The following is a 144,179-nucleotide window of genomic DNA, read 5'->3' as shown; positions in this document are numbered from 1 at the left end:
TTTTTTTGAGGCCTCTTTTATCTTCCTTATCCTGATCTAGAAAATAGTACCTCAAAGACAAAAGAAAGTAAAAATACAACATTTTTAAGTATTTGACAGAGAAAGTTTTACCACAGCTGCCATCTGTTCTTTCTGAGAGCTACTACCTCTGAGGTTTCATCTACATAACAATACAGTCTTTGCTTGCCTTGTGACATGATTTTGGCTGTGTCCCCACCCAAATCACATCTTGAATTGTAATTCCCACGTGGCAAGTTTTATCTTCCTTATCCAGATCTAGAAAAGAGTACCTCAAAGATAAAAGTAAAAATATAATACGCGCTGTTCTCGTGATCATGAGTGAGTTCTCATGAGATCTGATGGTTTTAGAAGGGGCTTTTCCCCTTTTGCTCGACACTTCTCCTTCCTGCTGCCATCTGAAGAAGGGATGTGCTAGCTTTCCCTTCTGCCATGATTATATGTTTCCTGAGGCCTCTGCAACCATGCTGAACTGTGTCAATTAAACCTTTTTTCTTTATAAATTACCCAATCTTGGGTATGTCTTTATTAGCAGTGTGAGAACAAATTAAATACACCATGCTTCTTATACACAACCCTTCTATAGCTTGTGACACTACTTCCCAAAAACCTCCAAATCTCTATTATTTTATATTCTATAAACTTCAATGATCTGGCTCATCCTTTGAGTCTTATAGCTGCGAGGCTCCCATACCTATATGCATGTTCATCAATTTGGACCCATTTTTTCCTGTTATTCTGTCTATTGTCAATTCCTCGTAACAATCTTAGATTTAATCCTTCAGAGAGAAGTTTTAGACTTTTCTATACTACATTTCTTTCTGCTACCAAGCCTTCACAAATCCTGTATCTTCAGCTTGGAGTCCTATTTTTACTGGCTAACTCCTATTAATTTCTTCTGTGGTCTGTTCTTACAGGAAGTCTTCCTTGGCATTTTACATATTGACTAGGGGTCCCTTCTCTACATTTCTATGGATCTCTGAGTTTATATCAGTAGACTTCTGTTAGGCTAATGATATACTTGTTTGCTTATATATGCCCTGCAATTTGATTTCCAATACTTAGCATAGTTCTTGGATGAGTGTAGTTCCGGTAAATAAAGTATTTCCATTTGTTGTTGGATGTTGTCAATGCCCATGACTGACAGTATTATTCCCACTTCTAATTAATGGTATCAGAAAGTATCTAGCTCAGCTACACTCTACTACACTATGCAAAAAAAGCATGGAGATCATTCCTACAACATCAGGGGTCCTCTCTCAGCTGTGGCCCCTAATTTTATAAGTTGTCACTTTCTCTCTTTCTTTTCTTTTCTTCTTTTCTTTTTTTTTTTTTTTTTGCTTTAAGATAGTTAATTCTAGAGAACAACTATGACTGTTCTTTTTCCCTAATAGGAATGTCTCGCTGCTTATGGTGTGGTAAAGGAAGTGTGTGAGCAAGCAAAGATCAACGGAGTCATGAATGGTTTACAGAGCTTGGATTTCCCTCTAGTTTGTAGAGAGCCAATGAAGGGTTTTAATTAAGGGAGGAACAAGGCTAGATTTTCATTTTAGATGGATCGCTCTTCCACTTCTGCAGAAGATGGATTTGAGGAGAAAAGTGAGAGGAGGCAGGGAAGTCAGTAATAAGGGTATTTAATACTGAAGACCAATATATTAAGGGTCTATCCCCAGAGTCAGCAAATTTTTTTTCATAAAGTGCCAGGAAGTACATATTTTAGGCTTTGTGGGCTGGGCCATATGATCTCTGTCCCAGTGACTTAACTCTGCCTCTGTAGCTGACGATGTAGACAAAATATAAATGTATGAGTTTGTTTGTGTTCTAATAAAACTTTCTTATGAAATGTAAACTTAGAATTTCATCTGTCACACAATATTATTTTCATTAGTCACATAATTATTATTCTTTTCATTTATTCCAAGCATTAAAAATGTAGAAACCATTCTTATTTGTTGGCTGCACAGAAACAGTCAGCATGCTAGATTTGGCCTATGTATTATAATTTACTGACACCTGGCATCTACTATTTATTTGTTTGCAGAAGAGAAGAAGGATTTTTATAAAGTGCTGATAGGTACTAGGCTTTGATTTACCAGTAATTCATGAGTTCCTAGAATAGTATGCATCAAATAGTAAATATCCAAATATGTGTTGAATGAAGATAAATATATCAAAACTTGGTGACATCAGATTCTGGCCAGGAAGAAAACGAGAATAAATGTCATATTTTAAGTTGGTTGGTTCTTCTGCTCAGGACAAAACATTAGCTGACTTTAAATTGATTAGGATCATCCACTAAACCTCCATGGTATCCAGAGTTTTTGTATCAATACTTCTAGAACTCTTGCTGACTGAAAAGTTATCTTACTAATATGTTTTCTGAAGAATATTTACCATTTCACTGGAGATTACTATGAGCTTCCCTTAGTTGAGACATTTGGTTTAATTTATTTTCACTGCACTGGAGAAAGAAAGACATATTTCTCAAAGATTTTCATTTGGTATTATTATTATTAGTTTGAAATATAGACAATAGCAGTCAGGGCCACAACATGGAAAATAAGGTGGAAAAATTATGTCACTTATATTACTATTTTTATTCTCTAATTTAACTTTGTCTTAGGTTTCCCAAGGCCAAAATGAAGAAAATCATTGAAGTACCCTTTATATTACTTTCCCTTTTCTCCCATTTCTTTCCTTCCTTCCATTTTGTTCCCCACATATTCCAATGACATCTCCAGGCTTACAGAAAATTCTCCCTCTCTCTCTCCTTTCCCTCCCTCCTTTCTTCTTTCTCCTTCTCTTTATTCAGACATTTATGTCCTTGAGACTTCTGGTTTCCAATAAAGTAACATGACTAATATTTAAAGTGCAATTTATTCTGTTTCTTGGTAGATACATACTAATATTTTCAGAATATAATTATATACCCTGAATCCAAAAAATAACAGTCAAAAAGAAAACAAACATATAAATGTGGCATTGTAAAAATTTGTCTGCCAAGAGTCATCCATGCAAATCATCTGGGGCAAAATGTGATGCCATTTTGGTTCAATCAAATAATCTAGTTTAAGCAGGAGAGCTGCATTTTCAGAGTTGTCACATGATGTGGGGCTCACAGAATTTTAGTTTTGTAAGATAACCAGACTTTTTAAATCTAAGAGATCTTTGAAATTCAGAACTAGAAAAAAAATGTTACAAACTTCTAATTAAAAAATGGCATTGGGGAATGCAACAGTCTGATTGGGTCAATTGCTTCCTGCCCTAGTTTTATGAATTGAAATTACTTCTGCTTACTAATGGCATTTGAAAAAACATTAAACTGTTTCTACATATCAAGGTTAGACAGGTTAATGAAGAACAGGATCCTCAGGCATCATTGTTTATAAAATTTGAGCAACCATGTATGAGTGAAAGTAGGATATTACGACATTACCATCGCATGAAGTGTTTTGAACATAATTCTATTGAATTAATCGCTAGGATTCTTTTTCTGGTGATTAATTCTCTTTTTTCTTTAATGTTCCCAATTTCTTAGAATTCTTATCCCAATTCTGACCTATTTTCTGTTTTTTTCTCTTTACTTTTATTTTTAAACTCTTTATATCTTTACTTTTCTATATATGTAGAAAAATGTTTTCTAAGTATTTGTGTTAATTGATTAAACTATTTTCTGTTCAATAACTAAAGTCATAAACAAAATTATATAATCCCGAATACTATCTTTTGCATCTCTCTAACACTTAAAACAAGGGAGAAAAATTTTTAAAGCAGGTTTGGAAGACATAGAGATCTCATTTGGATCCTGGATTCCTTAATTCTACTTTTCTAAAAACTAAGAAACAAAACAAAAAAACGCTTAATTCAAACTGGTTTAAAAACTTGTAATGTGTATTCATTTTTGTTAGAATTGAGTGCTTAACCCCCTCATTAATTAACACCTTTTTTTTTCAATATGTTTATTAAGCCTGTGTTATAAAGAAGGTACTTCGTTTGGTACATTTCATGATAAAAAAAAAAGATCTTAAGGCATAATAACCACCTTAAGAAACTAAGAAGAGTTGAATGATAGATGTACGTTTATATCTTCATATTAGTATATGATGCCAGGCAATACAAATTGGAAATATAAAATCATTAAAAACACAAAACTAAATATTGATCATAAATCATGGAAATATTTGAGTGGTAGATACAAATTTGGTTATTCTAGAATTTCAGGCAATGAAAGTTTATGTAATTGATTAAAGTTTGAGAAAATAGAGCCAATAAGGCACAATGAATTTATTTTGTAGGGGTATGGTTTATGGAAGTTAATCTTGAGCTATGATATGGTGAGTAAAAACAGATAGCAATGGAAACATTAGAATGATAAGTTATGTCAGTTCTATTTTTCCTTAGGAGTATTTATGGACCTTAAGCCAGGAGCTTAAGGGTAATTTGGACCATGCTAGCCACATAGGTCATGACAAATAATCACATTTGTAGTAATTTTGGTGCCTTAACATAAGCAAGTGTTGTACAGTGAGTTTTGGCATGGCATTCCAGAGATGTATAGAAATTCTAGTTACTTATAAATTTTAAGTTTAAAAGAGGTCTGGAAGCAGATAATGACTTTAAATACCAGCGAAGTTTAATTACTTCTACATCCCCCAGTTTTGCGTGTTTGAGGGTCACCAGGTGGTCTTTGCTCCCTTCTAAATTCCTCAGATAAGGAGTTTTCGTCTCTGAGGCCTGTTCAGTGGTCACTGGGTGATTTATGCTCTTCTCAATAACCACTGTTTACCTCACTACTGTAGATTTTCTCTGCAGTCAGAAATCTTCCCCACAAGAGAGCAATTTTTCAGAGCTATTTCTGTGGATTGTAGCCCCTCTAAATAGTCACAGCAAAATATGTCAAACAAGTGTGAACCCAAAAGTATCTGAGACAGGTCTTGATTAATTTAGAAAGTTTATTTTCCCAAGGTTAAGGATGTGCCTGTGACACAGCCTCAGGAGGCCTTGAAGACATGTGTCCAAGGTAGTCGGATCACAGCTTGCTGTCACACATTTTAGGGAGACATGAGACATCAGTCAATATGTATAAGATGTACTTTGGTTTATTCCAGCAAAGTGGGACAACTCAAAGTAAGTCTTCCAGGTTATAGATAGATAAGAGACAAAAGGTTGCATTCTTTTGGGACTTTGATCATTCTTTCACTGAATACACAACTTACATGAGAGAGGAGGGTAGAGGGATAGTCACGTATGCCTTTAGTCTGACTCACTGAATATGCATTTTTACGTAAATGATAGGACAGAGGTAGTAATCAGATATGCATTTGTCTCAGGTGAGCAGAGGAATGACTGAATTCTGACAGTCCTTTGTCTAGCACCTGTGAAATAAGCTAGTAATTTACATGGCTTGGGTAAAATTCAACAGAGGTGTTTCAGGGTAAAGATCTTGAGGCCCACAAGGAAATTCCTGTGGACAAATCGTGAGGGAGGTGTGTAGTTGTTTTTAATTTGTAGCTAACTTATATAAGAATAAAATAGGAGGCAGGTTTGCCTGATGCAGTGCCCAGCTTGACTTTCCCTTCTGGTTTAGGAAAGGAAATAGGAAAATAAATCTTTGGATTTATACAGAAATATATACAGAAGTATATTTTCAAGTAAAATGTGCTGGTTTCCTTCGGTTCCCCATTTGAAATTTAATTTTCAGAAAGTTTCACATAATAGAGAAGAATTGGTAGCTATGTAGAGATTTGGGTTAAAAGTTTTGAGACAAGAGAGGAGAAAGCATATATAGGAAAAAGCAGGGAAACAACATCTCAAATTTGAGTACATTACCACATACCTTTTTCAGTCTATTTGTCCTCCAAATAGGTCAGTTCAGTTAAACAGCTCTGTCTCTTTTCAGGGGGAGCATTGCAGATGGGACCCATCAAGGTTAGGTCTCTTTGCAGTGTAAGAATAAGGAAATTTAAAAGAGACTTTTTTGTGTAAACAAACAAAAACTCGCAAAGCCTAACGTCTGGAGTATTCTCCAAGCTACTTTCTGAGTCTGAATAGCAGCTCACTGAGAAGATTTCTGAACCTGAGCTAAAGTATTTTCAGCTGGAGCAGAGCAGGCAGTGGCAAACTGACAGAATTTCCTAGTTTGCAGTTTCAATGTTATAAAGCTTGTCCATCTGCAAGCCATCAAGGTAATTTCTCTGAATTATATTTATCAAGTTGACTAGCTTCAGCATTCAAAGCCTCAGGAAAAGCAGTTTCAATTTTAGTGAAAACTGAAAAAAATCAGAAGGATGGGAGGAAATTTGAAAAATATTGGTTTGGAGATTCAAAGCTTAATACTGAAAAAAAAAAAAAAACTAAAAGAATTCAGTATCTAGTCCAGATTGTAGATACTGTAGATTAGATTCTAGCTAGAATCTAATAACAGATGTACTATACTTGCCTTTTTTAAACACAATTTTTCTCTCGACATTCACTCCCATTTCTACCAAAGATACTTACAGTCAGACTAATTCGTTTGAAACATAAGTTTAGTCTCATTCATTTGGCAAGATTATTTGCATAAAGTGCAACAAGAATAGTGATTGATAATATAGGCTTTTAAAAAGTTGGCTTTGCTGGAACTTTTTTGTAAGTGACTTCAGGTTAGATTTTTAAAAGGCCTGTGAAGGCTAGGAGCCAAGAGAAAGCCTTACCATCTGACTGCATCTGTAATACTTCTACAAATTGGTAAATTTCTCTTTTCTCAAAGTTCTCAAAATATTTTGAAATTCCTGGGCCTGTCAGAAAGTTACATTTTTTACTTATCATAAAGCCAGTAACCCTACAAGGGAAGGGTGTAGACAAGGTATATGAGGCCAGTTTTTCCAAGGGACTTTTACTGGCTTTATGATTCAACTTCGGTTCCTGAAAGCTATCTGGTCAGATCAGAAAATATGACATTATTTTCAAAACCTTGGTGAAAGAACCAGGTTTCCAATTGTGTGCTGTTAACAAAGACATTCTTATTGAAATTTTGCAAATAATTATATTGCTGTAAAATAAGAATACTCATGAATAAATTCTAAATTCTAGAGAGATTAGGTAGACAGGAAGGTAAATATTTCAATTCTGTTTACAATAGTATGCATTACCAAATTGCTGCAAATTATATATAGGTTAAAACAAAGTTAACATAAATCTGGAAAATTAAAAAATAATGAGCAATGTTTTAAACAAAAACGCATTAAAAATTATAATCTTTTGTCAGTTCAATCCCATACAATTAATTCTTATTTTGCTTAATGTTAGGTTAGCAGTTTTTTGACCCCAGTTTTGTTTTAAATTAGATTTCTGGAAATTTAGACTAATGGCATAGACTCAAAGTTATTAGGGCCCTGTATTTGTTAGGGTTCTTTTTATTCTTTCCATATACAGATATACCTCATTTTATTGGACTTCATTTTATTGTATTCTGAAGATACTGCATTGTTTACAAATTGAAGTTTTGTGGCAACACAGTGAAGAATAGTTCTATTGGCCCCATTTTTTCCAACAGCATGTGCTCACTTCATGTTTCTGTGCCACATTTTGCTAATTCTCATAATATTTCAAACATTTTAATTATTATTATATCTGTTATGATGATCTGTGATCAGTGATCTTTGCTGTTACTGTTATAATCTTGGAGGGCACCACAAACCACACCCATAGAAGGCAGCGAGGTTAATTAATAAACATCATGCGTGTTCTGACTGCTCCACTGACCAGCTTCTCCTCAAGCCTCCCTAGCTATCTCTTGACATACAAAAATATTGAAATTATGACAATTAGTAACACGGCAGTGACCTCCAAGTGTTCAAGTAAAAGGAAGAGTCACATGTCTCTCACTTAAAATCAAAAGCTAGAAACAATGAAGCTTAGTAAGGAAGGCATATCCAAAGCTGAGATAGGCCACAAGCTAGGCTACTTTCACCAAACAGCCAAGTTGTGAATGCTAAGAAAAAGTTCTTGAAGGAAATTAAAACTGCTACTCCAGTGAACATGTAAATGACACGAAAGTGCAGAAGCCTTATCGCTGATATGGAGAAACTTTTAGTGGTCTGGATAGAAGCTCAAACCAGCTGCAACATTGTATGAAGCCAAAGCCTAATCCAGAGCAAGACCCTAACTCTTTAATTATATCTAGGGTGAGAGAAGGTGGCTACACTAAACAACAGATTATCAATTAGATGAAACAGACCTGTTGGACTCTCATAGCTACAGAGAAGAAGTCAATGACTGACTTCAAAGCCTCATAGAAATGGTGAGGAGAGGCTTTAAATGGCTGGCTACAGACACTTAGCACTCATCTCCTGCATAGAAGGACAGTGAGTAGATAACCACGCACTGAATACAGCATTTAAGAGAGAACACTGGAATTCTGCAGGGAAATGACAGGGAACATGGAGACACAGGAAGAAAGGGATGCAAGGCAGCTGAACCAACTGAGATTAGCTGGGAGCCTGTAGTGGCTCCCCAGTGTAGGGAAAAGGTAACTGAGCAACTCCTAGAGTTCCACATTTTCACTGAAAACTCCCACAATCCTAGCCATAAGAGAGCCCCTTGGTTATTGCAGGCCCTGAGACTAGGATAGGCAGCTGTCTGGAGTCTGAGTAACTACACAGTTCCAGAGAAGGAGTTCATGCTGGGTCCTACACACCTCTTGAGACCCAAGCAGCTGCTGAATGGAGACATTATGACAGCCCACCCTCCACTAGACTGTATCCTGCATTTCCACATTCCTGGAACCCAACTGACATTTTCGCATGCCCACCTGGAGGGCTACAGAGACAGAACACCAGCTGGCACTTCCAGTGTATGTAGGTCCCGAGAATTCTATCTCACACAATGTTCTGCACCCTGGGGAATGATGGGTGCAGCACACCAGGGCAGCTGAAGCTACGACAAAGGGAGCTGGAGCACATGCTTTCCAGAGCCTGCAAGCTGCCCGACTAGGGCTGCTGCCACTCAGCAACCTTGACCCCATCCCTGCAGCAGGGTGGCCATGCTCCGCCATGAACCTTCAGTGGGCCTGGAGATAGGCCCCGTGAAATGTCATTCTGGGGCCTGAGGACAGGCTTGCCCTGTTCACTGCTACCACCACCCGAGCATGCCACCCAAGGGCCTGAGGATGACCCACCCCACCTTTAGACTCAGATATGTGTGTGAAATATCAAGAGTTCTGACAAAAGACCCAGCCTGCTTGCCACAGGAACACAAGAACACCAGCTGGGGCCTAGGGATTGCTCCACCTGGCCTGCCACAGCCTATGCCCATGGGCACCATTAGGGGGACTGAGGGCTGACTCACCCCACCTATTGTCCCAGGTGCACGTGTGCAATATTAGAAGGCCTGACAAATGGCGCAGCTTCCCTGCTGCTGGCACTCAAGCATGCCATTTGGGAACCTGGAGATCATCCTTTTCTGCCAATCACATCCTGTGCTTGTGCACACTACTGAGGTCCTGAGGACAGACCCACCCCACCTGGTGCCAACTCCCTATATGCAAGAACTCGGTCCGGGGACCTGAGGATCAATTTTCCTTGCCTGCTGCTTCTGGTGCACACATGCACCATTAAAGAGCCTTAAAAAAAGCCCCAGATTGTCAGCCACTGGTGCCCAAGTATGTCATATAGTGGCCAGAGTCCCTCCACACCACCCACCATCACTGGTGTCTGTGCAATACTCCTGGGGACCCCGAGGACAAGCCAGCCCAACCTGCTGCCACCACCACTGCCAAAACCAAAGTGTGCCACCTGAGAGCTGAGGGTTGGCCTGCCTTTGATAGTATCTTGTATTTCCTGTATCATCTATATTGTTAGTATCACCTGTATTGCTGATACAAAACCTGCTGCCCACAATCCCAGTCCCAGGCTGCTGGATTCTTAAGCAAGCAGCCTGGAAGCTTAAGAATCAACCTGCATAAGTCTGCTATCAGTGCCCGCTTATGCCTCCAACGAACCCAATAACAGAAAGGCTTGCCTAGCTCACAGTGACAACTACTGGGGACCAAAAACTAGTTTTTTCTGACACCTCTATCCCCAGCAGAGCCTCACTACAGCTTTCACTAACAAGTGCAGGATAGGCAACCGTGGAACTTACAGACACCACTGATGCTGATTACAACCAAAATAATCACACAAAAACTATACTGCACACACACAGAATCAAGTCTAAAGTGCCCTACCCAAACAACACTGTAGATACATCTACAGAAAAAAATGTCTTCCCCTAGGAAAGTAAATCAAAAAGAATTGGAAGAAGTGATTGTTACAACTCATGTGCAGATACAAACATAAAGACACAAGAAATGAAAAAGCAAGAAAACATGATGCTTTTAAGGTAACACAATAATTCTCCAGCAACAGATTTCAACCAAAAAAAATCCATGAAATGCCTGAAAAACAACAAAAATGATATCAAAAAAGCTTAGTGAGATAAGAGAACACCGAAAAATAATACAAAAAAAGAAAAATGATTTATGATCTGAATAAGAATTCAACAGAGATAATAAAAAAACAGAAATTCTGGATTTAAAAATTATAATACATAAAACAAAAATGTAATCAAGAGCTTCGAACAGAATAAAAAATTATAGAACTTGAAGATGTGTTTGGGAATAACCCAATCAGTATATATTCATATATATATATATATATATATATATATATATCTCAGGTTGGGCTGGCTTGTCCTCAGGGCCCCCAGGAGTAGTACACAAATATGTATATAATAATAACCTTGGATATCTATAGCTTTAATTACCTACTTAAAAGATATAGACACGCTGAATGGATAAAAAGCATTACCTAATTGTAAATTGCTTACAATATTCTCACTTCACCTGTAAAGGGACATATAGACTGAAAGCAATTGGATGGAAAAGGATTTTCCACACAAACAGAAGCCAAAAATGAGCAGAGGTAGCTATACTTAAGTCAGATAAAACCGACTTTAAGTCAAAAACAGTACAAAAAAAAAAGAAGCACATTAAATAATGATAAAAGGATCTATTCAACAAGAAGATATAACAATTCTAAACATACATACACCCAAACCAAAGTATCCAGAGATATAAGGTAAGCATGATTAGATCTAAAGAGAGACTCCATTACAGTAACAGTTGGAGACTTCAACATCCTAGTCTCAGCATTATACAGATCGTCTATAGACTAAAAATCCACAAAAAAAGTTGCATTTAAATTTCATTTAGACCTAACTGGCATTTACAGAATACTCCGTCCCACAGCTGCAAAATACACATTCTTCTCATGAGCACATGGAGCATTCTTTAAAACAGAGCATATGTTAGGCAAAAAAAAACAAAACAAAACAAAAAATCAAAAACAAACAAACAAAAAACTTAACAAATTTATAAAAACCAAAATTTATTAAATATCTTCTGAGACCAGCATGATACAAAAGAAAAAAAAAAAAACAAGAAATCAAGAACAAGAGAAACACTGAACACTGTACAAATATATAGAAATTAAACAACATGATCTTGGTGACCACTGGGTTAGTAAAGAGTTAAGCAAACATTTTAAAAAATACTTGCAACAAATGAAAGTGTAAAGACAGCATAGCAAAACTTATGGGATACAGCAAAAGGAGTACTAAGAGGAAAGCTTATGGAAATAAATGCCCATACCAAAAAAATAGATTTCAAACCAAATTATGCACCACAAGGGACTAACAAATTAAGAACAAACCAAACCTAAATTTAGTAGAAGGAAAGAAATAACAGAGATCAAAGCAGAATTAAGTGAAATAAAGGCTAAAGTTACAGTACAAAAATCAATGAATCTAAAAGTTGTTTTTTAAATCAATAAACAAAATCAAAACACCACTTTCTAGACTAACCAAGAAAAAAACAGAGAAGACTGAAACATAACATAATCGTACATTAAAAAGGAAATATTAAAATTGATACCACAGAAATACAAATGACTTACAGACCATTATAAACAACTGTATGTTAATAAACTGGAAGATCTAGGGGAAAATGATAAATTCCTGAACATATACAATCTAACAAGATTAAATCAGGAATAAATAGAAAACCTGATCAGCCCTATAATAAGTAATGAGATTGAATAAGCAACAAAATGTCTCCCTCCAAAATAGCTCAGGACTAGATGGTTTTATTGCCAAATTGTCCTAAGCTTATAAAGAAGAGTTAATATCAATTCTTCTCAAACTATTTTAAAAAATTGGAGAAGGAAATTCTTCCTAACTCATTCTCCCAGGCCAACATTATCCTGATACCAAACTCAGACATGGACATACACACGCACTCACAAACACATGCAAACACACACACACCCCACTTCAGGCCAATATCCACGATGAATAAAGGCACAAAAATCCTCAACAAAATATGAGCAAGCCAAATCCAACGGCACCTCTAAAAGATAATACACTATGATCAAACAGGATTTATCCAAGGGATGCAAAGATAATTCAGCATAAGCAAATTAATAAGTGTGATACATCAGCAGAATTAAGTACACAAAATATATGATCATCTTAATAGATGCAGCAAAAGGATATGATAAAATCAACATATCAACATCTCTTCATGATAAAAACTCTCAAGCACAGAAGAAGCATACCTCAACATAATGCAGGCCATATCTGACAAACCCATAGCTAACATCATACTGAATGGGGAAAAGCTAAAAGCTTTTCTCTAAGAACTAGAAAACACCATAAACGATTATTTTCATCAATTCTATTCAACAGAGTACTAGAGGTCCTAGCTAAAACAGGCAAGATAAAGAAATACAAGGCACCCAAATTGAAACAAGAAAGTAAAATTATTCCTCTTTGCAGATGACATGATTTTAAATTTAGAAAAACCTAGACTCCACCAAAAAATTCTTAGAACAGATAAACACATTCAGTCAAGTAGCAGGTTACAAAATCAACTTACAAAATTAGTAACGTTTCTATATGCCAGCTCTGAACAATCTGAAAAATAAACCAAGAAATAATTTACCAAATGTAAGTCCCTTTTACAATAGCTACAAATAAAATAAGATACCTAGGAATAAATTTTACCATGGAGGGAAAAGGCCTCTATAAGGAAAACTACAAAATATTGATGAAATAAATTGAAGATGATACAAGTAAATGGAAAAAATCCTATGCTCATGGATTGAAATGATTAATATCCTTAAAATGACCATACTACCAAAAGTAATCTACAGTTTCAATGCAATCCCTGTAAATATACCAATGTCATTCATCACAGAAATGGAAAAGAAAACCCTAAAATGTGTATGGAACCAAAAAAGAGCCCTAATAACTAAAGTATTTCTGAACAATAAGAACAAAACTGGAGGCATCACAATACCTAAATTTAAAATATACTATAAGACTATAATAACCAAATAGCATGTATTGGCAAAAAACCAGACACATTGGCCAATAAAACAGAATAAAGAACCCAGAAATTAATCCACATATTTACAGTCAACTGATTTGCAACAAAGGTGCCAAGAGCATACATTTGGGAAAGGATGTCCTCTTCAGTAAATGGTGTGGGAAAACTGGATATCCACGGGCAGAAAAATGAAACTAGGCCTCTATCTTTCATTATATCAAAACATCAACTCAAAGTGGATTAAAGACTTAAGACTCAAGACTATAAAATTACTACACAAAACCATAGAGGAAATGCCTTAGAACATCGGTGTAAGTGAAGATTTTATGGTTAAGACTTCAAAACCACAGGAAAAAAAAAAAGACAAATAGGACCGTATTGAACTAAAAAGCCTTCTGTACAACAAAGGAAACAATCAACAGAATGAGGAGACTAACTGTTGAACAGAAGAAAATATTTGCAAACTCTTCATTCGACAAGAGACTAAAATTCAGAATATATAAGAAATTGAAATAACTCAACACCACTAAAACGATCACATTTAAAAGCATTTGAAGGATCTGATTGAATAGACATTTCTCAACAGAAGACATACAAATGGCCAACAAGAATATAAAGATGTTCAACATCTCTACTCAGCAGGGAAATGCAGATCAAAACGGCAATGTGATATCATCTTACCCCAGTTAGGATGGCTATTAGCAGAAAGAGAACCAAACAAATGAATGATGGTGAGAAGGCAGATAAAAGGAATTTCTTATACACTGTTGGTGGAAATGCAAATTACTATAGCCATTATAAAAAACAACTTGAAAATTTCTCAAAAGACAAAAAGAAATACCATATGATTCAGTGATATCACTACTGGGTATTTATTCAAATAAAATGATTCACTATTTCAAACAGACATCTGCACTTCCATGTTCATTGCAGCACTATTCACAATAGGAAAGAACGGAGTCAACCTTTGTATCTAACAGCAGATGAATGCATAAAGTAAGAGTGGCATATATACATAATAAAATACTATTTGGTCATAAAAATAATATCCTGTCATTTGAATGGAACTAGAAGTTAATATATTAAGTGAAATAAACCAAGCACAGAAAAAAAAATGTGTGTTCCCACTCAAATTTGAAAGCTAAAATGTTGTTCTCATGGAGAAAGAGTAAGATCATCTCATACCAGAGGCTGAGAAGGGTGTGTGTGTCAGGGTGTGGGTGTGAAGGAAGGTAGATTAATTGGGATAAACATACATTTAAATAGAAGAAATATATTTTACTGTTCAACAGCACAATAGGATGAGCATAGTTAACAACAATATTGTGTATATTTCGTAATAGCTAGAAGAGAAATCTGAAATTTTTCCAACATAAATGAATAATAAATGTTTGAGGTGACAGATATTATAAATATTCTTATATAATCATTACACATTTTTCTGGGTATTAAAATATTGCATGTATACCATAAATACATACAAATATGTGTCAATAAAATAATAAATAACAAAGCTTCAAAGGACAGGCCCACTTTTTTTGTCAGGAGCTAATGGCACTGATGACTTTAACTTGAAGCCAATTCTCATTTACAATTTCAAAAATCCTAGGGCCCTTAAGCATTATGCTAAATCTACTCTGCTCGTGCTCTATAACTGGAACAACAAATCTTGGGTGACAGCCCATCTGTTTACAGAATGATTTACTGAATATTTTAAGCCTGGTTTTGAGACTAACTGCTCAGAATAAAATATGTCTTTCAAAATATTGTTGCTTTTGGACCCAAGGGGGCTGATGGAGAGATACAAGGATATGAATGATGTTTTCATGCCTGCTAACACAACATCGTTTTGCAGCCATAGATCAAGGAGTAATTCTGACTTTCAAGTCCTGCTATTAAAGAAACACGTTTTGTGCGTCTATAGCTGTCACAAACAGTGATTCCTCTAATGGATATTGGCAAAGTAAATTTGAAACTTTCTGGAGAGGAATTACCATTCTAAATGTCATTGTGAACATTTGTGATTCATGGAAGAAGGTCAAAATATCAACATGAACATGTGTTTGGAAGAAGTTGATACCAAACTTTATGGATGACTTTGATGGGTTTAAGTCTTCAATGGAGGAAGTAACTGCAGATGGGGTTGATAGCAATAGAACTAGCGTTAGAAGTGAAGCCTGAAGATATGACTGAATTGCTGAAATCTCCAATAAAACTTGAATGGATAAGTAACTCCCTCATCTGGATAAGGAAAGAAAGCATTTTTTGAGATGGCATCTACTTGTGGTGAAAATGCTGTGAACATTGGTGAAATGACAAAAAAGCATTTAGAATATTACAGAATAATAGTTGATAAGACAGTGGAACAGCTGGAGAGGATTGATCTCTATTTCGAAAGAAGTTTTACTGTGGACAAAACACTATCAAACAACATTACATGCTACAGAGAAATCATGGATTAAAGAAAGAGTCAATTTATGTGGCAAAATTTATTGTTGCCTTATTTTAAGAAATTGCCACAGCCACACCAAACTTCAGCAATCATCACCATGATTAGTCAGCAGCCATCAATATTGAAGCTGTATCCTCCACCAGCCAAAAGATTTTGACATGCTGAAGGCTCAGATGATCATTAGCATTTTTAGTAAGAAAGTATTTATTAATATACATACATTGTTTAGACATAATACTATTGCACACTTCACAGACTTCAGTATTGTGTAAACATAATATTTATATGCACTGGGAAATTGAAACATTTTTGGGACTCTTTGCATTATAATATTTGCTTAATTGCAGTGATCTGGACCTGATCCCTCAACATCTTTAAGATATGATTTTATCTCTTTGAAGACACAACACTTTATTATCTTTTTCATTAGTTATATATTTACTAGAACTTCTATCAAGAAGTTTTATAGTTTTACAGTTATATATGTATATAATTGTTCTATATGTATGAAGTTCTATATGTATAAAACTATGTATATATAGTTATATAAGTATATATGACTATATGTGTGTGTGCATGTTTCTTCTTTTTCAATTTTTATTTTAAAATCAGAGTACATGTGCAGGTTTGTTACAAAGGTATATTACATGATACTGAGGTTTGGGGTATGACTGAACTTGTCACGCAAGTAGTGAGCATAGTACCTAATAGGTAGTTTTTCAGCTCTTGCTCTTCTCCCTCTCTTCTTCCTCTAGTAGTCCCCAGGGTCTATGGTTCCCTTCTTTATGTCCCTGTATACTCAATCTTTAGCACCCACTTATACATGAGAACATGTGGTATTTGGTTTTCTCTTCACTTATGATAATGGCCTCCAGCTGCATCCATGTTTCTGCAAAGGACATGATCTCATTCTTTTTTATGGCTGCATAGTATTTTATAGTGTATATGTACCACATTTTCTTTATCCAATCCACTGTTGCTGGGCACCTGGGTTGATTCTATGGTTTTTCTACCATGAACAGTGCTGCAATGCACATATGGGTGCATGTGTTCTTTTGGTAGAATGATATATTTTCCTTTAGGTATATACGCAGTAATGGGATTGCTCGATCAACTGGTAGTTCCACTTTTAGTTCTTAAAGAAATGTCCCCGCTGTCGTCCACAGTGGCTGAATTAATTTCCATTCCAATTGATAGTGGATAAGTGTCCCCTTTTCTCTGAAGCCCTGCCAATATCTGTAATTTCTCTGGTGATTAGTGATGATGAGCATTTTTTTCATATGTTTCTGGGCCACTTGTATATTGTTTCTTGAGATGTTTGTTCATATCCTTTGCACAGTTTTTAATGGAGTTATTTGCTTTTTGCTTGTTAATTTAAGTTCCTTATAGATTCTGGAAATTAGACCTCTGTTGGATATATAGTTTGTGAATATTTCTTCTATTCTATATATGATCTGTTTACTGCCTTGGTAATTTATCTTGCTATGTGGAAGCTCTTTTTTTATTATTTATTTATTTATTTTGAGATGTAGTCTCGCTCTGTTGCCCAGGCTGGAGTGCAGTGGCACGATCTTGGCTCACTGCAACCTCCACCTCCCGGGTTCAAGCGATTCTCCTGCCTCAGCCTCCCAAGTAGCTGGTACTACAGGTGCATACCACCATGCCCAGCTAATTTGTATTTTTAGTAGAGATGGAGTTTCACTGTGTTAGCCAGGATGGTCTCGATCTCCTCACCTCTTGATCTGCTCACCTTGGCCTCCCCAAGGAAGCTCTTTAATTAGGTTCGCTTATCAATTTTTGTTTTTGCTGCAATTGCTTTTGAAGACCTAGCCACAAATTATTTGCCAAGACTGACACCAGAGCACTTCCTAGGTTTTCCTCTATAGCTTTTATAGTCTGAGGTCTTACATTTGTCTTGAATTCATCTTGAGTTAATTTTTGTATATAGTTAAAGGTAGAGTTCTAGTATCATTCCTTGGCATAAAGATGGCCAGTTATCCCAGAGCCATTTATTGAGAAGAGAGTTTTTCCTCATTTATAATCTTTGTTGAGTTTGTCAAAGCTATAGGTGTTTAGCTTTATTTCTGTGTTCTCTATTTTTTCCCTTGGTCTATGTGCCTGTTTTTGTACCAGTACCATGCTACTTTGGTTACTATAGCTTTATAGTATAGTTTAAAGTCAGTTAATGTGATTCCTTTGGCTTTGTTCCTTTATCTTAGGATTGCTTGACACATACTTTAGAATTATAATTACTTGTTAAATACCCCCCCCCAAAATCAGAATAAAGCAATTACCAGTGGACAAAAAGACTTAAAGTGGCCGTGGTTAAAGACCTGATGGGACTTTATTATACTCCACAATCAAAAACAAAATTAGGTTATTTCTGTGGCATAACATTTTAACATAACCAAAATGATGACTAAAAACATTAAATTTCTAGGGAGCTTATACAATTTTCATGCAAATATACCAATAACATATTTATATAAATATTACTCAAAGAATGTTAAATATAATTTATTGACAATAAATTCTGTATAATTTTAACATAGCAAATAAGGCCAATTAGTTTAATATATTTATCCTATGTTTCCAGTGGCCCTTCTGAAATGTCCGAAAGTTAGTTTGAGGTTGAAAAGACTTAATTTAGTTCTTGGAATTTGATTTTGGAAAGTCTGCCAAATATGTAAAGGTTTATAACACTTGATTATAATAGAATTACAGATCATTATGAGATCATAGTTATTAATTTAAACAAAACACCAAATAAAGACAGCATGATACAGAATGTCTTTCTGTCTCTCTTCCCTGTTTTTCCTTTTCTTTTTGTTTTTACAGTTGACTCAAGAAGTAAACAAAAATCTGTTACTGTGTCTTATCAATATTACACAAACATCATGCTTAAAATAAAAAAACAAATTCTAGTTTTATATCAATGTATTTTTGGATATTAAAGCGCAATTTTTAAAACCCTGATATTAAACTTATTTAATCTTAGCGCATTTTATCACATGTAAAATTTCTTTTATAAAATTTTATAACCTTTATAACATTGATATTCATTCAGCTTTAGGTATATAATTTATTTTTGTATTCTTTCCTTCTGAAACAACCTTAAACAACCTGTAAACACTACTACTTTTTCTTCAACAAAAACCACATCCTCAGGCTTTCATTATAAACTTATTTACCAAAAATATATCTTGCTTTTCTTGTACACTTTGCATACCAAATTTTCCCCTTATTTCTAGTAGTTTAAATTACAGATGTTAATGACAATTTTAACTCATAATGATATAGTTTGAATATATGTCCCTACCATGTCTCATGTTGAATTGTAATCCCTAATGTTGCAGGTGGGGCCTAGTGGGAAGTGTTTAGGCCATGGGAAAAGATCTCTCATGGTTTGGTGCTATCCTCACAACAGTGAGTGAGTTCTCAGGAGATCTGTTTTTTTTTAAAGTGTGTGGCACCTCCCCCTTCTCTTTCTCTTGCTCCCACTCTCACCATGTGACATGGTTTGGCTGCATCCCCACCCAAATCTCATCTTGAATTGTAGCTCCCATAATCCCTACCTGTTGTGGGAGGAGCCTAGTGGGAGGTAATTGAATCATGAGGGCAGTTACCCCCACGCCCCTGGTCTTGTGATAATGAGTGAGTTCTCACAAGATCTGATTTTTTTTTTTTTTTGATACAGATTCTAGCTCTATCTCCCAGGCTGGGGTGCAGTGGTGCAATCTCAGCTCACTGCAACCTCCACCTTCTGGTTCAAGTGATTCTCCTGCCTCAGCCTCCTGAGTAGCTGGGACTACAGGCGCATGCCACCATGCCCAGCTAATTTTTGTATTTTTAGTAGAGACAAGGTTTCACCATATTGGTCAGGCTGGTCTTGAACTCCTGACCTCGTGATCCGCCACCTTGGCCTCCCAAAGTGCTGGGATTACAGGTGTGAGCCACTGCACCCGGCCAATCTGATGGTTTTATAAGGGGCTTTTCCCGCTTTTGCTTAGCACTTCTCTTTCCTGCCACCATGTGAAGACGGACGTATTTGCTTCCCCTTCCACCATGACGGTAACTTTCCTGGGGCCTCCCCACCCCTATGGAACTGTGAATCAATTAAACCTTTTTCCTTTATAAATTACCCAGTCTCAGGTATTTCTTCATAGCAGCATGAGAATGGACTAAAACACCACGTGATATGGTGCCTATTCCTCTTTGTATTCCCTCCCTGAGGCCTCTCTAGAAGTCAAGCAGATGCCAGTGCCATGCCTGCTGTACAGCCTGCAGAACTGTCAGTCAATTAAACATCTTTTTTTATCAATTACTCACTCTCAGGTATTTCTTTCTGGCAATGCAAGAGTGGCCTAATACACATAGTAACCTGCATTTCTAGTGAAAACCAAGGTATTAACTCACTTTAATTGTCACATACCAATATTTTATGAATATATATTTCATAATTTCTGAAAATATAGGAATCTTCAAAGTTTTGAATGTGGAACATACTAAGAAATCAAAAAATATTCTGTTTTTTTGTAATGAAAAGCAACAAGTAAATATATTTAAACCCTTGGTTAATGTTTCAGTAGTTTGTCTTATTTGAAAATTCTATGAATAGCTATCATTCAATTTAACTTGGCAAAAGTTTAAGTGTATAGTTATGAATGAATTTGGAAAATCTTTAAAGTAAACATATCATTAAACATAATTATTGTAAAAGAAGTATGTTTATAGACTCTTATTGCACCTGTATCTATTTAATTTCTTCATCCTTAACAATTACAGAAACATTTTTGAGATACTAGACAATGCTTAGTCATTATCTCAAGTTATTTTTCTATTAACCAGCTTTATAGTACATGTACATTAGGCAATTACCATGAAAGAAAAACCCCAAAAGTTAATTACGTATTTTGTTGATAACTTATAAGACAAGCTGTTTCTACTAAACCAGCAATGTTTAATAGTCTTATTCACAAAGATGGACCTATATCACAGGAACTTGAAAAGCATTTAGGTTAGCTATTTAATTTGGGAGTGTCTATATATTTCTCAGTCAGTTTGGTAGCATGTAGACTATACACAAGGACATGTACAGACATATAAATACATGTAAATACAATATATGATGCACACATGCACACACGTATATATTCAAAAGCCCAGTGATCAGAGGGCTCAATGTAAAAGAGAGCAGAGTTTCAGACCTGAGAGAAATCCACCCACAGCTCCTCGGGCTTTGTGAAAAAAACAGAGAGTCTCCCAAGAAGGGATCAGTGGTGCTTTTTCTGTGTTGCTCAAGAGGTGAAATATTTTGATTTCCTTTGGTAGTATAAACCTCTGCACACAGATACATTTGAACATACATTTGAACATACTCTATCTGGGGTTAGAATCTATGCTTCATCCGTTACATTAGAGTTCTTGTACTATTTTCTGCCACTGAGACCAATGCTAAAAATATCAATGCTCTGCATTTATTTAAACATGGAAATCAGCTACATGCATCTCTTCACCTGAAACACAGACAGTTAACAATGAAAAGCAAATGAGAGTTAATTTTGAACAGGTACATAAAAAAGAGAGTAAGCATTAAAAACTCCATAGTGTGGAATGAGCATAGAAGAGTTCTGGTTTAACTTTAGGAAATCTTTTAGCAAGTTTTTTTGTGGGACCCCTGGAAGAGTATGGGAAGGCCTAGAAGTTTGCTTTCTGCTCCTAGTAACAGCATTGAGCTATTTTTGAGGATGTTCGCAAAAAAGTAGCTACGATATTAGTACACAAAAGGATAACTAGAAATCTGTGGAGGTTGGACAAGACATTCTAGAATTTCTATGACATTTCCCAGGAGTCTGTCATTTCAGGAGTGCATAGTAAACTAATGAGGTAAATGTTTCTCTTCTTTTTTTGTTAAAATAAGACAGTCACCCTGTGTTAATGCCTCATTTATCCTGTGAGCTTCCTGTGTATTTTTGATCAGTTGCAATATTATGCTTGCAAATTTTTGCTTTTTTGTAATGTTTCATTTGTTTTACACATTTGTCCAAAACTCGGGGGACAAAAGAATGTGTACTAGTAAGACTACTAACAGTAAAAGACTACTGTAATAACTTTGTTTAAGAAAGCTATCCACTCCGTTCTAATTATTTTCTTATTTCTGTGGATTAAATGAAAATGTTCCTGTAAAAGTTTGAGCATAATACCTGGCACATAGTAATCATTCAAAGGACAGTAGTTATATATTTATCCAATATGGTAATTGTTTTTATGATCATTATTTTTAAACCTTCTACAGTGTGGAAAAAAATACAAAATATGTGCCACCAAGTATGGCTTAGAAAGCTTTGCAATTTTTTGTGAAGTATTAGATTAAGAGAAGATACATTTTATAGCATCGTTTAATTTCTGTTTTCAAGTAATTCATCTGGAGTATCCTAAATCAACTTGAAAGTCTCATTAAGACAAATGTAATATGAAACACTCCTGGAACAATAATATTTTGAAAAAAATTATTAGAAAAATTAATAAACACAAAGTCAGAGGTCACATTTGAAAATCTGCATTACCTCTTACTGCCTTTATAAATTTAACTTTCTGGAGTTTTCAGTCTCCGTATAATATAATGGTCTTGTATCAGTGTAAATATCACAAGAAACAAGTAAACAAAGGAGGTAAAAATTTGGAACATAGACTATAAGACAAATAGAAAACTTTTTATGTTCCATTGTTTCACTCAATAGGGCTATTTTTATGTAAAACATTTTCAATCAAAATATCTAGCTTTGTCCACTTGAATTGCTTGGGTATGCTAAGATAGTTCAGCTCTCAACTACTGTACCTATGGGATTTCTACCCCCAAACAACATTATGAATGAAAACAGGTGTTTATAGAGTCAGAAAAATATGTGTTTAAATCCTACCTGCACGATTTACCAAGTCTACACTATCTTGGATAATCATTCTGTGACTCATTTCTCTCTTCTGTAAAAGACAAGTCTCATCTAAGTCAGGGGTCCCCAACCCCCAGGGCACATACTGGTACCAGTCTGTGGTCTGTTAGGATCCCATCCTTACAGTAGGAGGTGAGCAGCAGGCGGAGCAGCAAGCATTAATGCCTGAGCTCCACCGCTTGTCAGATCAGTGGCGGCTTTAGATTGGAATAGGAGTGCAAACCCTACTGCGAACTCCAAATGCCAGGGATCTAGATTGCAGGCTCATTATGAAAATATAATTAATGCCTGATGTTCTGAAACCATCATGACTCAAACCACACCCTCCCCTCACCCCCTTGGGAAAAAACTGGCTTCATGAAACTGGTCCCTGGTGCCAAAAAAGTTGCCGGCTGCTGACGTAAATGACAGGACGGCTATAAGAACTGTTATCTGTAACCTGTAGAGTGACACATAACACAGTGCTTGGTATATCATCCATGCTCAAAAACGGCGGCGCTGTTTCTGATTGTTCTGCTTCTCTCCCTCATAATCGTACAATTCCCTCAGTACATGCTTGAGAGGATGCAGTGAAATATCGACATAAAGAGCGTTAGGGCAAATTATAAGACATAAGAATAAGAGACAGTTTAAAAAAGAGAAATTGATGCAAATTTATTTTCTATAGAACAGAAAGCAACCTTGAGAAACTAATACAAAACTTAGAAAACTCTTATTATACAAATTGCCAGCTCTGCTGGGAGGTCAACATCCTTTCTAAGATACAATAATAAGTTGTGTAGGCAGAAGAGCCCACTCGGCTTCACAGAAGGAGGAATAAAATTGGGCCACTTTGTCCTGAGTTCTAAAGCATAATTCAAATGGTATTTTAACAAGTAGTTCAACTATGTTATTTGTCAAATAGGCCTTTGTAATTTGGCCTAGGGGAGCTGACAGTCTTATAGAATATTATTTCTGAAAGGCATAATTGTCAAGTTCCAAGCAATTGACTTCTATGCACATGTTAACACTGTAGCATTTGCTAGTTGAAGACGATATGATTTAATATTAACACATCAGAATAATAAGGTATTTTAAAAATCTAGGCCTCTACAATTGATGTCTGCTTAAGATGTTTACTGACTCCTAATTCTCAAACTTTCTCTCTTCTGCCAACCCAGAGTAACATTGCAGTAAACCTATTTTAAGTAAACCAGCAGGAAAAAACTCACTGATTTGAAGGTGTGAGTTATGGCATCTAGGAAAATGCTTTATATTTAGGGTTGCTAGATAAAATAAAAGACTCCCACTTTAATTTAAATTTAGGATAAATTATGAGTACTTTGTTAGTATAAGTCTGTCCTATGCAAACTTTTCTAACTACTGACTAGTTTATGTTGCAGGATATATTATGTATGTGTTTGTATGTGTATGTATGCATTTATATAGACCTATAAAATATATTCAAAAGTACACACATATATGTCTATGTATGTATATAAGCATATATAAGCTTTATAAAAATATATACCCTTCATATATATATATACACACACATATATGTGTGTGTTATAAAACCTCTAAATGTGTGCACACACACACACATCCTTTACGGCCTTGTGTAGCATTTTCTGACACCACTTCTGAAACTAAGTGCATGTGTGTGTGTGTGTGTGTTGAGATGGAATCTGTCTCCAGGCTGGAGTGTAGTGGCACGATCCCGGCTCACTGCAACTTCTGCCTCCCAGATTTAAGCAATTCTCATGTCTCAGTCTCCTGAGTATCTGGGATTACAGGTGTGCACCACCATACCTGGCTAATTTTGACGTTTTTAGTAGAGACAGAGTTTCACCATGTTGGCCAGGCTGGTCTTGAACTCCTGACCTCAGGTGATCTACCCACCTCAATCTCCCAAAGTGCTGGGATTACAGGCATGGGCCACCGTGCCTGGCCATGTGTGTTTTTTAAAACAAATACATGTTTTTCTACATCAAACAATTCTTCAACTCTCTGACAAACTGGGTGTAGATGAAATCAATAAAATTCTGACACTAACTCCTGGAGTTAGTCCAGACCCTAAAGGTTAAGGACTTCATCCCAGGAGCCTACCCCACATCAGAGATCAGCCACAAATAGGGCCCCAGGCAACCCAAACTTCTTCCCAGCTGGCTAAACGATTGTGGGAGGGGGTCCCAGGGCCTTCTCCTAGGTTTCATAATTTCCTAGAATAACTCACAGAACTCACAAAAGCACTTTACTTATACTTATTGGTTTATTATAAAAGACGCAATTCAGAAAGAGCAAAATAGGATGATGCATGAAGCCAGGTGTGGGGTAGGAATGGGGTTGTGGATGCAGCCTACCACTTTCCCAGCACATTGCTGTGTTCACCAACCTGGAATGTCTCCAAATCTTGTTTAAGAGGATTTCTAACTCAATCTCCAGCCTTCCTCTCTGCCCAAGAGATTGGAAGATGGAGGTGAAAATTCCCATTTTATTCATGAGTTTGATCTTTTCTGTTGGCCAACTCCCTCTTCCTTCCAAAGTTTTGCACCATCACCTCATTAGCAAAAACTCAGGTATGGGCTGGACGTGGTGGCTCACTCTTGTAATCCCATGTAATCCCAGCATATTGGGAGGCCGAGGCAGGCTAATCATTTGAGGTCAGAAGTTCAAGACCAGCCTGGCCAAAATGGTGAAACCCTGTCTCTACTAAAAAGTACAAAACTTAGCCAGATGTGGTGGGACATGCCTTTAATCCCAGCTACTCTGGAGGCTGAGTTGGGAGAATTGGTTGAACCCGGGAGGCAGAGGTTGTAGTGGGCTGAGATCATGCCACTGTACTCCAGCCTGGGTGACAGAGCAAGACTCCTGCACAAAAAAAAAAAAAAAAAAAAAAAGAACTCTCAGGTATGGTTTATTATGAATATCAAAAGTCACTCCCACTATTCAGTAAATTCCAAGGATTTTAGCAGTTGTGTGTGTGTTTATGTACACACAAATATACACATACACACACACATAATAAAATAAAAATAAATGCATGTATTTGTAAAATGTTATTTCAAAATTCAATATAATTCAGGAAAAAGCATTTACTCTAGTTTGCTTTTGCACTAGATCTAGGAACAATGATTCTAATGAACTCTTAGATATGTGGAAAAAGACACTGGAATATTTTAGAAAGTGAGAGTTATAGATTCAGTTCTGCCCTTAACCTATTGTGTAATAATCAGAAAGGTACTTGACTTTACTGAAGTGAATATTCCTTTTTCACTAAATGAGTGATTGGACTAGGTAACTGCTTTCTATAATTTGTGTTTTCAAAAATATGAAGAGTATATTTAAAACCAATGAAACACCAGATGTTTTCAATATCTTAGGAACATGTCTTTCCATATAAATGAAGACATAAAAGATGGCTATACTAATAACAAGGCATTTTCTCCTATCAATTTAATAATATAAGCACAATTCTAGGCCTTTATTTAAATGAATAAAAACATATTAATAAATATATTTTATAATTCAGATGCACCTTGATCTAGGTTTATCAGAATTTTGTTTTTCAGCTCTTGGCTTTCCCCTTTCTTGGTTCCCCCCTTTTTAATATATTCCTTTGTCTATATTTTGTAAAGATAAGGTAGGAAATAAAAGTATACTGAATTGGGAATAAGAGGCCATCATAAGGCTAAATAGGGTGAGCTGTTGACATTTTATTCATCAGTTTGTCATTCATAGGATCAATATCACTTTGTGCTTGGAATTATACTAGAGAGAAACAGAATACAAAATCCACTGGATCCACTGGATCCACTGGTAGGCCAGGCGCGGTGGCTCATGCCTGTAATCCCAGAACTTTGGTAGGCCGAAGTGGGTGGATCATCTTAGGTCAGGAGTTCAAGACCAGCCTAACCAATATGGTGAAACCCCGTCTCTACTAAAAATACAAAAAATTAACCAGGCATGGTAGTCCATGCCTGTAATCCCAGCTACTTGGGAGGCTGAGGCAGGAGAATCGCTTGAACCCGGGAGGCAGAGATTGCAGTGAGCCAAGATTGCACCACTGCACTCCAGACTGGGCGACAGAGTGAGACTTCGATTAAAAAAAAAAAAAAATTCCACGAGTATTCTGAAACTCAGGGGAGAGGTATGAACTGCAGAGAGAGATTTGGCCATTGCCAGTAAAAAGTAGTAATTGATTTTAGGAATATGTATACTAATAAGAAGAAGAAAGAAGGGGGAGGAGAAAGAGGAAGGAGAAAAGGAGAAAGAAGAAAAGACCAACACAATCGTCACAAACCTCATTTGAGAAATAATAATCAATTTTTTAAAATTTGTTTCATTCTATTTTTCAAGAAGGGACAAAGATATAGTATAAGCAACCTACTTATGTTACTAAGCTTTGACATCTGTAAGACTGAGTATAATGTTAATATGCAAAAGATGCATTCAAGTTTCTCATTTTGAAAATTTAATCATCACCTAAGTTAATTTAGTAACTACTATACATTGTCACTAAAACTTTGTTCAGCATGTAGTAGGATTTTTAATAAATTATTTATAATGAATTCATTATTTAATATGTTATAACTGCACATTATGCACATCTTAATATTTATTATCAGAGACAACTTGATGCAAAGATATTCTTTTTTCATGAACACATTTTTTTTTTAAAAGCCATTTACAGATAATAAACCATTAGTCAGCCAACCAAAAGATACTCTGGGGAGCTTACAATGTGCAATTACAAGAGATAATTGAAAGCACTGACCAGGTAATAGAGTGCTGGAATACATTTTTGTGTATTGTTTTGTTTTTGTTTTTTAATATTGCTTAAATTTCTGATATCAAAAGTCAATAACGTTAAGTTGTCTGGAAAAGCAAATCTAAACATGGCTTTCTTTGGGTAAGCAAATGATAGCCAGTATGAAAGTCTACCTTGGAGAGCCAAGCATAGCCTTCCAGGAATAGAACATTTGATCAGAGTCAAAAAATAACAAGATTTTTTTCAATACAAAGTATTTTATTTAACGTTCTATGGTGTTTATCTTATTTACTTTTTAAAAAATATTTTGAATCTCAAGTACCTGAAAGTTAAGTTAGTCATATTTCTTTTTTGAAATAAAATTAAAGCACTTTATTTTTAAAATTCTAATAAATATTTTAATTAACAAATAAAAATTTTATATATGGGGTACATGATAATTTATTTGTATACATTGTGAAATGTTCTTCAAGCTAATTAACATACATGTCATCTCATATAATTAAATTAACATTTTTTCTAGTGAAAACATTTAAAATCTCTCTGGAATTTGGAAGCATACAATACTTTATTATTATTTTTTAATTATACTTTAAGTTCTAGGGTACATGTGCACAAAGTGCAGGTTTGTTACGTATGTATATATGTGCCATGTTGGTGTGCTGCACCCATTAACTTGTCATTTACATTAAGCATATCTCCTAATGCTATCCCTCCCCCCTCCCCCCACCCCATGACGGGCCCCGGTGTGTGATGTTCCCCTTCCTGTGTCCAAGTGTTCTCATTATTCAATTCCCACCTATGAGTGAGAACACGTAGTGTTAGGTTTTTTGTCCTTGAGATAGTTTGCTCAGAATGATGGTTTACAGCTTCATCCATGTCCCTACAGAGGACATGAACTCATCCTTTTATATGGCTGCACAGTATTCCACAGTGTATATGTGTCACATTTTCTTAATCCAGTCTATCATTGATGGACATTTGGAATGGTTCCAAGTCTTTGCTATTGTGAATAGTGCCGCAATAAACATATGTGTGCATGTGTCTTTATAGCAGCATGAATTATAATCCTTTGGGTATATACCCAGTAATGGGATGGCTGGTTCAAATGGTATTTCTAATTCTAGATCCTTGAGGAATTGCCACACTGTCTTCCACAATGGTTGAACTACTTTACAGTCCCACCAACAGTGTAAAAGTGTTCCTATTTCTCCGCATCCTCCCCAGCACCTGTTGTTTCCTGACTTTTTAATGATCGCCATTCTAACTGGTGTGAGATGGTATCTCATTGTGGTTTTGATTTGCATTTCTCTGATGGCCAGCGATGATGAGCATTTTTTCATGTGTCTGTTGGCTGCATAAATGTCTTCTCTTGAGAAGTGTCTGTTCATATCCTTTGCCCACTTTTTGATGGGGTTGTTTGTTTTTTTCTTGTAAATTTGTTTGAGTTCTTTGTAGATTCTGGTTATTAGCCCTTTGTCAGATGAGTAGATTGCAAAAATTTTCTGCCATTCTGTAGGTTTCCTGTTCACTCTGATGGTAGTTTCTTTTGCTGTGCAGAAGCTCTTTAGTTTAATTAGATCCCATTTGTCCATTTTGGCTTTTATTGCTGTTGTTTTTGGTGTTTTAGACATGAAGTCCTTGCCCATGCCTATGACCTGAATGCTATTGCCTAGGTTTTCTTCTAGGGTTTTTATGGTTTTAGGTCTAACATTTAAGTCTTTAATCCATCTTGAATTAATTTTTGTATAAGGTGTAAGGAAGGGATCCAGTTTCAGCTTTCTATGTATGGCTAGCCAGTTTTCCCAGAACCATTTATTAAATAGGGAATCCTTTCCCCATTTCTTGTTTTTGTCAGGTTTGTCAAAGATCAGATGGTTGTAGATGTGTGGTATTATTTCTGAGGGCTCTGTTCTGTTCTATTGGTCTATATCTCTGTTTTACTGCCAGTACCATGCTGTTTTGGTTACCATAGCCTTGTAGTATAGTTTGAAGTCAGGTAGCGTGATGCCTCCAGCTTTGTTCTTTTGGCTTAGGATTTTCCTGGCAATGCGGGCCCTTTTTTGGTTCCATATGAACTTTAAAGTAGTTTTTTCAAATTCTGTGAAGAAAGTCATTGGTAGCTTGATGGTGATGGCATTGAATCTATAAATTATCTTGGGCAGTATGGCCATTTTCACGATATTGATTCTTCCTATCCATGAGAATGTAATGTTTTTCCATTTGTTTGTGTCCTCTTTTATTTTGTTGAACAGTGATTTGTAGTTCTCTTTGAAGAGGTCCTTCACATCCCTTGTAAGTTGGATTCTTAGGTATTTTATTCTCATTGAAGCAATTGGGAGTTCACTCATGATTTGGCTCTCTGTTTGTCTGTTATTGGTGTATAAGAATGCTTGTGATTTTTGCACATTGATTTTGTATCCTGAGACTTTGCTGAAGTTGCTTATCAGCTTAAGGAGATTTTGAGCTGAAATGATGGGGTTTTCTAAATATACAATCATGTCATCTGCAAACAGGGATATTTTGACTTCCCCTTTTCCTAATTGAATACGCTTTATTTCTTTCTCCTGCCTGATTGCCCTGGCCAGAACTTCCAACACTATGCTGAATGGTGAGAGAGGGCATCCTTGTCTTGTGCCAGTTTTCAAAGGGAATGCTTCCAGTTTCTGCCCATTCAGTATGATATTGGCTGTCGGTTTGTCATAAATAGCTCTTATTATTTTGATATACATCCCATCAGTACCTAATTTATTGAGAGTTTTTAGCATGAAAGGCTGTTGAATTTTGTCAAAGGCCTTTTCTGCATCTATTGAGATAACCATGTAGGTTTTGTCTTTGGTTCTGTTTATATGCTGGATTACATTTATTGATTTGCATATGTTGAACCAGCCTTGCATCCCAGGGATGAAGCCCACTTGATCATGGTGGATAAGCTTTTTGATGTGCTGCTGGATTCGGTTTGCCAGTATTTTATTGAGGATTTTTGCATCAATGTTCATCAGGGATATTGGTCTAAAATTCTCTTTTTTTGTTGTGTCTTGCCAGGCTTTGGTATCAGGATGATGTTGGCCTCATAAAATGATTTATGGAGAATTCTCTCTTTTTCTATTGATAGAAATAGTTTCAGAAGGAGTGATACCAGCTCCTCCTTGTACCTCTGGTAGAATTCAGCTGTGAATCCATGGGGTCCTGGACTTTTTTTGGTTGGTAGGGTATTAATTATTGCCTCAATTTCAGAGCCTGTTATTGGTCTATTCAGGGATTCAACTTCTTCCTGGTTTAGTCTTGGGAGGGTGTATGTATCCAGGAATTTATCCATTTCTTCTAGATTTTCTAGTTTATTTGTGTAGAGGTGTTTATAGTATTCTCTGATGGTAGTTTGTATTTCTGTGGGATCGGTGGTGATATCCCCTTTATCATTGTGTCTATTTGATTCTTCTCTCTTTTCTTCTTTATTAATCTTGCTAGCGGTCTATCAATTTTATTGATCTTTTCAAAAAAACCAGCTCCTGGATTCATTGATTTTTTGAAGGGTTTTTTTTGTGTCTCTATCTCCTTCAGTTCTGCTCTGATCTTAGTTATTTCTTGCCTTCTGCTAGCTTTCGAATGTGTTTGTTCTTGCTTCTCTAGTTCTTTTAATTGTGATGTTAGGGTGTCAATTTTAGATCTTTCCTGCTTTCTCTTGTGGGTATTTAGTGCTATAAATTTCACTCTACACACTGCTTTAAATGTGTCCCAGAGAGTCTGGTATGTTGTGTCTTTGTTCTCATTGGTTTCAAAGAACATGTTCATTTCTGCCTTCATTTTGTTGTGTAGCCAGTAGTCATTCAGGAGCAGGTTGTTTAGTTTCCATATGGTTGAGCGATTTGAGTGACTTTGTCCATCCTCAGTTCTAGTTTGATTGCACTGTGGTCTGAGAGATAGTTTGTTATAATTTCTGTTCTTTTACATTTGCTGAGGAGTGCTTTACTTCCAACTATGTGGTCAATTTTGGAATAAGTGCGATGTGGTGCTGAGAAGAATGCATATTTTGTTGATTTGGGGTGGAGAGTTCTGTAGATTTCTATTAGGTCCGCTTGGTGTGCAGCTGAGTTCAATTCCTGGATATCTGTTGCGGGAAGTCAGGGACCCCAAATGGAGGGACCGGCTGAAGCCATGGCAGAAGAACATAAATTGTGAAGATTTCATGGACATTTATTAGTTCCCCAAATTAATACTTTTATAATATCTTACGCCTGTCTTTACTGCAATCTCTGAACATAAATTGTGAAGATTTCATGGACACTTATCACTTCCCCAGTCAATACCCTTGTGATTTCCTATGCCTGTCTTTACTTTAATCTCTTAGACCCATCATTTTTGTAAGCTGAGGAGGATGTATGTCGCCTCAGGACCCTGTGATGATTGCGTTAACTGCACAAATTGTTTGTAGAGCATATGTGTTTGAACAATATGAAATCTAGGCACCTTGAAAAAAGAACAGGATAACAGCAATGTTCAGGGAACAAGAGAGATAACCTTAAACTCTGACTGCTGGTGAGCTGGGTGGAGCAGAGCCATAATTCTCTTCTTTCAAAAGCAAATGGGAGAAATATCACTGCATTCTTTTTCTCAGCAAGGAATGTCCCTGAGAAAGAGAATGTGCCCCTGAGGGTAGGCCTTTAAAATGGCCCTCTTGGGTGTGGCCATCTTTTATAGTCGAGGTGTAGGGATGAAATAAACCCCAGTCTCCCATAGCGCTCCCAAGCTTATTAGGAAGAGAAAATTCCCACCTAATAAATTTTTGGTCAGACTGGTTGTCCGCTCTCAAACCCTATCTCCTGATAAGATATTATCAATGACAATGGTGCCTGAAACTTCATTAGCAATTTTAATTTCACCCTGGTCCTGTGGTCCTGTGATCTCTCCCTGCCTCCATTTGCCTTGTGATATTCTATTACCTTGTGAAGCACATGATCTCTGTAACCACACCCTATTCGTACACTCCCTCCCCTTTTGAAAATCACTAATAAAAACTTGCTGGTTTCACGGCTCAGAGGGCATCACAGAACCTACTGACATGTGATGTCTCCCCCGGATGCCTGGCTTTAAAATTTCCCTCTTTTGTACTCTGTCCCTTTATTTCTCAACCCAGCTGATGCTTAGGAAAATAGAAAAGAACCTATGTGACTATTGGGGGCAGGTTCCCCAATAGTTGTTCCTTTCCATGTTTAGTGCTTCTTTCAGGAGCTCTTTTAGGGCAGGCCTGGTGGTGACAAAATCTCTCAGCATTTGCTTGTACGTAAAGGATTTTATTTCTCTTTCACTTATGAAGCTTAGTTTGGCTGGATATGAAATTCTGGGTTGAAAATTCTTTTCTTTAAAAATGTTGAATATTGACCCCCACTCTCTTCTGGCTTGTAGAGTTTCTGCCGAGAGATCAGCTGTTAGTCTGATGGGCTTCCATTTGTGGGTAACCTGACCTTTCTCTCTGGCTGCCCTTAACATTTTTTCCTTCATTTCAACTTTGGTGAATCTGACAATTATGTGTCTTGGAGTTGCTCTTCCCGAGGAGTATCTTTGTGGCATTCTCTGTATTTCCTGAATTTGAATGTTGGCCTGCCTTGCTAGGTTGGGGAAATTCTCCTGGATAATATCCTGCAGAGTGTTTTCCAACTTGGTTCCATTCTCCCCGTCACTTTCAGGTACACCAATCAGACACGGATTTGGTCTTTTCACATAGTCCCATATTTCTTGGAGGCTTTGTTTATTTCTTTTTATTCTTTTTTCTCTTCTCACTTCTTTTCATGTGTTTGATCTTCAATCACTGATACCCTGTCTTCCAGTTGATCGAATTGGCTACTGAAGCTTGTGCATTCATCATGTAGTTCTCATGCCACGGTTTTCAGCTCCATCAGGTCATTTAAGGACTTCTCTACATTGGTTATTCTAGTTAGCCATTCGTCTAATCTTTTTTCCAGGTTTTTAGCTTCTTTTCGATGGGTTCAAACTTCCTCCTTTAGCTCGGACAAGTCTGATCATCTGAAGCCTTCTTCTCTCAACTTGTCAAAGTCATTCTCCATCTAGTTTTGTTCCATTGCTGGCAAGGAGTTGCATTCCTTTGGAGGGGGAGAGGAGCTCTGATTTTTACAATTTTCAGTTTTTGTGCTCTGTTTTTTTCCCCATCTTTGTGGTTTTATCTACCTTTGGTCTTTGATGATGGTGATGTACAGATGGGGTTTTGGTGTGGATGTCCTTTCTGTTTATTAGTTTTGCTTCTAACAGTCAGGACCCTCACCTGCAGGTCAGTGGGAGTTTGCAGGAGGTCCATTCTAGACCCTGTTTGCCTGGGTATCAGCAGCAGAGGCTGAAGAACAGCGAATATTGCTTAACAGCAAATGTTGCTGCCTGATCGTTCCTTTGGAATCTTTGTGTCAGAGGGGTACCCGGCTGTGTTAGGTGTCAGTCTGCCCCTACTGGAGGGTGCCTCCCAGTTAGGCTACTCGGGGGTCAGGGACCCACTTGAGGGGGCAGTCTGTCCGTTCTCAGATCTCAAACTCCGTGCTGGGAGAACCACTACTCTCTTCAAAGCTGTCAGACAGGGAAATTTAAGTTTGCAGAGGGTTCTGCTGCCTTCTGTTCAGCTGTGCCCTGCCCCCAGAGGTGGAGTCTACATAGGCAGGTAGGCCTCCTTGAGCTGTGATGGGCTCCACCCAGTTTGAGTTTCCTGGCCTCTTTGTTCACCTACTCAAGCCTCAGCAATGGCGGGCACCCCTCCCCCAACCTTGCTGCCTCCTTGCAGATTGATCTCAGACTGCTGTGCTATCAATGAGCGAGGCTCCGTCGGCATGGGACCCTCCGAGCCATGTGTGGGATACAATCTCCTGGTGTGCCGTTTGCTAAGACCATTGGAAATCACAGTATTAGGGTGAGAGTGACCCAATTTTCCAAGTGCCATCTGTCACCGCTTCACTTGGCTAGGAAAGGGAATTCCCTGACCCCTTGTGCTTCCCAGGTGAGGTGATGCCTCACCCTGCTTCAGCTCACGCTTGGTGGGCTGCACCCACTGTCCTGCCCCCACTGTCTGACAAGCCCCAGTGAGATGAACCCAGTACCTCAGTTGGAAATGCAGAAATCACCCATCTTCCGCGCCACTCACAATACTTTATTATTAAACACAGTCACCATGCTGTACAATAGATGTCCAGAACTTACTCCTTCTGTCTAACTGAAATGTGGTATCTTTTAGCCAACATTTTCCCATCTCCTCCTACTTTTCCAGCCCCTAATAACTACCATTCTACTGTCTGCTTCTATGAATTCAACTCTTTTAGATTCCACTTGTAAGTGAGATCATGTCGTATTTGTCTCTCTGTGTTGGCTTAATTCACTTAGCATAATGTCTTTCAGGTTCATCTGGCTTATCACAAATGGCAAGATTTCCTTCTTTTATGAGGCTGAATACTATTCTATTGTGTATACATAACACATTTACTTTATTCCCAGTTAATGAACACAGGTTGATTCCATATCTGGGTTATTGTGAATAATAATGTAATGAGCATGGGAGGGCAGATATATCTTTGACATATTGATTTCATGTTCTTTGGATATACACCCAGTAGTGGGATTGTGGGTGATATAGTAATATTGCTTTTAATGTTTTGAGGAACTTTCATGATGTTTTTTCTTAATGACTGTACTAATTTTAATTCCCACCAACAATGTACAAGCATTCCTTTTTCTCCACATTCTCATCAATACTTTTATCTTTTTGATTAGAGCCATTTTAACAGTTATAAAGTAATATCTCATCGTGTGTGTGTGTGTGTGTGTGTGTGTGTGTGTTTAAGAAGAGTCTGTCTCTGTGGCACAGACTGGAGTGCAGTGGCACAATTTTAGATCACTGCAGCCTTTGCCTCCCATATTCAGGTGATTCTCGTGCCTTAGCCTCCAGAGTAGCTGAGATTACAGGCATGCGCCACCATGCCTGGCTAATTCTTGTATTTTTAGTAGAAACAGGGTTTCACCATGTTGGCCAGGCTGGTCTTGAACTCCTGACCTCAAGTGATCTGCCCACCTTGGCCTCCCAAAGTGCTGGGATTACAGGTGTGAGCCACCATGACCAGCTCATTGTGTTTTTAATTTGCATTTTCCTAATGGTTAGTAATGTTGAGAATTTTTTCATAAATCTGTTGGCCATTTTTATACCTTCTTTTGAAAAATGTCTATTCAAGTTCTTAGCCCATTTTTTAAATTGGGTTTTTTGTTTTCTTGGTGTTGAGTTGTTTGAGCTTTTAAAATATATTTTATATATATTTTAAAACCTTCATCAGATGTTCGTATAGAATCACAAAAGACCCAGAATAGTCAAAACAGTCTTGAAAGAAAACAACAAAGCTGGAAGCATCACCTTATCTGACCTCAAAATTTACTAAAATATGTAGTAATGAAGTCATCAGAGTACTGGCACAAAAACATACATATAGACCAATCAAAACAAGACAGTGCAGAAATAAATCCACATATGTATGGTAAATTGATCTTCCACAGCAGTGTCAAGAACACTCAACAGGGAAAGATTGTTTCTTCAATACACGGGGGTGAAAAATAAACTGAATGTGCACATGCAGAAGACTGATATTGGACCCTTATTTCAACTCTTATGAAAAAAATCAACTTAGAGTGGCTTAAACATGTAAACGTAAGACCTGAAACTACACAACCACTAAAAGCAAACACAGAGAAAAAGCCTCTTGACATTGGTGGTGGCAAAGCTATTTTGGTTATGATCCCAAAAGCACAGCCAGCAAAAGAAAAAAGAGACAAATGGGATTGCATCAAACTGAAAAGTTTCTCACAAAAAAAATCACTACCAGCAACAGCAACCACAAAATCAGTCAATAAAGTGAAAAGACAGGATTTGCAATGAAGAAAACATTTGCCATACATATGATAAGGTATTAATATTCAACATAACAAGAATTTGCCAGGGAAAAAAGAGGAGGAAATGTCATAATGGAGTATCAATGCATACTGAAATGACCCTTTGCTCATTCATTTAACAGCTTTACTCTTGGCCCCTTTTATGTTCTGGGTAATTTTCACATACATTGACACCCTTCATATTCAGAGAACTAAATTAATTCAGTATTTCTGAGGCATGACACCTCTGCATATACTTAAAAAGAGTGAGATAACAGAGGTGGAAGGGAGATGAAGTAACGCAGGCAGGCCAGGGTCAAATTATGAAGGCTTACTCTACCATGTGAAGTCATTTAACTTAACTCTGTAGGGTCTGAGAGCCGCTGAAGAGTCTGGAGTAATCACACCATTTTTAAATTTTAGGAAAATCACATTATGGCAGGATGAAAGCAATTAAAGTGTGGTGATATTAGGCCGGGCATGGTGGCTCACGCCTGTAATCCCAGCACTTTGGGAGGCCGAGGCAGGCGGATCACGAGGTCAGGAGATCAAAACCATCCTGGCTAACACGGTGTAAACCCCGTCTCTACTAAAAAATAGAAAAAAAAATAGCATTCCAGCCTGGGCAACAGAGCAAGACTCCGTCTCAAAAAAAAAAAAAAAAAAGAAAAGAAAAAAAAAGTGTGGTGATATTGGAAGCAGGAATTTTAATAGAGCTATTTTATTACATTTAATATTTTGCTAGAAGTCTTGCTGCATATCAGTTATTCATTTTCCTCCATTTGGCTCTGGTCTGCACCCACATTCATGGGTGAAGGAAGAGAGTCTCTTTAGAGAGAAGTTGAATACAGGGGGCCCTGGGGCCTCAGGAATTGCGCATCAGCTTCGCGATCCACTAACTGTGTGGATGTAAGAAAGTTACGTAACCTCTTTGAGCCTCAGTTTTAACATATGTAAAATGAAAAAAAAAAAAAAAGTAAATACTTAACAGGCCAGGTTAAGAATTGAATGCATTAATAATTCAAAGTTTAGACCGGGTTTCCAGATAAAATACAGAATGTCTACTTAGATTTGAATTTCAGATAAACAATAAATAAGTTTTTAGTGAAGGATGTCCTCCAAACAAAAAGAATATTGCCAAATATTGCATGGGACATACTTACATTTAAAAAATAAATTGTTCATTATTTGTTTGAAATTCAAATTTAACTGACCATTTTTTATTTTTACTCACTAAGTCTGTTAAACATCCTTTCACCTAGTAAGCCCTCTAGAGGCATTAATTCTTATTAGAACCAGCTTCTGTTACTAATTTGCATTTACATTCCCGGCACCAGTAGGTACTGGGGTTTGAAATTTCTGGATTCTCTGAGATTTCTCCTTTTACTGAGCACATTACCCACATTCTCTGAAAATAGACATATTATTCTGATTCCTATGAACTTACGTGTATGCTATGACAGCTAAAATTGTGCTTTTAGATTTCATAAAATAATTTCACATATGTACTTACAGAGAATTTCTCAAATTTTTCTGTACCGAAACTCTCAAGAGCATTCAATAGAGAGCTCAAAATCTTTTGTATAATTATGTACATAAGAAAATTAGCCCAGATCCTACAGTCATATGCGAGTTTTTCCTTCTTGAATAATGAGATTTGTACTTTTTACTAGCCATAGAACTATGCAACCATCATCTGTTGCGCTTTTGTCTGTTTGTGAAGAAGCTAACGAAGTTTTCCCTCCTCTTAATCCTAGTATTCTCCTCCCTCCTGCTATAAATTGACTATTTCCTCTTAATTTTTTGTAATAATTTTTGCTTTTGTAGTATTTGAGATTACTATTGCAAAGGGTCTAAAATTACTTGGTGAAGGAAACAGAATTAAAATCTGTATGAAATTCTAAACTTATTCCTATTCTAAATATCTTCCCTCTATTTGCCTGTGGAGTTTCCAAAGCATTTTCGATTTCTGTGTACCCCTATAAGTCAATTATAATAGCAGAAACAACAATCAGTGAACAAAGAACAATGAAAGGAACTGTCCTCTTTACCTTTTCTGTCGTGATAGTGATACGGAAGTGCTGGGAAGGGAAGAGCGTGGTCCCTTTAAATGATACAGAAGTAGGGGAGGGAAGCGCTAGGTAGAGGAGGGCATGGTCTTTGCCTGGGGCTCCACCCAAATGGACCTACCTGAGGTCAGGCATTTCCTGCCCAAATGTTGCATTCCCCCAAGACCACTCTGGCCTGCCACGCCCCCATCCTGGGCCTATAAAAACCCGAGACCCTATTGGGCAGATGCGGAAGTGGCTGGAAGTCATGAGGAACACATCAGCGGAAGAAGACAAAAGCAGCTGGTCGTGGAGATTCCGCCAGGGGAAGAGCACACCGGCAGGCACCGCAGGCCATCGATCATCAGAAAGACACGGAGTTTGGCCAGAATTATCAGAGAAGAGTTTGGCCAGAGGGGTCAGAGAAGAGTCCAGGGGAAAACGATCTCCCCTGTGACTCCGGAATCTTCTGAGAGCTACTTCTACTTAATAAAACCCTGCACTCATTCTCCAAGCCCACATGTGATCCGATTCATCCAGTACACCAAGGTAAGAAACCTTGGTATACAGAAATCCCTGTCCTTGTGAAAAGGAAGGGGGGCTGAGTTGGTTAATACAAGCTGCCTATACACGGCAACCTAAAAGAGCACCCTGTAACACAGGCCCACTGAGGCTTCAGCTGTGGTATTCACCCCTAGACACTGCTGTGGAGTCGCCCCACGACCTGCCCATCTGTATGCTCCCCTAGAGGTTTGAGCAGCATGGTACTGAAGAAGTGAGCCACACCCCCATCGTACACCCTTTGACGGAGACAAGGGAACCTTTCCCGTTTCAGTAGTAAACATTGTTGGAATTATACACATTAAGTAAATTAGTTTATGAAGTGGGGTGATATTCATTCTGTCTACCTACCTACCTATCTAATGTGTCTTTATCCTTTCAGTTTTATATATAGGGCTGGAAAATGAGAATACAAAATACATTATCACTATTCTGCATGTACCATTTTTTACTATCTCTTGCACACATACTCCAGGTTCTAGTCACAAAGGATCTAATGAACCGATCAAAGCCAAAGTAATAACATTGTCTGCCTTCCCCACTTATGCACACGTTTTGTTTTGCAATAAAAGGCTGAGGAAAAGGGACACTGATTAATAAAAATTCTCAGATATACATGGTAAGTTTCAGGCATTGTGGCACCAATGTCTGACTTAGGCTTCAGACTGTAAGAGCTTACCTAGTACCTTTTAAATCAAAATACACTGCTGGTATTTCTCCAGTGTACTCACTGAGTCTGCAGACTTAGAAGAAAACTCTTCATACAAGTGCCAGAGAGAGACCAACAGAAGCCCTTTTCTCTCCCTTGCCAGAAAGGATAATAAAACCTCAAGGATCATTATTCGTTTATTAAGTATTATGTGATAGAATGGCAACTAAATAGTGTCATTTAATTATAAATAACATTAATTGCTTAATAATAGAGGATACACAGAGAACAATGTTAGCACTAAGGAATACACAGTGATTTTAGAAAGAAATCACAAAACATTTCTTAAATTAAGTAAAATATATTCCTTCTCTTTTACAATGCAGCACTACAAAGCTTTAAACATCTTGGTTTACAACGTTATGAATATTAAAGAATTGCATAAAAACTTTCTTTTAAAGAAGTAATTTATTATTTAATGTTTATTTTCTTTTTATTATTGTTGCCAGGCAAGCAACTTTCTAATGGTCAAATAAGAATGTTTTCATATTTTAGTGCTACAACATTAGTTCATTTATTATTAATACAACTCATAAATACTCTAACCATCAAAAATAGCCTCAAACAACCTTATCTGGGCAGACTCTGACTTTCCGTCTTCCCCAGGGTTTTCCAGTTTCTGGACTATAATTAGTTGTCATCTATTCTGACGGAGAAGATTCTACGAACCATCCCCCATGTCTCAATAATGTTCTTGACAGATTTTATATCTTGAGGCAACCTAAACAGTTTACTAAGTGAGACCCACTAGAAGAAAAAGAAAAGATAAAATGGGAAAAACTCATTATTTTTAGCCAGAAGTTAATTAGATGTTTTGGAGGTCTATTTTTCTGAAAGCATTCATATTTTGCCAAGTGTGGGACTCAGGTTATCCCACCTTTTAGAACCATTTTAGCCACTTGTTTTCACACTCTAACTGTAAGCCTGTGTCTTAAAAAAACATTTTCATGTTAATTAAATGCCTCCTATTTAAAATTTCATGCTGTTAAATAATTCTTTTAGATTTAACACTCATATGTTCTGGAAAATAGCTCCGCTGTCATTTATTTCTTACAATTCGTTGAGACCATAAATGGCCATATAAAAATTTCAGTAGCTTCTACTTCTGATAAATACTACTACGCTCCGGCTACAGTTAACATGAAGAAGCTGCTCTTTCTATGACTACCTCAAGGAATGTATAAGCTCATCCTCCACAGTGCAAGCACTGGCAAATGGTTCCAGAAGACTAAAAATAATCACAGCATAATCAAGCCAGGGCTTCACTATCAAACTGCAGACAAGGGTGGAAATCAACTTTCTTGAAAGGGAGATCTTGGCTATATCATGTATAGTTGTGTCTGAAACTTCTTGATTGTGCAAGGTATGCAAATGAAAGATTTTTACAAAATAACTGTGAGCATTTTGTAGGCATTGTGTGCCTGTACTTGAAATAAAGGAGTGAATAACACAAGGATCAGCTTTCAAGAAAATGTTTTGTGTTTAGAGATCATAGGTAGATGAGTAAAGGGACATTTATGGTACAGTATCACGTGTACTGTGATGAGGATTCCAATACACAGAAGAGGGGCCGTTTATCCAATTTGGAGGGGAGATGGTAGTGACTATTTAACAAAGTCTTTCTAGAAGAAAGGACATGTAAACTATGTTCTAAAATATATTAAATAAATAATAGCTCCTTAAGGTGGAGTTTAGGGTGGGAGTAGAGATAGGTCTTAGATTGATCTTTTTTTTTTTTTTTTTTTTGAGACGGAGTCTCGCTGTGTCTCCCAGGCTGGAGTGCAGTGGCACGATCTTGGCTCACTGCAGGCTCCGCCTCCCGGATTCACGCAATTCTCCTTCCTCAGCCTCCCGAGTAGCTGGGACTACGGGCGTCCACCGTCACGCCCGGCTAATTTGTGTTCGTATTTTTAGTAGAGACGGGGTTTCACTATGTTAGCCAGGATGGTCTCGATCTCCTGACCTCGTGATCCGCCTGCCTTGGCCTCCCAAAGTGCTGGGATTACAGGCGTGAGCCACAAATTGATCACTCTTGTCATAAAATGTTCTCTCTCGGAAATTATCTTTGCTCCTAGAAATTGTCTTATCTATAACTGCCTCAAATTGTGTTCTTCACTTTTCCTACTCTTCAGTTTAATTTTATTTTATGAGGCAATGAAGTGGAACGAAGTGGCATAGCAGGAAGTGGAGAAAAGCATGTTCTTGAAGCTCACAAGAGAAACAGTTGGTCTTTTGAGATGGTAAAACACTGGGGAAGAGCGTGAACAGGGCTGTTTCTATTAGTTGCTCAGTTCTAACACATCTTCTATGCGTGGCTTTGAGCAAATGACTTAATCTTTCTGTGCCCAAGTCCCTTTATATAAAATATTACCAATTTCACAAGGTTTCCATGAGTGTTGAGTAAAAAATTTAAAGCATACAAAATATTCAATGTTACCTGTGATGATGATGATGATTCTCATCATCATCATCATCGTCATCATCATCATCATCATCATATTGTTTTATTAGCTTAAAAATTGGGGGTGCACATTAAATGTTGGTGTCTCCATAGGAACATTGTACACCAGGTCTAGCATATTCAATTAAGTGCAGCTAAATTCTCTTTTTAAATTGACAAGGTAGAATGTACTTATTTTCAAAAGCATTGCTTTGAGATAAATATAGCAAACCACGTAGTTCTTGTTTTATTTAGCTAGATGTAAATAAAATATATCTAGGATTTCCATTTCTAAAGCCATAGCACAGTTACCATATGAGACCTATGCACCCTTTGTAAACAAGTATTAAAATACCCGCAATATATAAAGTAAATGTTTTCAAGCAGTAGACAACAGAGAGTGTAAGACTATTTTATTTGAAAGAAGAGAAACACTTTGAGTGAGCTCTGCATTCACCCTGGCTTCTTGCATGGGAATTTTTTTTTTAGACCACAGCACAGAGATGAGGAACCCAGGAAGAAAGCTCGAGTGTCAATGAATGAAACAGGAAGACATAAGAATTCAGATCTTCTGAGCAGGGATAAGTTTATGAGGCAGGATAATAGAAAGGAGAGAGAAGTACAGAGAAGACCCTTAGGGCAGCATGTTATATCCTCTGCTTTTAAGGATGAGATGAGGACAAGGCTATGCATGCTCAAGGTGAGACTTTAAGGCCTGCGCAGCTTCCGGGAGGCTAATGAATGAATGAAGACTTCAGAGGTTGCTCAATTCTGGGAAATATTTCAGTATAGCTGAGCTCATGGGGAGACGCTTACTAAGTAGCAAGTAATCCTGCTCCGGTACAGTTGACAGTCCAGAAAGGTCATCCTTCAAAAGTAAGAGTTACAGACTATAACTAGGCAAAAAATTAAAACAGATACATGCAGAAAGAGCCTAAAATAAAGGCACGTGGTGATTAATTATTCATTTAACTGTATGCCAGAACAAAACACAGCACTTCAAAGAAAGAAACACAATCCAAACATCTTTCAATATAGCAAACAATCATAAATACTAGACATGAGATAACCAGAAACAGATTTTTCATACTTGAGAAATAGAAGCATGTATTCTTCAGCCAAAAGTATAAAAGACAGAGTAGAAACAGACCCTAAAGTGATACAGATGTTGGAATGTGCATATAAAATATTTGAAAAAGATATATATATATATTCAAGCATTTGAAGGAAAAGGTAGTCAAAAAGAGAAAAAAATGGGGGATCTCAGAAAAAGTAAACTGTAAGAAAAGAGTCCTAATGAATTCCCATAAAATAAAATATTAAATATCTGAAGTGAAAAAACTCACAGGATCAACTGAAAGGAAAAATAAAAATATCCATTAACTTGAATTTAGGTTAATAGAAATTGTTCAAACTGAAGCAAAAGAGAAGGAAAGCTAGAATAAAAAATGAGCAGAGACTCAAATACTTGAGGGATCAAGTCAGTTGACATACATACAATTGGATTTTACAAAGGAAAGAGGAGATAGAAAATTTTGAAGAAATATTTGTCTGCAAACTTCCTAAATTTGCTGAAAAAGATGAACTCATGGTGTATCTTAAAAGCTTAGCAAGCCCAAAGAAGGTAACTATGTTAAAACAAAACAACAAATACACCAGGCACAGAGGTTCATGCCTGTAATCCCAGCACTTTGGGAGGCCAAAGAGGGAGAATTGCTTCAACCCAGGGATTCAAGATCAGCCTGGGCAACATAACATGACCACATTTCTACAAAAAATAAAAAAAAGGCAGATGTGGTGGTGCACATCTGTAGTCCTAGTTACTTGGAAGGGTGATGGAGGAGAATTTCTTAAGCCCAGGAGGTTGAGGCTATAATAAGCCATGATTGCATCACTGCATTCTAGCCTGGGCAACAGAAAGAGGTCCTATCTCAAAAACAAAACAAAACAAAACAAAAAAAACAAAAAAACCACACACACAATGAAAAACACAGAAAAAAAAAACCTCACATATGCATATCATAGTAAAACTTCTGAAAACCTAACAAAAACAAGATATCAATATCAAAAATTCCAGCAACCTTATTAGATGAAGGCATGATAAAACACAATAAGTTTAATATGTTTTTAAAAAGTTGTCAACTGGAATCCTATAGCTAGAGAAATTATCCTTTATAAATAGGACTAAATTTGAAATACAGAATTTTCAGACAAAGTTTAAAGAAATAGTTCCCAACAGAAAAAAGCTGTAAGAAATGATTAAGGATGTTCTTCACATTGAAGAGAAATGTTACCAGATAGAAACTCAGGTATACATGAAGAAATGAACAGAACCAGAAACTAGAATGGGAAAATGTAAGTATAAATATATAATATTATTTTTGCTTCATTTTCTTAATATATTTAAACAAAAATGGACTATTTAAAATAAAATGCCAACATTTTAACATATCTATATATAACATCTATGACAAGAAAGGCACAAAGGTTAGGAGAAGTTAATGAAATGATATTGTTTAATACTCTGTTGTTCTTATAATTTACATTTTATGTGAGGTAGTACAGTACTAAATCTAAGTAGTTTATTGGAAATAAGCAATATACTATAATCCCTAAAGCAAATTGGGAAAAATTATACCATCTGACATTAATAGATACTATAGTAATCAAGATAATGTAATTTTTACATAGGATTTTAAAAACTCATATTAATGGAACAGAATAGAATCCAAAAGTAGACTGGTATGTACATGGTAAATTTATTTTTAATAAAGTTTTCAGTGTAGTATAATGGGAAAAAGATTATTGGAATAACCATATTAAACAAACAAATGAACAAAACAATTTTGGTTCATCCCACAACATATTAAAACAGTACTTTGCAATAGATCATAGGTTGAAATGTAAAAGCAAACATTATAAAGGATCAAGATAAAGACGACTGCTTTCACAGCCTTGGGGCACACAAGCATTTTTAGATAGGACACAAAAAGAACAGTTCATATAAAACCAATCCCAAGATCCATAAAAATGCTAGGACCTTGTGTCCAGAGCTTCCTATCAGTGAAGCAGTACCCATATCTGCACTGATCCATTCCCAACTTACCTGCCTATTGTTCCATGGGGGAAAATGGAACAGGTTTTATTCTCTTGCTTGTACTATCAGAGTAAGTGATTAAAGGCTTGATTGTTACTTTCAATATATTTTGCTGAATTTATTGGCTACCGTCAACATCTGACAGCTCAACTCTCTCTCCAGCTCAACTGATCTGACACACAAAAAGGAAAAAAAACAAATAGCAATCATAAGTAGCCATCTAGATCATGGAGACTCTTTTTAAGTTAATTGTTAAGATTGTTATCAATATGAAAACTTGAAATTAAAAGATTATCATAGACAAATCGTTTATTTCCCAAACCCAACTTGGTAAACATTGATTAGGTAGTTAGATGTTCAATTTTGGGGGGTAATGAGAGAGGATCAATAATAGTTTAATATGTAGTAAAGGCCTTGATTTGATAGCAAAACTTTTTTTGATGTATAAAATAAACAAAAAAGTGTAAAAGTAAGTGGTTAGCCTGAAGAAACACTACAAAATGAGCACACGTGTAACTAGTGATAAGGTCCGAATATAGAACAATGTCATCACCCAAGAACTCCTATGCCTTTTCCCATCTTCTAAGTACCATTCTCTTCTTTCTGAAGTTAAGAAATGTCAAGACATGTGACATTATAAATACGGTTTTATTGTTTTTTCACTTTATGTACATAAAACCATGATATGTGTTCTTTTTCTTTCTTTGACTCTTAACATTGTTTACACTCTTCTGCATTAGACTCCTCCAGAATATTTATGCTACTGTTCCCTCTTCATATGTTATTCCAGATATTTTTTCATATCTATGTTATGATTTTTGAAAGATAAAATAAATAAAAATAAAACTTAATGGATCTGATTAACAGCAGATCGAACGTAGCTAAAGAAAAAATTTGTGACTAGAAAGAACAAAAATTTGGTTCTGAAATTTCCATTTCATTTTTGTTCATACTCTTGTTTTCTTCAGTATATTTTGCAATTCTTTGACATATTAATCAGTTTAAAGTCTATGTCTATAACTCTATTATCTGGATTTCTTGCGAGCCTGTATCTATTATTTTGTTTTTGCCACTTGATTAATTGTTAAGGCTTGTCTTGTTATATACTTGGTTATTATGATTTAAATGGCATACATTGCAAATAAAAATATAGCTATAATTTAAGGGTTGTATGAATCCATATTCCCCAAGAGATAATTTCTTTTAGCTTCTGATAGGTTGATAGGCTAGGGAAACGAGCAATTCCATTTAATTTTGATCTAACCAGGAAATAACATTATGCAAGGATGAACTTCAGTCCTTCTAAGGACAAGTCAAATTCCACTTCCCATGTACTCGTGGCATATATCCCTTAGGAATCCTGACTGAATGAGTGGGATGTTTCTAGACTCTTCCTTCTTGAAGCATTGAACTTCAGTTTGTACCATTCTTCTCTTTGGCTTCATGAGTCGACGAAAAGCTCTTAGCAGTTTCTCAGCCTATCAAACACCATATTGGTCTGTTCTTGCATTACTATAAAGAAATACCTGAGACTAGGTAGTTCGTGAAGAAAAGAGGTTTAATTGGCTTACAGTTCTGCAGGCTGTACAGGAAGCATGGTGCAGTCACCTGCTTGGCTTCTAGGGAGGCCTCAGGAAGCTTTTACTCATGGCAGAATGTGAAGTAGGAGCAAGCATCTCACATGGCACAGCTTGAGCAAAAGGTTCCGAAGGTTCCGGGGGAGGGTACCACACACTTTTAAACAACCAGATCTTGGCGAAAACTCACTCACTGTCACAAGGACAGCACCAAGCCATGAGGGATCCTCACCCATGAACCACGTATCTCCCACCAAACCCCACCTCCAACATTGAGGATTACAATTCAACATAAGATTTGAGTGAGGACACAGATCCAAACTATAGGAGATACCATTTTAAAAATCAGCAACTGCCTCAAGGGAAAAACATAAACCTAATGATAAGAAAGCTAGATTAAATTTCCAAAGTGTAACAATATAATACCTGAGATTAAAAATTTACTGCATAGACTAAACTATAGACACAACAGAATAAAAGACCCAACAAAAAATATCCTTCAAAAATGTGTTTCTGTGTCTTTGATCATATTTCTCTTTTTTCAGTGTCCAGGGACATCTAGATGATATAAGTTCCTTCAGATGGGTCCCTGGTGTGAGGGTGTCCTGTATCAGACTGCCTATTGAAGTTCAACCTGTTGTTCAAGACAGGTATGATCCTTTGATGTTGAAGTCACTGAGATTGGGAGTTAGTTTGCTTTTGTGTTTGTTTTTGCTTTTTACTGAAGCTTGTTCTATACTATCAGAACTAATTAAAACATTTTAACTTTGGAAAATCTTTAAATATAATTTTCCTTATAGTTTGTCACATTAATTGGGAAAATACATGGTTTATATAAATATATGTGGAAAATATATGATAGGTTTCATCACACATTCATATTTTAAAAGTCTTAGTAAAGCAGGACTAGGAGAAAGTTATTTAATATTTTGAAAGGTCCTAATAATACTTCTAATAAACATTTTAAATAAAATTTGTATTTTAGAACAGTTTTAGATTTTAAAAAAAATTATGAAGATAGTATGGAGAATATGCCCCAGTTTCCCATATTACTAATATATTACATCAGTGTGGTACATTTGTACAAATAATGAACCAATATTGACATGTTGTTATGAACCAAAATCCATTCTTTTTTTGTTTGTTTGTTTGTTTGTTTGTTTGAGACGGAGTCTGGCTCTGTCACTCCAGGCTGGAGTGCAGCTCACTGCAAGCTCTGCCTCCTGAGTTCACGCCATTCTCCTGCCTTAGCCTCCCAAGTAGCTGGGACTACAGGCGTCTGCCACCACGCCCAGTTAATTTTTTTTTTTGTATTTTTAGTAGAGACGGGGTTTCACTGTGTTCGCCAGGATGGTCTCGATCTCCTGACCTCGTGATCCACCCGCCTCAGCTTCCCAAAGTACTGGGATTACAGGCTTGAGCCACCGTGCCCAGCCCCCTAAAGTCCATTCTTAACTCCGATTTCCTTGTTACCTCGTGCCCTTTTCTGTTCCAGGATCTCATTCAGAATACTACTTTCATTCAGGCTGGAGTGCAGTGGCATGATCTTAGCTTTCTGCAACTTCCGCCTCCTGGGCTCAAGCGATTCTCCTGTCTCAGGCTCCGGAGTAGCTGGGACTACAGGCATGCGCCACAACACCAGGTAATTTTTGTATTTTTAGTAGAGACGGGGTTTTACCATGTTGGCCAGACTGGTCTCGAACTCCGGACCTCAAGTGATCCACCTGCCTCGGCCTCCCAAAGTGCTGGGATTATAGGCATGAGCCACCATGCCAGGCCGATCTTGACAGTTTTAGTGAGTATTGGTCAGACATTTTGTGGAGTATCTCTGTATTGGAATCTAGTTCATGTTTTTTTCATAATAGATAGGATTTTATATTCTTGGGAGAAAAAACATTGATATATACGGTCCCATTTTCATCACCTCAGAGCACAAGCCAAGGCTAATAACATCTTCATCTTAGAAGTGTTTCTTTCACTTGCCTTCTGTATATCACACTCGCTGATTTTTTTTGTATGACTCTAGTAATACTTTATCAGTTTTGTTAAATCCAATTTTCACAAATTTCATAATTTTAGAGCATCTTATGGATCATTTTTTAAGCTTTTATCTACACTTCTTCAGTGATTTCTTCTGGTTTCACAATTTCAATTGCCATCTGCATACTGATGACAAGTAAATTTATATCTCTGATTCAGATTTGTCCACTAAACTTGATAACACTATATATAACTGCATACTTGATATCTTTACTTGGAACATCTCAAAGTTGAAATGCTCAAAATAGAACTGCTTATTATTCTAGTAGAACCTGTTTCACCCACACACAGTCTTCCTTATCATTGTACTTGATCATTCTAGCCCATCCGGGGAAGAAAACACAATCAATCAAAAAAACTTGATTTATCCTTGAAATATTTTATTTGAATCCCACGTCTGAAACATCAGCAAAAATGGTTTTAATTACTTAATTTTTTCCAAAATATAGATAGAACCTGAAAATTTCCCACTATCACACACACTCCCACTATTCTCCAAGGCACCATTAGCTCTCACCCAGGTAACAGTGATAGCCTCCTTTCTCACCCAGGTTACAGTGACAGCCTCCTGCTGTCATTATTGCCTTCCATAGAGTCTCACTGAAACACAGCAGCCAAAGTGATTCTTTGAACGTGTCAATGAGATCGAGTCACTGCTCTGCTAAATACTCTCCAGTGGCTCCTCATCTGATTCAGAGGAAAGCCAGTGGTTTTCAATGGCCTAATATTTTCTGCACAATCCAAGTTCCAGTCAAAACTCTGAGCTCATCCACCACACTGTCACGACACAGTACTTCCAGTTACTCAAATATGCCAGTGTGCTCATGTCTCAGGGTATTACTACTGTTCCCTCTTTTTGAAACACTGTGCCTAAGTGTCATTGTCTCAATTCCTATCCTGGTTTCTTAAACTTAAGAGGAAAAAAATAAGGAAACTCCCTTATGTCCTTCTCAGACTAGTGATCATATTTTAGTTTCCCCAGCCTGTCTCTTCTGCCAGTATTCCATTTTCTGAACTTACTTATGTTTACCCTCTTTATCTTCCTATTAATAGATAATGAGTTTATGAGATGATGAGTCTCTCAGTTCTTACAGCTACTATAATACACTATATAGTTTTTGATACACTGTGGGGACTTTATAAAGGTTTTGTGAATTAACTAGTTAAAGAAAGACAAAAAAAATAAATAGCCTGGACCCCTGCAAGCTTTGACAGCAGCAAGAAATCAGCATCATCTTCAGATTTTAAGTATTTTAGTGTCAACTATTTAAATCAGCTAAATAATACAGTAATAGAATCTATTTTGTTTCTAGTTAGAGTCATGACTGAAAGCACTGCTATTCCCTAAAGGGGAAATTCCCTCATTTGCAGAAATAACAAAAGACTAAAAAATATAATTATGTAAGAATCCTAAAGTAATAAAATACATGGATAGAAGAATCAATTTGTAGGCAACTTTTTTTTTTTAAATATACACTAGTAAGCCAATATGACCTTCAAAAGGTTAACAAAGAAAATAAGTAAGCACTGAACTTCATTTGATGAGTAACATGGCTGGCCTCTAAAAAGTCACCTTTATTATGAGAACAGCAACTGAAAATACCTCAGCAAAGAAATCTCAGGGGATTCTTCCACCAAAGATAGTGGAAACAACCTATTTGGGCCAGGGTTTGGACACGACAAGTTCAAAGTCAGTGAACTGTGGGTAGCATGCAGAAAATAGAGACATTTTTTTGAGAGAAGGTTATAAAAGTTATTCCAAAGAGAGATGTACCTGTCATTGATTTCTTATACTCTAGTACAACAGAAATGAAAGAGTACAGTTTCTCTGTGGAGATGAAAAACAGGAGCTTTCAAGCTGGCCCTTTTACCATTTCTAAAATCCTTCATGAGCAACTGTAATTATTATTGTATTTCTCTTGTTAAAGGGTATTCCGTGAAAGAAACTATTAAAAATTATGAGAATCAGTGCTACTGTTATCTATCATTTTTCCATCTTGTGGACAGTAAGATCTTAATCTTAGAAGACAAGATCTAGAAGTCATTTTACTTGAACTTTAAAATAAACAAACCTATTTATCTATTTTGCCCAATTCTAATGGTGACATTGTATCACACCGTTTGTTAGAGATAAATGAATCTCAATTATCCTGTGAAACTTAAAGACATATATAAAACAGCAACACCAATTCTGATTGCAGTTTATTTAAATAATTTTATTATTTACAAATGCATTCACTTACCTACCCACATAGATATTTATTTTTTTTAAATTGCCATCAAGAACAAGATATGTTGAGTATCCATTTCAACACACAGGACGATTTTATATATCCTTCATGGTTTATTGTAAAAAAAAATGTACTGGTTAAAAAAAAAGTGGGGGAGTTAATTGTCTCTGTTTCTTAGAGATATTAAAGGTAAAATGCATACCCCTTGACTCAGTGTGCTTTGATTTTAAGTCTTGATTATGGGTGGATAGTCAATATAATAAATCCTGTTGGCAATTTCATATCTGTTTTCCACATCATTGCACACAGATAACACAAAGCAGAATGTACTACCAATAACCGCAAGCCAGTCCTTCAAATGTTGACTCTGATCATCTCTCAGAATAAAATTTTATAAATGTTGAAAGTGGAAATATATACAAATAAAATTAGACCCTTTTATTTGTTACAGGCATACTTTAGATAAAGTTGAACATATTTTCATCAAATTGGGAAGATATATTTTGGATATGTAGTTTTTGTAGTGCAGACAAAATTCTTTGGGTACACACTCAAAGGGTAACACCTCCCACCAAGAAAAACAGAAACCTCTTACCATTAAGAAACCTCTGTGAATGCAAATCAGGAGAGATGAACCATTTGTTATATGTACCACGGAGAGGGGTTTCAAATAACACTTTATAATTTAAGAGTTATAAAAGTGCCTGTTCTAAAAAACAAGTGCTGTTTTATGATTGAGCTACTTCTCACATGGGCGAGTCTGTATAGCAAGCCCTCATGTACTAGATTCAGGGAGTTAGATAATTATGCTTCATGATTCACAAGAAAAATAGAGTCTATCTAAAATGAGGTTTTAAAAAGATGAAAGTTTAGTCTGTGTGCATGATTTAAATGTAAAACAATTTTTTTTAACTTCTAGAAAATAGATAATCCCTAAAGATCCTATTGTCCCAGTATATTTTCAGGGCCCAATATTTTAGGTGAGTTCTAATTTTACCTATATTAATACATTTATCTCTATAGGACTATAGTGTTTTGAGATACACACACACATTATGTATCCATTTTAAATAATCATTGAAAAAGGCTATGTTAACATGTAATTTCTTTACATCATCTGGTTAATTAAGGTGTAATTCCATCGTGGCATGTACTCTTTCTCTAAGTTGTATGGTGCTGATAAATTACTTGCTGACTAACAAGTAATTCACGGCAATACAAATATCATATCTTTATACTGTTTACATGAAATGTCTCTGTTTGTCCTTTCTTCCCTCAACATTTCAACAGGCTATATATATATATATATATATATATATATATATTTTTTTTTTTTTTTTTGAGACGGAGTCTCACACTGTCACCTGGGCTGGAGTGCAATGGCATAATCTCGGTTAACTGCAACCTCCACCTCCCGGGTTCAAGCAATTCTCCTGCCTCAGCCTCCCAAGTAGCTGGGATTATAGGCGTGCACCACCACGCCTATAATATTTTGTATTTTTAGTAGAGATGAGGCTAATATTTTGTATTTTTAGTAGAGATGGGGTTTCACTGTGTTGACCAGACTTGTCTGGAACTCCTGACCTTGTGATCCACCCACCTCGGCTCCCCAAAGTGCTGGGATTACAGGCATGAGCCACTGCACCCGGCCTCAACAGGCTATGATTTAAATGGAGTAATCCAACGATAAGAGGGGAGAAAAAAAAGTTCAGTTTAGATTCCAGATGTAAGAATCAATGTTTAGATCCACTTCTTCAAAGTGCTACTTAAGTCAAATAAGAAGCAAATATATCTTCGAGGTCAAAAATAAAAGAAAAAATATATGTTGTATGAATTGAAGGAGATTCTGATGAAATTCAAGCATTTCATTCCTGGTGTATTAGTTTACTAGGGCTGATGAAACAAAACCTCACCAACTGGGTGGTTTAAACAACAGAAATTTATTTCCTCACATTTCCTTAGCTAGAAGACAGAGATGACAATGTTGGTAGGGTTGGTTTCTTCTGAAGCCTTTCTTTGTGGTTTGTAGATGGCAATCTTCTCTCTGGGCCTTCAGAGGACCTTCCTTCTGTATCTGTTATCTGTCTATATCGAAATATTCTCTCCTTATAAGGACATCAGTCATGTAGGATTAGGACTTAACCCTAAGGACCTCATTTTAACTTAATTGTCTCTTTATAGACCCTATCTCTAAATACAGTCATATCTGGGGTACTGAGGGTTGGGACTTGTATTAGCCTATTTTCATACTGCTATAAAGAACTGCCCAAGACTGTGTAATTTATGAAGGAAAGAAGTTTAACTGACTCAGAGTTCAGTATGGCTGGAGAGGCCTCAGGAAACACACAATCATGGCAGAAGGCAAACGGGTTTTTTGATATATTACTAGGTCCTGGTAAATACAAAACACACAGGACACCAAACGACCATGGAGCTATATTTGATCATTAAAATCTGGTCCTGATTGACCCATGGTGGTATGCAGAATAGTGCCCCACCCACCCACCCAAAGATGTTCATGCCGTAACTTTGGTACCCGTGAATGTTTTTCCTTATGTAGATAGAGGGATTTCACATATATGGTTTCAATTACAGAACTTGAGATGGGGACACTATCCTAAAATATCGTAGTGGGCCCAATCTAATCATGAGTTCCCAAAAGTGCAGGGCCTTTCCAGGCTGTGGCCAGAATGACATATTATGTTGGAACAACGCTCAGTGAGTTGTGACCTCAGTGCACTGAGGATAGAGAAGATGGTCAGGAGCAAAAAAGCATGGGAGGCCTCTAAAAGCCAGAAAAGGCAAGAGTACAAATAATCCTTTACAGCCTTCAGATAGAATGCAGCCCTGATGGCAGCTTGATTTTAGCTCTTGTCAGAATTCTGACCTGCTAAAACGTAAGATATCACATTTGTTTTGTTTTATGCTACTGAGTTTGTAGTACTTTGTTATGGCAACAGTGAAAATCAAAGAAAGATTTTCATGTGGGGATGGAGTGCTGCTGTACCAAATACCTAAAATTGTAGAAGTAATTCTGAAATTGGCAGTAAGTAGAGGCTGGGTGAATTTTGAGAAGAAGGACAGAGAAAGCACAGATTACCTTAAATATCCTGTTAGTAGAAACAGGGATGTTAACAATTCTACCAGTGAGTACTCAGGCGGAAGTGAGGAACATGGTAAGGGCAACATAAATCTTCTTAGAGAATACAGTCAGCCCTGCATATCCAAGGGACCCACATCCATAATTCAACCAACACCAGATTTAAAATATTTTTAAAAAGTTAAAAATAACAATATGACAATAAAAATAAAACAAATAGAATAATACAGTATAACAACTATTTACATAGCATTTACATTGTATCAAGTATTATAAATAGTCTAGAGATTATTACTGTATACAGGAAGATATGCATAGGTTATATGCAAATACTACACCATTTTATGTAGAGTACTTGAGCATTAACAGATTTAAGTATCTGTGTGGGGTCCTGGAACCAATCACCTGCTATGACTGAGGAACAACACTACCTAAATTTTTGTGAACAAAATATGAGTAAAAGTACAAACATTAAAGTCACTGTTGGTGAGGGCTTAGAGAAAGAAAAAGAGGAACATGCAACTAGAAATTGGAACAAAAAGGATTCTTGTTTCATAATGGCAGAAAGCTAAGTGTAATTGTTTCCTGCAGTCATTTGAAAACCAAAACTTGTAAATGGCAAAAATGAACAGTAAGCTGAGAAAATTTTTGAGGAAAGTGTTGAAGGTACAGCCTGGTTTCTTTATGCCACTTATAGTAAAATGCAAAAGGAAAGAGATAAATTAAGGGATGAACTGTTTAATTAAAAGAAACACTGCACTCCAGCCTGGGTGGCAGAGCGAGACTCTGTCTCAAGAAAAAAAAAGAAAGAAAAAAAAAGAAAAGAAAAAAGAAACCAAGGCTAGAAGATTTGGGAAATTATCAGTCTATCCATATTGCAAAATATGCTACATTTCACTATCATAAAATGTGCTTTAGAAGAAAAAGCCAAGGACGTGCCTGTAAAACCTCTGCTAATACCTCAGAAAGATTAAAAGTTTAAAGTATTCAGACACATAAAGGCTCTTTAATATGATCCACAATGTGATTATCCCATCCTCTCAATAAAATTACAGAGCGTCTAGGGAGTTTAAGGGTGTTGTCCTTCAGCCATTGCAGCAAGAGCCAATAAAGCATATGGAATTATACCACATTGTATGCATGTATCAAACTATCACAAATACCCCTTAAATATGTACAAATGTTATGCATCAATGAACAAACAACAAAAAAATGTGTTATTTAGGCCATTTAGTTTCTGGGGATTTCTTATGACAACAATAGAAAGCTACTATGTTCACCGAGTCATAAGATTGGATGTGTCCGACAATAACCCAACTCATCAAGGCTCATATAGTTTCCTTCTTCTTATGGAAGAAGTACACCCACTGGGATTAAGCACAAGCAGGATCAGAGTGCACAAGAAAGCTGCATGAATAGATATCCCTCACTGCTCTGTCACCCACCACTATTCTTCTCAGCTTGCAACCGTAACTGTACAGAAAATCTGTACAGCTAGCTGAAGGAGGAGCTTTGGTTCACACGTGGGTTAGCTTTGTAGGTGGTGTAAGATAAAAAGTGAAATGCGTCTGTACTATGCAAGCACTACAGAGGTTGCCTTTAAGCACAACCATAAGAGAAAATGCTCTCAATGCCTAGAGCTTCAGGCAGTGCACCTGATCTGTCACTATGGGTGAAAAGATGAGTTATTTGATGTTATTATATATAGCTTATGCACCATGGTTAATTTCCTGACCAGCTGGTCAAATGTGAAAGATAAAGGTTGTAAGATCAGAAATAATGAGTTCTAGTGACAGAGGCATGTAAATGGACACATGGCAGTAGACACAAAGTGTGGTGATTTTTATCGGATATTAGTACTCCCCATAGGACATCTTCCATGTTTAGGAAGAGGCCCTAAACAACAAAGTAGCTAAAAAGGTCTGGCCTGTTATCTTTAGCCAGTTTTTTACACCAGCCATGGCAAAATTGCCACACGAGTGCATAAACATAGTGGCTGCAGTGGCAGAGACAGAGGCTGCTTATTGGCACAGCATAATAGACTTCTACTTACCAAGCCTAATCTAGCTACTGTCACATTGAAATGTCCAACCTGCCAGCCACAGACGACAAAGTGAGTGCGTAACAGAACATCATTGTTTAAGGAGACCAGCTGGCCACTTGGTTGCAAGTTGATTATATCCCATCTAGAAGTACTAGCTGTTACACACATACTTCAGCTATAATACGATATTATCTTAAAAATGTAATCCTGAAAAAGAATAGTTAAACAAAATGAAGTCTGGAATACATCTCTATAAAGATAAATTCAATTTACTTAGAGAAAATAATAACACAAGTTTTATGGTAATGTACAAATAAAAATAAATCTATGTTTTCTCATAAGGGTAAGAGAATGGGAAACAAAACATGGAGAAAAGATATACTAAAAAAAGTTGATCAAGTATCAATGATAGTGTGGCATGAAGAGTGGAGGGTGATCAACTCAACCCTTTGCATATATGGTTCAAATTAGTGTTTAAAAATGGTATGTCTAACTAAAATTTGAAATTAATATTTGATCTTTTATGTATATATTTCTTGTTGGATTAAATTACAGAATAAAAAGGCAAATACATTAATGATTTAAGACATAAAGAACTAGGAAATGTAGCCAGGTGCTGTGGCTCATGTCTGTAATCCCAGCATTTTGAGAGGTGGAGACAGGTGCAGAGGGGAGCCTATTTTTTGTTAGAGATGGGTTGTTGCCATGTTGCCTAGGCTGGCTTGAGCTCCTGGGCAACAGGAGCTATCTTAAAAATATACTTCTGAGTAAAAGAATAGTTAAACAAAATAAAGTCTCTAAAAAAAAAAAAATGAAGTCTCTACAAAACACTGTCTCTGCAAAAAATACAAAAAAAATTAGCCAGGCCTCATGGTGCATGCCTATATTCCTGGAAGGATTCACTGAGCCTCGTAGGTTAGGGCTGCAGTGAGCTGTGATGACGCCACTCACTCCATCTTGGCTGACAGAGAGGTGCTGTCAGGAAGGAAGGAAGGAAGGAAGGAAGGAAGGAAGGAAGGAAGGAAGGAAGGAAAGAAAGAAGGAAAGAAGGAAGGAGGGAAGGAAGGAAAGAAGGAAGGGAAGGGAAAATGATTTTTTTAAAATCACAAAGCCTAATTTTTATAGCTTTAGGTTTATTAATTTATTTCATGAGGTCACATTAAATATCATAACCATATCTGTTCATTAATTTTGAAATCTCACTTATTAAAAGGATAATTATTCATTTAAAGTGGTATTTCCTCAAAGGTTTGTAAAGATTAAATGAATTATTATGTAAAGTATTTAGAAAAGGATAAGCTATGAAAACCATATAGAAGTGTTAGTTATCATTATTAGTGCACTAAAGCACAGTAAATTATAAAACAAATATAAAGTGGACATCTAAAGAAAACAAATGACACGTATTTATTGCAAAAATATATTTATTCATGTTTTTAGTTTAGAAAAGCATACATAGTTTTTAGTAGTGTGTATTTTTGTTATGAAAATAGCTTTCCTGCTTTGTGATAGATCTTGCTTAGATTGGATATATAGTATCTTTCTACTAAGTATTTTTAATATGTATGCTAAATCATCAGCATTAAACCAAGAGTGATTATCTTTCAAAATCAGGCATGTCATCCATACTCCAATTTACAATAACCTTCAACTCCTTGGCTCCCACCCTAAAGGGTTTCCATCCATATGAAAAGATTTGGCCATATAAACCCCAAACAGTCTCCATCCATATGAGAAGATTTCGCCGTGTAATTTGTCATTCACATTAGAGCACTTTTGAGAATCCATAAATATACCTTGAAAAAGACATAGTCCACGACTATTCCAGTTAGAATAGGTCCGACAGTCACAAATATAGGCATAGAGTACACATTCTTTCCTGAGAATGACCCTAAATCTACATTAGTTAGCATCACTTTCTTGTAAACACTATGCTCTGAGAAACTAGAGCTTGACTCCACTTTGAATCCTTGCCTTTCTCTCCAGTTTTAATGCCACCACATTAATATGGGTGATCACTGCCACAGCCCCTAACTGTTCCTGCTTCTTTCCCCCTTCTTCCCACTGCATTATCCACACAACAGCAAAATCACACAAGTCAAGAGATCCTGTCACTGCCCATTAAACATGCCTCAAAGACTTCATTTGCCTTAAAACAAAATGCAAAACTCTTAATCATGTTTCACAAAGCCTCACATGACCTGGTCCTTGACTATGGCTCCAATGTGACTCTCATTTGGAAGGCATTATTTACCTTTCTTCTTTAAATCCCTTCAACTCACCAGCCTGTTGTCAAACTCAGAATCTATAGGACACCAAAGGGGAAACAGAAGGAAGCGCATAACAAGCATGAGACTTTAATGTGTCTGTCTTGCTCAGGCAGATGAAGAAGGCAATAAATCAGTAAGGCTATAGAGGAACCGAAAAGTACATGCAATATGGTACTTTTAACTCTGAGTTCCAATACTAAGGAATATAGTTTATTTTCAAAAACACATACAACATTTATAAAACCTAACCACACATTAAAACAAGGACAATCTTAACTCAGAATATAAACCACTAATTATACACACATGTTAATTTGGCCACAATGAAATTAAGTCAAAAATTAATAGTAATGTCAAAAAACAAATTGCCTCTTCTACCAGGAAACATAAAACGAACAACCACCACTACAAAATATGATTTAAAAATATATGGGGTCAAAGGTGAAATATACACAGAAATTGAAGAATTGTTATAAATTCACAATGATATCTTGATGTATCAAACTCTATACAACATAACCAAAGCTATGTTCAGAGAAAAGTTCGTAGCCTTAACACAGCTATCAATAAATCATAAATGAAATTGACACCTGCTTCCAAAAAGATAAAACTAAAAAAAGAAACAACCTAAAATAAAGAACATCAAAAAAATCAACAGAGATATAAGCCAAACTTAGTGTGTTAGAAAAAAAGTAACAAAATAAATAAAGTATGCCTTGAAAAACAGCAAAAATACAGGATTAAATAACCTTATTTTTTAAAAAAGAGAAAAACACAAATACCAAAACAATAAATGAAGACAATTTATTAAAAATCATTTTTGCAAATGTATTTTGAAACCTGAGTCACATTGGTAATTTTACAAGAAAATAAACTGTGTATAAGTAGCATATCAAAAGTAAGTGAAGAGGCAGTTTTTAGCACAGTGACAAAGAAGAAATTAACCTTAGTTGAGTTAAGAAAATTTAAATTACTACTTTCCTTAGAAAATAGAGCGATTACTCAAGGGAAAAAAAAAGGCCCATTACAAAAATTTCCCAGATCTATATGAATTCACAGGGGGCTTTTAGAAACAGAGAGTCCTAAATTTATTTTAAACAATACCCAAGAATAAAAAAAAATTCTCTACTCTGTTTTCAAAAAGAAAAACTTTAAGGAAACTTCTGAAGTAATTTTTAAAAAGAAGGTGAGAAAATGACTTCAAGACCTGAAAAAGATGACACAGTATATTACAATTACAGGCCAATTTCACTTATGAATAGAAATAAAAAATTTAAATACAGAATTATTAAATATAATTCAACAGCACTTTTTAACTTTGTATTGTAGGAAAAAACTTCTAGGGGAATTGGATGTGAAAAGTGTCTCTGGTCCTATGATCACAAAGATTTGCAGCAAGGTCAAGACACAGAAGTAACAAATGCTTCCAGCCTCAGCAAATGGTGCCCCATCTTCTGCATGGGGATACCCATTATTCCAAGCCTGTTTTCGGGGAAAGTGATAGACGATGGTGGTGCCCAGGGTGCAGGGAACAAAGGGAACTGGACAGATGGAAGATACGCATTGGGGTTATAAAATACAATTCTGCAGAGGTCCTTTTCCCCAGACACAACCTAGAAAATGGCAATGAAAAAGATAAGGAAAATTAAAGAGATGAAATCCAAGATCATTAGAAAGCTGTACATACTGATACAGACACCCAGGAACCTCAGAATCACAGGATACAAAGGGAGAAAAGCAGTAATTGACCAGCTAAGACTCAACTAAGCAGGACAGCAGAGTAAAATCAGGCTCAAGTGCTAAATTCTGGCAGGTAGATCAGATAATCTGAATTATTGGTATTGTGTATGTGGTATAGGGTGGATTGTGTGATTGATTGATTGTTATCTGTATAATTCTCCTTTTGGTAATTACATTGAGTTGTTTTTTTTTTTTAAGTTTTTTTTTTTTTTCTCAATACCACCTCTTAAGGTTTTAAAAACTGTTTCATATCTGATTAAGTAAAAATTTTCAATAACTGCATTGGTAAATTGCTAATAAAAATTAAATGTAACTTTAAACAGTCAATAAGCTATAAGTGCCTCTTAATAAAAGTACTGTATAATAGTTTTTAAAAATTCTATGGCTGTCAAATAGATGAATGTTTGATCATGTTTTTTAAAGAAGAAAGTTGAATCAATTGTTCAATGTAGCTATAGCCTTGAAATGAGAATGTATTACGTTTTTTCTTTTACTAAAAGGGATCTCCTCATGATAATTATTATCCCCAAACATCCCTTAGAGTCTTTATTTTTTATTTTATTTTTATTTTTTGGGACAGAGTTTCGCTCTGTCACCCAGGCTGGAATGCAGTGGTGCGATCTCAGCTCACCGCAACCTCTGCCTCCTGGGTTCAAGCAATCCTCATGCCTCAGCCTCCCGAGTAGCTGGGAATACAGGCGCCTGCCACCACACCCAGCTCATTTTTGTATTTTTAGTAGAGACAGGGTTTCATCATGTCGGCCAGGCTGGTCTTGAACTCCTGACCTCAAATGATCTGCCCAAAATGCTGGGATTACAGGCATGAGCCACCACACCCTGCCTCCTTAGGGTCTTTAAAGAGGATGGCATTGATAGTTATGGCAAGTCAACTTTTTTCACCACTTGACTTAGGAAACAACTTTATATATCATCAAGAAACCTGATTTGTTGAAATGTACAGGCTCCTTCTCATCTTAGAATCATTGGATTACCTTGTTATTCATAGTTCTCCCTTAATTGTAGAAATCTTATGCTCTCTTAATACCACCAGTGGAATCATGAAGGCATCTAAAGGTAAATAGCTACACACCCTGTGCTTGCTCACCTATTCTGCATTACTTGTCTGCAGTAGGGAAACTAGGAGAGTAGTATCTGAGCATATTTCCTGAGCACTTAAATGCTTATTTTGAGGGTTTTCTTCCTCTCTGAACCCTGGAAATAATGTATGGATAACTTCCATTGTTGTCATGAACACTTCCTTTCCTTGTTTCCTTTCAATAGAGGTCTTTCTTATACTGAAATTCCTTTGTGCTTTGGGAAGTCATTCACTTTCTTTAACCCATAATCACCATATTCTAGTGTGCTTTGGTCTTAGTCAATTCTTGGCACATTGACAATTTTTTATACAAAATATCACCATCCAGAATCCAATTTATTTTCAACATATATAACTGTGATTATTATGGATTGGTGAATAAGAGATTGTAAGAAATTGTTTAATCTGTATTTGATTACAAATTATCAATCCATCTCAAATAAGCATAACTTTCTTATGAAATTCAAAAAGAAAATCAGAGGATAAAGCATATTTTTATAACTGGCATGTTAATCATTTTATTATCAAAATATAAATATTTTAAATGAAAAAAAACTGTTTGCAAACTTTGCCACTGTATATAAACCAGTCCACACACATGAAATTTACCTTTTATGAATGTATGTGTATTTTATGTATGTGCATTTATCTTAATAAATATATAAAGCCACATTTGCAGCCTTATTATAAATAAATTTGGAAGATAAAGTCTGTAAGAATAGTCATTAAAATTATCATGTTAAAGTTCTGCTTTCATCAAATTTCATGATATAAGATACATAACTCAAATAGATTAGATTTAAAAATTACTATTTCTAAAATTTTTAAAGAAACGCAAATTAACTATGTGGAAAATTATGAACACACAAACACACACACATACATATGCGCACATACACACATACTTGGGAAAATCACATCTCTCCCACTATAAAAAAAAACTGTCTTTTTTACAGGTAGATTTCTACATTTAAGAATCGATGGAAATTTTTTTCTCACCTCCTGACAGGCTTTTAAGATCATAACACATGGTAATTTTTTATGTCAACAGTAAAACTGCAAAGAAAATAAGAAGCAAAAAAAGATGAAAGAGTTTCTTCCTAGGCCAAGTATTTCTACCTGTCTGAGAGGAAAGTTGATAAATCATTTAATTAGGTGTTGTTTATGCCTTATTAATTAGATGTTAAACAAAGTCTCAGTTTATATTTTCATCCTACACAAATCTGGAAGAACAGGACAGTTTGATATGATAATATACTAACAATATCAAAAATATTAAACTATACCAATAGAATAAAACAACTAATACACCTCAAACTATTCAAATTCTTCTAAATTTCTTTTCTTAGAATTTGTTTCTATTTTCTTTTTTTTTCTAAGTAGGAAACCAAGTGAAACAACATGTCCTTAATGAAGTGTGTGTCTAAAACCATTCAGTTTCTGTTTCTAAGCATGATACAGCAACAGAGACCAGACTTGTCTTGAAGCTTTAAAAAGAAGTAGACAAATTTATTACACAAAAAAATTACAGATAGAGTGCAAAAGCAATGCAGGACTGTGTTCTCTGAGTGTTGGGAGGTGGTAATTAAGCAAAGTCCTAAAATTACTTCTGCTTGTGGATCACTCATAAACAGTTTTCAGAATGCTGTACGGTGGGGGGAAACTCAAACCAAGCCTGGGGTTCTCTCTGGATTAAGGAGACAGATATCTGAGATTAGGGAGAATAAGGCAGTCAGTATTTTTGAAGCAGAGTACTAGAGAACAGGGCAGTGAACAGAAACTCTGGAGAACTGCAGGGGATGCCGTTGAGTGCTCAGAGAAGGCCTGAAGAAGCGACACTTGGGCATAAATCTAAATGTGAAGAAAGCAGGATTCTTAAGATCAAAGAAAGAACATTTGAAGCTTATGGATGAACAAGAGTGAAAATCTAACATAGAAAAATCTGGAATATCTGAGGTTAAAAAATTACAAAAGTATCATAGGCAGTAAAGAAAAGATTGATAAGAAATGGATCAAGTAAGCAGGGGACAGATGTTGCATGACTTTCAGCCTTGGTTATAGTTTTCAATTTTGTCACAAATGTCTTGATCAACTATTGAAGGAGACTGACATCATCTACTCTGTACTTGAGAATAATCACACTGACTGTCCAATAGTGGATGCATTGCAGTAGCGCAAGAGTAATGACTGTGAGATGAGTTAGAGTTTTAGGTAGTCCTGATGAGGTCTTATGATGGTGGTTGTAGAGAAGCTGAAGAAAAGTAGTAATCATCGGAACATGTTTTGGCAGTAAAGTCAAAATGTTTATTGATGGTATATGAAGAAAAGGGAGGAATTTAAAATAATTCCTAGATTTTTGTCTGATTCAAAAGAATAGATTTTGTTGACATACAGTAAGATGAGAAAGGCTTTCAGATAGCTAAGATTTATCACCAATTGGAAGGTGTCTAAATTAGGAGTAGCAATCTAGGAGATATCAGTATGTAGTTGGTGATTAGATACACAGAAAAGAGCGAGTTCATATAGAAAGAGAATAGAAAGTGAAAACAGAAGACTGTCAAAGTAAGACCCCTGGAATACTCTAATATTTTTAAACGAAGTCTGCAAATAAGGCTGAGAAAGATAGACAGTGAGATCAAGGTGAATTTTAGAAAGTGGTATTTCCCCAAAACAAAAAATACATAGTAAATACTAATAAGAAAGAGGATCAAGTCTATCACAACTAAAGCTACTGAATGGTAGAGTAAAAGAAAAAGAGAAATTAATCAACACTCTTTGATCACCTTAATAGCAATACAGTGGGGTTGTAGAGACATACAACCAGAATAAAATGAGAAAAGCATAGCCATGAACAAGCAGAAAATACAAAAGAATGAGTTTAGACTAGTATGTCCGAAAAAGGTGGAAAGCATGGAATAAACTTATCTTTAAATGTTAGTTACATTTTCCAATAATTTCCAATATTTTAACTTGTTAATTACTTTATTTCTTATAATATTGTTTTTAGCTTCCAGACACCTTTTAAATTGTGGCACCTCTAAATTTAAAACCAACATTTCAGTTGTTTATTGAAATAGAATGTAATAGATATACTATATGTCTACTCTTTAGAGATTTTGCGGGCTTTCTGTAGCATATCTACTTTCAGATACCCTGCATTTTGAGAAGTTACTCTGTAAAGCAGACAAGAAACTTTTGGATCGGGCAGCATTTGGATCAGATATGGAAATGAAAGAAGTTTCTTCTTGATTTTTTTACATCATTTTTTATTTTTTATCCCCGAGTGGATAAAATAACTGCACTTGAATTCATTCCTTAAGGATACAGATAGTAATATAGAGAAAAAGAGTTATATTGCCAGAACTTAATTCAAAAGGCAAGAGTAAAAGGAAAAAGGGGTATTGGTAGTGAGGGAGGGCTTAGCTCTTAAAGGAAACAGGGAAGTATCCTCCACTTTAACATGAAGAAAATATATGGTCACAAATTTAGCTATGTTGATAAAACTGATGGTGGGTTAATGAGATACTTCTCTCAATATGGCATCAATATTCTTATGACTTTTATGTTGGTGTCACCATATGACAGGGAGTGGAAGTAAGTAAGGATTTGACTCAGGAAATTATGAGTATGCTACCTGACACAGAGTATGATGGTTAATACTGAATGTCATCTTGATTGGATTGAAGGATGCAAAGTATTGTTTCTGGGTGTGTCTGTAAGGGTATTGCCAAAGGAGATTAACATTTGAGTCAGTGGACTGGGAAAGGCAGATCAACCCTCAATATGAGTGGGCACCATCCAATCAGCTACCAGCATGGCTAGAATAAAGCAGGCAGAAGAGGTGCAGAGATTAGACTGGCTTAGCCTCCCAGCCGACTTCTTACTCCCATGCTTGATGCTTCCTGACCTCGAACATCGAACTCCAGGTTCTTAGGCTTTGGGACTCAGACTGGCTTCCTTGTTCCTCAGCTTGCAGATGGACTATTGAGGGACCTTGTGATCATGTGAGTTAATACTATTTAATAAACTCCCCTCTATATATACATCTATTCCATTAATTCTATCCCTCCAGAGAACCCTGACTAATACAGGGAGGAATTGGTTTATGTATAGGGAAGAATGGTAGTATTGACTGGCATTATTGAGTTTGTATTTGATATTCGTGACCACTAATTAGAAAGGAATTCAGTCATCACTCTTGCATAGTTTTTTTTTTCCTACAATATTCAAACATATAGATCCAGGAAAGTGATACAAAGGTAACTTAGTAAAGCCATAATTGGAATTTTTTTAAGGCAAGTAATTTGGAAAACAAAGGTAAACGAGTTAAGGGAACTCAACAAGAACATTAAGTTGTTGAAACATTGAAGTTACATGTAGAAGAAGGAAAGTGATTAGTAGACTAAAACATAATTAATATGAACAAGAAAATAAAATAACTTTTGATAAGTCAGATAATTCTTGGTTAAGACAAAACACAGCATGTGAACTGATAGATGGAGATGGTGAATAGGGAGTGGGATGTTTGAAAATGGGTTTAGATTTTTGTGATGACAAATTCTGGTGCCAGACTATGGAAATGATGGCTGAGGTAAAATTAAAAATAAAAAAAAACAAGAAAAGAAAAAAAAATCACTGTTGGAGCTAAAGAGTATATGAACAGGGGGATCAGAGTTTTGGGTGTATCTAACATTTACCTGGATACTGAAACAGCCAACAAAGAATAGGCAGACAAGTGAGGAGGAAGACAATGAATCAAGTGATGAAAAAAATGGGAGGAGTGGGCTGGGCGTCAGTAGTAACTGCAACTAGGAAGAAGTGGGAAAGTCTGACTGCATATATATCATAGAGCTTGAGCTTCTGAGGAAGTACAAAGAAGAGTTTGATCAGCATCAGCACACAAGGAGTACATTGACCTTGCGTAAGTGGAGGGTGGCAGAAAAAAACAGCTTGCACTTGTAAGGTCTTTGGGGAAAATCAGTGTTAATAGGAGCCAACCAGGTTTCACAGAGCAAGAAGATAAAGGAAACCTGCAGAGAAAACAGCGTATTGATCACCGCATAAATGCTGCTATTTCGAGGATGAAATATTTACGTAGGGCCATATATTTGACAAGTAATCTCAATGTTTATTAAATATACTTTATTAAATCCACACTAATCTCTCTTTTTCATTCAAATAAAGGTTCCTCACTATTGATTAAAAATAATTACTTACATAAATAACTAAATAAACTGATTGTTTCCTGAATTACCTAGTCAGTTGAGATAATTTCCAAAAGAAGTTGTTATAAAACAAGTTGGTAGTTAGTACAATTCTCATGTAACATAACCAGAATGAATTTTGTACTGGATGTTTCATACATGAAAGTAAAATCTAGGCAAGAGAACCAGAATGCTATAACCATACAAGCCATCATATAAGAAAGCACATCTATTCAGTGTAGAAAACTCATAATGGGAATACTTTAAATCTGCCCATTTCCAAGCTAACATTCCACTCTGCCCTCAGGAGCCCAGCCTGTTATCAGCAGGCTATCCTCTGTAAGTTTATTTCATGTGCTTCCTTTGAATGAAAGTCATTTTTTACTCACCTTCTCCAGTTTTTCTCTTCCCATCATCTATTAAGCCCTCTCTAGGACACTGAAGAAATGCTTATTGCCAAACCCGGTTTTCAATTCTCTTCCACATCCAACTATATAGCTCTTCATTGAGAGATCAGTTGGCAAAGATGAACACTCCATTCGTAAAATGCTTTCTTTGCTTGGCCTCCAGTATATCACCCTATTTTTAATTCTACATCTAGATCTGTGGCTGTTATTCCTTAATCTGTTTTACCAATTCTTCCTCATCTTTATGAACTTAAATGTTGGACTTCCTTCCACTGTTTACTTTCTAAGTCATTTTGTCTAATCTCTAGTATTACATACCCTAATATTCATATTCCTGTATCCAATAGATTCTTACAAAATAAATAAATTTTGCCCATCTTATTGCCTTCCACATCGTAGTGAATAGTAATTCATTTTTTCTAGTTTCTCAGGCAATACATCTTTATTATACACCTTGTATCCAATCTACCAATAACTTTTTATTGGACATATCTACATATTACATACAGAATCCTACCAAATATTCTCTAATGTTCAGTTTCTAGCCATTGTTACTTCTAACTATTAAAATAATAGTGACATAAAATGGTATCCTCAAGAATTTGTTGTCCCTTTATACAACTTTACTTTCAATACAAGGCTTATCACTAAGTCTTGTATCTTACATCTTAGTATCTTACCTCTTACATCTTAGTAACTTGTATCTTACAACTTAGTATTTTACATCTTAGTATCTTACCTTATCTTACATCTTAGTAACTTATATCTTAGTATCTTGCCTTATCTTGATAAGTATCTTGTATTTCAGCAGAGGTCTGAGGGAAGTAAAGAAGCAAGCCATGACTATCTTGACTATATAACCATCGCGTTTTCTGTTGTGGTTGTTGTTACTCAGGAGTAAATTATGAGAACATGGTTTCAAAGGACATTTTGTGAAAAGGTGGTATGTCTCAGAATGATCCATAGCCAAGGTTCTTATCTCTGGTAAGGATATTCCTTCCTTACTTACTTAGTCATTACTTACTAACCTACTTAGTCACTATTCCCTGAATATGGTATATATTGCATCATCATAATCATGGGTTTTGGAGAATTTCATGCAATGAGTTAGTAAATGCAAAAACACGTACAGTTCTTGATTCATATTAGCTAAATTGAGTGTTGCCATAAGAGCTGTTCTATTTTCATTAAAGCAAATATTTACATATATTTTTTGTGAATATAATTGTATTTTAAAGAATGAACAACTGGAATTCAGGATCAGAATTTATAAGATACATTCATCAAAGCTGTCATTGCATTTGATGCTGCCTCACAGCAGGACAAGCAAGTTGAAGAACTACATTGAATTTCTATTGAGTTATTGCTATCATTATATGGTTATCCCCAGGATGACACAATTCAATTATAGCAGCCATTGTATGACTTGTGTATTCAGTTGATGTAACCTCATAAATTTACTAAATGCCAAAATGAGGGCTCTTGTTTTTCCAGTGTGTTTATCAAACAATGAGTTCATATTGTTGGCTCTAAAAACCTTGCTTTAAAGTAATTAAAAGCAGTACTTATGTCACCCAAGGGCAATTGCTGCTTATTTATTTATTGTTTTATAATTTACCTTCATTAGTTCAGAGTGAGGGGGCTAACTATAGAACAAGTGTCAGGTTATTAGGATGTTATGACTACCGACCATTTGAACTCACATATTCAGTGAAGTGCAAATTTCAACATTTAAATAGTATACCCATTTAAAAGTTATTAAGAGAAGTTGTGTAGACCACAAATAAAAGAAAAGCACACAACTAAATTTGGTCAAACTTATTTTATGCTTATTTTGTTTTTTTTTTTTTCAATTATATATTCTGTGGGTACATGGGCAGGCTTGTTACCTGGATAAACTATGAAACGATAAAGTTTGGACTTCCAGTGAACACATCAAACAAAATATGAACATTATACCAAATAGGTAATTTTTCAACACTCACTCTATGCTCACTCTCCGCTGTTTTGGAATCCCCATGTCTGTCATTGCCACCTTTATGCCCGTGTGTACCCATTGTTTATTTCCCACATATAAGTGAGAATATACAATATGTAATTTTTTTGCTTTTGAGTTATTTCACTTAGGATAATGGCCTCCAGCTCAATATATGTTGCTGTAAAAGACATAATTTCATTCTTTTTTATGGTGCATAGTATTCTAGGATGTATATACTATATCACACTTTATCCAATTATTTGTTGATGGATAATTAAATTGATTCCATGTTTTTACTATTGTGAATAGTGTCACAATAAATATATGAGTGTAGGTGTATTTTTTATATAATAATTCATTTCCCTTGGGTAGATCCTCAATAGTGGGATTGCTAGGTTGAATGCTGGCTCTATTTTTAGTTCTTCGAGAAACCTCCATGTTGTTTTTCATAGAGTTTGCACTAATCTACATTTCCAACAACAGTGGATAAGTATTTTCTTTCATCTGCATTCTCATCAACATCTGTTGTTTATTGACTATTAAATAAAAGTCATTCTGATTTGTAGAAAATGGTATCTCATTGTGCTTTAATTTGGATTTCTCTAATGTTTTGTGATACTGAGCCTTTTTTAATATGTTTGTTTTGTTGGCTGGCCACTGTATGTCTTTTGAGAAATGTCTGTTCATGTCCTTTTCCCACATTTTAATGGGATTATTTGTTTTTACCTTGTAGAGTTGTTTGAGTTGCTTATGGATTCTGAATATTAGTCCTTTGTTGTATGCATGGTTTGCAAACACTTTCTCCCATTCTGTAGGTTGTCTCTTTATACTGCTGATTAGTTATTTTGTTCTGCAGGAGCTTTTTAGTTTAATTAAGTCCCATTTGTCCATTTTTGTCTTTGTTGTATTTTCTTTTGAAATCAGTCATAAATTCTTTGCTTAGGTCAATGTTCAGAAGAGTTTCCCTAGGTTTCCTCCAGGATTTTTATTGTTTTAGGCCTTACATTTAAGTCTTTAATTCATTTTGAGTTAATTTTTGTATATAATGACAGATAGGAGTCCGCTTCATTCTTCTCCACTCTCACTACCCCTATTAACATAGTCCTGGAAGTCCTAGCCAGAGAAACTAGGCAAGAGACAAAAATAAAACACATCCAAATTGAAAAAAAGAAAGCAAATTATCTCTCTTTGCTGATGACATGATCTTATATCTAGAAAACCTTAAAGATTCCTCTGAAAGATTACTAGACTTGATCAATGACTTCAGTAAGGTTTCAGGATATAATACCAGTGAACAAAAATGTAGTAGAGTTGCTCTAAACCAATAGCATTCAAGCTGAGATCCAAACCAAGAACTCAATCTCATTTATAATGGCCACAAAAATGAATAATTAAATAAATAAAAATACCTGGGAATACATTTAACTAAAAATATGAAAGATCTCTGTAAAAGAACTACAATGCACTGATGAAATAAATAATAATGACACAAATAAATGGAGAAATATCCCAGGCTCATGGATTGGAAAATCAATATCATTAAAATGTCCATATTGTTCAAAGCAATCTACCCATTCAATGCAATTCCTATCAAATTACCAACATCAGTTTTCACAGAATTAGGAGTAACCATCCACAAATTCTTATGGAGCCAAAAAAAAAAAAAGCCCAAAAGCCAAATTAATTCTAAGCAAAAAGAACAAAGCTGGAGGCATTGCGTTAGTTGAGGTATCACATTACCATTTTTTTTGCAAGCACAGATCAAGTCTATAGTAACCAAAACAGCATGGTTTGAGAACAAAAATAGATACATAGATAAATGGAACAGAATGGAGACCCCAGAAATAAAGCCATATCTCTACAGCCAACTGATCTGTGGGAAAGCTGACAAAAATAAAAACAGTGCGGAAAGGACACCCTATACAATATATGGTGTTGGGAAAATTGAATAGTCATATGCATAAGAATGAAGCTGGACCCCTGTCTCTCACCATATTTTTAAATATCTTTTTAGGGAAAAAAACCAACCAACCAACAAACTGAGCCTGAAACTGGTAACACAGATACGTACAGCATCATATTTAAGTAACCAATCAGAATTATTGCAGTGGAGATGTTTTATTGGTAAGAGTAACTAACCTTTTATTCAGTCATCTGATACTATGTCTATCTATGCATAAAACCTAATCAAAAAGTCATCTATGAATGTGTGCCTGTATCTCTGTGTGTCTATATTATATCTTGGAAAATTAATGTCTTGTTCTGAAATTTTAGCTTTGCCAATCACTAAATAAAGGTCCATCTGAAAGTTAAAATAAATGGACACTCCTTAACTAACTTCAGGAAATTAGAGATACATTTAGATGTATATATTGTTTTGCAAACCAGATATTAATTTTCAAAAAGTTTATACACAGATGTGTGAATATAAAAATACTAAAATACTGACTATTGTACTTCATCTTATCTAAATATTAACTGAAGAGAACCGTTATTTTGTTCTTTAAACACATATGAACTAAGTACCTGTAAACTCTGTAATTAGTGAGTTTCTGGGTATTCAATAAAAATATGCAAAATATAATTTCCAGGTAGATTATAGCATTATATTAACAAAGTAATAAGTGAACTAGGTACCAAAACCAAGTAAATTATGTACTAGGTACTATGGTAAATTTATTACATGTGTTATTGATATATAATTGCTACATAATTGATGAAATTAAGTTAAGTCCCATAATTTGGAGATGATTTAACTGAATGAGCAATAAAATAACTCCTCCATTTCACACAGCGTTTAATTGTCAGAGCTGAGAAATGAATGACACATTTTGGCTCTAGATCCAAATGTCTTAACTGCTATATTTTGTTGTGCCTCTAGACACATATAGACAAAATATTTCTCTAAAAGTTTGTTACAGATTCCATGATAACTATGTAAAAGGACCAGTATTAAAAAGTGGACAAAGCAAGGCAAGAAGTCAGATCTACTCTCTTAACTTGAATGAAGCAAGTCGAAAGAGTTTATGTAGGATGGCACCCAGTTGCTGGGTCTTGAAAAATTAGTCAGTGTCCATGAGATAGGTGAATCAGCTGGTCAAGAAGCAATACCTAAATAAAGGATTCAGTTTTAAAATATTCTAGCATTATGAAAGAATGTCAGGAAGTTCAGTAAGGCTAGAGGATATGATGCAATTAAGGTGGAGGAGGAAAAAGGAGGAGAAAGAAGTCTGAGAAAAGGCAAAATGTTAAACTATTCTTACACTTTCAAATATAACACATATACAAGATAATTCTAGGAGAAACCCCAATAAACCCAAAATAGATTTATTTTAATACAAAAAGCAATTAACATAATTTTTGAGGAGTTTTTAATGCTTATTTTGGGGCTAAAACTGTATGTAAATTTTAAATGATGAGGTGATGTAAAGAAAACTATCAAATGTATAATAATGCTCAAGTATGGCAAACAAAATTTGGAAAAACATTGGGAAATTAAATTTATGTACAAAATAAGGAGCTTAACCTTTATCTGAAGAATAGTTAAGAGCAGTTGAAAGATTAAAAACATTTTTGTGTTAGAGTTTTTATCTTGGAAATATTCGCTTAGCCTGAGTCTAAGGAAAATTTGGTTCCTAGTAAAGTGTTGGAAGGTAGGCAAAAGATACTGCTGAGGATGGCTGGGCATGGTGGCTGACGCCTGTAATCCCAGCACTTTGGGAGGCTGAGGCAGGTGGATCACGAGGTCAGGAGTTCAAGACCAGCCTGGCCAAGATGGTGAAACCTCGTCTCTACTAAAAATACAAAAAAAAAAAAAAAAAAAAATAGCCAGGTGCGGTGGCAGGTGACTGTAATCCCAGCTACTTGGGAGGCTGAAGCAGGAGAATCACTTGAACTCAGAGGGCAGAGGTTGCAATGAGCCAAGATCGTGCCACTGCACTCCAGCCTGGGTGACAGAGTGAGAAAAAAAAAAAAAAAAAAAAAAAAGATACTTCTGAGGATGACCCAGGCGATTCTGACTTGGGAAAAGTGGCGGCTACTGGTACTACCCAATGAAATGCAGAACAACAGTTGTTTTGTTTTGTTATGTTGTATTTTGAATTTGACGGGAGCACGTTAAAGATTTCCAACTTAGACATATTCAGGTTGAACGCTGAAGTGCAGACGACAATACAATGGGCACTGAGGGTCACTAAGTGCTTTGATAGAGAAAGTGACTTTCATCACCAGAACAGTTGTACTCATAAGCAAAGCACATGTTGAAATGGTATAAATGCATTTTGTACTATGAGACTTCAAAAATCTTGTGATCAGACAATGGTTCAAGGCACTTGGATCTAAATATATAGGACACACACTAAAAATAAACTCTTGCTTTCTTTACTGAACCCATTTGATCAGAATTTGTAGGTTGTGGGGCTTAGGACTTTGTATTTTTAACAAGTTTCTTACATAATTTATAAGCATAGCCTAATTTGAAAACAATTACTCTTAAATGAATTTAATCCTTCCGTCGATGCCTGCATTCCACACACCCTGCTACCATTCTAGGTGGTTAAAATAATATACAAAACATAAACCAGAGTAAGAGAAGGGGTGCTTTTTGCTCAATTTCAATAATCACGATAGAAGAGTCCAGGGTTCAGAAAGATAACATTCATAATTAAAACAAATCAGATGTAAGAGTTGGGTCCACATGTCTCTTAAACTAAAGGGGGCAGCTGGTATTACACGCCAGGTGATTGTCCCCTTGCTAGCGTGTGGCTGCAGTGTCATACATTTGTATATGTTTTAGATGTTTAGTTGGCAACCAAATTTAGAACAAACACAATATATCTATGGGCTGGTTTCAACTCGTTCATCTTTTTGAAGCTCTTCTCAAATTTATCCTCATCCATTGTTTTTTATGGAACAAGGAAGAATTTCAAATGATGGTATCCCTTAATTTTCCACCCCACTATTGATATAATTCATTTGTAAATGGATATAAATATATGAAATGCACAATTATGCTTCTAAGGGTTGATGTATAGTAGGTCACCAATTGCTCGGACACTTGTCATTAATAATGGACATTACTACTTTTTCTCTAAATAGCTCTCTCTGATCAAGGATCTAGACTATAGTACTGCTTAATATATGATAGTTACCCCAAGTCTTGACATTCTAAAACTATCACATTTTATGCTGGCAATGTATCTCCTTGCTCAGTAAAGGAAAAACATCCAACCCCTTTAGTCCTCTAGCTTTGTCTTTCAGTGAAACAAAAGTTAGTTTCTTTAAACAATGACTCTGTGAGTTATTAATAATCATAATAGCGTCTGCTAAATGAATATATTCCATTTGGCAGAAACTTACATAGTTTCAGGCAGCAACTTTGGGCTTCTATGCTAAATACATTCAGGCTTTTCTTTCAAATTTTATTCTCTATACTCCTCTACCTTACTCCTCTTCCCAGAAAAATGACCACTGTGTTGCTATATCACGTGGCTCTCTGGTCTTCTGGCCAAAGGAGAACTGCAGGAGATGAAGAAGTGAAGTGTAAGAGTGAGATGGGCATTTACTTTCCTAGCATCCTCTCTGAAGGCTTCTCCACCCCTCCCTAAATCAAAACTCCCTCCAGTGTGGCTGTTTCTTCATTACTGCTACTCAAAAGTGTGATGCAAGGACCAGTGCTGGTGAGAAAGCATCTGGAAACATTAATTGTAATTCTACAGAAAAATTTTAGGTCTACTGGGTTTAAATTTTAAAAGCAGACCTGGCATTTTGTCTTTTTAAATTTTAATTTTTCAATAATTTATTCTGATTTTATTTTACAATAGTATCTGTTTGCATAGGACTACAAAGTAAACAAAACAAAACTAGCACACACAAAAAATGGATTCTTCCTCATAGGTAAAGTTGCCAGACTGAAAAACTAAAAGTAAATAAACCAGTTAATTTTGAATTTCAGAACAACTATTATATAGTATCCAAATATTATATGGATTTTCTTTGGCAACCCCAAACAACCCCTTCTAGAACAGATGGTTCGAGAAGTGCTGCTCTGCATGATCCTGTCTTCTCAGGTTCTAACATGCACTTGTAAGCTTTGCCCTTTTGGAGGTAGGGTTGGTAACAGCTCTAATGTCAAGAGCAGGGGCTTGCATGATTCCTGTGGTTTTCCAACATTATGCTCATACCTTTTTCAAAAGTTCCTTTACTAAAAACTCCCCTTTGATGAACCTAGTTTCAGTATGCCATCTGTTCCTTGCTGGGACATAAACTGATACATCTTCCATGCTGAATTCTTTCAGTTATTTCTAAATCCTAGTGTGCAATGCACTTCCCAGTCTTCTCACTAGATTCTTGCTCCTCAGAATTGCCACATTGTATATACCAACATGTTAACAAAAGGAATAGAAACAGCCACTGGATGCCTAATTTGGGGAAGACAAGAGCCGTTAAGCTGCCAATCAACATTATCCAGATGTCTGCATCCGGTTACCTCATTCCTCAAATCCTTTTCTCCCTCTGGCTAACCACTTTCAATATGTAGTTTACTTGCTCTCAGACTCTTGTCACAACCTTTTCTTAATTACCCTAATTCACATCCTGCAACTTTGCAATGGAGAAAATGAATAAACTTGCTGTGAACTAACAGTGACTGAGTATGACACTGAGCACTCCTGTTTTCCAGTTTTACTTTTGTGCCCCATATGGGAACAGATCCAAGACTCTCCCAAACAGCAATGGTTTATCTCACCTTCACAAAGAATGCCAGAACTCTTGGATTGACAATTCTTTGTTCAACTCTTTTCAGGCAACTAACTCAATCACAGGAAACTCTTATTTTAGATAGTGTCTTAGGTTGAGCCAAAATCTGCTTCCTTGTAACTCTGAACTATTACTTCTTGTCCTGCTCTCTGTAGTAAAAATATGTGTGTTCTCTTCTATACTAGACATTTATTCATTCTATCGGCATTTACTGTGTGGCTAAAAAAAATGTCATTGTATTAGACCTCTAATTATAATATGCTGCAATGCAATGACTTTCTTTGTGACTGATTATACACACACACACACACACACACACACTATTTGTATGTGTTTTATAAAAACCATGTAAACTTTTAAGATATAATTATATCTATATGCAACTTAATCCTGCCTTACAGTACTAGTACTAAATTACATAGAGCCTCTAAAACTATTCTGTAAGCAAGCAAATAATTATTTTCTATTTGTGAGAAAAATAATGTTCCCAAAATTAAAAGGAAAAAAATACATGCATTTGGAGTGAAATCCAAGTCTACCACTTATTAGCAGTGTGATCCTGAGCAAGCCATTTAATTATTTTACAACTGGTGGATATAACATTTTTATTACACTATTACTAGCAGAAAGACTCATTTTCATTTTTGCCAGCCATGTGATGCTACACCCATTTTTTAAAATCTATTCTGCTCAACTTATCTTCTTTTTTGTATGTAATGTTGGACTCAGTTTGCTAATCTGTTGTTTAGAGTTTTTGCATTTTTTTTTACCCAAAATTAACCCACAACTTCCTTTCTTTCATTGCCTTTGCCTCATTTTGGTATGAAAATGGACAAAACAGAAACAAAAGCAAAGCACGCACACACACATTGATCAAAATGGTCTTATCCTTTCCCCCAGCTTGACTAAAGTTTGAACTGTTTTTCTTTGACTATAGGCCTCTAGCCTCCATTTTCTTACAGTATTTACTTTAGAAATCTTGTACATTTGTTCTCAGCTCCTTTGAGATGTAGTCTTTTTCCAGTTTTACAACCAGCGATGTTTTTCTTAAGGACCTGGGAGCCATCTTTTTGAAGTGTCATCATATGTCATCATAGAAGGAGATAGTGTCCTTGTCTCCCAGTCTTTGTGGGAAGATAGGAACCCAAATTTGCTAAGTACCAATGAGCAAACACAGACAGTCTACTCACATTGACCAGGCTTCCCACTAATATTCTCTAACACTTCTCCACTAGCTTCTTTTTTTTTCTTAACTTTTCTTTGACAATATATACACACGTTCCCCTTTCACCTCTTCTTTTCTCTCTGTCCCTTAAGCCCTTTGTAAAGCTTATTTATTTATTTATTTTTTTTGAGATGTAGTGGCACCCACCACTATGCCCAGCTAAGTTTTTGTATTTTTAGTAGTGACGGGGTTTCACATGTTGGCCAGGCTGGTCTTGAACTCCTGACCTCGTGATTCACCCACCGCAGCCTCCCAAAGTGCTGGGATTACAGGCGTGAGCCAACGTGCCCGGCCTAAAACTCACTTTCTTATTATATAAAATGAGTCGAAGAAGGAAAGGCATGTGTCCTATTTACCATCTTTACCTAGAAATATTCCTCTGTTAGATGTATTCAATTTCCAAAAATATTTTTCCAGGGCTTTTATTTCCTTGTAGTGAGAGGAGCATTGATATTAGCTGGGTGCACAATGTTTCCTGATATCAACTATTCTTTTAGGAAAGAAGATTGTGAGTTATGCTTCTCTATATAAGTTTCATGAACAACATTTCTTTGTCTTTTATTTCTTTATACCAAGCAACTGGCTCATGGCCAAGTACTTATTAGGAACAATGTACATGCCAAATGATTTAATTAATTTACAAGTTTGCTTTATGTTCTATTATCCATGATGACCTTTCACAATTACTCCATACAGAATTTCTAATGGAACTTGGTCCTAGGCTGTGATGGATCTGTCCTTCTCATATGGTAACCCCAAGCTTGATGGTGTATTTCATGAGAGCAGTTACATTGGCTACATTTTACATATTGTTTAACTGGTAAAGTGAATCTTAATTTTATCTGATTTCAGGAGCAACCTAGAGGCAGTCTATCTGTGTTCAAGGAAGCATAGGGCTGTGTAAGTCCCAATTTGGGCAGATAACTTGAAAGACATAAAATTATTTTAATACTTTTTAAATATTTAAAATAACTTTACTCATACATCTCCACTACATTCCACTGTTTTTTCCCTATGTCAATTCCTCATAGGTTGTTGAACATTAAGATTGCTGAGGAAACGTGGGGAGATTTTTTTATAGAAACTTTAAAAAATAAGTAATCATATAATTTTAAAAATTAACCTATGAGGAGAGGTCAGTGTCCACAGGAACTCCAAACCATTCCAACAGAAATTCTCATTTTTGTAATACCTTCTCTCCAAGCCATTATCCACCAAGATATTACAGTAGTCTTACAAGCTATAAACGAATTAGAGTCACTCTTCTGCTTAAAATACTCCAGTGCCTCCCTTTGTTCAACAAATAACATGAAAACTTCCTTACACATCCTTGGAATTCTACCTGTGTTTTTGGTGCCTGGCTCAGATGCTGGTCCACATTAAGGGTTTCAATCCATATCTGTCAGTTACGTGGAGGAAATTACGACCCTCTCACTGACTTAGCTTCTCCCCTTGCATTGCACTAAAAAATATGCATTTTGAATTGCATTTCTTGCTAATATTTTCAATGGATATGTGATATTTAAAGAGTTGAAGGTAACTTACTGAATGAGACCACATGATTCTTGATTTGGAGGATGAAAACAATGATAGCCTATATAAACATTTTTATGGTATTGAAATACTGCACATAGCTGATATTGTTTTCAGAGTCTGCAGACTAAGTTCAGTTAGAGGAGAAACTTTTTCATGTTGATAATTTGGGAACATTCTTCTAATGGAGAGAATTGTGTTACTGATATTGCCTCTTTTTATGTTTAAAGGACTAAAGACAAGTCCTACTTTTATCAGACTCAGAAAGAAGTGACACCTTACCAAATATTTTAAAAAGGTGTCTAACACCTTAGAAAGGGTTTGAATGAATTCTTCGTGGAAATAGCATCCACAGGGAAAGGAAGAAATATATTAAACTTTAGCTTCATTGTAGTTGATTGTAAGAGTGCATATGAGACTATGAATATCATTTAATATACCTTATAGTATCATACATTTTAATACATTTAAATAAAATATTCTGAAATTCTGTTCTAGGGAAGTACGACACTTCTCTGACAATAAAACTGGCTAATTTTCACCCAAGCCCTGACTATTTTTTCTTTAGCAACAATTTAAATGGCTTTTAGAAACTCACTCAAGGAGTCATACATTATTCTACCCATGATAAACAAAAACGTATACTGATCTCCAAGTCTCACTTTACTTCATTGCTAAGCTCCTTACCAACTAGATTTTACACTGCTATATTTGTCTACATTCCTGTGTCTTTTAATTGAGGTGGGAAATACGGTATCACACCATTTCAGACATCAGGAGATAATTATCCCTCTCTTCTCGGAATCAGCTTCTTCAAAGGAGTCAGGAATTATTTATGATAGGAACTACTGAAACAATACTAAGGAGTTCATAGGTTGCTGAGAAGGTAGCTTCCTGCCCTCTGCTTGAGGAACACGGATGGAAGAAAGGAGAAGATTTGGTCAACACAGCTCCTGAAATGCTGATGAAGCATTATGGGATTTAAGGTTTCCTGGCCAAGTCTGAGCTAAAATGTTAACACTCCTGAAGAACACCATAAAGAAAGAAAAACAAAAACAAAAAAAATTCTCTTGTGTCTTTGCTTCTCAGTCAATCTTCATACTAGGGTGAGGGATATAGGGGTCGTTCTTAGGCTAAGAAAAAGAAACACTGCATGGTACAGATCATATTTTCTTCACTAAATTCAACTTTACTTAGCAAAATATTCAAGTGTCTTAGCTGATTCAGATGGGATAATTTATAAACAGCATAAATATATTGCTCACAGTTCTTGAGGGTAGGAAGTCCAGAATGAAGGTGCTGGCAGATTTGCTGTTTGGTGTGGCTGTCTGCTTCATAGATGGCATTTTTTCTATGCGTTCTCACATGGCAGAAGAAGCAAGGAAGCACCCTTCAACTTCTTTTACAAGGGCGCTAATCCCATTCATGAAGGCAAGTTAGTTTTAACTTATGAATTTGGGCAGGGAGGGGGGAAACCAATATTCATATCATAGCACCATGTAAAGGAAAAAGTAAAGATTCTAGTTATGGTACCTATGTATAAAAGCCATTGTGTAAGATTCAACAGGGCCGGTATCATGGCTGTGTTTTTTACTACTAATATGGAATCTCACAAACCCAAGTGCAAAGTAGAATGAGATTGCTATGTTAGACTTCCTTTTGTTCTTTATACCTCTTGTCCTTAAATTTTGGTGCACATGTTGATCACATAAGCAGGTTTCAGACATCTGAATGTACAGGTTTTATTAATTTAGATTAATATCTCTAAGAACAAGGACCGGAACTCATGATTTTTTAAACCTCACCATATAATTCTAATGTACAGCCAAAGTTGATAAACATTGATATATTAGTTTGTTTTTTGTTGCTTATAATGGAACATCTGAATCTGGGTAATTGATAAGAAACAAAATTTATTTCTCACAGTTCTGGAAGGTGGAAAGTCCAAGGTCAAGGGATTGCATGTAGTGAGAGGCTTCTTGCCTGTGGGAACTGTCTGAAGAGTACCTGGTGGTGCAGTTGCTCATATAACAGAGATGATCTTGGCATATCCCTGGAAAAAACATTATCTCATGGTACATGTGTTTCCTCTCCTCCTACAACTTTGGCCAGATAGAATCTATTCTTCCTTCCCTTGCCATCAGAAACTTGATGTTTGCAGGGAGCATGGAGGGATAATCTCACTCAAACTTTAAATTGTATGTTGGTATTCTCTCATTTCTTCCCTGTCTACAAGTATGGTTATGTGATTGGATATAACCCAAGAAATAACCTATCCCATAAGTACTGTGAGGGTGCAGAGAGATGCATATAACCCAGTGTGGGGAAACGAGAGTCTATTCCAGGAGTTTTGTTCAAACTTGAAGGACAAAGAACTTCCTTCATGCTGGGCTTGACACTGCAAAATGTAAGGCTACACTACTTGAGTCATCTTATCACCAAGTAGCTTCTAGTTACATAAAGGAAAGCAGAACTGAGAGCAGTAGAGAGATCAGATCCTGGTACACTTGGGAGGACATCTGGATGACATGGTAACTTAAGCTAAATAAACTCTTAGGCTCTCAACATTTTTTGTTAGTTTTGTTGTCTGTTTTGCTTAAGCCAGTCTACAGTCTAGATTGCATTTGCTTACACTTTCAACCAAAAATTACCAAATGTACATACGTCTTTCTAAAATATTATTTCATTATTTTTGTTACCATTCTATGTGTAAAATCTATGACGTACAGATTACTATGTATAGTTTGACAACAATCACTTATTTACTTTTGCTATTCGTTTCTTTTATGTGCTTTATTTCTGTAACAAATGGTCCATTAGTCTGCCAGAATTCAGATCAGATGTTAAATCTTATTTTTGCTTCAATTACCAGTAAGGATCACTCCTCTCCACTTCCCTATTACCTTTTATTTATATTAATTAATTAATTATGTTGTATACACCTGATAGTAAGATTAATGTATTGATCTTTTAACTTTCACGATTAGTATAGTGGCTAGTATACAGTAGAAACTTTATTAATATTATTGAATTAACTGAATTGAATTTTTCCACAAGTTAATAAAACTTCAGGCTGGCCACTTAAACATAATTATAATTTTTACAACAAGGGCATCAATGTCTCAAATGTTTAACCATGCCTGAAACTTTGTGTTCAGTTCTGGTACAGTCCTTTTGAAGGAACAGAATGGATAATAACAAATTTAAATATTTCTATAAGAAAGTATCAGGCTGAATTATTCAAATTCGTGTATTTAAAGCAATTGAAGAAGCTTGTGATGTCTATTCTGGTGTTTGTTTTTAATATTTGAAGAATTGTGAATCCAACTAGAAACAACACTAAAGCCTGTGGTAGAAATTGTAGGGGATTAGGAGTATATGCAAGGTACATTGGGCAAATAGAAATATACACTCGGCATCTTCACATACTGTAAAAGTATCATGTTCTTTTAAAAGCTACCAAAGACAGAAGAGAAGGTTAAAGTAGAGGAATTCTAAAGTCTGTCAAATATTCTAGAATATTTAATTTAATAATAGGTGGCAAATACAATTGACCTATAAACAGGAGACAAAGATAATGTTAAAATCATAACCATCACATAGATCTGAACCCATTTAAAAATTTTTTCAAACATTGTTGTTTCATTGACTAATTAGTGAATGAGATCTGAATGATCACAAATATTTTCCAGCTTAAGATTTATATCTCTTCTCAAATTTCCCTTAATCTTAATTAATATTCTACATAGATGAACAGTCTAAAATCAAATTAGGGAAATAAATGTAAACCTGAAAATGTTTATATATATATAGATAAATGAAAGCAAAATACTAGCATGTAAATTAAAAGGTTAAATTTCTGGGATAAAAATAAAACCTTTTTCATTTTAATGTATTAAAAATAATTCCATAATTAGTAATTGAAGGAACATTTTTCTATTATCTCTTTAATTTATTTTTGTCTCCAATTGGAGGTATATCCTTTGAAAATTTTTTCCTTTATATTTTAATAAGAGCAATGCAAATGTCGTTAACACTGACTGTGGTGTTTTAAAACAATGGAAAATTTTGCATTAATTTTATGAGGGAAGATAATAAGAGGCTATAATAAATCATATAAGATTTTAACCAAAGAAACCGAGAAACATACATTTTAGGAAGATTAAAGTGATACATATTGTTTCAAGTAATTATTATGAAGTTTTAAATAAACATTGTAGAACAAGATTGGGTACGTTGATTTAAATTAGAAAGTTACATAATTTTTAGCTTCATTGGAAAAGAGTCTCCTAATAGAGATACCTTGCAAGCAAAATGTTCATTTTAAAAGTCGATACTTAACAGTAGTTCTTTGAGGGGTTTATATACAAATGTGGTCAGAAGGAACCAACTACTACTTTTAGGAATTTTGTACAAGTTTCTGCACCATAAATAGTTTGAGAACGAAGTTAAAATTAGAACTTGGATGGATTTTTTGCCTTATTCAACATTTGATCTAGAAGAGGGAATACAGCTTGCCAATAATTCTAATCTCTCCCACATGTTGAAATAATCAAGTCAACCGTGACCCATTTAAAAATCAACTTTAAAATCTCACTATTAGTGTGAATGGGTAGACATGTGTCAAATAATAGACAGACACATAAAGTTATAATTTGAGGCAAATAATTCAAATCATCCTTGTACAAGAATAAAATCTGAGAGAACCAATTTGACACCTTCTGTCCCCTCCACTCCTTGCTGACAACAATAATGAATTTTAAAATCTTTAAAAATAATTCACTTGCATTATTGGGCCAATATGGTGATTTGGTCTAAAAGGACAATATGTTATCATACCTCACTAGGAAAGATATAGGAAACAAACAGATCTATAATAATTATAAGAATAAGCAGTATCTTCTTTATGCCAGACTAGTAAACATTCCACATACATTAAATCCCCTAGAAAATTCATGGAGTTGTTTTATTTTTTATTCTTTAACGTATCTGGGGAAATGGGACTTTGTTAGTTAAAAGCAGTGATTCTCAGTCAAGGTTGATTTTGCTCCTTGGGGTACCTTTGGCAAATAAGTCTGGAGACAGTTTTGGGTGTCAAGAGTGCTGGTGGTGGTGGATGGCTGCTACTGGCATCTAGTGGGCAGAAGCAAGGGATGCTGCTGAATATCCTACAAAGCCTTAAGACAGTCCCTATCTCAACAAAATATGATCCAGCCCAGAGTGACATCAATAGTGCTGATTTCTAAAAACTCTGGCTAAGAAATGTGTCCCTAAAACTTGTCCGGCAACCCTGAAGCTTTGCATTGAGAGTTGTTCCACTTCATACTTCATTCCTGTCCATACAGAGAAAAGTTTTAGAGATCAGTAAAGGGTTGAAGAGACTTCAACATAAAGCAGGCCAATATAGGAAGAAAGTATTAGTAAAGGAAGAAAATGAAAGAGACATTCTTTCATTTTATTTTATCTCATGAATTAAACATATAAAATATAAAAATATTGAATTAAATAACAATACCTGGAACCTACTCTCAACGATTTTGAAATCATTTAGTTAGGTAGATGCAAAAAAAAAAAAAAAAAAGACATAAAGCAGAACAGAGCAAAGTATAATCAACGTGTAATAAGTATAAGCAAAGTGTAATAAGTGTAAATACTTGAAGTTTTAAGTAGAAAGAACGCATATTTGTCTGGCAAAAATCAAAGCGACCTTGTAAAGAAACTTATATATTTTTTTTGACCATTTTATTTTTTTAATAGAGACAGGGTCTCACTATGTTGCCCAGGGTAGTCTCAAGCTCTTGCCCTCAAGCCATCTACCCTCCTTGGCCTCCCAAAGTGTTGGTATTACAGGCATGAGCCACTGTGCCCAGCTGAAATTTTTCCTTGATCTTAATGAATAGGTGAATTTGTAGTAGAAAATGAAAGTGTCTATTTGGACACTTTACTTGCTCTGCATTTTCTTTCTTTATCTCTTCCCTCTTCAGGTCTCTCTTCCTTCCCTCTCCTCCTTTCCCATCTCCTTCTTTGCCCATCTCTCCTGCTGTCTCTTTCCATTTCCATTTATTTGCTTTCCTTTTCTTCTTTGCTTTCTTCAACAAGCATATATTGAATTCTTGACATTTCCTACTCCAGATAAAAATTGAAGGACATGGCCCTAAAAAGCTTTCACTCAACTGGAGCATCATAATTATTAAAAAGTAATTATAAAATAATGTTGAAAGTATCATAAAAGAGAAATAATACGATGTGAATAATGTGCCATTTGGGGAGTAACAGAAAGAAGGGTTAACTAGTCTGAGAAGAAAAGAGTGAGGAATGTTTTCTGGGAGACGTAAATTTTGAATCATGTGAAAAGGGAGAAGTGGATGAGGAAAAAAGGTAAATCAATGAAAGCCTGGAAGAAAGTAGGTAAGGTTCTGTTTTAATGGCCTTCCAATTATCTTATTGCAAAGACAGCATCTATATCCTTTAGATCTTTGCTCTAAAATTCTATCTCAAGAAAGTTTTCCTGATTTCTCTGACTTAATCTCACTCTTTTGTAATTGGCCTATAGAAATACCACTGTGTTCCGGCAGGTGCAGTGGCTCACGACTGTAATCCCAGCACTTTGGGAGGCCGAGGCGGGTGGATCACGAGGTCAGGAGTTCAAGACCAGCCTGTCCAAGATGGTGAAACCTGGTATCTACTAAATATACAAAATATTAGCAGGGCGAGGTGGCAGGCACCTGTAATCCCAGCTACTCAAGAGGCTGAGGCAGGAGAATCGCTTGAACTCAGAGGGCAGAGGTTGCAGTGAGCTGAGGTCACGCCGCTATACTCCAGCCTGGATGACAGAGTGACGCTCCGTCTCAGGAAAAAAAAAAAAAAATACCACTGTGTTCCCCTCTTTTATGCCTGTTGTCACAGTTGTGATTTTATATGTATTTATATGATTATTCAATTAATATCTGTCTCCCCATCAGACTGTAAGAATCACAGTATCAGAGACTAGGTCCAATTTTTCTTACCCAGTATAGACCACAGCAGTTTCAGCAGAGTAGCTGAACAATAAATATTCATAGGAAAAAAGAGATACATAAAATAATGAGGTAAGACACAGAAGAATATTATTGGAGTAATAAGTACTTTCTACAACATGGCAAATTTTGATTTGCAGGAGAATAATAATACCAATTAGGAAAGGTTCTTTTTTATCTTGCTAAAGTGTTTGAAGCCTTATTCTATAAGGAATGGGAAAACACGGAAATACTTCAACCAGCACTGGGAATTTGCAATCATATTTCCCCTTAAATAACTTATTTAAACAACAATGTAAAGGATGTAGTCAGGATGTAGGTAAAAATGGGGGATAGTTTTGAAAATATTGTAGTCTAGGGCTGAAACAGTAAGTTTCTTAGTAGAACTGTGGTATAATGTTAATAAGAAAGAATCAGTTTCAGAATTTGGGCTTAGAAACAAAAGGTAAATTAGAGCCAGATTATGAATAACTTTTTGCGTAGCATCTAATGATACAATTCAAGTCGGAAAACAATTTCATTTTATTTTCCCTGAGTATCTGTTATCCTTCCCAAATGATCCTGATGCCATTGTGTATGGTGTAGATCATTATGTGTGTACTATCCTTTTGATATTTCTTCTTTTGAGATAATTTATGACAAATCTATCAATGCATTGTTGTGCTCTAAATAAAATATATTCCTCAAGCATAAAGTCAGATCCTGTCTTTATAAATGATGTTGCAATAAAAAGCTAACTACATGATGTATCTTCAGAGTCTTAAGACAAATTATTGTGGTGGATTAGATCTTAAAATGGAATCATAAATTATAGGCAGCACTAAACATTATAAGGTTTAATGATGAGTTTTGCTGTAACTCTCATCTGAGACAAATGTTGCCATAAAATTCTAAATCAGCATTTAATGAATTGACAGAAGCTGGAGAATATGAGTTGGTGCTAAGGTGGGAAAGACTACAGACATGTAAAAAGAACTTAGGTTAGAATTTAAAATCTGTGCCTCCTCCATTCAACCTTCTGGGCACTGAGAGGCTCTCAAATTACCTCTCTCTAAGATATATAAAAGGTTCTGAGGCTGAGGCTTGATCTGTGCGAGAACTAGCCTCTCATTTTTTGATGCTCCAAATGAGACAAAGAATTAGTAGCTGAAGCATCTGTTCCTGCACATGCTGAACAATGGATAAATTCTGTCTTTAGTGAAGTGGCAGACAGAGCAGAGTGATCCGGAAATGTAAATCACCAAAAGGATTTTCCCTGGAGTGTTAATAACAGGTCAGTAATTACTCTGAAAAGGAAGGAGGCAGATAGAACTCTATTGAGAGTCCAAACCTCCCTGTTTTACACCCAATATGTTTTCTTTGGGGAAAAGTAATTTAATTTCAATGGGAAAATATATTTTCTGGCTACAATCTCTATTAAGTGTTTAATTAAAGTTAATGGAAAGTCTCCATTTAAAAAAGCAATTAAACACTAGAACACTAGAAAGTGTTTTTCCCCCTTTTGATTTTTACTCTGTTGGAAACAACAGTGTAATCATTGTCCTCAATGTTAGAAAAAATTCCAAATGGAAATATATTACTCATGTCATTTTCCAAAGCTTAGTTTATATGTGAGAAGGAAATAACTCATTTTTAAGATAATACAGAACACAATTATTTATGACAATTTTTCATTGGGAAATAAAGAAACTATACTAGTGATTACTTAGATTATTATTCGTTTTCAATATTGTTCGTATAAAGGCATTACCTAGCCAGAAAAACTTGATCTGGTTCAGATGGCAAAATATAAGCAAAAGTATTTCATCGTGGAAAGTGCTGAGCAAGCCAGACTTCAAAAGATAATGAGTATCTGGGACCTTCTTAACTATTAAATTAACATCTTTTCTTTTTGACAGTGCTGGGAGAAAATCTACACATTCAGTCTTCTAGACTTCTGAGTATATTTAGAAATTCATAAAGAGAGATTCAATGGCCTGAATGTGTCCTTACACCTCTCAAACTGCAAGGGATATAATGGAAATAGTAACATACTTTCTTTTCTTTTTTTTTGAGACGGAGTATCGCTCTGTTGCCCAGGCTGGAGTGCAGTGGCATGATCTCAGCTGACTGCAACCTCTGCCTCCCAGGTTCAAGTGATTCTCCTGCCTCAGTCTCCTAAGTAGTTGGGATTACAGGTGCACACCATCATCAGGCTTAGCTAATTTTTGTATTTTCAGTAGGGATGGAGTTTCACCACATTGGCTAGGCTGGTCTCAAACTCCTGACCTCAAATGATCAGCCCTCCTCAGCCTCCCAAAGTTCTGGGATTACAGGTGTGAGCCACCTTGTCTAGCAAGTGACATGCTTTCTTAAAAACTCTCTACTCCACTCTAAGAATCCATACAAAAAGGACTATGTCTGTGTTATTCATCTTTGAGTCACCAACACCCAGTACAGTGCTTCTTACGTAATAGAAACTCAATAAAATATTGTTAAAGAAATGTATTTTTCCCATATGTTTCATGTTTAAAAAATGGATTTTACACAGTGATATAACATGAGTATGTGTGTGTGTGTGTTTAAAGCAATATTATCTCTACTGACTCTGTTATTCATTTTGTCTTTCCTAAAATCACGGTATGTTACTGTGATTTCCAGAAAAAAGATGGAGAAATAAATTCATGTCTATAGTACAGACAGAAATAGTCTTACTAAAATAACTGGAGGAAAAGAGTGGCATAGGTGTTATAAGCAATCATTCTTATTTTGATTTTGGCATTTACACTTAAGTTTAGTGCATGTGGTGGTGGAGTAACAGAGGAAAAAGCAATATAGTGAAAAGAAGGTGTGAATATTGTGCTGTTCAGCTTACTATCTTTTCTTTCAGTTAACCTATTCCTCTGTACCTTACATGCTAGAAATTGACTGGGCCACATTGCAAAATTAGATAGTGAACTTACATTTTGCAAAAAACTTTCAAACTTCCATTTCTCTAGAATAGAGATAATTAAGTGGACTTTCTTATCCTTCTACTCTTAAATTGGACTAAACTAAGAAACTTGTTCTGTTAGCAGAATTTTTAATTGAGGGACATATTTTTCAATCTAGTAAGAATGTGAAAACAAGATGTAAATGACAAAAGGCAAACTGTGGCAGGTGGAAAAAGAGGATACAAATGAGGAAGTGAAGGAAATTGGATTACAAAGGCGGATATCCAGGCATCTAGAAGTTGAAGTAAGGAAAGGTAAAAAAGAAATCATCATTCTCAGTAAACTATCGCAAGAACAAAAAACCAAACACCGCATATTCTCACTCATAGGTGGGAATTGAACAATGAGAACACATGGACACAGGAAGGGGAACATCACACTCTGGGGACTATTGTGGGGTGGGGGGAGCGGGGAGGGATAGCATTAGGAGATATACCTAATGCTAAATGATGAGTTAATGGGTGCAGGACACCAGCATGGCATATGTATACATATGTAACTAACCTGCACATTGTGCACATGTACCCTAAAACTTAAAGTATAATAATAATAAAATAAAAAAAGAAAGTTTGAGGAAGAAGAGGGAAAAGAGAAAACGTAAACTATAATAGAAATAGAAATACACAGACTCATTTTTAAAGAGGCAGAATACTTTTGTTTATATTTTTAAAAAAGATAAACTCCAAAAGGAAATATATAAGAGAAACGTAAGTTGTATTTTGCAAAATCTGAAATGGAAATGTGTACTTTTAAGTCCCAATGATAATTTTTATCTTAAAGAAGAGCTCCAAAAGCAGCAAGTACTTGAGTTCTCTCTTTTCTTTATGCATCATGTACAGTTTCATGCAATTCTTGTTGACACACTTCCTAACCATATCCCACTTTTTTTCACTTTTCTGTCTCCATTATTACCATACTGCAGCAATCGTGTTCCATTATCTTCCTAATGAGCTATAGCCTTCTAACTAGACCTCTTACATTCCCTTTTAATTCCATACAATCTAATCTAATCTTGATATAGTCACTACTAGATCTTTGTAATTATAAAATATATTAAATCACTCCTTTACTTAAAACAATGCAACAGTCTTGCCAGTGCAATGCAATGTAGCAGTCTCTGGTTGCCTGAGGTAGTACCCAGCATCCTTTGATTCAGGACCAAGAAAGTTAAGGAGCATGGGCACTAAGGATGAGGTTGGAATGAAAGTTTAATAAGCAAAAGAAGAAATACTCCATGTTACTTTGTTCCCCTTACTGTGCATGTGTCAGAGAATGGAATTTTCCATTGCAGGCATGTCTGGGCAAGTCTCTTGTGTAGCTTTTCTCATCTGTGCGACAGTGGGCATGTCTTTGGCAAGCCCCCCAACCCCCCACCCCACCCCGCCCCTCGCTCAAGTTCCCTGCAGGCTGTTCTTTTGTTTGAAAGATTTCAACGGAGGACCCACACTAACTGCCTGCCTGGCCGGTTTCTTTCTTTCTCCACTCTCAACAATTTGATGATTTTCTATCACACTAAAAGGAAGTCAGAACTCTTCAACTTGGCTTATAAAGCTTCATGGATTGCAAATTTTTTAAATAATCATTTTTTCTCCCCTGTAAGAATATGATATTTCTGTTCTTACCATGCCTCCCTGGAGAGGAAGTATTCTTACTTATGCCTTTGCCTTTGCTAGGCTTACACATTCATATTTTATTGAATAAAGAAGTCACAGGCCATCCTTAGGCATGTAAGCACACATGATATGCAAGAAGAAAGTATAGCATCTACCACTGTCTCTTCATTCAATCCAGTCCCAGTCCACTCATATGAAAGCCTAAATACCAAAAGATCTGTAGTATCCATATTCATAAGATTCAGGAAACATAAATTAATGCTTCTTTGGGATGGACATTGCAAAGTGCACCTTAGGACAAAAGTCTACTATTCTCTTTGCTTTTATAGAGGCTTTGTTCTGTGGAGAGCTTCAGTACACTACTGGTCACAATGACAGCATAGGTGATGTCAGTGGAGTGTACAGGCCATATTTAACAGGCCAAGAGAGAAAATAGCAAGTTCAGAAGCAAAGCATTAGTATGCCCATGGGCATTAGCAGCCCAGGCTTCTCACACACCTTGGATTGTTGAAACAGGTTAGGAGAAAACTGACAAAAGGACATAACATCTGACTTCACTATTTAAGAGTGGAAAAACCCTGATAAACTCCCTGAAGTGTGTGATTTTTTTTTTATATGAAGGGACCCAAATCACAGAAAAATTATTTGCTACAATAAGTGAGACTAAATTATTTACCATGAGATGGGTAATAATATAAACCTTTAAACCCTACCTGTTTGAATATATATCATGATTTCTACTAACTGCAACTTCACCTAAATCAGGTCAGATCAGGTGTTTACTAAATTTCAACAGCAGAATAATTCTATTTTGCATTTTTTCAATGTGGTAAAGGTTATATTAAATTTTACTTTAGCATTGAAAATAAATGGGCTGCTCTGATTATTTTACACAAGAGTCTGAAGTTTAACAGACTCTTTTAAGTAAATCTGAATCAGAATGTTCATAAGTGCTTGTGAATTGAAGCTTCAAGTTGCTTAATCTAAATCACAGCATGAGTAATTGCAATAAATCCTCCTCACATAGCTAACAGTCCACCAGAGGCCAGATCTGTGACAATCTTGTTCTCTAGGCTGGAATTGTGAATAGAACATTTAAAAAGATACTGCATTTGTGAACTTAAAGTGGTACTGTTTCTGCCTAGGTTATCTTCAACTTCAGAATATTTATTCCATCAAATAAAATACATATAATAATTTTTCTTTAATAATAATAGGTTTGTAGTAAAGCATTTAAAAAAATTTTAGCATAGTTTATTTAATTTGTCATAAATGTTTAAATCAATATCCATACTTAATTTTTGATTTGGGAACTAAAATATTTAATTTAACTAGCTAAATTAAATATGTCATGAATTGAAGTTAAGAACTGAAGGTTTACATAAATGTCATTGTCATTTTCTGAAGTATTTCAAGTAAATTACAGGAAGCAGTTTGGGATGTTAACATTGATTTACAGATTAGTTTTTCATCACAGAGCAAACATGAATATTACAAACATCATAAAAATCATTAAATATGCATGAATTCTTGCATTTTGGACAGACATTGTATGAGTACTGTGTGCCAAATACTGCATTTGCAAGGTACTGGTGGATTAAAAGATAAAATAATTTTGTTTCAAAGCCTTGCTTTCTTTTATTTTGAGCGGGCTGTACCCATTGCAGAGGATCTGAATGGATCTATGACATGGCTGGATCTGAACTGTTTCCATTCTAAAGAAGAGGTTTACTGTAGCATACATGACTGAGATATAGAAAAAAGGGGAATAAGTTATAGTTTCAAATTTTTTAAAGTCATTTTTAGTGCAAATTTCACCAAATCACATAGTAATGTTAAACACATCTATTATGCATATCACATTCTAATCATCAGTTCTAACTATGGTTAAAAATTTTATATACAATTGGTCCTCTGTATTTGCAAGGTCCACATACTTGGATTCAACCAACATAGCACCAAAAATATATTTAGACCAGACCTACAAGGGTTGCATCTGTACTGAATGTGTACAGATTTTTTCTTATTATTTCCTAAAGAATACAATAAAACAACTATTTATACAGCATTTACATTGTGTTTGGTATTATAAGTAATCTAGAGATGATTTAGAGTATTTCAGAGGGTGTGCTTAGGCAATATGCAAATACTATGCCATTTTACACAAGGGATGTGAGCGTCCCTGGATTTTGGTGTCTTTGGGAGAACAGAGGTTGTCCTGGAACCACTCACCAGAGGTACTAAGGCACAACTGTATGGACAAAGAGAAATATTTATTTTGCTACACATAAGCATTGAATATGACAATTGTCAACTAAAAAATAATGAATGAAAGCTATATATTTAGGAAGGAGACTTTATATCTTATAAAAGATTACATCCTGCAGGGTTACCATTCTGACAGGCTGGGAAGCAGAGCCTCTGGCTGAAAACTGAAAGGCAGCCACTTTAAAGGCGGGGAGGGTGGAACAGAGATTTATGCTGAATGAGTTGGCCAAGTATACATACTCAACAGGGTATAGAAAGAGTTATGAATATTCATGAATGGGGTCCTACTGCATGCATACTGAATAAACATACATGTTATTATATGACCCATATTCACTTTGGGGTGGAGACTTAACATTAAAATATATGACAATTAGGCCCTGTACGTCAAAAGGTGAAGCAGAGACAGGAAGACATGCAAGTGCGTAGCCTCTGTAAATTGGCCAGAACCACTCATGGTCAGTCATCTTATCAGGAGAAATATACTGAAACCAGTATCTTGTCCAGTCAATGCTGTAGTTATGGCTTGTGGAACAGGAGGGTGAGAATCAGCGTCTGGTGGTAGATGAGCTACAATTTTTTAAACATTCATTATCTTAAGGCCAGTGCTTATTTAGCTGCTAGAGAAAAAAAGAAAAAAGAAAAACTTTGTGGCAGTTAGAACATAGTTTGTGGCAGTTAGAACATAGTTTATTCTTTTTTATTTTTTTGAGATGAAGTTTCATTCTTGTTGCCCAGGCTGGAGTGCATGGCGTGATCTCAGCTTACTGCACTCCCAGGTTTAAGCAATTCTCCTGCCTCAGCCTCCCTAGTAGCTGGGATTACAGGCGGCCATCACCACGCCCAGCTAATTTTTTGTATTTTTAGTAGAGACAGGGTTTCACTATGTTAGCTAGGCTGGTCTCGAACTCCTGACCTCAGGTGATCAACCCGCCTCAGCCTCCCAAAGTGCTGGGATTACAGGCGTGAGCCAACGTGCCTGGTTCCAACATAGTTTATTCTTTAAGCACAGGAGTACATGACTTAAGCTTTGCCTGGCATGGCCTTAGGTCTTCTTTATCATTTGTTATCTTATTTCCGCAGAGTCCATTCTGTCCATCTTATGATCTCTGTTTTAACATTAGTGCTGGTTAGTTGTGTTTAAACAGTGAAAGGGAGTGAGCATCATAAGGTGTGTCTGACCTCCCATCCCACCATGGCCAGGAATTCAGTTTTTAAGGTTCCTCTGGGGTCCCCTTGGCTAAAAGGGGGTCTGTTAAGTTGGTTGATGGCATTATATTTTATTTTTAGTTCTCAAAATCTAGTGGTAAAATTATAAATTTTAGAGTTTCTATATAAACCTTCTCTCTTCTTCTAATGACAGACATTTCTTTTTAATTTTATATATTCCAAAACCATATGCTCCATGCCTGGTAGTGATGGTCAGATATCAATTAGCATTAACAATCTGAAGAAGCCCCATACAACTAATTCTATATTAACCCACAATCTTTTCTGCTTTTACAAAATTTTATCAATCTTTGGTTTGATTGTGTTAGATATTGTCAAACAACTTCTTACCTTCGTTTAATGTTCTTACGGTTGACTACGATGGATTCTGTTCTATTCTTGCAAGCTTTAGGATGAGAATTGAGTTTTATTCTCTCTTTGTTACTCTTCAACACACTGAATGCATGTGTTCCCTCAAAATTCCTATGTTGAAATCTAATTCCCATTGGGATGGTACTTGAAGGTGGAGACTTTAGGAGGTGATAAGCCATAGCAGTTGAGCCCTTATGAATGGAATTAGTGCTCTTATAAAAGAGACCTCAGTGAGCCTCCTTCCCCCTTCAACTATGTGAAGATACAACTAAAATATGTCCATCTATTTGACAGGTAGCAGGTCTTTACCAGACACTGAATCTACCAGTGTCTTAATTTTAGACTTCCTTAGACTTCTAGAAATATAAGAAATAGATGTTTCTTGTTTATAAGCCACTCAGGCTATGGGATTCCGTTAGAGCAGCCAGAAAGGACTAAGACTCTTCTCTCTCTCTCTGTGTGTGTGTATGTGTCCTCTCACTGTATTCGTGATTCTTCATAATACCCAGGTTATAACAGATACCATTCTTTATACAAAGATTCATCAGCAGAGGCCTGAGGAAGTAGATTTATAGTCCTAATGTGTTACCAAATAATTTCCTAAAAATAATTTGCCTAAAAATAATTTTCCTAAAAATGTACTGCCCTGCAAGAACGGAATCCACATATATTTCTCTTAAAATGAGAAAGGAAGAGGAATAAAATGAAGAGCTTTACACCTCTCTGATCTCAATGTTAAGTTAGGTTCATACCTTGAAGAAATTTCACTGCCTTGCAAATTTTCCCAAGTTTGTCCTTGTCTATAAAGGGCTACAAACAACTCTTTATAACATCTTAGCAGTGCCAGGCACTCAGAAGAAAACCCTGCATTAGCCTGAAGTGTCAACATATAATGCTGTAGTTTCCAAGACGCTTTTAAACTGTACTGTGGTATGTAATGCGCATCCCTGAGCTGTTTGTGAGAAATATTTCTACAAAGTGAACCTCTAGGAAATCTCGTCTGCTCTTCCCATGTTTCATCATGAGGGTCTGTCATTAAAGGTTCTAATATATCCATCAGCTTTATGCTCATGAAACATGAAACTGAAAAATAAAAGAGGGTGAATCAATAATTCAACAACATAATTTGGCAGTATTTTTTAATTCTATGGTCTGCAGAGGACAAATTGTATTCTTTAAAGTATATGCATTCGATATGCAAAGCTAACTGCTCTCATACTTCTAGCCATACCCATTCTGAAGTTGTAAATTGGGAAGTGCAATGACATTCACTATCACTGGACAGAAGATACTATGAGGAGGTCAGAGAACATAGCTTTCGGCAAACAGGACTGCAGACGCTAAGAATGGAAGTGTGCAAGTTCTGTACAAACCCCTTAGCTCAAGACATCATGTAAATCATGAAGACCAATAAGCAAGATGCATCAATTTACAAATCAGATACTAATATTATATATTTACTCTGGGTAAAGAAACACTCAAAAGATTTAAGGATTTCTTTTTAAACTGCAATTTGCTCTGAGCATCCATGTAGCCCTGACAAAAGAAAAACAATGCAACAAAATAAACACAAGACAAAAAAAAAAGCATAGAATAACTTCAGTCTGATACAGTAGGAAGAAAAAGTAAAAACTTTTTTTTTGGTAAACTTTTCTAAAAATACTACATGACAATATAATTCAATTAAATTATATAATTTCTTATCTGAATAATAATTTGTACCATTTAATTGATAGACATGTCTAAACTTGGGAAGTAATTAATTTTGCTATTAGTGTTTTTTTAAGATATTGAGGAAAAGAGATTTTTAAATCTTTGAATTTGTACAAAAATGCATTATTCCAGCTGTCAGATAATTTCACCCCCAAATTGGTGAGCTCCAGGCTACTGTTATAGAACCTGCATTGTCCCGTCCTCTGAAGCATTTTGTTCATGCCTTAATCAGTATTTATAACCTTGCTGTGTGACAACACTTGAAGTGATCATACTATTATATTACATGAAACCTGTCCCAGAGCTCAAACTTAAGATAAGGCACAATAAAAAATATAATAGGTGAGAATTAGTCTATTCAAAAAAGAAATGCAAAAGAGACACTTGGGGACAAATAAGATAAAGGGAGAATTATAAAGCATGCAGACTGTAGATACCTGCTATGAGAAACCTGCCTGCCTGCCCCAAATTTTTCAGGAGAATTTCAAATCCTACTGCTCTTTTTCAGGTAGATGACCCACAACCAATTTTATTTTGAATCTGAGCCCCTCATATTACCTTCCCACACCCAACCCAACATCTTCCTCCAGTGGTTTACACTGTCTCTGTAGATGGCAACTAAGCCTCCAATTGCTCAGGACCAAAATTTTAGAACCATCCATGAGCGTCTCCCTCTCTGGTACTTCACATTTCTTTTCACCCCTTGCAAATTCTTTCAGCTCTACCTTAAAAATATATCAACATATATGCAGAACCTAAACACTCTTCATGATCTCCCTCCTACCACCCAGGTCTGAGATACCAACCATCGCGAGTTATTGGGAACTAGGGGAGGGGGGTAGCCTCTCAACTAGTCTCATTTCTTTCCCTTTGGCCCTAAACTCTCCTTTCTCCATGTCCCCCGCTTCAGACTGTACTCAACACAGTAGTAAAAATGATTGTGTGATAGCTTGAGTCAGATATGTCACTCCACAACAGAAACAGCCAATGGCTCCCCACCGTAGTCTGAGTGAAAACCAGTCTTAAAGATGAACTGTGAGATTTGAACTCCACCCTCCAGACCTGCAGTGACACTATCTCAAGGAAAACCATTTCTTTGTCTGTTGCTATCATTTATTCTTCTCCAGGCACACTGATCACTTGTATGCTACTCATCATTCCTTCTTTCTGGAATGCTTCCCCAGTATCTGTGTGGGTCACTGCCTCTGCCACTTCCAGCCTTTGCTTGGATGTCACCGTCTCCTTGATTTATCCTCCGACCACTGTAGTTAACATTTTAACCCTGCTTCTAACCTAGTCCTCCCAACCCTCATTCTTGATTCGTTTTTTTTTTCTATCTTAAGCATTCCATTAAACATAAACATTGATTTCACATTTTTCATGAAGATTCCAGGTAATGTTTAGTAGGAATTATTGCTGAAAATCAATCCTTTGGGCAAATAACCTCTTTCTTCCTCTTCATCTCTTATTCTTTGACCAAGTGCTTTACATACTGTATAATTTACTTGTTACTTCATTTTTGTATCTTCTTTTTCTAGAACTTAAGTTTCATGAGAGGAGGATTTTTGCTTCTTTTATTAGCATCCATATGGTGAACATTTAGAGGTGTACCTGGAGCCTAATATTGCTCAATAAATAAGTTGTTGAATATACTTTGAAGTTTACTCTTTCAATGAATAATAATGGCTTTCATTTATCCCTTCCCTTTAGTATTTAGTAGGCTTATAGATGCCAGGTTTTGTAGAATGAAAGGGAAATGTAAAGGATTTCTATAGATCACAACATGTCTTTCTTCCTTCTCTATCCCCAAACCCCATGATATGAGGATTTTTAACTATTGAGGTTCATTTTTGTAGTTTATATACTTAGCATGGGCCCTTGACTAATGGGGCTTTTAATAAATATTTTGATATGGATGAATGAGTCATAAATATAATTTCTGTAAAATGAATAGCTTGGCTTAGAAGTGTTCCTCAATCTTGGTGCTATTGTCATTTTAAGGCACATTCTGTGTTACACGCTAGATGCCAGTAGTGCTCATCACAACCCTTCGATGGTGACAACCAAAAATGTCTTCAGGTATTGCCAAATGCATCCTGGGAGCAAAATCACTCCAGGTAGGAACTTCTGCTCTAGAAGATTCTAACATTTTATAAAATGAAGCTATGAACTTCTCATCTACTACCCTAATGGATGATCCAGGCTTCTTCTTCTCTCTCTTGCTTTCCTGATTTCAGCCACCAAAGATTTGCTGTCATCCACACAGAAGAATAAAAAGATGAAATATCAGTGAGTTGATCTATGTTGCTCTAATTCAAAGTTAATGATACAGTCTTCATGTTTCTGTGCTTGTTCCTGTTTTATCATCTCTGCCATCAACTCACTATTAAAGATTTTGTTTTCTTATTGTATGTGCAAAGGTAATATATAGACTACCAATACAATGAGGTGAATAGATTTGCAGGTTGAAATATTGAACCGTTTTATGTATGCAAAACCCAGTGAAAATAAACACTTAGCTTTTTCTGACACTATCTGGTTCTCAAGAGACTCTTGACAAACGGAATTGCTAAGAAAACACAGCAAGAATATCAAATATTTGGTGTTTATATCGTATCTTCAAATTGGTGAAATAAAATTTAGTACAATGTCTCTGTCAGGATATGTTATATCCATTGAATAGAATATTACATGTAGTTAAAAAAAACTCTTTTCATCAACTACTATGTTTTTATTTTACAATGTTCCAAACAATTAGCAAAAAACTGAAACTACTTCATCAGTGAAGTTCAGGCTCTGGAGAACATCAATCAAGTGACTCTGCCAACAATTCAATGTAGTGTTTCTCTATTATTTCACAGGGAAATTGGAATGTTGCTGAAACACTTTAGCTAAGTACATTCTGGCAATGGAAAACATAGCACAACTCTCAAGTCAATCATCAATGTGATTGACATACAAAGCAGGAAGATTTCTACCCTCATGCCCCCTCTTTACCTTATTTCTCTCTCTCTACTACCCATACCATAAGCAGAGCAATCCCTAGTCAAAACTGTAAAATAAATCAACTTGGGGGGTGACTAATGCTGTTTTCATTTGTAATTTGGCCTCTACATCCACCAGGATAGATGAACAACTCCCACAGACTTAGAAGTTTGAAACAACAAAAGCTTGTTTATCTCATGCTAAACATCTTGAGTCAGCAGGAGAGTTTGACTTGGAGACCTAAAGTGATGGGATCCTCACTATCTGGAACATTGGTAAAAGGAACAGAGTATGCTAAATTGTGGGTTAATACTTAAAGGCTCACATTTCGTTGGCCAAATCGTATCACATAATTGCGTCTCACTTAAAGAGGAGTAAGGTTGAGTAATCCTGCCATGTGCCTACCCTATAGGGAGAGAATCAGAAACAGGTGAAATAGCAATAATGACCATCTCAGGCCTCCTTTATTTTTCAGAAATGTTCTGCTTTATTGTCATAACGCTGGTCATTTAAATCGCTCATATGTGATCTTTTTTTTCGACAACCAAAATCCCTATAATGATAGAAAAAAATGCAACTGATTGTATAATTTCAAAGAGGAAGTGCTTTGCTTGTTCCTAGCACAGATATGTTTTAGTCATCTTTGTATCCTCAATACCGAGGACAATATCTAAAATGAAAGTTGGAGGCACTCCATAATACTTGTTAAAAAATGAATAGTTTTTTTGAAGTAGTGAATTAACACTACCTCTGAACTTTCATACAAAAACAATAATGAAATAATTACTTTCAATTCAAATAGAAAGTGAAAAGTACACAGAGTAAAAATAATATGTCAGTGTTGGAAATGGGTTTATGACATCGGTAAGAATCCACACCAAGGCAATGATCACTCAGCAAGGCTAATTTACTTTCTGCAGAAAGGGTACAACTCACCAACAGTCTCACCACAAGAGCACGCCAAACAAAGGAGACAGGGACATTTATAACTTACATAACCTGATGCACTCGCCCTATGGCAGTGTCCTATTTCCATTGGTCAGAATGGGACCTCACATTCTAAGCTTGACCCAATTGGTTAACAGCTTGGAAATTTCCCAAATAGGCAAAAGAGAAAGAGGACAAAGCAAAGAGGAAGCTAGTCATGAGATGGCCAGGAGGGTTTCCAAATAAGGAATGGCATGCACTGTGGTCAGGGGCTTGTTTAGTCCTGTCCAGGTGTGCCGGGGGAAGTTAGAGCAGCTGCATTAGAACATATAGATATAGATATACATAGAGCAAGGAAATGACAAGCTCTTTATGGTTTCGAGAAACTTTGAAGAAGAACTTCTCTATTCCTCACAGTCAGATAACTTTCTATTGTTATTGATTTTATCCTAATTGTATTGAAATTTTGATGTTCCCATAATCCTCCTCCCAGCCTTTTTCTCTTAGTATACATGCTAACCCCTGGTAATAAGGTAGAATCATGAGAGCAGAAACAACATTTACATTTTGTTTTTCTACTATAATGAAGCCAAAATCTTAATCAGGACTCATCACACAGTAGATAATACATTGAATCAATCTCCACCATTAAGGCTGAAGATATTCTCCATAAGATTATAATCCCCAATTCTTACATCCAGTCCAAATCTCTCTCTTAATCTTCAACTGTGTGTGTGTGTGAGTGTGTATATATACATATACGTATTCTTTGTATGCTATGGGTATCTCAAACTACACAAGTCCAAACTGGATGCATTAACTCTACTTCCTTCCAAACCTGATCTTCTAGCCCACTATTCTATGAAAAATACTATCAGTTACCTAAATCAGAAATCTGAGTATTATTTTTGACTATTTCCACACTCTTACAATCCATAGCCAGCCAATCACTAAGTATGGTCAAATCTACCTCTTCCCTGTCTTTTAAATATTACTTTATTTTCTCCAAATTCCTTGACAATGACCTGCATTAAGCCACTATTACTTCTTATGTAATTAATGGAACATTCTTTTGACTTTCCTCTAGCCCGTTTGTAATTTTTCCTCCAAGCGATACATGAAAATCTGATTCTGCCATTTTCCTGTTTAAAGTCATACAATAGGATATTTTTGTCTCCAGTAAAAAATATCTAACACAAAATATATTTTTGTTTAATATTTTTAAATAATAATTATTTTTTCTCCGTTTTCCTTTTTAGCCTTATCTCTAAACATCAGCAGATATGACACCAGATTAAAACATTAGTATTTAACAATGGGGATTATATAAATCTTTGATAGTTTGAGTGATATTAAAAAAAGAACTTTTAGCAAACACACACACGCGCGCGCACACACACACACACACACATACATATATATATTTCTAAAATCACTTTACTTCTCCCTAAAGAAAAAAAATGCTAGGATAGGTGGATATCTGAAAATCCACAGAAAAAAAAAAAAAAAACTGATGGATTCCATCTCCTTAGCTGAATGTGCCACTGATGTTCTTAGATGTTAGATATGGAGCTTGGATATTTGTCCATTTCTAAAATACTATGAATTTTATAGAACAGTCTTTGAGACACAGGGAATATATTATTATTATTTCCACATTGCAAATTGGGAAAATGAATTTTCAGTGAATTAATTGATTTGCCAAAGGTCAGTCAATTATTTTGTGACAGAGCAAAGATGAGTCTTCAGTTTTCTCACCCTTTTTTCTACTCCAGTGTTTATCTGGGATATATGAAAGTGGGGATAGGGACTACCAATCTCTGCATCCTAGAAGATTAAATCTAGATCTAAAGGAAAAGGAGAATTAAGTAGACTAAAATGAAAATCATGGTGATAATTTGACTTTAAAGGATGCCTTGCTTTTTCTGTGCCTATATCATTTCCGCTAATAAACTATCATTTCAGTGTTTATAGTAACCTAGAATATTAGCAATACACTTGCAAAACAAATGGTGAATAGTTAAGATTGTAAGATAAAATAAACATGATTATAATACTGTCATTTACTACATGTGCCTATGTACATTAACTCACTTAATTCATTTTAATAATAATTTTACTTACCTATTGCCTACATATTTTCTTCTGACAGCACAAGTCTCCAAATTATGAGTGAGTTAGCACAATCTTAGATAATTTAGAGAAGACTGCATTGCTGTCACAGTGAATACTAAGTAACTTCTGTATTCTGCTACTGAGTTTTGATAATATTTGTAAAGTCTGTTACTTATAAAATCTGTAGCTGTGTTGCATTATACTAAATTATTTATTTTTTAATCAGGAAATATTCTTTGGGATTATTTGTTTTTCCTTGAAATTTTATACTTTTTTATGATCCTCACCAAAACTAATCTCTAGCTAATCACTTTCTCACTCCTTTCAAAAGCAAATTTTGAATGTTTTGTTTAGCAAGTAGATTTCGCTAGAGTTTAGAACAAAACACAGTAATTAAATGTTTTTTTGGTTTTTTTTTTTTAACTTTGGAATATGCATCTAACAACATGCTCTACAGTTCAGTCCTAAATCAATCACTGGAGTTTCTAATTTCTCCTCCTACTTTTTAATATCCTAGTGGCTCTAGAACATCTCAAGCATGAACTGTGTGCTAAGAGGCAAAAGATGTAATAAATATATTACTGTAGCATATTTAAGAGTTTTAGCTGTAGTTTTTTATTAATTATATTTCCCTCTAAATAAAAGTAGCACTATAACAGGAGGAGTTTTAAGTGATCTTCAGGCATTTTCCCCCATTTTTTCTTTGTGAGACTACCACAAACATTTGGTTGCCAATTTAAGTGAGTACCATAATTTGACAATATATTTTAAACTGACAATGGAACTCACAAATCACCACTTGCTTACTTACATGGCTGAAATCACTTTATTTCTCTGCATTCAAATATTTTCTCTGGAAAATGCAAGAAATAATATTGATCTTACTCAATGCTAACTAACAAAAGTGATCACCAAGCTCTTAATGGATGCAAAGTACTATGCAAATGTAAGTGCTCAATGAGGCAGTGAGTCTTGTGGAATATTTTTCTGCTCTGTTAAAATGCTTGAATGTTCCATCTTCATAAAATCAGTTCACAATACTACTAAAGATGTTTCATTAATAAAATCATTGAAAAGTGCATCGATTTTTTCAATTAAAAGGTGGGATACTTCTTTAATGTAAAGTTAGAGTATTTGAGGAGCATTTGTACCAAAAGTCTACTTAAAAATGCATGTCAATGAGTGATCAGTAAAACATTCAGCAGGTTGTTTGAGCCAAAGGCCAAATTACTTTTTTAAAATAGTGCTTTGTTTCTATAATGTGAAGCTGGTATTTCTAATTACCAAATCACCTACTGTTATTAGTAGAAAATATTTGGGATACGTACACATCACCTAATGCTCCCTGGAAAATCTATTTACATGGTTAGGGCTAGTAAAAACAAGGGATTCTGAATGATCTGATCATGCAATCAGATTTAATTGCTCTCTGTTGGTGCAAACCAATTTAGGATAAACTGGGAATTCATAAATAAAAATTAATACAACATTGCCAATTTGGGTGACTAAGGTAGACCAAGTCCTTCACAAAGGCACCACGATGAGATATTTATCATGATAACAATTTTGGAGATGAGAGAATAGAGACTTAATGTTACTTCCTCAGAGTCATATTTCTCTAAGGGAGTTACTAAAATTTCATTCTATATCTATATAATTTGAAATCTTCTGTTCTTTTTTTCCTACTATAGCATGAATAAAGTATCCAAATATTTGGACTTTGTCATCATCTATTACTTTCAAATGGCAGCAAATTCTCATAAGGAATGGATTTGTAAATATTAGTTGTCAAATTTTAAGGATAAACTGAAAATTGGTTAGGTCAAGAAGGATTCATATATAAAACTTTAGTTCAACTCATATTCATGGAGCACCTATTTTATGCAAGACACAGTGCTTAATGCTGGAGAGAGATAAATAAAATATTAACTAACAGATACATTACTTTTGCACAAGACCTCACTCTAAGCATTTTACTTCTTAATAATTTAATCCTTACAACAATTCTGTGTGCTAGATATAATTACCACATTTCATATATAAAATAATGAGGTTGGGGAGGGTTTTATATTTTACTTTTAAGAAATTGGATCTCCCTATTGTGGAACCTGAATGTCAGACATTTGTAAAACAGGAGGGCGGGCTGGAAATTCAGGTAAGGGTTGATGGTACAGTCAGGAGTCTGAAATCTGCAGGCTGGAAATTAGGCAAGGTTTATATGTTACAGTCTTTGAGTAGAATTACTTTGATTACTTCAAAAGTTAAATTCTTGAAGTAGAATTACTACTTCTTCAAGAAAGAGGAAACCTCCAACTGACTGGATGACATTCATCCACATTATGAAAAATAATCTGCTTTACTTAGTTTACTGATTTAAATGTTAATCACATCTAAAAAAAGAAAAACACCTTCACAGCAGCATCTAGATTGGTATTTAACCAAACATGGATACCATAGCCTAGCCAAGTTGACACATGTTAACCAGCATATCTTCATTTTATAAATGAAGAAATAGAGATAGAATAAGTATTTTTCACAAAATCAGCCAGCTACTAAATGGAAGAGCCACGATTCGAAGCCTGGTACTTTTTTTTGAAGTTTGAATGCTTAACTACAACTCCAATATGAATCAGTCCTTCTACCTTCTGTTTGCCTTCCAATCTAGAGGAAAGGTAGTTAAGGATGCCATTTTCAGTTTCCATGTTTTCATGTTATGCTTGGGAAGATGGTGATGATGCACTGCTCTTATCTAGTTGTATCAGATATTTTAATTATAAATGTTTTTAAAACTTCCTATAAGTAAAGGTGATCAAAAGAAACAGTAGGTAATCACTGTTTTACAAAAATACATGAAGAGTTTGGAGTAGTTGGCCAAGTTGCATCTTTTTTCAATTCTGAAAGCTTAAGTGTCTGTGTCATAAACTTGCTAGTGCATTCCTCACATCTAGCAAGCCCAGAAGAGAAAGGGCACACCAAAGTCTGCAGTCACAACAAGCACAATTCTCCCTCGTTGACAATTAATGCCCTTAATACAGCCACTATCTACTGTGGCTTCGTGTATTTGCTGGGTTATTTTGTTTTGTTTTGTTTTGGATTTTGAGATCCAAAGGTATCTCAATTAAATAATTATTTCAACTTGTCAAGTAATTAACAGAAATCTTACTATACATTTTAGTACATTAAGTTATTGCATGTTAATTCCTTAGAATAGTGGCTGAAAAATGTTTGTTGTAAGTATTATTATCATATAACTGACTGATGTTACCCATCAATTTTTTAATTCATATAAATATCAATACATACTGACTGTTGAATTTTAGTTGTATTTTTTTGTTTGCTAGTTGCTATGTTACCCAAAAAGAACTCAAAACTAAGTCCTGGCTACCAATAAAAATCTAACCTCAAAGCAGTACTCTATATTTCTGCAAATATTATTTTATAATTTATTTTCTATATATAGAAAGAAAACTAAGTGTAAAACTTTTCCCAAAAACTATTTTGAAAAAAGAAATTGAGAGTTGCAGAATAGAGACACTGATAAGAACTTTTGTGATGCCTCTGAGTATTGCTGAATTTTAGTCAAAGGACTTAGCTCCAATCCTCTCTGTAAAGATGAGACTTTTGTTTAGAATTTACTTGCAAGTCTTATTTCTGGATCCCAGTTTAATAAAGTACAAATGAAGCCTCTTGGACTTCATTCATTTATCTCGTATCTATTAATGCTCTTTTTTTTTCTTTCTTTCTTTCTTTTTTTGAGATGGAGTCTTGCTCTGTCGCCCAGGCTGGAGAGCAGTGGCACGATCTTGGCTCACTGCAAGCTCCGCCTCCCGGGTTCACGCCATTCTCCTGCCTTAGCCTCCCGAGTAGCTGGGACTACAGGCTCCCGCCACCAAGCCGGGCTAATTTTTTGTATTTTTAGTAGAGATGGGGTTTCACCGTATTAGCCAAGATGGTCTCGATCTCCTGACCTCGTGATCCACCCACCTCGGCCTCCCAAAGTGCTGGGATTACAGGCATGAACCACAGCGCCCGGCCTATTAATGCTCTTTGACTCCAGATTTATCAAAGGGAAAGGGAAAATTTACTTCAATTTTACTCAGAAATTACATTTAATTCATTCCCTGCTAAAACTAATTGCTGATATCCCATCTATTAATTTTCAATGTCCTAAGTGATAATCCTGTGAACATGTAAGCTATATATAACCTCTACGAAGACACCTTTTTCTCTTTTAGTAGACACTGGCTGATTTATATTATATACATTGTCTATCAGATAACTTCACTTTATGCACAAATCTCTGGAACTTCTTATCTTTATGAACCTAGAGGAGATTGCATCAATGTCTTCTTTTACAAATGCTGTGGAATGGAGAAGACAGTGAATTCTAGTTCAAAGGAAGAAGGTGAAAGCAGGTGAAAATGATTGAGCCAAGGAGACATTGAGACCTTGGTCTGTCACAAGAGATCCCAGTAGGAATCAACAATGAGTTTGCTTCAAATCTAGATTCTCAGTCTTCATCTTTATTAATTCAAATGTAGTAAATCTAATGAAGGGGACCCTGAATTCTGAATTTTTAACTAGCTCCAAAGGTGAGTCATGAACTACCTTTGAAACAGACTGGTCTGTATAATACAGGTTCTTGTTTCTAAATTCTTCCCTTTGCTCCATGGGCTTTTGGTTTATTTCACCCAAAGAGACTACAAATATTCAGTGCATTTCTCCTCTGTCACTTCTATTTATTTCATGTATGCCTCTGTCACTTCTATTTATTTCATGTATGTCTGCTTTTGACATTTATATTAGTCTTTCCTCACACTGCTATAAAGAACTTCCCTAAGACTGAGTAATTTATAAAGGAAAGAGGTTTAATTGGCTCACAGTTTCATATGGCTGAGGAGGCCTCAGAAAACTTACAATCGTGGTAGAAGAGGAAGCAGTGACGTTTTACATGGTGGCAGGCGAGAGAGAAGGCCGAAGGAGGAACTTCCAAATACTCATAAAACCATCAGATCTCGTGAGAACTCACTCACTATCAGGAGAACAGCATGGAGGAACCCACCCCCATGATCCAGTCGCCTCCCTCCCTTGACACATGGGGATTACTAATCAAGATGAGGTTGGGTGGGGACACAGAGCCAAACCATATCAAGATTATTTATTAGGTTCTTTGACATCAAATATCCTATCTTTTCTTATTTTCATTTTCATTTTAGTTCTTCCAGAGTTGGTTTTACACAAAAATGAGTTCTAACCTATACTCTCGCTTCTACCAACTCAGCTGTAATGTCACAGTCAGAATTCTGACAGCTTTCCCATGTTCTTCCAAGCATGTCCTTCCTTAGAGACCTTTTTTGTCCTGGCTCCATTGTGACTTCACACTCTTAGGTAACTGATATTTATTATAAGTTGGAGACCATCAGTAAAAAACAGATGAAGAATAATACGGGTCAACTCCAAGGTCTGGTTATATATATCATGTTATTTGGTGGTTGATGATCCTCTTTCCCACAAATCTGTAAAGATAATATGCATCACATGTAACTACATAGATAGAATCTCAGACATTTCCATCCCCCAAGGCTGCACATTTGCCCCTTCACCTGAGACAGTAGGGCTTTTAGAGTCCTAGCATCCATTCACTCAACTTAGATGACATTTCCTTTGTCGTTTGAGTTAATGGATGTACGATAACCTTATGGAAGTGTGAAAGGACGTCAAAAGGCACTCCAGCTTTGCCGCTATTTCTAGTGCTTTCAGAAGATGACATGACTGATGAATCAAACCTAAATGAAGCCATAGGCATTGTCGGTTACAAATATGCAGGGCACACACTACTGCTAGTTCTCCTGTCAGGACCACAGTACATTTCCTTTGACAGTAATTTAAAGTTAACTTCAAAAATTTCTCCTGGCACAACAAAATAGGGTTAATATTACCATAAAATTACAATCTAAAATTACTATTGTTTTGGACTGCCTAGAATATTTATTAATAACACTCAGTGTTTGGAGAATAGATAACTATATGTATAAATTCCTCAGGGATCTCCGAGATTCTCAAGGTCAGCCTTTATATTTGATTTACATAAATAAGTACGGAGGCTTTAGAGTAGAGAATATAACAGGATTTGACATCACACAATCATCTTCAAATGCAGGCTATAGCATTACATCTCAGTTTGAGATAATATACAGAAAATAATGCCTATCTAATAAGATAATTTTTAGAATTATGTTACTATCATAGATAATATAAAATAATTGTACTGCAATTAGCGTATATTACATTGTCAGAAAAACTTTAAGTGCCTAGTAAATAAACAAAAAAATAGAAAAAAATTAACCAGGAAAAATGCAAGTTAAACAAATTCTATAATCAAGAATTTAATTAAGAAATAAAATTTTATTCTTAGAAATTTGAAATATATATATTTCTAAACTATGAATATCAAAGGCCCACAAATTTTTAGCAAAATGAGTTTACTACTAGCTCTGAAAATTAGTATTAGCATTTTGGAAATAATATAAATCCAGATATTTTTGACATGATAGACATAAAAAATACTGTAAAGAAACTTTATACTAGTATGTATATGAAATGTCTTTTTAAATAAAAGAAAATATAAAATAAACTATTTCATTTTAGTAGTATAGGTAGAAAAAGTATTATATATGGATAGAAGGTAAACATGCATAAATTAAAAACTATAATTATATGAAATATGAAAATACATTTATTTGAATGGGAAATGCCTGGAAAGCAGAAAATAAAAACTATAAAATCACTATGCTGACAACTACTTAAATAGCTATAAGATGGCATCTAGGTAAAAGATAAGTGATAAAAAGGTTTTTTTCTTGTAAACCAGGATTTTTGTACTTTTATATATTTTTTAAATGTTTGCAATGCTCATAGTATGGAGAAATAGGAAACTGTACAATTTACCACTACTTTCTTCATGCCTTTGATATGTCACTTAACTTATCTGAATTTCAGCTCATACATTTATTAATTAGAGATAATTAATCTTATATTATGGATTACTTGGTATCATATGAGTAAATTTCCTGGACCACAGCCTGCAACATCATGGGTAATCAAAATATATTAGTTTGCATGAATTCCTCTTTTATCCCCACATATCTAAAATGTAAAGGGGAAGAACCGTATTATCTCAAAATTATCTTCCCATCCATAGTTAACCATTCCAAGACAACATATTTTACAATATTTAGCATGTGAGATATTTTGGAATGAGGCATTCATATTTCTGTAAGATATTTGTATCAAAAAAGTCCTGACATTGTATTTCCATGGGACTGTGAGATTTTCTTCATGAAAGTCCTTAAAGTAAAACTAAATGAAAAGCCAACTCTAATATGAAGAAACACTGGTGATTTAAATAATTATTCATAATATATACCATCTTTCTAGAATGACCTTAGGAAAATTAAATCACTAAACAACAAAGAAAAATGCAATAGAAAAAGACTAGTGGAGTCAACCAAGTAATTCATTTATTCATTTAAATAATTTTTTAAGTAAATCATCATGCTAATGAGAGAATCAAAACATTTCCCAATTCAAAAGTTATGTTCTAATTTTGCATTTTTCAATAAATAGATTTCTGTTTTCTGAATATTTTTTCACTCCCATTTCCTCAAAATGTGTTCTTCATCCATGCACTGGTCAGGAAAAAGTCACTTTAATGGGTAAAGGTAAAAGCTGTTCTAAGAGAAGCAGTTCTCCCAACTCTGGCCACCTTGCTGGCTGATAACTTTTTGGAGCATTCATATGTGACATTACACATATCTCTGAAAAAAGAACACATTTCTCATTATCTATCACTTTTGAATAATAGAATGTTAGTCTCACACTTTTATTTTGGTTCTTGTAGGCTGTAAAAGGCCTAGAGAGTGTCCATTCAAATCAAATTTTGACTATTTTTCTCAACACTTATTTCTCTTCTCAGCCTAAGGAGGCCAAATATTCTATCACTTAATGAATTTGAAGATGGCTTAAGGGTTGCCATGGCCTGTTTGTACCATATTTTTCTTTATATAAATTTTGTTGCAATATATGTGAATACAAGTCCAAAAATGGTCAGTGCTTCTGAAGTTTAATCTAGATTGTACCATGGGAGGTCTTTGGAGGAGAGTATCTTCATATGCCTCTCACTGCTCATCTATACAAAAAGGTATATATTAATAACTTAATTGCAGGTTGGTTTAATAAATTATGCATCTCATTTCTGTTTTCATATTTTAGAACATGATAGTCCTCTCAGAATCCTCATGTGTTAGTTTCCTGGAGCTGCTATAACAGAGTACCACAAATGGAGTGGCTTAAAACAACATAAATGTATTCTGTCCTGAAGGCTGGAAGTGAGAAATCAAGGTGTCAGCAGGGAGAGTTCCTTCTGAGGGTTCCGAGGTGGACTCTGTTTCACGCCACTCTTCAAGCTTGTGGTGATGGCTGACAATCTTTGGCATTCCTAGGTTTGTAGATGCAACCCTCCAACCTCTGCCTCCATCTTCACATGGCATTGTCACCATGCCTTTTCCCATTATCCCTCATAAAGATGCTAGCCACACTGATATAGGAGCCCACCCTACTCCATTCATCTTACCTTTTCTAATCTGAAATGATGTAATTTCCAAATAAGGTCATCTTATGAGCTACTGGGGTTAGTACTTTGACATGTACTTTGGGAAGATACAATTCACTGATAATACTCCATTAAGAAATCTTCCTAAATGACTCCTCTGATGAGTTGAACTAGCTGAGCTGTCTTCCCACTCCACCCTCAAACCACATAGAGGTTTACCAGCCACCTGCCTGCCATTCTGAAGACTAGGCAATTACACTTTTGTTTGTATTGCTTTGTGGCATTTGTTACAAAGAGACTATTTTAAAACTATTGAGTCAACAAGTTATTCTAATAGACCTATGCCACACATCGTACCCTCATATATTGATTTTATTTCCCATGTGGCCAAAGATGCTGCATATGAAAAAAGAGAGAGGCTCCTAAACTGATATGAGACCATCCATCACAAATCAGACTGACATCTTCTCACACAAGTGAGGGAAGCTATGGCGCTTTAATCCCTGACTAATGCTCTTACTTTAAAAATCACCTGTAGTCATCCATTAGCCAATATTTTAAGAGAAACAAGCTAGAGGAGACAGCTCTATCAATACGAAAGGGACTACTTTTAAAAGTGACCTTGCTTATTGAATACTCAGCGTTATAAAGGAGTAGCATTTTATACACACACACAGCCTGGAAAATGCTGTGCAGAGAAGAAAGCTCTAGAGAAGGATAACATGTCTGTTAGCAGATATGAAACTTGTTAAAATGTGACCTAGACCAACCTGCCGTCAAATCAGTGGAGCAAAATCCTCTGTGAGCCAACAGAAAGCATCGCGCCAACACTGAACAAGACATCACCTAGTTGCATGTTTCTGTGTATATTCTTTGTGATCCATGCTTAGAATTCTGTACATTTACAAATTCTCTGGTGAGAAACTTGCAATTTGATTAAAAACCTTAAATCTAGAATTTTAATAAAAAACATATTGGATCTCCCTTAGCAAAAGATTATATTATAAGAGGAACATTTTGAGAGTAAGTTAATATAGAATTTCATCTAGTTTCAAAATCAGATCATTTGACCAACTTAATATTTCAAATTTACTAATCTTTTGCTAATTAAAAGTACATTGTATTTGTGTCTGTTAACATATTTATATAAATTCTTCATCAATATGTTGTCTATGCTCTGAAAGTTTCATTCTATCTATATACTACTTGATTGACCTATTTGTAATCAGGCTGATGTGGAATAAATGCCTTTTCATATTTGCAATGAATCTAAGTATCACTATATTCCAGCTATGAGGTGTATGTAATATAGATAATAGAGTATATACTTCTTGCAAAGTTACATGTATTTGCTATACCATCAAATCAGTTTAGCCATTTTGGAACCAAGCTACCTAGAGAGGTATTATTATTATATAGATATGTGTGTGTTTGTGTGTGTGTGTGTGTGTGTGTGTGTGTGTGTGTGTGTGTGTGTGTGTGTTACTTAGCTGGTAGGATTTACTCACCTCGAGAAGGGCAGCTGTACATTATTTTGTTGTTATTGTTGAAATTTCAGGGAAGAATGTTTCTCCTTCAAACTTCAAAAGTGTTTTAAAACTATTACTGTCAACCACTGGTTCTCACAAATTTTGTTCTCAAGATCTCTATATATGCATTAAAATTACTAAGGACTCCAGAGAACTTTTGTTTGTAGGTGTTGTATTTACTGATATTTATTGGGTTAGAAATTAAAACTCATTTAAAAATGTTTAAATTTTAAATTGATTTTAAATTTAAATATATACATTTACCGACTATTTACAAATATCAATAAACACATTATATGCTAATGTAAATAATACATATGTTATAAAGTAATAACTATATTTTCAAAAACAAAGTGAGAATAGTGGCATTGTTCTATGTTTTTTTAAATATCTTTAACTTTTAGATTAATAGTATACAGCTGGATTCTCATATCTGCACTTGCATACAATGTGGAATGAAATGTTGTTTTAGTTGAAATACATAAAAAATGAAGGCTCACATAGATAAGTATTTTGAAATTGGATATTTTGACAACATTTTTAGGTAATTTTGGATATTCTTTATAATATGCTACCAAAACTATCCTGTAATGGTTTATTCAAATTACTTGCAATGTGGAAACTGAAATCATATTTGGAAGAAACAATTGTTAGAGGTAATAGTTTTAAAACACTTTTGAAGTTTGAAGGACAAACATCCTTACCAGCGACAATACACTTCTCATACTATGCGATGTTGGTTTATCTTGAAGTTAAAATGGGTATTTTTGCCCAAGCATGAATTGGTAACATCATTCATTTGTCACTGGCTTATGTTGATTTTCCAAAGGAAGGCATTTTTTTTATAATGTAACAATTATTAATATCACCAGTGACCTCAGGAAAAAACTTTTTTTTTTTTTTTGAGACGGAGTTTCACTCTTGTTGCCCAGGCTGGAGTGCAATGGCACGATCTCAGCTTACTGCAACCTCTGCCTCCTAGGTTCAAGTGATTCTCCTGACTCAGCCTCCCGAGTAGGTGGGATTACAGACTCATGCCACCATGCCCGGCTAATTTATTTTTTGTATTTTTAGTAGAGATGGGTTTTCACCATGTTGGCCAGGCTGGTCTCAAATTTCTTACCTCAGGTGATCCACTTGCCTCAGCAGGTTACAAGCGTGAGCCACCGCGCCAGGCCAAAAAATCTTTCAAGTAGTAAACTATCAAGTTCAAACTAGAAAAATACAAGTTTTTCTAAAATTTTAATTCTTGCTTTAAATCTACAATTTTATCATTGGTAATAAATACTATTGATTGTTTTCCTTAAAAAGAAAGTGACAGGCTCACTTTGTTCATCTATAAGATGCCAAATACCCAAATCAAAATAATCAATTTTTTTGGTCAGTTGTGTTTTCCACAAAAATATTACTCCTGAAGAGAGGGGCTAGTGTAGCTTTCAATTCAATTACATAGTAATTTTCATGGAATAAACCATGTACTTTGGTCAGCAGCAGAAATGCTTTATGGGTAATTCTCATTTTATCACACAGAATACCTTAAGGGTTGAGGTCTTATAAAATAATAACTTTTACTGTTTAATAATGAAAATTGTTAAGTGTAACTGGTATCAGTGAGTATGTGTGTGCTTGTATCTGCAAGGATGTGTTTCCGCAAGAACATGGCGATAAAGAATATAGTGACTACGAGAATACTTAATGCCAGCACTTTAATTTATGCTAAGGCACCAGAAGTCTTACCTGCTAATTGCATTTGCATCATCAGGGCAAATGTTAATACATTGATAAAGACAAACAGTATCTTAGGGCTATAATAAAAATAGTTTTGATGTCACCTTGCATACCCTCTGAAAGTGCCTCAGGAGCACTTGGAAGTTAATGGACTATACTTTCAGAATCAGTGCATAGAAAGGTAACCCTTAGAGGAAGTACCAGTGGAACCCATAACTCCTGATTGTATTTATATATTTAAAATAGTAAACTATGCTTCCCATTCAATCAAAATTGCTCTTTCTAAATTATATTTCTGGTTTAAACATCTTACATTTTTCTTGCTGCTTCAGATGCCTTTAACTGCATCATTTTTCTTCTGTTTAACATTTTTCAAATTGTAATACAAAAAGGCACCAGTTAAACATTTTTTTCCTGGAAATTCTATGATATAGGACACTTAGAAAGCTTTTAGTTGACAAGACTCAGTTATGTATACTCTTCTTTGACCCTTATACTAATCACTGTGTGCTGATAACAATGTGAAGCTTCAGCTTTTCTCTTTTGGCCATGCGAAGGACAGAAGTTCTCACTGTGATTTTAACCCATAGGAGATGAGGCAGAATTTTTTTTGACATTCTGAACATCTATCAAAAAATGTATCATCATATTATAACCTGAACTGTCAGGCTATTATATTAATTCCTTTGAAAGATTTCAATTTAGCTAAAGTTTCAAGTAGTGATAATCTTGGTTCTTAATGGATATTATTCTAGTAGCATATCCAGAATACACAAAAAAATCACTTTCTCTTCAGGTGTTAAATATATTTGAAGATAACTTCAGAAAACCATTATGAGATGACGACGATCTTAGATTATAGTCACAAAAAGTCTTTATTTTTAAAACATCAGGATATTGGGTACATGTATTTGCTTTTATATGTATGTGTATTATACACATAAATATAAACACACAGATATACACACAAAAGCGACTGTGTGTGTATGCATAGATATAAAATCATTATATGTATATATAAAAACATTCTCTTTTGGTAGCCTATCTTTTTCCATCACTGGAGAGTCTGCTTTAATTTTACATAAACTCTTGTCTGGAATCAAGTAATTTAAGTAATTAACAATTTATTTAATTAGTCTTAGTTATAGGAAACATCACTCAAATTTAAATTCATATTTATTGGTTACTAAAATTTTAATTTTAATAGCTCTATTAGACAAAAATTGATTGTAATCTCCTTCAAATTTTAATAGTCATTCATTCAGATATTTGTATCAAGAAACAGTTATTGAGACTTGAGATAAAGCAGTAATGAAGAGAGATGTGGCTCCTTTCCTTCATAGATCTTCCATTTTATTAGAGGAGGAGGCAGGATATTATAATTAAGTAAACAAATTAATAATCAAGATAATTCCCAAGATTGTTAAGTGTCCTAAAGAAAATCAAACTAAAGGTTGGAATAGAGAGTTGATTGGTTCTGGGAGGTTCCAATTTAAGTAGTCAAAGGAGGCAACTCTTCCATGTTACACTCAAACTGAATTATGAGAAGCTAGGTGTGTAGAAATCAAACAGAAGAGAATTGAAGATGACAATTCTCTTCAATTGAAGAGAATTGAAGAGAAGAGGTCTGAGATGTTAGAACAGAGAAGTGGTCATTCCATATGGCAACATGAAGATTATTTTTGCTGTTCATATAAGATGAATAAATGAAGTGGAGGAGCCCAAATTCCTCTTACTCAGGGTTAAGTGAAGGACTGAGTCACAAAGCCTGAAAGAATGTAGAGATTTTCTTCAAGTTCACATGTGAATCAGAGTAGAGAAATATGGAGCGAGCTGACAAATAATGTAGCATCATGGAGAAGAAGTTAAAAATGATTATACTAGAAGGTGGTTTATCTTTAGGAATTGTGGTAAGCTAAATAGGTCCCTTAAATGTGCCCATGGCCTAATTCCCTGTGAATATATTACTTAGATGGCAAAAGGAACTTTGCAGATGTAATTAGTTAAGGATCTTTGGATGGGGAGTTTATCCTGGATTATGCCTGTGAGTCCAGTATAATTCCAAGGATCCTTATCAGAGGAAAGCTGGAGAATCAGAGTCAAAGAAGAAAATGTGCTGATGAAAACAGACTGGAGAGATATGGCCATGAACCAAGAACTGTGGGCAGCCACTATAAGCAGGAAAAAGTAGGGAAGCAGATTCTTCCCTAAAGCCTTCAGGTTTTATTTGGATATTATTTGATTTGATTTGATTTATTTTATTATTATTTGAAAGTCTCGGTTAAAATGCATTTATTTTTCTCAAGACATATACACAAACTCATGTACTGAGAATGAGGGGTAAAGGGGATGAAAAGATAATTGAAGAGAAAAGAGTACATATAAGCTAATCCTTTTTCATAGGAAAGATAGCATACTAGGTGGAAGTAGTAGATTTCTCTTTCCCAAGGAGAAAAGACTAAAGACTAGTCACATTTAGTATAGCATTAAGGTATCAATAAATCTGCAATTTCCAATGTAATCTATGTCAGTTTATTGAATTCAACAAACAATTGTCTAACGTATAATATAAGCTGGGTACTATGGTAAATCTTCAAGATTAATGCCATAATCACTGCTTGCAGAGTTTCATAGTTGTTGGTCAAGATGTCAAGTTCAAGATGTCAAATCCAAAGGTAACTTCAAATAGAATATATGAATCTTGTGTCTTGCTAACATTCAAGAGGAGAAAGAACCCAACCATAGTTTGCTAAACTACAGGACAAGTACAATTTTCCAGAAGAGATTAACGTGTCATTTGGGGCTTGAAGGACAAGGATAACAGGAGGATAAGAAGGCCTAGGATAAGAGGTTTCTATGTAAATGTAATTTTTAAATGCTGTTTTAATGTTTATATTATGGGATGTAAGAACTATCAATCCTATAAATTGTACTTTTAATTTAGTTATTACAAAATGTTATAATGTAGTGTTTTTCCAGGCCTTAGAGAGATAATTTGCTTCTCGATTTCTCTAATTTACCTGTGGAAGCCAAAGTTCTCCTAAACTTCTTTCCAAGAAAAAAAAAATTGCAGCTCTTTCTTTCATGTACTCATTTCCAGCTAACTTACTGAATGTTCACTTTGTTCCACCAGGATAAAGAGAAAAATATAAGAAAATTTAAGAGGCCAGTTTTAATTCATTTTGTTTATAGTTTATCCCTTTGATTTGTAACATTTTCTAATCAATGAAAAGGAACCCTACTTCATAATGAAATTGCCTGGGGTCAAAAATTCAAAACCAAAATATTCACAATAAAGCACACAGAGATGTAGCAATTAAAATGGCATAGCAATAAAATATCACATTGTGATACCTTCTTTTAAAGTAAAAACACCACACATTATACTGCATCATTAATTTTACATGAAAAGATTCATAAATTCTTTCTCTTTGCTCTCTGCCCACATTCAAACTTCTGCACATTAGAAAATAGTAATTTGTGCTTGACTGTATATAAATTCATTCAGTAGCAATTTCTTTTGGTGCTATTGTTGTATGTGTTTTTTCTTACTTTATTGTTATTTTTAATTAGAAAATGAATACATATTTCTTAGAATCCAAAGAATACAGACATTTATAAAGGAAGGGTGAATAGTCTTACCTTTCCCTCTCTTTTCCTCTCTCAACCTTGAGATGTGCTAAAGCAGTGTTGGCAATTTGGTATTTCTGCTTTCAAACTTTACTTTTTAAAAAATCCTTGTGCAAATATACATCCAATGTTTTATTTTCTTTTCTCTCATTTTTATATTTTACAAAACAAAATCGTCCACTGTGGCATAACATGTTATAGACATGTGTCGAGGTCAATAAATAAATAACAAACTAATTTATTTAGCTACTGCATTTTTTACTACTTCATTTATTTAATAATTTTTTACTACTTCATTTATTTAATAATTCCATATTATTTGGCATTTAAATTGTTTTCAGTTATATAACTTGCTTCAATAAATATCCTTGTGCAAATACATACCTGTGTACAAATCTGGCAGTTTCTTGGGATTTGTTGATGTGTGTGTGTGTGTGTGTAAGTGTGTGTGTGTGTGTTTTAGCAAAGTTTACTTTTAATAGATAATAGCATCTTATTTTTCCGGAAGGTTGTTCTAATATACACTTCCATCAGCAATGTATAAGTGAACCTTTCATTTAAAAGCAACAACTATGTCACTCTTTAAAATACTTGCTGATATAATACGTTAAATGCGGTTTTTTTTTACTGTTTTTATTTTAATTTCCCTCACCACCAGTAATGCTGAAGAGTTGTCTAATATAATTTGATGGCCATCTTCTTTTTCTTTTTTGTAAAGTATCAATTTATAAACTGTTTTCATTTTTATTGGGATTTTTAAATTTTTCATAAGTTTTCAAACTTTCTTCGTGTTTGTAAGTTTAACCCTTGACTTATTATGTATATTTTCAACTTTATGTAGTATACAAATGTTTTCATTTTATGCAATTATACACGACTATTTTATCCTAAGGTTTCCTAAGATTAAGTTTGACAACTAGAGAACATGTCAATATTTTTCTTTTTTTAATTTGTTAATTATTGCAGCACTTATTATAAAAAATTTAGTACCTTGAAGTTTAAAAAAATACAATGATTATTCTTATGGAGAATATCTAGATTCAATAACTGTTAACATTTTCATACATTTTCTTTGTTTACCTATCTAAGATTTTATTTGTGGAACTATTTGAAAGTTACAGAAATCTTAACATTTTACCCCAAAATACCTTACATGGATCTCCAACAAATAAGGACATTTTTCAGTAGTTCATTCAATTAGTTGCTCCATTTGACACAGAAAATCAGCTATAATTCCCCAATACCATCTACTATCAATCCATATTCAATTATACTTTTATTCTCAAAAGTTATAATTTTTTTTTCTAAACCAGAACCCAACTGTCAGTAATGCTAAACTTGCTCACTTTTTAAAGAAAATGACCACCAGATCTTTTTAAGAAAAAGACCCACTTACTTTTCCCGCATTTTTTCCCCTTTGCAATTCTCAGGTAATCTATGCAGTGGTTCTTTGGAACTTTACAAATGTCTGTTCTGCAGCCCTTCAATCATTGGTTTTAGCATTCATTTCTATCTGACTCACACATACACACACATACACACAGATGCATACAAACACCCACATATTAAGGAATCATGAATTTTTAATCTTCTCCAATTACAGAAATGATATTAATAATAACAAAATATTAATTCAGGTGTGTCAGACTTAGCCTATGGGAGTCCCTTTACGCTTGACTTCTTTGTTCTTTAGCATGTTCTCATGATATTTTGACTACTTGCTTTGCTTTCTGTTATAAGATGTCCCAACATTACTTAATGCTTTCTTTTTCTGGTCCAGGAAGTGGCCATTTCTCCAAAGAGCCTGGTTCCAATGATTCTTAGCAGTTAATATATTCTTCCTTCTGATTCACTGTCACTATCTTATTTTTGTGGCCACTTTTTCTCCCCCCTCGCCTCCACTTACCTAAGGGAAATCTCCTATTTCCAAGTGTTTCTCTTTATTCCAGAAGTGGAGCTTTTGCAACACAACCACCACTAGCCCATGTACTTTTCAAGCCCCGTTATTTCCAATCTTCAGGAGCAGGAGCCTGACCCATTGCTGGTGTGGCCACCAGAGTTAACATGGTCTCAGAAGGCCCACTTACACGTAAAAGCACTTGTTTGGAAATCACTGTCACCAAATTATGTGTAGTTATGGGTTATGGGTGATTTTTCCTTACCTTCTTGTCAATCTGCATTTTCTGGTTTTGTTCATTTACTTGTTTGTTTACTTGTTTGGATAATGTTAGAGATAGTCCACTTTATGTGGATACTTTATGTTACAGTAAGTAACTATATATCTATATCAATATCATTTATATCTATATCAAGATATATTGCTGGTTGCCAATATCCATCTGTTTCTATACTGTATCTCTTTACACCAGTCTAATGGCAAGCTCTGCCAATCGTTACAGGGATTATTACCTATTTTAATATGTGCTACTCAAGTCCCTCTTCCATCACCTTCTTTTTTCCCAGCTTACTTGAAAATTAATATGAACTATTTTTGCCACATGAATTATTAAATTAGCTTATCCAGTTTCAAAAAGTAATTCCTATTGGAAATAAATGTCATGCATAGATATATTTGTGAAAGCTGAAGTTTTCTGATAAGTTTTGTACTCTAAAGGAAGGTACATCTCTTCCAGAATGTTTTATGTCCTTCAGTTATTCACTATAATTTATGCAAGTAACCTACTTTGAATTTACCTTTACATGCTTATTGGTATTGGGGCTCAGAAAATAGTACCCCAGAATGAAGGCCTCAGAAGCAGTCTCAGAAGCAGTTTTCTCCGATCTGCTCCTGCCTTCCTATCTCTTAGCCCATTCTCCCCCAAGGCTAGCAATAGATCCCTCTTCCCCAAGGCAGGTCATAGAAACCAGAACCATTTTTTCCCCAGTGGTAACCATAAAACCTAAAATGATTATTCTAACTTTCCCTCCATCTTTCTTTGTAAAAACTGACTGTAAATAAATTATCCGACTACCTCGTTTGACTCTAAGTCATAAGACCCCTTTTCCAGAGAGTGCCTGCCTCATGTCCAGAAGTAAAAAATGCATGCTCAAAAAGGACAAGAAGAATCTAGACCACAGCCTTGCTGAGTTTTGCCTCTTAGTTTATTAGCATTAGATTATAACCTTTTTGTTCAATCATGTTTCTACAAGGCTGTCCACACTTTGTTGAACTTAAGGATAAAAATGGACTATTTCCTCTTTTTCTTTGGGTCTTCATTTTGAAGGCTCCCACATATACATGTTAAAAACATTTGTTTGCCTTTTCTCCAATTAGTCTGCCTTTTGTTAGTTGATTTTTAAACAAACCTTCAAAGGGCCCCCCACAGTTGTTTGGATATAACAAATGGACTATCTTCCTCATTTCTATTTATAAACAGGTAAAGTATAATAACAGAAAACTTCATTTTTGTTTGTCTACTATAAAATTAACAAATTATCTTTTATTAAGATTTGGGTAAATATCTTGGGTTTTCTTATTATGCAATTACAATTTATTCTATACAAACCTATAATTTATTTTAGAACTCTATTTTCCTGTCCTTATTTAAGTAATAGTAGTAAGAGAATATTTAGATTCTGTTTCTAAAAACTGCAACAGTTTCAATATTTAATATACGTGACTTTCATTCTTATGTTAACTGCACACATTCAATTGATACCTCTATTCCCATTTCACTAAACTTTGTATTATTTTTGATTTACTAAAATGTGTAAAATTCATCTCTACACTACATTGTTATAATTACATTGATTTTTCTCTACCTTATAAATATAATAACGTATTTGATTTATTTCCTAATGACAAAGCATTATTTTATTTCTTGAATGAAATACTTGGTGTTTGGGTATTATTATTATTGAATATACTGATTTTATTTTTTGTGCTAATATTATATTTAGATTTTTTCAGCTATAATTATAAATCAAATTATTAGGCTTTTGTTTTGTGGTATTTTATTAAGGTTATGCTGGTTTTTACTTCAGTTTAGTAGCTTTCTGTAATTTTCTGTGGTCTTTACAAAAGAAATGGCAGAGAAATTATCTCACTGAACATTCAGTGGTAAAGTCATCCTAAATAGGACATTTTAAAACGTGTATTTTTATAAATTTTTTGTATTATTGATCTTCTGAGGTTTTCTACCTCTTCTTGAGTTTCTCTAAAATTTTATATTGTCTTAATATTATATATATAAAATGTGATATTCCGTATTGTTTCCTTATTATTTTACCTATTTTCTTGTGTTTGTTGTTGTTTTTGTTTTTAAACAAGCTGACAAATGATTCATATTGTTTATTTACTTTTGCAGTAATGTTTTAAACTTTCAGTGAGAAAGTCTTGCAACTCCTTGGTTAAATTTATTCCTATTTTTTTGATGTTGTTGAAAATTAAATTTTTAAAATTTCCTTTTCAGGCTTTTCTTTGCTAGTATATAGAAAAAATCCCTGATTTTTTATGTAGAACTGGTACCCTGAAACTTTTCTGAATTCATTTGTTAGCTTTAAGATGTTTTAAATGATTTTTTAGGATATAAAGTCATGTCATCTGGGAATAAAAATAATTGTATCATTTCCCTTCAATTTGGATGCCTTTTATTTCCTTTTCTTGCCTAATTGTTCTGGCCAGAACTTCCAATACAATGTTGAATAGAAGTTGCAAAAACAGGTACTCTTCTCTTTCTCTCATTTTATGGGGAAATATTTCAGTTCTTCACTATTGTGTATCATGACAGCTATGGGTTTCATATCAATGATCTTTATTATGTTGGAGAAGTTCGCTTTTATTTCTAGTTTACTGAGTTCATAAGAGAGTATTGAATTTTGCCAAATTATTTTTCTAGATCAATTGAGATTCTCATTTTTAATGTAATTGTTGTGGTGTATCACATTGATTGATTCTAATGTCGAACCACCCTCACTTTCTTGAAGTAAACTCCACTTGGTTATAATGTATAGTGCATTTGCTATCCTACTGGATATGGCTGTTAGTATTCTGTAGAGAAGTTTTGAATCTATAGTTCTGAGGGATATTGGTCTTTAGTTTGCTCTTCTCGTAGTGCCTTTGTTTGGCTTAGTATCAGGGTAATGCTGGCCTCATAGAACAAGTTTGGAAATGTTCTCTCTCTTCTAATTGTTGAAAGAGCTTAAGAAAGATTGATGTTGATTTATTTTTACATGTTTGGAAGAATTTACCAATGAACCCATGTGGTCCTGCACCTTTTTTTCTTGGGTGGTTTTTAAATCTGTATTCAGTATCTTTTCTTTTTTCATGGGTCTGTTCATATTTATTTTTCTTCCTGAGTCAGTTTTTGTATTTATTCTATACCTATACTGTTCCATATACATTTTAGAATAGGCTTATCTGTGTCTTCACAAAACTGGACTGATATTTTGTTGGAATTGCATTAAAACTATAGATCAATTTAGGAAGAATTACTATCTTTTCTATGTTGAATCATATATGTTGTAATTTGTCTACTTTTTTTTGTTCCCATTTCCCATTTAGAAACTTCAATTAAACATATATGAAAATGCATTACATTATTTCTCACCTTGCTGAATTTTTTTTTCAGTCTTTTTTCTCTCTGTGTGTTTTTGGACACTGTCCATTATATTTTTCAGTTCAATAATCTTTACTTTTACAGTGTGTGATCTCCTGTTTATCCCATCCAAGTATTGTCATTTTGTAAATCTCGACCATGATATCCTTCTCTAGAAGTTCAATTTGTTTTGTAATATCTTCCAAATCTCTAATTAATATATTTAATCTTCTTTTTTCTTAAATGCAGAGATTACAGTTATATACCTTTTAGCGAAGCCTATCATCTGTCTAATTTCTGGGTGTATATGTATACACTCTAATTTCTCCTAATTATGGTATAAATTTTTCTGGATTTGTATGCTTGGTAATTATTGTTGGATTATGGACACTCTGAATTTTACTGTGTTGGAAGAAAGATGTTTTTGTAGTACTATAAATTTCTTGGCCTTTGCTCTGCAGTGCAGTTAATTTACTTAAAAATGTTTGATCGTTTGAGACTTGCTTTTAAACTTTGTTAGATATGACCAGAGTAGCCGATCTGTTCTGATCTGACACTATTCCCTATAAATTCTAGCTACTTTGCCTTCCCTAAATATCTATCTCCAAATCCTAAGATCAAAGAGACTGTCAGAAACTTCTCTTTAATTGGTAAATTGAGGCAATTTTAAGGATTATTTAATTTCACCTTCTTGCCTAAGTGATCACTCTTCTACGTGATCCAATGTCTTAAAACCATTTGTATATTTTGTCTTAAGTATTAATAGCTTCAGGCAGGAAGTAATTTGGGTACCCATTACAACAATTTTCTCTGGAAGTAGAGATCAGTTGAAAAAGTCATATTGCAGTTGCAGATGAAGATTCGTGGGAAGAACATCCAGATGGAAAAACCAACTAGTAAGAAGTTTGCAGGTGGATATGGGGTTTTCATGTTTGAGGAAGAAAAAAAGAGGTGGAGTAAGACTGTCAGGCAATGGGTGAGAAGAAAATGAGATGAAATGAGACAGACAATGTGCCAAGAATATGCTGTGGAATGTGGGCCAGGGTACAAGTAAAATTAGGTTGTAGCTTTCCTATATGTAAATTGCACCATTTATTACTGTTTCAGAGAGATTGGATTACTATTTTATGAATTTTCTGGTTTGTTACTTTTAAGAATATGTTATATTTATCTTTTATCTGTAGTCTACTTGAATAATGTTTCATCTGTAACTATAAATGTACCATAAATTATTTTTCTTTCTGGTGGAAATTATAGAAATATAATTTATCAGAAATCCTATTTTCACAGAGCACAAATTTCTAGCAATATTGTGAAAGAAGTTTCTTGAAATACTTCTCATGTATGTAAAAACCTTAATAGATAATTTCTCAAAATTTGACAATTTTACATATTTGCATGAAAATATCAATTGTCATTGACTTGTGTCCCCCAAATTTATAAGTTGAATCCCTAACAGTCAATGTAACTGTATTTGGAGATAAGAGCTTTAAGGAGGTAATTTAGATAAAGGGAATAATAAAGCTGGTCCCATAATCCAATAGGGCAGGTGTCCTCATCAGAAGAGGAAGAGACATCAGAAGCAGGTCTGCACAGAGGAGAAGCCATGCTGGGATACAATGAGAGGGCATCTGTCAGCAAGCCAAGGAGAGAAGCCTCAGGAGAAACCACAGCTGTCGACACCTTGATTTTAGACTTCCAACCTCCAGAAATGTGAGAAATACATTTATGTTGTTTTAGCCACCCACTCTGTGATACCGTGTTATGGCAGCCCTAGATGACTAATATACAAATAACTAGTTGTGAAACTGAAAACTTCTGAAAAATCTTTATAAAACATCAAATATTATTAACCTTGATTGTAAAAAGACTGAATTTTCTTTCTACTATCTTTATAGAAAAAGATAATACAAAATATTTGTAATATGAATACGAAGTCAAAAAATGTAAGAAAAAAGTATTATAGAGATGTATTAGGTAGCTGATTAAAAATGTTATTTTTCTAGAGTTTGCAATCCTTGTTATTTTTTGCACAGATTTTTAAAATGTGCAATTTTTGCTTTTTGTCCTTATTCTAAATGTTCACTCTCATATTTGAGTATGCATTTGTAATTTTGAATTAATTTCTTAAAGTAGGCTCCTCAAATTGAGTAAACCTCAGGTTTTACATAATCTGAATCTATCCCTGGTTAAAAGTTCTGGCTTTAAAACCAGAGTGACCTGAATCCGCACACAACTTCAGTATTATCACTGTCTGTGACTTGGGAAATATTTCAAAGGACTTAGGTCTTCTGTAACAATACCTACCGCATGAGAGTGTTGTGTTAATTAAATGGCATAGCCGCATATAAAATGACTAGCAGAGTTCTCTTCTTATACTTCTTTGGTGGGCTTCAAACTATTGTACCCCAACAAAAGTGACACATGACAACAAAAGTGTATTGTTACACTTTTTTGGGGGTACAATATTTTGTTTAAGGTCTTGTGTCACTTAATGATAGGGATACATTCTGAGGAATGTGTTGTTAGGTAATTTTGTCATTATGTGAACATCATAGATTGTACTTATGCAAACCTAGATGGTTGAACTTACTACACATCTGGGCTATATGGTAAGGCCTATTGCTCCTAGGCTACAAACCTGTACAGTATGTGATAGTAATGAATATTGTCACCAATTATTACACATTGGTATTTATGTATCTAAACATAGCTAAATATTTTTAAAAGGTACATTAAAAGCAGTATAAAAGATAAAAAATGGCCAGGTGCAGTGGGTCGCACCTATCATCCCAACACTTTGGATAGACAAGGTAGGAGGATCACCTGAGCATAGGAGTTTAAGACCAAGCTTAGGAACATAGTGAGACACCGTCTCTAGTAAAGCAAACAAAAATTAGCCAGGTATGGTGGCATGCAACTGTGGTTCCAGCTATTTGGGGGCTGAGAGGGGAGGATCACTTAAGCCCAGGAGTTTGAAGCTGCAGTAAGCCATGATCGTGCCATTGCACTCCAGCTTGGGTGACAGAATGAGACACGGTCTTGGGAAATATTTTTAAAATTAAAATTTAAAATGATACATATTTCTGAACCCCTTGAGTCCTATAAAGAAAAATTGAATATCAAATTTAATAGGCCAGCTACATTATAATCTTATGGGGCCACTATTATATATGCAATCTGCTATTAATCAAAATGTCATTATGCAGTGAGTGACTATATATACATTTATGTAAATAATACATTATAAAAGAAATGAACAATAAACATTTATTAACATATTTTAATGAGCTTTTGATGTTCCTAATAAAGTTAGACTGCTATGGTTTTAATGTATGTTTTTCCCCAAATTTATATGTTGGAATTTAAACTTCAAAATAATGATAAGAAGAGGTGAGGCCCTTAGAAGGTGTTTAGCTCATGGGTGCTCCACACGCAAAATGGAATTAGAGCCTTTATAGAAAGGCTTGGGGAAAATAGCTAGACCCTTTCTTGCCCTTCTTCCCTTCTGACTTCCTCCAGTGAGGACACAGAATTTGTCCCACTCAGAGGATGCAGCAATACGGCACCATCTCAGAAGCAGAGAGTAACCCTTCACCAGACACCGAATCTGCTGGCCCCTTGATCTTGGACTTTCCAGCCTTCAGACCTGTGAGAAATAGAGTTCTATTCTTTATGAATTATCCAGTCTGTGGTATTCATATTGTTATAATATCAGGAATAAACTAAGGCCCAGGGGAATTTTATTAAAAGGGAAAATATGAAGTCGCTGCAATCCTAATGGAAAGGCACAAGGAAAAGGAAGGTACAAAACTGAAGAGTAAAAAGTATAGAAACTGACTATACAATTTTGTTCTGGGTTAGCCCAGTGGGAACAGAAATTAGGCCTATCATCTCCACCAACCTCAGAAGATGAGAATAACTGAGAAAGTTCACCCAATGTATCTAATATTATGTAGAACTATTTAGGTCAAATTCTTTTTTTACAGGACTATAAAAAATTACAGATGATGCCTATGTCTGTGCATATTTATTCAGTCTCTCATTTAAACAGAAAGTCAATTCAGACGCTTTGTTTCCCATATACGTAGAGACAGTTTGAGCCACAGTTAAAGTTTCTAGGATTTAATGGCCAATCTATAGGAACTTTATCTATGTAACTGCTGCACCAAATTCTTTAATATGTCATTTTCTTCACTTTTATTTTACTTCCCTTACTTCTGTTTAAGAAAATTTTCAGGTCCAAACATCTTGTTTAAACTCATTATTTTTTTTTTTTGTATTTCAATCTCTTTCACATTTCTGTCCACTTTAATTTTTTTTCTTTTTTCTCTTTCATGAGTTTGTCCCCAGTTGGCATCTTCTCTTCTATGCTAGGATTTATTTTTTTTAAAAAAAGTTTTAGATGAAATGAAAGATACGAGAGATATAAATGAAAGTGGCATAAAAACTCCAAAGCTAAGGAAGATAATAGAAGGAGACATTTTAAAATTAAATGCAAACAGTGGCTCAGAGAGTACAAACAAAAGCAGGTGGAAAGAGGACAATCTCCAGCATCCAGAACCAGAAATGGTTCTAAAAGGTCAGTGCATGAAGCACACAGCCAGGTCAGCAAACATTTCTCTCTCCTCAGGCCAGAGAAGTAAATAGAAAATTCACAGGAGACTTGAACAGTAAAGGAATAGTAAATAAAATTGCTACTTGGACGCCAAAGAGACAAGATTTGCACCAAACAAGAGTTTTAAGTTTAAAAATCACAGGAAGGCACCTGAGGCTAGATCCACAAAAATTTCTGAAGACATAAATATTCTGATAAGGTCTGAGATATTGTTGAAAAACTAAATTCTCTAACATAAAAGAGATAAGAGTTTAATTTCTTTTGTTTGCTCTTTCCTAGCTGTGTGACCTGTTAAAATTTATTCAACCCCTCTGAGCCTCAGTTACCTATCAATCATTAACTGAACAACACATGTCAGGTCATCACATAGATTAAATACATGAAAATTGCTGAGGACAGTATAACACAAAACCTTACCAAATTGTAGTTTGCTTCCTAAGAGACTGGATTACTAAATTGAGAGACTGTTTCCATGGTCAATAAAACTGAAAAAAGTATAATCTGAACATAGTTCTGGATTGTTATTTAGAAGGTGTGCAAAATTGTAAATGACTCATTCTCATAAAAAAGCAGCTTTCTTTGGTTCTTATATGCCTCAGGCTCTCCACAGCCAAAAAATGAATTAGATAAATGAACAAGTTCTGGGTAAGATTCAAGTACATACTTCATTGGAGTACTTCAGAATAAAGGTAAGATTGACCTGAACTCTTTTTTATTTTTTGTCTAAGATTTCTTGAGTATATTCAGTCAACTTTCCCTTTTCAGCTTCAACAGGCTGCTGCAATAACTATGATGAATAAAATGTACCAATTGCTTAGTTAGGACACTTAGGTCCTTAGATTTCATCGATCACCCATCGTGAATCCTCTATCAAACCATATATCGAAGCTGACAATAAATAGCAGCATTCCTATATAACAAATTTATTTTCTGTTCTCTCTTTTGTATATTTGATATATAATAGAAAAACAAAGAACAAGAGTTCTTAGCATAGGTAATCTCAAATGGAGCACTATGTTGCTGGGTAAATAAGAGCCATCTTTGCTTCGTGGAAATTAGACTTTTTCATATTGACATTCAGCATCATCTAGAAAGCAGTGCTCTATCCAGTTCAAGCTGTCTGCACAAGAGCTGTCTGCAAAACCAGCTTTAGCTAGTGGATGTGTCAAGTAATTTACTTTTCACTAACTAAAGATTTATTAAACATTTTTTAGCAACACTGTCCTGGGCTATGAAGGGATACAAAAGTTATATATGTTCCAACCCTCAAAGGAAATATTCTATCCTTGCATCAATAAGGGAACCAGGAATGGAACAATGGAAAATATTGGAAGTTTATAGTAAGTAGAATTGTAAGTAAAATGATAACAAACAGGTAAAATCACATATAGGAAATTTAGCATCAAAATTTGGCCTATAGACCAGGGATAATCAAACTTAACTACGTATCATAATCACCTGGAAGGCTTGGTGAGTTGCTGATTTAATAAGTAGCTTGGGTTGAGGCCCAAGAATTTGGATGTCTAGCATTCACATGTGATATAGCTGCTACAAAGGGGACTGCAATTTGCAAAACATACCTAGAGCACCAGAAAGCCATCTAAAGATCAGTCTAGTTAATTTCAGATAACTTCTGTATCTTGTAGAGACAGCACATTGTGATACCCATAATATACATATACACACACACATGTGCAGGTGCACACACACACACACGAGCACACACACACCGCAGAAAAACATCAGGAATATTTAGTTGGATTGCGTTAGGAGTTTCTTTCTCCCGTTAGAGATCCTCAGCCTCAGCTATTGCTTTTAGATGAACGTGCAGCCTCTCCCTGCTCAGATTCAGATTCCCTTCCTCATCATAGGGTTTTTTTTCTGTTAACCACAGTGTGTGATTTCACATGTTAATATAAAAACAATTCAGAAATACTGGGGAAAATATTATTTCTGTCTGTAGTTGCTCCTCTGATATTTATGAGACCCGCCTGGTTTCCTTACTGGTGGAGTTTCTAGATGATAGTACAACATTTAAACATATTTTTAAAAATATTATTACAAATATTAACTAAAATTACTGAAAAACTAATATTCTTTTAAAATTATAATTTTACAATTATGACATAAGTACTCTACACTTATACAATACTTAGGAAAAAAATCACCAGTTAGATGAAGCTATCATTTTTGTAGATTCTCATTTTCCCTTTCTTCTATTCATGTATATACCATGTTTCAAAGAATAAGATCAGGACTTGCATTTTGATCTGTAACCTGTTTTTGTGATGTAACAATCCACTATAAATCACCTTCATGTCAACAAAAATGTATCTAAAATATGAGATCACACAACATTTTAAAAGGTATGACTTTTCAACAATGTTTTTTAATTTTCTCCCTTATTTCCTGGTTTTAGGGAATTGAATATATAACTTAAAAGACTAGTTTGTTTTATATTGTGAATTTCTATTATTGGCTGTTTGTACTTTCCTGCCTGTAAGTATAATTGAGTTATGACTGTGCTTTCTATTACTGAATATATCTTATCTATTTTTCAGGTCCACCTTAGGATAAATTTGAAAGCATAAAGCCACCTATCAATAAAGACATGTACAACTGACTCCATGAAAAAATGTAGCTTTCTTTGATTAGATGCCTGACACTTTCTGAAGGACCTTGAGAATTTTACTCATTTATGGAAAGATAATTTCCTACTAATGAAACGTGGGATTAAAAGTTGAATCAAAGAAAATTCAATAGCTAATTATAATCTGTGACAATTGGGGTCTTTTAACCAGTGAGATGATCTATAACTAACAGAATTATTGCTAGGAGACAGGGAAAAAGAAATATTTTTTAAAAAGATTCAGGAAAAAATATTTATCAAGTTTGATGGAAAATATATAGATTTATTAATTCATTTATAAACAGCATAATATCTAATGTTATGTTCTTATTAATTACGAGTTTTGGTGAGTCATTTTGAAGAATTTAAGAATGTTTTATAGAAGCTAGCTAATTTTATTTTGTTCCTTTTTAAATAAATTTTAAAATGAAATAATAAGTCACAGGAGTTTTTCTCACATGTAAATCTCTAAGTCAGACTATTGATGAGAACATTTAAAACAGTGCTGAATCATCAACAAAGTCCATATTTAGTTGAAGTACACATTGATCACCTGAGAGATGAGAATTCCCTCAACCATTACGCAATTGCTGAATATGTCTTCAGTACTAGGCATTATGATAGTAGAGAATGAAAAGATGAATTAAAACATCATTAAAATTGAAGTATATATTTTAGTAGAGAATAAAAAGGAAAATCGATTACTATATAAATTGTTAAGTTAGCCTAAAAACAGAGGAAGTTGGGATTAGGCAATCTTAGTTTATTTGTAACAACATCAAGCTATCTTTCATGACTCACCTTGAGATTCCATGAAAGTTTTCTTTTTTTTTTTTTTTAACTTATTTTAAGTTCAGAGGTATAAGTGTAGGTTTGTTACATAAGTAAACTTGTGTCATGGGAGTTTGTTGTACAGATTATTTCATCACCTAGTATTAAGCCTAGTGCCCATTAGTTGTTTTCTTGATCCTCTCACTCCTTCCAACTTCCACCTTCCAAAAGGCTCCAGTGTGTGTTGTTCCCCTCTGTGTGTCCATGTGTTCTCATCATTTAGTGCCCACTTATAAGTGAGAACAGGTAGTATTTGGTTTTCTGTTCCTGCATTAGTTTAGTAAGGATAATGACCTCCAGCTCCATCCATGGCCCTGCAAAACACATGGTCTCATTCTTTTTTATGGCTGCATAGTATTCTATACTGTATATGTACCACCTTATACAGTGTTGTGTGTGGAGTTGGTTCCTTCCAGTGGGTTCTTGGTCTCACTGACTTCAAGAATGAAGCCATGGATCTTTGCAGTAAGTGTTACAGCTCTTAAAGGTGGCATGGACCCAAAGAGTGAGCAGCAGCAAAAGTTATTGTGAAGAGCAAAAGAACAAACCTTTGGCAGCATAGAAGGGGACCCAAGCAGGTTGCCACTGCTGGCTGGGGTGGCCAGCTTGTATTCCCTTATTTGTCCCCACCCACGTCCTACTGACTGTTCCATTTTACAGAGTGCTGATTGACGCATTTACAATCCTTTAGCTAGACATAGAGTGCTGATTGGTGTGTTTTTACAGAGTACTGATTGGTGCATTTACAGTCCTTTAGCTAGACATAGAGCACTGATTGGTACATTTTTAGAGTGCTGATTGGTGCATTTAAAATCCTTTAGCTAGACACAGAGTACTGACTGGTGCATCTACAGTCCTGTAGCTAGACGCAGAGCTCTGATTGGTGTGTTTTTGCAGAGTGCTGATTGGTGCATTTACAATCCTTTAGCTAGACAGAAAAGTTCTCCAAGTCCCCACTCGACCCAGGAAGTCCAGCTGACTTCACCTCTCAATCCCCCCTCTAAACAGGACACCCCAAATGCTGTTGGGAATTGGGCAATGACTGCTCTAGCTAATTCCAGCTAGATATGGGACAAAGAAGGTGCCCTGCAGTTGTAGTGTCCTCCAGAGGGGAACTCTTTAGGCCAGTCAAAGGGCCAGTGGGTCGGTCCAGGGGTCCTTGGTAGAAGTTGTTAGTTGAGCTCATTTGGGGTTCCATTTGTAAGACCATCTGTAGCTTGATGGCCTTGATCCGAGAGGAAACAAATTTGACAAGGAGATTAAAAATACAGGACCCAAAGGCAAGTAATAGCAAGATGTCTGTCACGGGACCTAGAAAGGGGAGAAGTCATGTCACCCAACTCCAGAGGTCAGTATAAGAGTTTGAAAGGCATTGTCTGATTTCAGAACCCTTTTCCTATACACTTTGGGTGGTGTCTTGTACTATCCCTGACTGGTTAGTGTAAAAGCAACACTCCTCCCCCAAGAAGGTGCAGAGTCCTCCTTTCTCAGTAGTAAGGAGGTCTAGGCCTCAGCAGTTTTGTAGAGTCACTACTGCCAAAGAGTCTATTCTGGACTGTAGAGTAAGGATAGATTTTGTTATTTCTTGCAAACTGTCTGAGAAATCCTTTGAGAGTGTGTGGTAGTAGGATAATACATGTTAAACTGTTAACTTTTAGCAAACTTTACTTTTGATGAAAATTTGTAAGTTTCGGATTTCAATTATTCTTTGCTGTTAATAAGACCTCATTCAGTCCATATTAACTTAAAATTGGTATAGATGGCTCCTTCCTGATTCTGTAAGTACTTTAAGGTTTAGCTGAGTGCAAACAGCTCACATGTTTGAGAAGACCAATTATTAGGCAATTTTCCTAACTCTGCTTCTACAAGAGTTTCCTTATCACTTACTGAATATCCATTTTGTCTTTTTCCTTTAATCGCCCTGGAGGAACCATCTATTGTCCTATACTGAAAGGAGTTCCTCCTAGGTATGGTCGGACTTTTGTATGGTAGTTAATTAAGATTTAGATCCCCTGTTAGGAAACCTGCTGGGTTAAGGATTTTTGATAGGAAGGCTATGGGTTGTCAGTGACCTCAGTGCTTTTGGGCTACTCCCTTGTTCACACTGACAACAAGGTGGCATTGGAATGTTATAGGATTGCAGAGAAGACCTTCAATTATCAATTACAGGTTTTAAATTTACTCTGGCTTTTAAAGGAATAGGGTACACTGTTTTTTCTTTACTACTTCCATCTCTCTTTCCTTCTCTTTCTGTCTTTCTGTCTCTTTCTCTCTGACTCCCTCTTTGTCTGTCTCTTCCTCTCTCTCTCTCCCTTTCTCTGCCTTTGTCTCTCTATGTCTGTCTGTCTCTTCCTCTCTCTCTCTCTCTTTCCTCTCTGCTGGTCTTTCCCTGCCTCTGCCAGCCACTTATGCTGCTGTTCTCCCCTCTCCTTGCCCTTTTGATGGCTTTTGCCTCAGCAGTGTAAGACTGCCACCTCCTTGGATTTTTGCAGTGTGTGCAATAACTCCGTGATTTCCTTGTGGTATTTAATGGGGCCTAGAGGTTAGGAACTCCCTTTCTTTCCATATTGCAGCATGGGCATGTAGGGTTAGATAAGCATACTTGATATCTGTATACACATTTATTCTTTTTCCCTTTCCCAGTTCTAAGGCTCGGGTAAGTGCCACTAGTTCTGCTAACTGGGTGATTGTCCCTGGGGGGAGAAGCTTACTTTCAAGTATGTTACATCACTAACTATGGCGTAACCTGCCTTTTGTATCCCATTCTCCACAAATGAACTTTCATCAGTATATACGTTAAGGTCAGGATTAGCTAATGGGACTTCTAAGAGATCCTCTTGGGTGGCATAAGTCTGGATTATAATTTGTTGGCAGTCATACTTGATTGGTTCTCCATCCTCTGGGAGAAAAGTGGCAGGGTTGAGGGCCACACACATGCATATTTGAAGCACCAGTTCCTCAAGAAGTAGGACCTGGTATCTGAGCAGGCAGTTGTCTGATAGCCGTAAACTTCCTTTGGCACCTGGCATGCCATTTACATCATGAGTAGTCCAGACAGTGAGATCCTTTCCTTATATTATTTTGATGGCCTCTGACACTAAGATGGCCACCACTGCAACTACCTGTAAACAGTGAGGCCAGCCTTTTGCTACTATATCAATTTCCTTACTTAGGTATGCCACTGGTTTTGGGGTTGTCCCACAAGTCTAAGTAAGGACTCCAAGAGCTATTCCTGTTCTCTCTGTGATGTATAAAGAGAAGTTTTGTCATGTGGGAAGGCTTTAGGCTGGAGCTTGTAATAGGGCCTGCATTAGGGTTTGGAAGGCTGTTTCTGTCTCTGGTTCCCATTCTACTAGGTGAGTATTTGCCCTCTGGGTCTCGTTGATTAGAGTATAGAGTGGTCTGGCCATCTCACTGTATCCAGTGATCCATAGTCGGCAAAAGCCAGTGATTCCAAGGAACCCCCTGCAATTGTTTTAATGTCTTAGGGTGAGGATAAGCCAGTATAGGCTGTATTCATTCCATGCTGAGGGTCCTGGTTCCTCTGGATAAGATTAGGCCTAGATATTTGACTTCTTGTAGGGAGAGCTGGGCCTTCGATTTAGATGCCTTTTACTCTTGATTAGCTAGAAAGTTCAAGAAATCTAGAGTAGCCTGCTGGCATGAGGCTTCCGAACTGGTATCCAAAAGTAAATCATCCACATACTGAAGGACCAGAGTGCCTGGACTTGAGAAGTGGCTTAGATCTTGGGCCAGTGCCTGACCAAATAGATGAGGGCTATCCCTAAACCCTTGGGGCAAGACTGTCCATGTAAGTTGGGACAAGTGTGGTCTGTGGGATCCTGAAAGACAAAGAGAAACTGGGAGTCAGAGTGCAGGGGATTACAGAAGAAGGCATCCTTGAGGTCCGGAACCGTAAACCATTCTGCTTACTCTGGTATTTAAGAGAGCAAGGTATAGGGGTTGGGTATAACTGGATATAGAGGAATTACTGCCTCATTGATGAGTCTAAGATCTTGCACTAGTCTCCACTGACCATTCAGTTTTTGTACTCCTAGAATTGTGGTGTTTCAGGAACTGCTGCATTTTCTTACTAAGCCGCAAGATTTTAAATGTCTAACAATATCCTGTAATCCTTTATGAGCTTCAGGCCTTAAGGGCTATTGCCTTTGATAAGGAAAAGTGGTGGGGTCTTTTAGCCTGATTTGGACTGTGCAGGCATTTTTTGCCCTTAAAATTTGTCCTTCCAATGCCCAGACTTTAGGGTTGATTCCCTCCTCAAGCAGGGGAATACAAATGGGTAACTTGTTCCCCATATTAATGTAGATAATGGCTCTAGCTTTGGCATTAGCCAAATATTTCCCTCCCTAATAATGGTGTGGGACTTTCAGGCATAACAAGAAAGGCATGTGAAAAGGGCAAAGTCTCCCAATTACACCTGAGGAGGTGGGAGAAATACCTGGTTACAGGCTGTCCCAGGATTCCTCAGATGGTAACAGACCTTGAGGAAAGCCGTCCAGGACACGAGATTAACACTGAGAAGGCTGCACCAGTGTACAGAAGGAAGTCAGTTTCCTGGCCCTCAATGGTTAAACATACCTGGGGCTCAGTGAGTGTTATAACATGAGCTGGCACTTGCCCAGGGCACCCTCAGTCCTGTTGTTGGATCATCTGGCTGGGGGCTTCTGGCCCAGAGAACCTTTGTCCTCTGGGGAAATGCACCTTCCAGTGATTGCCTTGGCAGAGAGGACATGGGTGAGGGGCAGCTTGTTTCTTGTTGGACAATCTTTTTTAAAAGTGTCCTTGCAAACCACACTGATAACAAGCCCCACTGGGTGACTGGTCTGCTCCATCTTCTGTCCTCTCCAAACCATCAAGGTTTGTTTGTCTGAGGGCCATGACTAAGGCTGTAGCCTTTCTCTGATCTTGCTTTTCCTTTTTGGCCTGTTCCTCTTGGTCCCTATTATAGAACACCAAGGTTGTCAGGTTTAGTAATGCCTCCAGATATTGTTCAGGGCCCAGGGCTCGCTTTTGGAGACTTCTCCTGATATCTGTGGCTGATTGGGTAATAAACTTATCTTTTAGGATCAATTGACCCTCGAGTGAGTCAGGTGACAGGGGAGTATATTTTCTTAAGGCCTCCCGAAGCCACTCAAGGAAGGCTGAAGGATTTTCTTCTTTTCCCTGAGTTATCGTGGACATCATTGAATAATTCATGGGCTTTTTCCCAATTCTCCTTAGTCCTTCTAGAACACAGGTCAATAGATGTTTACAAGTACAGTCCCCATGATCTGAGTCAAGGTTCCAGTGGGGAGCCATACGGGGGATGGCTTGCTGACCAGTAGGGAATATGTCCCTTTCTTCAGCTGTCATTCTATCATTTACTTGACTAAGATACCAGGTATCTCCAAACTCTCAGGCTGCAGCTACAGCTGCATTCTTTTCATTAAAGGCCAGGGTTTGATATAATAGCATGACATCTCTCCAAGTGAGGTGAAAGGTTTGCCGTAGACCGTGTAGGACATCTATGGATGTCCTACATCCATACATACTTCCTATGGAAGTATCAGGATCATCTGAAAACTTCCCCTGGTCTGCCTTGATCTGCTTTAAATCAGAGAGGGAGAAGGGGACATGTACCCATGTTGGGCCAAATTCCCTTCCCCCTACAGCTTGAAGGGGACATAACTGATAGCCAGGGGGGTTCTGTGGTCCCTTGGAGATTTCTTTGCTTGTTTCCTTCTGGGCAGGGGAGATTAGAGGAGGCTTATCATTAACAGGAAGGAGAGCTATAGGAAGGCTAGGATATGGGGGTAAGCTGAGAGGTCCTCTTGTGGGATGTAAATTGCAAGCTTTGCACAGTTGTGGATTTTCCTTCAATGAAAAGAAAGATTGGGCATAAGGTATTTCACTCCATTTGCCTTCCATCTTACAGAAAAGGTCAAGCTGCAGGATAGTATTGTAATATATACTTCCCTCAGGTGGCCATTTTTCCCTATCAGAGAGAAAATATTCAGGCCAGGCTGTAGTGCAGAAAAAATGAGTCACTTCTTTTTCAGGGTTTGCAGGTCATATTGGTCCCAATGGCTTAGGATGCATTTCAAGGGTGAGCCTGTTGATGACTGAGTGTTTCCCATCTGAAAGAAAAAACCACCTGTGGTTTTGGTTTGTTTTCCCCCTCTTACCTAAGAACTCACAATGGTCCCTGGACCCTGCTGATCAGAATAGTTGCGCTCACCGATGCAGCAACAGAAACACTAATTTTCCTCCTAGACCACAAGGAGGACCAAGGAAGCTCGGATTTAGTGGCCCTTACTGACACATTCTCAAAAACCTGCACCCTTGCTTGTCCTACTAGACCACAAAGAGGACTGAGAAAAATCAGATTTAATGGCCCTTACCAATGCATTCTCAAAAACCTAAGAATGTTAGAGTCCTAAGCATTCTCCTGTTAGTATTGGGACATTACCCCTGTCCTATAAAGATGTTATTCCCCAAAAATAAAGTGGAGGGCCATACCCTGAAGAAGGGAAGGGATCTCCAGGGTTGGAAGAGTGACATGTTTTGTCCTCACCTCTCATCATGTGAATAGGAAGGATATCATTTCTGAGGCTCCCCATATCTTAGCTTCAGGAATAGCCTTTGCTAGGCCTGCTTGTCTGAGGATGGATCCTAAAATTCCAGATAGTACCCACCTCTGACAAGGCTTTGGGCAAAAATTATGTCTTTCTGATTGGTGAGCCTGGGTGCCTAAAGAAGGAAACAGAGTCCTGAGGTTTATAATAGAAATCATTCTTACAGGTGAAACTAGAAAAGCACCAGAGACAGGGAGTGGTTTTTAGAAGCAGGACTAGCTTTGGAGAAGAGAAACAAGAGGAAGTTTGTCTGACAGGCATTAGGACCCAGGAGGCAAGGTTCGGGATAGATACGATAAATGGGTGAATCTCAGTTGGGCGACATGACTTTAAGAGTTCCGCTCATGGCTGCAGGGTCAACCAACTTTTTGTCGGGACCCCATAGCTGAATGGCTTTCCTCTCTGTTGACCCTTGGCTCAGCCCAGAAGTACAGGAAAAATGGAAGCTGGTTCCAGGCAAACCAATGGTCCCAACTCCAAAGAGCCAGGGTTTGTTAGAGAGCTCTTTCCCAGAAAGCCTGACACCCATGTCTTTAGTCCGGCAGCCATGCTGGTTGCTTTTAATTGGCTGGCAGGTGCCTGGTATTTAGCCCCTGAATTCTAAGGAAAAATAGGACAGACTAGCAAGTGAAAGGTGTCCAATGGTACTCAGCACTTGGCTATCATCCCATCGTGGTTGCCAAAATGTGTCCGGAGTTGGTTCCTTCCAGTGGGTTCTTGGTCTTGCTGACTTCAAGAATGAAGCCAAGGACCTTCACATGAGTGTTACAGCTCTTAAAGGTGGCACGGGCACAAAGAGTGAGCAGCAGCAAGCTTTACTGTGAAGAGCGAAAAAACAAAGATTCCACAGCGTGGAAGGGGACCCAAGAGGGTTGCCACTGCTGGCTGAGGTGGCCAGCTTTTATTCCCTTATTTGTCCCTGCCCATGTCCTGCTGATTGGTCCATTTTACAGAGTGCTGATTGGTGCATTTACAATCCTTTAGCTAGACACAGAGCGCTGATTGGTGTGTTTTTACACAGTGCTGATTGGTGCATTTACAATCCTTTGGCTAGACACAGAGCACTGATGGGCGCATTTTTACAGAGTACTGATTGGTGCATTTACAATCCTTTAGCTAGACACAGATTGCTGATTGGTACGTTTTTACAGAGTGCTGATTGGTGCATTTACAATCCTCTAGCTAGACACAGAGCACTGATTGGTGCATTTTAACACAGTGCTGATTGGTGCATTTACAATCCTTTAGCTAGATACAGAATGCTGATTGGTGTGTTTACAGTCCTCTAGCTAGACAGAAACATTCTCCAAGTCCCCACTTGACCCAGGAAGTTCAGCTGGCTTCACCTCTCCATGTGATGGTTAATATTGAGTGTTAACTTGATTGGACTGAAGGATGCAAAGTATTGTCCCTGGGTGTCTGTAAGGATGTTGCCAAAGAAGATTAACATTTGAGTCAGTGGACTGGGAAAGGCAGATGTACTCTCAATCTGGGTGGGCACCATCTAGTCAGCAGCCAGTGCAGCTAGGATAAAAGCAGGCCAAGGGACATGGAAGGACTAGACTAGCTAAATCTTCTGGCCTCCATCTTTTTCCAGTGCTGGATGCTTCCTGCCCTCGAACATTGGACTCCAAGTTCTTCAGCTTTTGGATGCTTGGACCTACACCAGTGGTTGACAAGGGGCTCTCAGGCCTTTGTCCATAGACTGAAGGCTGCACTGTCAGCTTCCCTACTTTTGAGGTTTGGAGACTCAGGCTGGCTTTCTTGCTCTTTAGCTTGCAGATGGCCTATTTTGGGACTTCACCTTGTGATTGTGTGAGTCAATTCTCCTTAATAAACTCCCTTTCATATATACATCCATTCTATTAGTCCTGTCTCTAGATAACCCTAATACATTCAGTCTATCATTGATGGGCATTTAGGTTGATTCCATGTCTTTGCTATTGTAAATTGTGCTGCAATGACCATAAGTGTGTATGTTTCTTTATAATAGAATGATTTATATTTCATTGAGTATATACCCAGTCATGAGATTACTGAGTCAAATGGTATTTCTGTCTTGAGGTCTTTGAGGAATCGCCCCACTGTCTTCCATAAGGCTGAATTAATTTACACTTCTACTAACAGTGTGTAAAGTGTTCCTTTTTCTCCACAACACAGCCAGCATCTCTTATTTTTTGACGTTTTAATAATAGCCATTCTGACTAGTGTTAGATGGTATCTCATTGGGGTTTTGATTTGCATTTCTCTAATGATCAGTGATGTCAAGCTTTTTTTCATATATTTGTTGGTCACATGTATATCTTCTTTTTTAAATTTTTTTTTACTTGTTAAATATTTATTTGGAAAATTAATAAGATACCCATTTTGGGGGAAGTTAAGGCCTCACAAGTATCAGCATGAACACCCACTGGCACATGAACTTGTTTCCACAGAATGAGTAAAATAGGAATGTTAATTTTATTGACCCAACACCACTGACTCATTGGGGAAAAAAAAAAGCCAGAGAGAGAGACCTCTTTCTCTCTCTCTGTCACACACACACACACACACACACACACACACACACACACACACACACGTGCGCACTGTGTAACATCAGTAGGAGTCACTGTACAATAGGATATCTGAAAGGCCAAGGTCCATATCTTTACAGATTAAGCTCTAATATATCTTCAACTTCATGCTAGGTGTCTAGTAAAGTATGTGTAAACATTCAATAGAGTTTCCAGGACTTATTAGAGCATCCTATTTGAAAGTGACAGAGGTCTTGTCCTTATAATTTTTTTTCTGAAAAATATTATTTAATAATTGCTCTTAAAGAAAAAAACCCTTAATTTTTAGAGATATATCTGCATTTTTAATCATGTTTATATTCCTTTCTTCTTCCTCTTTCCTTCTTCCTTCCTTTCTTTTTTTATTATTTTATTTTATTATCATTATACTTTAAGGTTCAGGGTACGTGTGCACAATGTGCAGGTTAGTTACATATGTATACATGTGCCATGCTGGTGTGCTGCACCCATTAACTCATCATTTAGCATTAGGTATATCACCTAGTGCTATCCCTCCCCCCTCCCCCCACCTCACAACAGCCCCCAGAGTGTGATGTTCCCCTTCCTGTGTCCATGTGTTCTCATTGTTCAATTCCCACCTACAATAAAAAGTTTAACGTTTTTTAAAAATTTAACTTCATTTTAAGTTCCAGGATACATATGCAGGTCATGCAGATATGTTACGTATATTAACATGTGCCATGGCGCTTTCCTTCACTTATCAACCCACCACCTAGGTATTAAGCCCCGCATGCATTAGCTATTTATCCTGATGCTCTTTCTCCCCTCGACCCCCTGAGAGTCCCTGGTGTGTGTTGTTCCCCTCCCTGTGTCCCTGTGTTCTCACAGTTCAGCTCCCATTTATGAGTAAGAACACGTAGTGTTTGGTTTTCTGTTCCTGTATTCATTTGCTACAGACAATGACTTCCAGCTCCATCCATGTCCTTGCAAGAGACATGATCTCATTCCTCTTTATGGCTGCATAGTATTCTATTGTGTATACGTAGCACATTTTCTTTATCCAGTCTATTATTGATGGGCATTTGGGTTGATTCTATGTCTTTGCTATTGTGAATAGTGCTGCAATAAGCATATATGCATATGTATCTTTAAAGCAGAATGATTTATATTCCTTTGAGTATATACCCAGTAATGGGATTGGTGAGTCAAATGGTATTTATGGTTTTAGATCCTTGAGGAATCGCCACAATGTCTTTGAAATGTTAAACTAATTTACATTCCCACCAAAGTGTAAAAGCATTCCTATTTCTCCACAGCCTTGCCAGCATTGTTGTTTCTTGACTTTTTAATAATGGCCATTCTGACTGGCATGCGATGGTATCTCATTATGGTTTTAATTTTAATTCATATGTCTCTAATGATCAGTGATGTTGAACTTTTATTGATGTTTTTTGGCTGCAGAAAAGTCTTCTTTTGAGAAGTTTTTGTTCATGTACTTTGTCCACTTTTTCATGGGGTTGCTTGTTTTTATCTTGTAAATTTGTTTAAGTTCCTTGTAGATTCTGGATATTAGATCTTTGTCAGATGGATGGATTGCAAAAATTTACTCCCATTCCATAGATTGTCGGTTCACTCTGATGATAGTTTCTTTTGTTGTGCTGAAGCTGTTCAGTTAATTAGATCCCAAATGTCAATTTTTGCTTTTGTTGCAATTGCTTTTGATGTTTTTGTCATGAAATCTTTGCCGGTGCCTATGACCTGAATGGTTTTGTCCAGCTTTTTTTCTAGGGCTTTTATAGTTTTGGGTTTTACACTTCAGTCTTTAATCTATCTTTAGTTAATTTTTGTATAATGTGTAAGGAAGGGTCCAGTTTCAATTTTCTGCATATGTCTAGACAGTGTTCCCATCACCACTTATTAAATAGAGAATCCTTTCCCTATTGTTTGTTTTTGTCAGGCTTGTTGAGATCAGATGGTTGTAGATGTGTGATCTTATTTCTGAGATCTCTATTCTCTTCCACTGGTTTATGTGTCTCTTTTGGTACCAATACCATGCTATTTTGGTTACTGTAGCTGTGCAGTGCAGTTTGAAGTCAGATAGCGTGATGTTTCCAGCTTTGTTCTTTATGCTTAGGATTGTCTTGGCTACATGGGCTCTTTTATGGTTCCAGATGAATTTTAAAGTAGTTTTTTTCTAATTCCGTGAAGAACATCAATGGTAGTTTAATGAGAATATCATTTAATCTGTAAATTACTTTGGGCAGAGGTACAAAGAGGAGCTGGTGCCATTTCTTCTGAAACTATTCCAAACAATTGAAAAGGAAGAACTTCTCCCTAACTTATTTTATGAGGCCAGCATCATCCTGATACCAAAACCTGGCAGAGATACAACAAAAAACGAAAACATCATGCCAATATCCCTGATAAATAGCAATGCAAAAATCCTCAATAAAATATTCTGAAAGAAGCTAAAAGAAATAATGCCTTATCTACAAAGGAACAAAAATAAGAATTATATCAAACTTCTCTTCAGAAGCCACAAAAAAAATAAGAGTAGAGTAAAATGTTTAAAATGTTGAGGGAGAGAGAGAGAGAGAGGGGAGCAGAGAGAGAGAGAGAGAGAGAGAGAGAGAGAACCCCAGAAACCACCAAGCTAAAATTCTGTAACCTGACAAATTAACCATTAAAATGGAGGAGAAATAAAAACTTGATGAGACAAATAAACATTGAAGGAATTTGTTGCCAGTAGAATTGCTTTTCAAGAAATGTTTTTAAAAAGTTTTTTAGAGAGAAGGAAAATGATATAGGTCATAAATTCAAATGTTCAAATGTACATAATGAAAGAAAGAACAATAAAAGGAATATTTTCAATTTTGAAAATTAAAAAAATCAAAAAAATGAAATTAAAAAAATCAACTATTTGAATAGATCAATAAAATGTATAAGCCCCCAGATAGGCTACCTAAGGGTGGGGGAAATAAGGAAGGCAACAAATTCCAGTATTAGAAGTGAAAGAGGAGGCATCACTACAAATCCCATGGACATTAAAAGGATAATAAAGGCAAATTGTGAACTATAACCCACAAATCTGATAACATAGATGGAACAGACCAATTTCTTGAAAGACACAGTTTGCCAACACTCATACAAAAAGAAATAGACAACCTGCCTGAACCTGTGTGCATGAAATAAATTGAATCGATAACCAGTAACCTTTCAAAACAGAAAGCAGAAGACCCTGATGGTCTCACTAGTGAATTCTCTCCACGATTTAATTAATTATACCAATTATCTACAATTTTTTAAAAACATAAAGCAGAGGTTGTACTTCTCATCTTGTTCTATGAAGCCAGAATTACCCTAATATGCAAAACAGGCAAAGAAATTTTTAGAAGAAAACTACAGACAGTTAGGCCAGAGAAAGAAATAAAGTACATTCAAATAGAAAAAAAGAAAGTCAAGCTATCCCTGTTTGCAGTCGACATGATTCTATATCTCGCAAACCTCATAGCCTCAGCCCAAAAGCACCTTAAGCTGATAATCAACTTCAGCAAATTCCCAGGATAGAAAAACAATGTGCAAAAATTAACAACATTCCTATGCACCAACAACAGTCAAGCTGAGAGTCAAATCAGGAATGTAATCCCACTTACAATAGTCACAGAAATAATAAAATATCTGGGAATACAGTTAAACAGCAAGCTGAAAGATCTCTACAAGAAGAAATACAAACCACTGCTCCAAGAAATCAGAGATGACACAAACAAATGGAAAACATTTCATGCTCATGAATAGGAAGAATCAATATCACAAAAATGGCCATACTGCACACTGCCCAAAGTAATTTATAAATTCAATGCTATTCCCACAAAATTAGCATTGACATTCTTCACCAAACTAGAAAAATATTTTAAAATTCATATGGAATGAAGAAAGAGTCCAAATAGCCATGACAATACAAAGCAAAAAGAACAAAGCTTGAGGCATCATGCTGCCAGACTTCAAACTATACTGAAGGGCTATAGTAATTAAAACAACATGGTACTGGTATAAGAACAGACACATAGGCCAATTGGACAGAATAGAAAACCCAGAAATAAGACCAGACATCTACAACTATCTGATCTTTTAAAACCTGACCAAAAAAAAGTATGGGGGAAAATATTCCCTATGAAATAAATGGTGCTAAG

General features: G+C 35.7%; 1 long non-coding RNA gene across 1 annotated transcript; it reads left to right on the top strand.

Annotated features, from left to right (window-relative positions):
* The first annotated feature begins 38,776 nt into the window (after positions 1-38,776).
* Positions 38,777-127,866, top strand: LOC129532904 (uncharacterized). The gene is made up of 4 exons (XR_008678832.2): positions 38,777-39,076; positions 47,457-47,561; positions 48,407-48,553; positions 124,305-127,866. It is a non-coding gene; the product is annotated as an uncharacterized lncRNA (long non-coding RNA).
* Positions 127,867-144,179: the final 16,313 nt, after the last annotated feature.

The sequence above is a fragment of the Gorilla gorilla genome, chromosome 3 (assembly GCF_029281585.2).
Source record: "Gorilla gorilla gorilla isolate KB3781 chromosome 3, NHGRI_mGorGor1-v2.1_pri, whole genome shotgun sequence".
Taxonomy (NCBI): Eukaryota; Metazoa; Chordata; class Mammalia; order Primates; family Hominidae; genus Gorilla; species Gorilla gorilla.
The sequence above is the reverse complement of the archived record's forward strand: the minus strand, read 5'-3'. Positions and strand labels throughout refer to the sequence as shown.